Source organism: Perissodus microlepis, chromosome 3, assembly GCF_051167445.1.
Source record: "Perissodus microlepis isolate ML-2025 ecotype Zambia chromosome 3, ASM5116744v1, whole genome shotgun sequence".
NCBI classification, from domain to species: Eukaryota; Metazoa; Chordata; class Actinopteri; order Cichliformes; family Cichlidae; genus Perissodus; species Perissodus microlepis.
In genome coordinates, this window is record NC_140463.1 from 26,335,135 (window position 1) to 26,471,816 (window position 136,682).

The 136,682-nt window shown below is 39.3% G+C and overlaps 3 protein-coding genes and 1 long non-coding RNA gene across 4 annotated transcripts; 3 read left to right on the forward strand and 1 right to left on the reverse strand.

Annotated features, from left to right (window-relative positions):
* Positions 1-13,310: 13,310 nt before the first annotated feature.
* casq1b (calsequestrin 1b) lies at positions 13,311-36,771 on the forward strand. Its single transcript, XM_084923743.1, has 11 exons — positions 13,311-13,678; positions 32,270-32,363; positions 32,700-32,800; positions 33,011-33,122; positions 33,234-33,307; positions 33,511-33,641; positions 34,135-34,180; positions 34,319-34,373; positions 34,699-34,799; positions 34,964-35,038; positions 35,756-36,771. The coding sequence occupies exons 1-11, from the start codon at positions 13,442-13,444 to the stop codon at positions 36,092-36,094; spliced, it is 1,365 nt and encodes a 454-aa protein (XP_084779869.1). The 5' UTR covers positions 13,311-13,441; the 3' UTR covers positions 36,095-36,771.
* Positions 36,772-49,189: 12,418 nt separating this feature from the next.
* On the forward strand, positions 49,190-71,014 carry LOC146390752 (complement C1q-like protein 2). The gene is made up of 5 exons (XM_084922201.1): positions 49,190-49,370; positions 57,004-57,085; positions 57,194-57,237; positions 70,261-70,389; positions 70,653-71,014. The coding sequence occupies exons 1-5, from the start codon at positions 49,190-49,192 to the stop codon at positions 70,931-70,933; spliced, it is 717 nt and encodes a 238-aa protein (XP_084778327.1). The 3' UTR covers positions 70,934-71,014.
* A 33,050-nt stretch (positions 71,015-104,064) lies between these two features.
* LOC146390753 (uncharacterized) lies at positions 104,065-106,052 on the reverse strand. Its single transcript, XR_014799855.1, has 3 exons — positions 105,950-106,052; positions 105,394-105,568; positions 104,065-105,187 (listed from the first exon to the last, which is right to left on the reverse strand). It is a non-coding gene; the product is annotated as an uncharacterized LOC146390753 (long non-coding RNA).
* A 10,676-nt stretch (positions 106,053-116,728) lies between these two features.
* On the forward strand, positions 116,729-134,722 carry LOC146390754 (uncharacterized). The gene is made up of 12 exons (XM_084922214.1): positions 116,729-116,836; positions 121,325-121,345; positions 121,906-122,223; positions 122,344-122,655; positions 122,779-123,090; positions 123,233-123,538; positions 128,290-128,604; positions 128,710-129,021; positions 130,904-131,036; positions 131,769-132,004; positions 132,099-132,253; positions 132,947-134,722. Exons 1-12 carry the CDS (start codon positions 116,779-116,781, stop codon positions 134,720-134,722), a joined length of 4,254 nt encoding a protein of 1,417 aa, XP_084778340.1. The 5' UTR covers positions 116,729-116,778.
* Positions 134,723-136,682: the final 1,960 nt, after the last annotated feature.

Below are 136,682 nucleotides of genomic sequence, written 5' to 3' on the forward strand. Positions count from 1 at the left end.
GAGATTGGTACTTGGATTACAGTTTGTAAAGAAATAAAGACAAGTAGCAAGAAGTGTGCTTCCTCCTCTCGGCTAACAACAACCCAAACCCAGCTATCTCCCACTGAACTTTAGGCACATGTGACAAAAACACAACATCAAATGGATCCTGACGTTCTGTATCGTGTGTGTGGAAATCTTTGTTTTCCTAAATATTCTCTCTATAATTTTCTGACAGCTTATTGATGTATTTAATGCCTTTGAACCATCCAAGCATCATTAATTCAGCTTTAATTGAGGTGCGACAGATAAGCTCTCCAACATTTGTCATCTACCACTAAAGAAAACGACAGAAAAATATAGCAGGCATCAACCCTAAGCAGGAAAGTAGACATTTTACAATGAATTTTTAAAGTTTTAAAATAAGAAAAAGCAAAGTCTTACAATTAATTCCAGCCACTCTTTCCAATTTTAGCTGATGAGTAAATTTCTAGAGTTTCAAACAATGAGTCAAAAACCTGATCTCCTCAGGGTGACTTGAGTCATTCGGGTCTTTGTTTGCCACGCTCCTGAAATACTCCAGTCCCATCTAAATGTGTCCCGATGTTACAGATGGTCGTGACTCCTCGATGCAGTCTGTTAATTACATCTCACATTGACTGGTGCGATGATGAGTAATGACAGAACAAACCAAAGGCTTTTTTATTTTTGTACCATGTCACAAAACGGGCTCTTCACACAGGACATTATACAATTGGAAATGGCACATAATATTAACATAAAAATGAGAAACGCTCTAGGGTTTCTCTTTCAGTACATACAATAGGCAAAAGTAAACTCCTGGGATCTTTTCCTCTTTGTATTTGAGACTTTTAAAAATTTTATCTGTTTAGTTAATGTATCAAATAAGTCCCAAAATATCCATAAAGAGCATTTTAAGACAACAAGGGCACGTAAAAATAGTTTTTCATGTATTTCTTTTTGTGCTTCTGCTTTTTGTAACTCTTCTGCCTCCATGTCTCTTCTCAGGAACATTAGGCTAGGTCTGGCTTAGACAACCATGCACTGAAAACTGGTCTCCATTACCCACCGTTTCTTAATTATACCATCCTCCCAAGGCCCATTAGTTGAGGCAAAATTACAGCCTAAAGGGGTTGTTACATTAGGTGTTGCTCAGAAACCTGCACAGGGATTGATTACAGCTCATTAATCACAACACAAAATGCCTGCTGCACTTTATGGTCTTGTTAGAAAGAGAGGGAGAAATGCTGCAGTGAATGAAATGATGAACATAAACGTATTGTTCATCATGAAATTCGTGACTTTTTGCAGCGCCTTGGGAGATCGACTGTGTGTATCGATATTAACTTTTAAAAATCAAAGCAGAGGCATTCTTTGTTTGTAAAATGGAATAAAAAAAATGATCCCAGACAAGCAAATAAAAGCATCTGTGAAAATAGATTGATTTTTTCAAACATTTTTTCCTACTAAAATAACGTAGCACAAACAACATAAAACCACTACCAGAAGAATAACTGATTGACATGGAACATTATGCTATGTTACTAACCAAACAGTGGAAAACTTATCTGCATTATCTTCTGATAGAAAAAAGAAAATGCTTCTTTTACATACTTGAAATGATCTCAGTCTCTGTCAGCATGCAGGTAACAATTCTTCGTTTACAAATCTACTTTAGTATTATTGTGTGAATTGGTGAGGACCTTTCTGCAATGAGCAAACTGTTCCTAAACCACCCACAACTACCCATTGCTGTGAACAACTGACTTAAAGTGTCTCCAAGCAACTTGGAAAGATACATGCTAACACAAGCTAACAACTGCATAACGTATTTGAAAGATGTGCAAAGTTTTGTTTCCAATAACCAGCAGGTGACGACTCTGTAACAAGTTCAGTTGAACTCAGTAAACACTTGACATGTGAACAAGTCTTTTTGAAAAAAATGTACCTATTTTTTTGTAAATATGAGCCTGACTAGAGTTAAAAAAGCAGAAAGATAAAACAAGACTGATATGTTGCTACTGTACATGCAGCGTTTCTCATTTTCTCAGTCAGATCCAGGCCTGGCTCGTCACATCTGGTTTGGAAACACTAAGAAAGCAACAGTGAAAGTGCTTAATTGGATGCATCCCAAAACAAAAGCCCTCTATTAATCTTCTTTGGTGCTGGTCATTCTTTACAAGCAGTCTACTGGGAACAAGATATCTTCAGACCCAGAGATGCCAAAGCTTCGTACATGCCATTACCAAACATGCAGTCAGACATGGTTTTTCAGCATCTTTTAGGATTACTGCATCATATATGTGCTGAATTCTGTTTCTTTAGTAGCTTAGTTTCTTTACTATCATTGCAATCTAGGAATCTGCTGACAGTTGTGTATTCTTGTGATTATTATTTAGAACTTATTAAGGCTATATGTTGAGGCTAAGTCGTAGATTTCCCACTGCAGCATAACTCGGGCTTTAGAGAGCAGCTGTTTAGTGACTTAGAAACAACAGGAAGTCTAGTTTGAGTAGAAGGGCTGACTGAAAAACAAGACAAAGGAACACTAAGTGCGTGGCTGGTGAACAAAATGGAACATTTCGCTGGATTCAAACATCCCTCTGGAGATGATGTAGGCTAAAAAGATAGCTTGAAGACATTGAATATTGGACTTCATTTTGCCAGGTGGCTGGAGACATGCATGCAAGTGAGTCATGATGTTGTTCCTTGATGTGTAAACAAGAAGCCCTAGACAGTTATTGGATTATTCTTCATACTTTTATATGTGTATTTTTTGTTTTTGTAAAGATACTTGCATCATCTTGTGGGTGCAGTGCACATATTATTTTTATACAGCATCATATTGTGTTTCATATTGTCATGTCTAAAAAGTAGTGGTAGACTTAATATTAAAAAATATTAAGAAAATAACCATCTGCTTCAGTTTGCTTTCACTCTCTAGACAGGATGAACCCAGTGACCCTGCCTCAGACATTTTAATTCTCCCTTGCAGATTTACACACGCACACACACACACACACACACACACACACACACACACACACACACACACACACAGATCACAACATGCACACTTACTACAGCATGTATACCCATCCTACACACTCCAACTGTTCGGTCTGAAGCTTGATCTCTTAGTCTGTCAGGTTTTCGGTTACTTAGCAACACTCATCCTCCAGTCATCAGTCAGCTGTCAAAGAGTCTCTTCATATTGACATTTCTTGACAGAGACTAAATGGTCTCACAGTGCATACACACTGGAGTCAGAAATTAACTTCTGCTCTACTGTCAAATATTCATAAAAATGAGCAGCAGTGGCTCCAAAGCACCTCTAATTAGATCTCTGTGTGCATTCTCTGCATTTGACTATGTCGACATTTTATTCGCTGGCTTAAAAGGATTCATGGTGAATATGAATGCGCTTCATTGTGGTCCAACATGACTGATGCTGAAACTGGAGAATTCTGTCCGTTGCTTTTATGGGTGAGAAAAAAATGAGTAGAAACTAAGAGCTTGAAGGAGCAGGAAATTATGGCAGCACCCTGGCTATATTTCTTACTGCTTGGAGTTTTTAGTGCTGTGCTACAACTACTGTGTCAAAACAACAAAATGGCTGGAGGTCTAGGACCAGTTATGCCAGTTTGCTTTTAAAGTCAAACACAATGCAGGAAAAGATTAAATGGAGCTACCTGCTGTGGTCACCTGTAGTGAATAAGGAGGCAGCTGAAAAAAGCTTCCTTTTCTTCTGTTTTTATAATGAAGGAAACTGAGTGAGCCACAAAAGGTGTTTTGTTTATTTTCTCTGAACAGGAGTGATGAGCCAAGAGCATTGGCTTATTAGCCTGTGTAACAATCTTTACCTACCAATCTACAGCATGTAGTAGAAACTAGAGTAAGCCAGTGGTGTGGACTTTGGTGGATGGTGGAAAGCCATGTGCACAGATGAATTCTGTTAAAAAAGAATCAGGTCGAGATAGTGCCTCAAGTTTTCTTTTCTCACATGTAGCACACTGCAGGAAGTAATCCACTTCAAAGGCGTCACTTTCTGGAAATAATTTAGGTGGTGTAGGCGAGGCCTGACAAAGCATGCCACACAAGACAACCATGCAGGGACTGCACTGAGCTATCTGTGCAGAACTTTCAAAGACAACCTTTACTATTGAACAATGTAATGTTAAACCTTTCCTGAGCAGTTCTTTCCTGTGTGCTTGGACTCAACATCTATTGCCTTTGGGAAGCTCTTTTTCTTCATTGGAATCATGCATTGTGATTTGCTGCACAGTGTTTAGCTGTGTGAAGCTAACAAGTAGTTAAGCAGTCATCTGATTAAAATATGAGCTACACTACCAATCAATTTATTGGCCATTTTTCATAGTTTAAAAAATGCATTTCACTAATAACTGTTGTAAAATGTCTAATTAAAGATGTGTTATTAATAATAATTGTAATAATTCAGGTCATTAAGGTTGTTTTTTTGGCTTTTGTTGATCTATTTATGGAACACGGACACGATAAAACACTGTATTGTTAGTCATATGAATGCATAATGCTCCCTTTGCTCCTTCTCAACCATCTAGAAAAATACACAAGGGTTTTAAACATTTTTTGCTCAAAACAGCCTGTTGTGCATTTTAGTGCACTCTTTTTCTTAAAGCCTTTTGGGAACATAACGACCTGATTATCTTCTGTTTGGCGCATTCTGTTTTGCCTCTCTGAAGGCTTCAAGGACAGCCTGCAGCCTGTTGTCTAACATGGGAGATTGAGAGTGCAGAATTTCATTCTGTCCCCATAACCGGAGGAAAGACTAGATGTAAAAGGGTTTTTAAATAAGAGCGTACTCAAACTAAGCACAGTTGCTTTGTATCGTACCTGAGCATGATTGTCCCTGCTCTCCACTCCACTGCTGGCCTGCACTCACACTGTACTTAATGATCCGGGCCGAGTATGCTTCAGCTTGTCTTAGCATCTCAAATCCTCGCTCCACCTCAGGTTTTCTCTCACTCTTTCATGAAAGGGCACTTTAGAAAACCATTCTTATGGAGAACAAAAAGGATTTGATGCATTTTGTTGTTTAATTAGGGCAGCTTCTGGAAACAGTGTCTTCTGTATGCTCACATAACTTATATTTACTTAACACAATGATTTTCATGGAGGCAGCTGTCATTGGAGGAAGCATTGGAGTTCCCTGGTTAGTGCTCATAATACATGTGCAACATGTCAGAAGAACCTGAAACATGCCTGCGTCCATCATGGTAGGATGCCATCCTCAATAGCACTCGCTGATGACACCAGTCAAATGAGGAGTTTCAGACTTTATTTCTATCTGACCCCCAGTTTCAGACTTGGCTGTAGTTTATTGAGTTGTATCATTTGGCTCCATAGACAGAGGTATCAGGTATCATCTGCATAGCAATGAAAAAATATGCTCTCTTTTGATAATATTGCCCAAGGAAGCAAATAGCAAATAATATAAATAGTACTGGTTCAAGCACAGAATCCCAAAAGGCTCTGTGACTAACATTCATGTGTGAAGAATACTCTGTTTAAATGCACAAATTAAGGTCTAGGTGGTGGATACAATTCAAACCACTGCACCATATTTCCTTTAATAGCAACAGCACATTTTAGTCTCTGTTGAAATGTTACTCAGTATTATCAAGTGTCCCATTATTTTTGGAATTTGAAAATTAAATGTTAATTCCAGTTACTTCTTCCCCTGCAGCATGCCATCACTCTTTCTGTCAGCCTTATTCTGTTTATGAACTACACTTAGCTTTGAATCTAAAGTCAAACCTCACGAGCCTTTCTTTCACAGCTGACTAAGATCCTGGAAGGCAGGTGAAATCTTTCAACCACTCAAAGTGCCTCACCTGAAAGACTGTGATTTCTGAACTGTAACAAAAAAATAAATGTGGCTCATTCAAGGCCATGTGGCAAACACAATTTCCCTTTTCTTCTGGAAATGTCAAGGGCTTAACTTCTAATAATTTAAACTGCACATCGCAGAATCTCTCCTCCTATCAGTCTCTCTCTCCCTCTCTCTCTCTGTGTGTGTGTGTGTGTGTGTGTGTGTGTGTGTGTGTGTTTCTGCCCCCTCTAGTTGCTTGGACACCAGAACACAAAGGCTGGCCAGTGTTTCACGCAGAGAGCCAACCCACTACTTTACCAAAAGAAATGTGTTTGTGTATGTGTGTAATCTCTGGGTGTATAGTTGTTTCATTTTGAGTATTTGTGTTGTACATACATGTCTTGTTAAACTTCTGTTGTTCTGCTTTCATACATCTTGTTGTGTGAATTTCTTAAACTTTGGTCATGTGTGTGTGTCAGAGAAGGAGAGAGCACCAGCTTTGTGAGGAGATGCTTAGCAACATTTAAACCAGCATACGGACCGTGGGTGTGGGACAGAGAGGGAGTGAGTACCAGGGCCAGACTGGTCCTGGTAGGAGGTGTGTGGAGGGTTGCGACTTGGGTCTGATTTGGAACATTATTTCGATCTGATAGCTTATTAGCCAAAACATGTCTCAGGTCGGCTCTGCTGCTGCATGTTGATGTGACTCACAAATGAATAAATATGACCGCAATCATGCAACAGGTGGATGTCGTGAGTTTACGCCCACTTACAATCTCTAAATATCTTCCCCCTGTGGCTGGAAGGCAACACTGAAATACCTTAAAGACGAAATATTTTGTGCTATCTTTTTAAATTTTCTATTATTATAAACCATCTATAACAGAAATAGGGAGGGGGAAAAGCCCCAAAGATATCATTTTCCATTCCTTCTACCATTCCCCAGATTTATGATACCATTAAGAATTTTCAGATATTTCACTACTTTGGGTTTTTTCTCCACTTTGTGTTACTGTCAGACATAAAGGGGAATAAAGATGTCCTCATTTTTCAAAACACTACTCCCTCCTGGTTGTTTGGGAAAATCCCAGCACCTTTGGTGCTAATAACCATACAATATTCAGAGTCACTTAAATCACTTTTCTTCCCCATTCTGGTGCTCAGTTTGAACCATTTCTACATGCCTGATTACACTGAGATGCTACCACATGATTGGCTAATTCAGTATTTTTGTTAATGAGCAGCTGGCCAGGCTTAACTTTTTACTGAGGTGCATCCCAACAGGAACTTATGATGCAGACATAACTTGGGATAATAGATCTTCACAAAACAACTTTCCACTCATCAGTCTCTTGGACAGTGAACCCATTAAATTTTTTTTCACAGACTGTTTTATTGCTTAATTCCTGTTATATTGCCCAATTATCCTATAGCAACATAATCCTCAGACAGCATTAAAGATGTGCACTTGTAGACCTTGATATACAGACATGCAAAGCACTCTTACAGATTTTAATTCATTTCTTGTATTCGTTCCTTATTTGCTTCCAAGATCATTTAAGGTCACCAGACAAGTATATGAACTCACACAGTTTTTATTTTTGGTATTTTCTTTCTGTCTTTGGCTGTAGGCGCAGTCCTACGTGTATAATATTAAATTCCTCATATTAGTATAGGAGTAGAGTTTGCTCTCCTTGTGACTGTAATGTGTAGCTTTAAATGTGTATTTGTGATTTCTCACCTGGTGCCAACGCATTACGTTGTGTGTTTACTATTATAACACGAATTCCTACAATCAAAGTTTGTCAAACCTGACTGTTTTCTAATCATCCTGAGTTTGCAGTAGACTGAGCTTCATTTGGCAGTACCTTGCACTGCTGTTCATTTCCACAGTGTTCATCGTGACATATTTTGACAGAAAAAACATAAAACAAAATCAGCATTTCCCACTCAGAGGTTCTGACATGTGTCGAGTGTGAGGATATGGTATTCTGCACAAAAACATTACCTGCATCTGAAATAACCTGCTGTGGTGGACATGTGGCATCACAATAGTGCATCTGAAATGTGCTTAAGTTGACACACTGTGATACTGCCATACAATAAGAAAAAGCCATCTTTGCTTTATGCTTTATTAAGTTTTCACATTCTGCCTTTATTAAATTTTTGGCTATTTTTCTTTCACCTTCTGCATTTAAAATTCTGACGCAATCATGCATGATTAATAACAGTGCTGTTTCTGCCCTCTTAATTCATCTCTACTTGGCTAATTTTCTTTAAATATCAATTCACACATCATCATTTTCTGACTCTGATCTTCATATAAATCTATGCTTAATGGAGATGTTTTACAAACATAGGGTCTACTGAGTTCGGCTTCCATCATATTCTTTTATTGCATTTCTAATTGAGCCTGCTTTTTGGGCTCCTTCCTATGATTTATGTTACTTGACTGACTGTACACAGCATTACTTTGTCACATTCAAGTGTTGCACTTCTTCTTCTTCTTATAAAGTCCACAGTTTATGTCTTTAAAATTTCCTTTTACAGTCGGGTGACGAGATCACAACAAACTAAATGAAGACCGGATGATGTGTTTCAGGGAGCTGTTACTTATGCCTAAGTGAGGTTTGATTTCCCTGGACAGTGGCTGCCTTTTAAATCACTTTCAGTCCAGCTGTTAAACCTAAAAATTTACAGAGGAATATTTTTTGGTTTGTTAAGCCACTTAACACTGACCTATGAATCATTCAAGCACAAAGAAATGCACATAACACACGCTTCAGACACTTTACTAGCAGCCTGCCGCAAAAACAGATAATTCATTTATTATTTGTAGATTCCTCTGAATATGCAAAAAACGCCAAAGATGAGAATAATGATAAATACTTTTTTTGCACCAACAAGGTGATTCCCAAAGAGCTATTATCTGAAAACTTGGCATATCTCAGCACGCTGTGTAGTATATACTTAAAATATAGTGGAAACTCGATAAGTGGAGGACATAAATAGCATTAGCACACCTAAAAGGCTATTGACAGCAGATGGATAACGTCTGAAAGTCATGTCCAACAAAGACCTGACGCAGGATCACCCCTAACACAGGTGGTTAACTTACAGAAGTGCAGTGTGGCTGCACACTAGGTGGCCCTTAGACAGTGATTTGGGCATCTGACTTGGATGCTGTTATGGATGACTATGCCTCAGAGGAGTTTGTGCATATTTATTCCATTGTGGTAACTCTTTACACACATTAAATTCTCCCCTGTTATTAGTCCCAATAGCTAATTTTCCTGCTTTCTATATGAGTCAGTGTCCTTATTCTCCTCCATGTGTCATTCATTTCCTCCTCTTTTTGTTACTTACCTTTTTTTCCATCCTTCGATCTCTCACCTAAAATTACCCATCACACCTTTGCACCTCCCTTGTTTCTTCAATTTTCTCTCCTTGTGATCAAGCCTTTAGATCTCATTAGCACCCCAACTCGGATGTGTCATACTTTTCACCCTTTGCCACGGTGGAGGAGGTGACGCACAATATGGACTTGAAAGTACAAGTACAGCGAAGTCTGTGCTGAAATGATGAAAGTCTTAAATGGCGACATCGTTACAGCATTTTTTAAATCTGAAAGAGGGAAAATGACTCTTGGTTCTCTGTTTCACAAACAGAGACATATCGGTACAAGAAAATAATTAACTGAAGCTGATGGATTTACTTTAGCTCTGCATGAGCCACATTTGCAGTGATCCTTCTTCATCTCACAAAACAAGCTGTTTGAGTCAGCCTGCCAGTCGCCTTAGCAACAGCACATGCAGAGTTTAATGACCTCGGCACAAACCGTGTGATTGCTTGTTATTACTCGTCCTGTTTGAGACAATCTAAAGAGGGCTGAGAGGGAGAAGATGGACGTAACAAGCCAAAAAAGAGATGAGGGTTATCGGGGCAACCGCCAGAGGAGGGAGCTGTCCTCAGATGTGCAACAGTTAGCAGACACAGTTAGGGCTGAATGAAGGAGGCAGCAGTGGCTAATGGTCTTAGTCACACACCTGTTAATATTTAACAGGAAGCTCTCAGTGACAGCGAGAGTCTCGTTCCTGTTACAGTGCTTGTTCTCCCTGATGATAGATCAGGAAGCCGAGTAGGAAGAGGAGACGCTCACTCTGCTTGTGTCTCTGCGTCTGTCGTCGTCTTCTCAAACGAATCTTTAGGAAATATAAAATCCTGCAGCTATCTTCCATCCTCGCAACTGCGAATGCCTTTCAGGATATTTCATTCACAGTTGATAATGTAACCCAAGCTCATCAGCAGACCTTTATGTGCTTCCTGATGAGCATGAAGAGGAAGAATGCAATGTGGTCTTATTCAACCATCTAAAAAAAGTTTTTTTTTCTTATTTTGCTTTTTTTTAATATTAATTTTAATACTATTAATATTACTATTACTATTAATAGTAATAGTAATAATATAGTATTATATAGGGTATAGTAATAACTCAGCCTTAGACAAAGTATTTAGATGAAGACATCAGGCAACATCTCTAGAAGTTAAGGTTGGGTAATTAATTAAGGTTAATCCTGACATGTTTTTAACCTAACTAGTATTCGATGATCCACTTCAGACTAGGCAGCTGTATTGTTAGGACCTAAAGTAAGTGCAGTGTCACATGTGAAAAGTAGTCTCACATTGAGGGTGTAAGCAATCAACGTGCAGAGCCTGTGACAGTCTGTTGATGGCGTCATCGTTAAATCCTCGCATGCTCTGACATCATCTCTCACCAGTGATCTCACAGAGATGCCAGTGACCAACAGCTGCATACGGCCACACCAGCAGGCGCTGCACTAGTATTACATAACACCTGTTCTAGTTTGTGTGCAGAATATTCCAGTCAGGTGGTATTACTGCGCATTTTACTGATTATTTACTCTGCCGTCGCGCTACAAATTGGACACGTCTCCCTTTAGCTAGAGTCTGGCATTTTACCGTCCTCGTGGGAACGTTAAAGCATTTTTAATGACTGTGTTGCTTTGTTACTGTAGATCTCTTGTAAACAGTAATAGACTGCTCATTATGTATTTGGCAGGCGAGGTACCACAGCCAACGAATTTGAAACTTTGGCTTTTACATTTTTGTTAAATTCAACAAAAACACTGGTTAATTGAAAGCAATACTGAAGAGTAGAAAGTTTTGAGTCACCCCTCGTGTATTTATGTTTTGCTTCCATTGAGCCAAACTTTGAAGGTCTATCAAAGTTATTCTCTGGACTTTGACTGCTTTTTCAATCATTTGCAGTTCTGAACCTGACCTCACCTATCTCAAAGGTGTACCTCAAGGTTGTGTCTAACCAAACCAAACTAAGAGAAAAGGCTGAGTTACGCTAAATGACACAATAACTGGACTGAAAATCAGTGACAACAGGTCAGATGGAGGTTTGATAATGATTTGGGGCTGCATTTCAGCCAGCGGTGCTGGGTCTTGTTAAATTGATGGAATTTTAAATGGAAAAAGTACTGTCAGATTATAATCAACCATGCAATACTTTCTGGAAAGCATCTGAATGGCAACAGCCTTGTTTTTTTTTCAGCATGATAATGATCTCAAACACACTGCCAATGCAGTAAAAGCAGACCTACATAGAAAAAAACACCATCAGTCATGGTTGGCCTCCCCAGAGCCCGGACCTCAACATTACTTAAGGAGTGTGGGATCATTTCAAGGCAGCCGACATCTAAAGAAGAGCTTTGAATGTCCTTGAAGAAGCCTGGAGAACTATTCCTGAAGACTACTTAAAGAAATTAGAATAAGGCTGCCTAAGAGACAGAAGGCTGTGTTGAAAAATAAAGGTGGTCATGCTGAATATTGATTTTCAAGCTCATTCGAACTGTACATGTATTTTGCATGCATACTACTTCTATGTTTGTTCAATGTTTCAATAAATCGCTGCACCTGTTCACATTTTCCTCACAAAATATAAAGAAATGAGGGGTGGATCATGACTTTTTACACAGAAATGTACTTACAGTTAATGTTAATATCTTCTATGTTAATGTTTTAACATCAATACCTAAGTGTAGTCAGCCTTTTAACAACATTTAAAAATGTCTCTACACCACTCCTTACTTTATAAACTGAAAATCGGGTGTTTCACACACCAATAGATATGAAGTCAAATATATTCACATCTGAAAACTCATTGTGATGATGCCCTAGCTGTGCCAGCACCCCTACAGCGGCCCTCACTGGCATCTAAATAGACACATGCTGCCTGACCCACCATGCTGGCAGAATGAGAAGGGTGATCATATTACAAACTGTTATTAATAGCCACCCTCTCCCCTTTCTCATTGTAAACTAATAGCTGACATGCTCTCACACTGTATCTGAGTCTCTCTGTGCCACTCCTCTGTTAAATCTAATTTCTTTGCTCCAATTCAAATATAGCTGACGCACAGGCCAGAGGAGTGTGCACAGAGCACGCTCATGCATCAGCCAGTCACTGTAGATATAATATATCATCTCCGTCTTCAGTCAAACATAAACTGTCATGAATTGTGATGTTTTATTGATGAGAGTTCAGGACTTTTTGCACATGAGCAATCCTGTTATGTCAACACTTCCTACAGAGAATCTCTCATATTTGTTTAAATACTAAGGGGTTTCCTGATGAGTGCTGAAGTAATCTTTGCTGATTTAAAGTCAAAGCAGTCATTTTTAGTAGAGCTAACGTGTACAATTCGTTCATTCTGGTGTTTGAACAATGAGAAAAAGCCAGACTTTCCACCTATTGGGAATGGTTGGAAATGAACCAAATACGTGAACCAAATATAACTGACACCAGTTGTGGAGGGTGGCTAGAAAATTGGAGAACTATTAAAGGTTATTTTTCTGAGAAACAAACAAGTGTCCCCATTTTCTCTGTTTTTCTAAAGACAACTACTCTCTGACCCTCTATGTGGACTCTGTGGACACCATGTTGTTCAGAGTGTTGTCCAATAGAGCTCTTATTTTTAGCAAGAGTGTGTCTCCACTGCAAAACTTAATATGGGAAAGGCATCTTAGAGCTCTCTTTTCTACCCACTCTCATCATACTTCTATCCATACCTTCAGCCCTCAAAGACACTGAGATGGTATCTGCAGCTCTCCAAACAGCCAGCAACACTGTTTTCCCTTTTCATAGCCCTAGCTCCAAACAGGTGGCTCTACAGCCTAAACATGGCTCCTCCTATGTTGCCCCCCATTTGCTATTTTCCTGAGCACTATCCACCCTGACTGACCCCACCACTGTCATTCCTACATTTTAGACAGCCAATGGCTTGCGGATGGGCAGGATCAGTATTGTGCCCCCTTTACTGCCCCAGAAAATGGTACCACCCTCTTTAGCTAGTGACATCAGCAAAACCATGTGCAAATCTGTTTTAAAAGGAGGGTGTTAATGTCAGGCCTGCTCTTCTCTAGCCTGCGGGACAAGAAGAAGACACTAAGTTGTGTTTGGGACAACATTAACTTCTTTAAGAGTATTTTAGTTGCCCTTCTACCCCGCTATCACCGGGCATTGAGAAGAAGAGTTCTTGCAACGAACAGGTGACGATAACCATGAAATGGTGCTGGGTGTTTTTAGGGGTCTTCGTCTCTTTGGGGACCCAGTGCTGGGGAGAGAAGGGCTTGGAGATCCCTGAGTATGATGGCAAAGACCGGGTCCATGAACTCAGTGCCAAGAACTACAAGTCCATCATGAAGAAGTATGACGTAATGGTGCTTTACTACCACAAAAATGTGGATGGGAATCGCAGTGCCATGAAGCAGTTGCAGATAGAGGAGCTTGCCCTGGAGGTGGGTGTCTGCCAAATAATGACACTGAATGAATATGTGGTGCATGGGTGTGAAGGGGCATGGTGGGAGGAGGGGAGTGAGGGAAAGGTTTCAGATGGGCAATTTGGCACCACACTGGGGGTTCCTGGATGCAGTCACAGCTTTCACACTTAGGGTTATTGATGAGTGGTATTACCCATTTGACATTTAAGAAGAAAGGCAAAAAAGAACAGATTATTCAGTGAGGCCAAGTTGAATAATTAATAGATCATTCAATTCTGGCATGTCACGAGTATGGTTGCCCATGGACGAATGCTTCAGAGAGGCAGCCATAATGGAGAATGTGGGGGAAAAGATGCAGGGGAGTACTCATCTTACACAAACTCACAGAAATAACTGAAACTTTGAAGACCTTACAGGATAACCTGTCCATGTGGACACTTATGGCATATTTATATTTTATTGTGTCATGCAGCTTGTTCATTTAATCCAGCTACCTTTAGGTATGGTTGATGCTAATGATTATTTGTTCATTATTTGTTGAACTTGATTAATTGACCCCTGTAGCTGCCTGCTTACATCATTCAGGAGAGAGTTGGATTCTTATTGAAGTTAAACTCAGGTGAAATGATGGTGCAGCCTTCATAAAACTACACCAACCATGCTAACCATTGTAGGAATACGTAAAATATGAGTTTTGCAAAAGTAACGGCAGAACAGTGACAAAAAATCTGGTGAAAAAACAGCGAGATTTACACATTAAAGTCTCATGAATACTGAATAGTCATGACTGCAAAATATATAATTTTTTCATTGTGCCTCATCCTGTTCTGTAGATTTCTTAATTCCCACATGGGAATGAGGCAGGACAGCGGTGTGGTGTTTAGCACCGTCACCCCAGGGCAGAAAGGTCTTGGATTGGAATCCGACCTGGTGGAGTTTGCGTGTTCTCCCTGCATCTGTGAAGGTTGCATTGGGATACTGTGGCTTCCTCCCATAGACATGCTTTGGTTTAGGTTTATTGGTGTGTAGTAGTTTGTCTCTATGTGTTAGCTCTGTGACAGGTTGCAAGCCCACACATGACCATGACGTGGATGGAAATGGGAAAGAAATTAATATTATTCCTTTATTATCATAAAATATTAATCCTTTTGATCTCATAGGGTTTACACAGTGGCCCATAGGGTAGTGGTTAACACATTGATCTAACACATGACCGCTCCCTGGTTTGAGACTTCAAAGAACTTAACATCTTAGCATAATTGTGTAAAATACGTATGTGGATCTACTGCTTTGTTGACCTCTGATTGAATAAGAGGGTAGCTAAAATAAGCCCTTTTTTAGAACAATAACTTTTGTATGAATTTCATACAAGGTCATCCAGGCCTTTGTCTTTAAGACATGCTTGTATAGTTGACTTGTATCATCTGGATTAATGGATAAATAAAGCTCGGTATCATCTACATAACAATGACAATGTATGCAGGGACACATGTTCAATATAAAAAGTATCCGTCCCAGCAGAGCACACTCTGGAACTTTGCAATTTTCATGTCTGAGACTCCCCATTTCCATAAATATGCCATTTCCATACACGCGTTGGAATCAGACAGATACTACTCAAACCTCTGCAGTGCAGTTCCTTTAAAACCAACAGTGTGTTACAATGTCTCTCGTAAAATATTGTGGTTAACCATATTGAATGCTGCACACAGGTTACCTCTAGCTATGTTAAGCCTAAAATGTTGTATGCAGTACAAATATAACCTATTACAAATTGCTTTTAGTCTAACAACATCAATTATGGGATAACATGATGTCATGCTCATTTATCTGCATGGCATATGATGTAACAGCAACAGCAAATGTAGGCAAAGCCAGAATGTTGCGAAAGCAGAAGTAAATGAGCCCTTTCTCCTTTAAGCACCTCTGAGGCAGGCACTTACTGATAGATTATCCAGAGATACTGCTAATCAGCCAAAGGAGGAGGGAGAGTATGTCTGCTCAGAAGACTTTTATTAGGTGAATAAATATGAACAACTCTTTATTAGACAGTCCACAGCTGATGCACCTGGGTCCTGCTGTCAGCCAGTATATTCACCATAGCAGCCTTTTGCTTGTCAGAGCAGAAGTGTCTTCTTACAGAAGCGCAGTGTACCTTACACTAGACTGCATAAGTCACCGCTGGAAATAGACTGGGACAGAGCTGCATGCTTAGCAAGAGGCTAAAGCCCTTGTGGGAGTTTAAGGCCATATTTCACATCAACTACATCTCCCTCATTTACTACATGTCCCCCTGGACACAGGCTGAAGTCTTAACCCTCTCAAGGCAGGCGTTGCCGATTTGCAACAGTTAAAAACTAACAACCTGATTACCCCACATACATATTTTTACACAGTTTGTTTTACTCAGAAGTACCACTGCAGGACTTGGTTGTGCATTAGCAACAAAAAGTTTAATTTGAGCCTGAGAGGGTTAAACCATCATTTACACACCCAAGTCAATGGATCTGATCAATTTCCTATCTGTGGTGCCAAGTGCTGCTTCTTGGCTGGAGAAAGAGATGCTTAGTGGAGCATGTCCCTGCTGGACTGTTACTCTCTTACTGACTTCCCGCCAGTCGTGACCAATCACGAACCATCCCCTTCTGCTCCAAAGGGGATGGTTAAAATAGCTGGTCATTACCACCTATGAATCTGAAAGTGTGAATTATTAAAGTGGAGAGCTCGGGGGCTCAGATCTTTATTAATTTTGTTTAAAAGCGAGGAATGACACGTATGATGGGATGTATTTATTCATCATTTTCTTTCTTTCTTTCTTTCTTTCTTTCTTTCTTTCTTTCTTTCTGCTTTGCAACAAAATAAATATAAATATATTACAACTTTTATTAACATTGACTTGATTATCTTAATTTCAGTAAATGTCAAGCTATAGTTATGTTTAATTTAGGGTTTTCATGCATGACCTTCATTTAAATAGAAATAGAAATGCAGTTATGTCTTGCAGACACAGTTGGTGTGCTAGCAGATTATATCAAAGGAAAAGACCTGCACAATTTTCTATAGATGGTTTTTGCAAATGGTGAAGTATTACATATAACCTGTGCACTCTGGAATGCAAGCAGCAAGTAAAAGTATAACTGAAAATAATCTCAGATAAGACTCAAACTTTGGCTCCTTGATCAAACGGTGTGCATGCTTGTGCGTCTGACCACCTGCCCATCGCTTCACACAGTCTTTGTAAAGTGAAAACAAAAAGTGTTATTTCCAGGAAGCTCAAATAGACTTCATAGATTTCAGACATTAACACCAAATGAGAAGCATGAATTTTCACTTTAAGGACTAGAAGTTGGTATCAATCACACCTTAGCTGGTTTCACAGATTTTTATACTCATGCTAGAATTATCTGAATGTCGTGAATGGCATTTAGCTGCATGTGTTTGTGAAGAAGCTCACTCAATTGTACATATATGTGGGAAATTATATGAAGATCATGCTGGCTCGACACAGACACATACACACACATCACAAATCCAGAGAGCAAGTCAAAAAGATATTCACTCACTGGAAACAAACTCTGGTAAAAAATGACCGCACTGGTGAAATACGTTACCAGCAAAGTCAGCCCTTTCCAGTGTGCTGCAAAGACTTACTCAGTCACTCCATAAACATGCCCAACATGTCACCTTTGACCACAGCTGTAGTCACATTAGTCTGCGAAAAAGAACCGGTGTCATCAAATTACACCCTTTACTTGTAGTAGCTATGGTTTATGAAAACTCAAAAAACTCAAATTACAGTGTTTCAATTAGTAAGTTACACTGGCCAAAAACAGGGAAGGCACTTGGCACAACACTCTGCCAACTCAGCCAAATCAAAACTTTTGCCAACTGTTACTGTTACTATTTTTCTTATTGATTATTGTTGCAGTTCCTAGTTGTACCCACAGGTAAATTTCCTTAACCACTCAGTTATTTTCAAGAAACCATCTCGTATTTTTGCGAGGCATTTTTGGCTTCACCTACCTAAGTCATTTAAATAAATAGTTATACATAACAAATTATATATTACTTATATAAAAAGAACAACGCCCCCCCCCCCCCCCCCCCAACCCCCCCCCCCAAAAAAAATCAACTACACAAAAAAAAACCCACATATAGATGAGTAGCACATGCTGAATTGTCCTTGCTGAATCTACTACTTTACTGCTATAGTTAATTAGCACGTCAGCAGAATCTGGAAGTGCATTTTTTCCTTGTTGATATGTTGATAAAGAGGTGACAGAAGAATAAAAAGTGATAATTTGATAGCTAACCAACAGCTATAAATATATCTCATTATTATGACAGACATTATTATGACAAATATTACAAAGCAGAAGTCATTAGGATATGATTAAAGACTAACGGATGGGAAGCAAAATTAACATCTAAGCACCAAAAGCAGTGATTAAAATGAGTAAGTACTCAATGTTACGCTGGTTAAACACATGAAAATAATTGCACCAGTAATATGAAAACTTTAGATTCATAAGCAATTTTGCAAACATTGATCATAACTTGTTTTTCTGCTTTCTCTCTTCGTCCATCTACAGATCTGAACTCTGATCTTTGGTTGCTATGTACTGTAAATGCTCATACTCACCAGTCTCTCCACTGGGCTCAGATTGTCTTTTTCTTGCCACACTCTTGAGCAACACACCAGCTCTCTGTTTTGCAGACAATGTTGCTATGGTCCCCTTTGTACCATCCAGTAAACTGTAGAAAGTAAACTGTGAAAACAGCAGGAACCACATCAAATTACTCCTTCATTCTTGATTTACTCCACCACAACATCCGAATTTCAGTATGTTCAGAAATCAGTGACATCAATTTATTTATTTTTCTTAAATTGGTATGTTTTTAATCAGTGAGTAACATATTACAAAGAATTTGTCTGGAATAGCTTTAACGCTTTAGAGACTATTTTGCAAAGTTTTGTTTTCATATTCTGTTCTTGTGCTTAAGCCTTTTACGAAGGGATTTGTTCCTGAGCCATCTGGTCTGACTTAATAAGCATTTTCTTTATTAAAAACACGATAAAAAAATATACATGTTGGGTTTAAGTTTTCGTTATCATTCACAAGAACTTTTAATGATGTTGCCTCACTTATGAGTTTCTCTTTTGATCTTTGTGGAGCTGGGACTTTCATTAGTTAAACCTCACTAATACTGGCCTGGACCCACTCGCCTTCAGAATTGTCCTATTCTTCGTGGCATAGATTTAAAAAAGTTCTGGAAACTATACACATAGATTTCAGTTCATAATGACATGATTGCATCATATAATTAATGTAGATTTGTTGTCCCAATATGCTCTCATCCATAATGGGAATATCCAGTTCTCCAAGCTGTTTGACTAGACTGAGATCTGGTGACTGTAGAGGTCATAACAAACTCATTATCATCTTCAACCAGTTTGACATAATTTAAGCTTTGTGACATGGTGCTTTATCCTGCTGTAAGCAGCCATCAGAAGAGAGTACACTGTTGTCTCAAAGGGATGGACATGGTCAGAAATAATACTAAGGTAAACAATGCTCATTTAGTACTAAGAGGTACAAAGTGTGTCAAGGAAGTATCCCACATCCCATTACACTGATGCAAGCAGTCTGGGCCATTGATACAAACCCGGATGGATCCATCCTTCCTGTTTTTTACACCAAATTCTGATCACGCCATGCTAATGTTAAAGCAGAAATCAAAACGGATCAGACCAGGCAATATTTCTAAAGTTTCTTATGTTGTCCAATTTTGGTGAGCTCATGCAAATTGTAGCCTCGGTTTCTTGTTCTTAGCTGACAGGGGTGGCACCAGGTGTGGTCTTCTGCTGCTGCTGCCCATCTGCTTCAGGGTTTAGTAAATGTTTTCTGAGATGATCATTTGCATACTTTGGTTGTTCTCACTTTAAAAAGGGGGGTTTCACTCTTGCCTGAAGTCATCAAATCAGTCCCCAACAAGCTGTGACATGTTTATTTCACATCACCTTTTCCTGTAGTTGAGTTATATTTAAAGTACAACAAAATGAACTGCTAAAATTGTATATATTTTATATTATAATTTAAAATAAATAAATGCATGATTTTTCCAAGGTCATTGAATCATGTCATAAACATCCATCCACATAGTGGGCATGTAATGTTGTATATGGAGCTGTCTATCTCCCAGCCAATTTGATACAACTTCCAGACTGAATTTAAGCAACTGTTACATAGATTTGCCACAAAAATGCAAACAGACAGTCATGATTCAAACAGCATCACACTGTCTGACTTTGGCGATCACCTCAATCTTTATATGTCTTGACAAACACGATGCACTGTCCTCCTGGATTTTACAAATATTCACAACAGCATTAAATAAGACATATAATACCATATTTTATTAACTGAATAATAAAGTGCTGGGCAAGAGTGAATAGACTTACTGTTCATTTCCTTCTATGTTTCTCCAGGGAGAATAGAATTATTAAGTTATAAGTAGTTGTTATATTAATAGCTAAAAAAAAAAAAAGCCACATGGGTGCACACAAGGCACGTTGTCCAATATTGTACAGGAAGTCTCCATCGTTTGAAGGAGGCTTCTGAGTTGTCTTGTCTAATCTTCTTCCATCCTCAGAGAGATCCGGGAAAAGGTCACGCTGTCGCTGTGGTAACTGTTATTCAAAGTGACTGGTGAAGCTTTCCCCCAAATATAAGTCAGGCTTACACTTGAATGGTCTTAGTTGGTTGGGTTAATAGTACACCACTAATGCATCTTAACCTTAGCTACTACTGAGAAATTATAATTGAAGCTGCTGGTCTCTTATTAACTAGAAATCCCATAAATTCTCCTCAAAAAACAGGGTGTAGGATGTCAGCTTTTGAAATGAGTCAGTCAAAAAGACAGTACCTTTATTTCTTGTAATTATAATAATGTGAATTTCTTTGTGTATATAAATAGAAATCCGCAATAAATTTCAACAACAGTGAAACAGAAGTTTGCTTTTGCTGCCCACACTGTTTAAAATTAAGGGCCATGTGTTTAAAAAATACAAATAATCTGAATGGCCAGCCTTAAAAACCAACTGTTGCTGCAGCTGTTGAATAAAAAACAAAATAAGGCGTAACAATTATCAGTAAAAATTCAGTTAAATACACTCCTCTAAATCAGTGACCATATTATTGAACAGTGACCAAACCTTAACCTGATTGAAATGCTGTGGTGGCACTCCTAGAGAGCTCCTCATCAATGAATGGCAACAAACCTCAGTGAACTGAAACAGCATCTCAAAGAAGAGTGGCCAAAAATGCCTCCACAACAGTGGAAGAGACTGACAAAGTCATCCAAAAAATGCTTACGCCAAGTTAATTCTACAAATTACTGAATCATGGGGTGTACTTATAGCCCTTTTAGTACCTTGACTGGAATATAGCTGAAAGGTCTTTTGCATGTGACACAACACAGCAATGGAGGATGTTGAGGTGATTTACCTGCTGCTCGGTCTGTGGCTTTTTGTCAGACTTGAGGACCACAGGGTTTTTGTGCAGCCATTTCCTTCGTTTTCCTTAATTTTCTCAAATGAGTCGCTTTAATGACTCATCATTAACTGGCCAATCAGTGGCAAGCAGTCATTTGATGAGTTGGCGTCACATTTTTGGATTGCCTCAGATTGCTAGGAACTCAAGGCCAATAGGTACTAAAAAAGTACCCGGTACCAAGCCAACCAAGAAGGTACTACTGGAAAAGGGCTATTGTTTTTTCACAGGACTGTTAGTCCCGTGTGTCTGTCCATCATCTTCAATAAATTGCTATGCACACAAGTCTTGAAGATAATCTGACAGCCTCTGAGTCATTCCTCCAAATTCAAGGCTAAATTATAGGGACAAATGAGAGTGACGAGTAACACACCTGTCAAAATGTAACATGGAGTAACACAGCTTTTGAGTTGTGAGAGACCTAATCCTGTCTTATCTTCTTTCCTGGTCTCAAAATTTAAAGTGTGAAAGACATACTAAATTAAGAACTAATTTTTCAGATGTGATATCATTGGATACGACAGGAGTTATGCATACGTGAACTGTCCTTGGTGTTATTCTGCGGCATCATCTCATCTGTGTTGATAGATAAAGATGCTTGTTTGCCAGCGAGACTGGCATTCTGGCTGCTCCAGTTTGTTCCATGTCAAAACCCACCTGTTGTTTATAATAATAGAAGAGTGTACCTCCTTATTTGGTTGGGGTGAAAGAGTTAAAATGATGTTTTTGCAGCCTTGTGTGGTAATATACCATGAAGCTTTTATGCAATGTCTGTTTTTCTATTTTTTTTCTAACTCTTCTCAATAATCCCAGGCGTGACTATGCAGCTCTCTGGTCAGTAATGCATATGGCCCAAGGATCCATGGTACAATATGATACCTGGATAATGTGTTTTTTGTCTATTCATGAAAGGTAAATATGATAAACTACTGGTCTCGGGTTGATCGCACTGAAACTCTACCAGGCATTAAATTATCTGTTCAATCTTTCTGAGGTATAAAAATTCGAGCTAGTTAATGTGATTTCATAAAATATATTCCTGAATATAATCACAGAGACAGCACGCCCTTCTCTGCAGATGAATAGCGTTGAGTATTTTCATAAACAGCCTCCACAGATTACATTTGCACATCTGCAATATTGTTTGGTAAAACCACTTGACAGGTTTATCATCGCTATAGGGCTCCATCAAGCAGCTGTCAGCCACAGTGGGCCTGGATATGAAGTGCAGCTGCAACGGAGAGCAATGTCTCATGCCAACAAACTCAGTTTTCCCAAATGAAACTCTGCTATTATTGACTTTTGTCGTGTGGCAGGGTTTTTGGGTATTTGCTTGTTCTACCAGATAGCTTAAAATTGGCCATAATAAAAGAAAAACAGTATGGGATTGCATTCAGTTTTGAGATAACACAACCAGATGTATTTTTCTATGCTTAATTCTTTATTAACTGCTTCCATCCATCTATCCATCCATGTTACAAAGTGTGATGCTACACAGCTTGCCAGTCGCTGACATGGGCAGTGTTTCATGTATGAGTCGTTTTTTCCATGTGTACAATCATCTATAAATTTCCACGCTATCCTCTCTTTCTCCCTCAACATAACACACACACACACACACACACACACGTACACACACACACACACACACACACACACACACGCACATTTTTGCCTTTTCCATCCTCTAAACATTCTTTAACCCACACCTCTTTTATTTGCATGTGCACCTGCCTTCATATCATTTATTCATTGCAGAAGGATGTTAGGGAAATGGGAGGGATCAAGGTGCACTATGAAAAAATTAAATATGAATTATGTGACCTTGAAACCCCAGCTTACATCTCTATTCCACAACGTGATGGACCTGAAGAAGGACATGACTGAGAGCACAGTGCAGAAGTACATAAGTACATCACACTGTGCGAGTAACTGTAAATTTGCTTTCAGGGAATATATCATTCGTTTTTCACCACTTACCTTATGATTTATAGTAAAGCACATGTATGAAATTGTTTTCTTCCAGTTTATTGCGGAGATACAACCATAAATGTAGCACTGTAGAAATGAAAACATTATTACAGCTAGATATTGATATTTTTCAAGTATAATACAGTGTTTTATTTTTTAGTCTTTGCAGAAATTATGGTAATGTAAAATTTGTCAGGATTCAGTAAGAGAGGCCTGTATGGGAAAAATGTGGATTCCCCTGCTAACTGTGTGAGTGGTTGATGGAGGTTTGTGTAGTCACTAGTGGGAAATGGTTGATGTGGTTGATGGAGGTTTGTGTAGTCACAAAGAGGCACTGAATCTCACTTGCAGTTGCTTTGGTTGCTAAAATTCTGCTGCTCTCACCTGCAGTTTGTATGGAAGACACCAACTTGCCAACACCAAGTGATAGTGAATCAGTGATGAAAACGTGATTTGCACCACATGTTTTCATACAGCCTTTTTAAAATGTCTTGGTTAAGCATCAGGACCATCTTCTGCTATGAAGGACTGAAGGTTTACTTGGTAAGTCACCACCTTCATGCAAACTATGGACCACATAAATCCACCTGGAATCAATCACAAGGAGAGTTTTGAGACAGCTTTTTTGGGGACAGTTTGGGATGTTTGAGTGCTCCAGGAGAGTAGAAAAGTGTTACATAAGAATCAGTGCATTTACCATGTTTGTGACTAATTGCAACCTCCAGCAACTATTTGCTGACCAGTCAGGTTAAGTTGAAATCATCAAATTTGAAGTTTTATGATGATGATTGTAGTTCTTTTTTAAGACCTTAATTGATGTGTGTTGCGGTTTTCAGTGTTTGTGCGTGGTGGAGGACAACCTTATTTAAGGTAGCCTGGGTTAAAATGGCCGCGGTCTTTCTATGCGAACAGCATGTTCTTCCAGTGCCTGCATGGGTTCTCTCCAGGTACTCAGGCTTCCCCCCACAGTCCAAAGACATGCATGGGGTTAGGTTAATAGGAGAGTCTAAAATTGGCCATAGACCAATTTTAAGTGTGAACTGTTGTCCTGTTTACCCTGCGATAGACTGGCGACATGTCCAGATTGTACCCTGGGTAGATGTTTTGGGTAGATGTTGTTTATGGGGGTTGGAACAGAAATACTAAAACAGCATTGTAATGTCAACCAAACAACTGAAAGCACTGTGCTGAGGAGTTCATGATATATAGTAGAGGACATTTTTTTAAAAGTATTAGTGTACAGTCTGCAACAGCTTTTCTGGTATTTTAAAGATGGTGCACTGTAAAAAAAAATGCTGGCAAATCTAACTCCCTGCATACTTTAAGGTAACAGAGCAGTTTGTTGCAGCTATTCCATGGCCCATTTTCACTGCATACATTGTGAGTTGCTGGAAACACACGCGTACCAATAACTTTAACAAAAGCTCTAATTAGGTCTCCAAGCAATATATGACAGTCGAACAGTAAATTAGCATGCTCAGTTAATGCATCAGTTTTTCCTTTCCTGTTTTTTTCTTGTGTAAGAATAAATAAATAAAAATGTATATGCTTGCTAATGGATAGTTTACTGCACCAGTTAAATTGAAAACAGACATCATTTATGCAGATGGTTGCAGGTGTACCATTTTTGCTATAGTTGGTGAAATATATTTTTCAGTAGTACACATCATGGTTCCTAGTATGTGTCTCACTGGAAGGCAATCGTGTGTGCACAGACGCTCTTGGCTGCATTGGCACACCTCTTATCTATTAAATGGCTTTAGTAAAATAACACGTGCAGTTTTTCTCTTTTCTTCTCTAACTCTCCACAGTGGGCCTGACAAATGCAGGAGATTCACAGATGGTCCCAGACATTTCTGTCCTCACAGTGTGCTGTAGGGAATCAGCTTCTGTGCCTCTGAGGTTTCCAAAAGCTTTCCATGCATTTCATCAGCTCTCCTGCACGCTGAGCTGAAGAAAAAATAGAATAAACTTAAAAAAGAAATCTATAAGATTGTTTAAAATTGTATTAATTAAAATTATTCATTTGAAAAGACAGTAGCTTTGAAAGTCTTATCTCTGTGGAAAATCCTAGACTGTCTCCTTGTGAACAGTGCAGTTACGCTCGCTAGTGGGAAGTCAGAGTGGGTTTTCTATGCGCTGTTGTGTCTGAATCTTTCATGACCACCCCGGTGCAGTGTTATGTAACAGTCTAGTGTAGAACGTCCTGATGTGTTACGGCAGCCATTACTAATTTACTGTCTGGCTGAGAGGAGGAAAACCAGCTGAACTTCTAATTTTGCACAGATCTCAAGACACCAGCTTCTACAGGAAAATGGGAAATATTCCTGCTGTGACAAGCTTTTAATGTTTGTTCATTTGAAAGATTAAGCAATTTTAGAATTGCAGACCAGAGCCTGGAGAAAATTAGTTTTCTGCCTTTTTATTGTGCATGTTACAGACCGATTTGCAGTATACTATCCTGTTGATTTTACCATCATTTTCTTATTTTTTTTAAGAATCATGATATTGTTGCATTGTCAGAATTAATGTTATTTATTTTACTTAAACGTCATTATCATACAACAGCATCCGTTATGACAAAGCCAGTATGTATCTTCAGCATATATAACAGAGAGGAAACAAAACCCTGTAACAATGTATTCACTAGAACATCAACCTTAAGGAACAAACATTGATGTTTTTTAAAGGAGTAGTGACAAAGCTAACAGCAAATCTGCTACAGGCTGAGATTGGGTTTGTGTCCCTTAGGTTTTCACTGAGTGACTTACATCATAATGTCACACACACACACACACACACACACACACACACACACACACACACACACACACACACACACACACACATATGATTCATCAAGTGCTCATGTTTTCACTCAACGAATAGACCAGAAATGCACTGGTGCAAAGCAAAAATGTCTCAGTCATAGCTAAACCAACGACAGAGAGGGAAACAGCAACTAGGTCAGCTCTTTTCATGAACTTTCACTGGAGGAGGGAATGACATTTGTGGTTGAGTTATGGCTGAAGAAGAATGCTGGGTATATGATGTCGAATGTGTTACTGATAACATGTCATGGCTGTGTGCAGACAGGCAGGTTGAAGGGCCCAAGTGCAGGACTCAGGGAGGCAAAAGTAAACTTAAAGACTCAAACAACTCAGAACAGACAACTTTAATTGGTGATACTGGAAACTGAACTTGAAACGGAACACACAGGCGAGTTTGAGGTTACAACGCGACGACAAGCAGGAGCAGACGCAGACACTAAATACAGAAGGGGAACAGGGCAAAGAGCAAACACCTGGGAGACACGGCTGACACAACGAAGACGGAGTACACCAAAACAGAACCTGACGCACACAGACTGAAGACTACCAAAGTAAAACAGGAAGTACACTGACTGAACGTACAGACACAGACTCACGAGCCGACACTCTGACATCACAGACATGACAACAGAGGGAACACAGAGTCGTGGGACCAGGGTAGGCACAGAACAGAGGAGGGGCTGAAAACACAAAACAGAAACCAAAACATAGGATAATAATAATCAACACAGCACAATTAAAGAATCAGAACATAACCCATAACACAGAATCACATCAAAACATATGAAGCTCAAAATGCTGTGTCAAAATGACCCAGAACCATGACATAACATATGGTTTACATACCCAGAACAAACCTACAGTACATGCTGGCATTGTTGCACTGAAACTTAAGTTCAAAGCTTTTTTACTGAAGTCAGTCAGTTATGCATGGCGAACTTTCAGCATGACAAACAACACCTTGTTTTTCTCTTGAAATTTAAAGGTGGACATAATAAAAGATCTCAAGAAAGACTCAGTTTTCATATAACATGTCTGACGCTTGCTAAATACTTTGTTTAAACAAGGTGAAAGGATATAGATCTGACACTAAACTGTTTTGCATCCACCTCTCAAAACTATAATAAATCAATTCAACACACTTTTTATTGTAAGTAAAAATCTTACAAGGATCAGATAATAGAGGACATAACTTCACCTAGCTATTAGTAGGTGAAGATGTGTGATTCTGATTTATTGGGTGGCTTACTTTTAATATAATATTACCACTATCATTTTGAAGATCCTACATTGAAACTTATTATAGAGAAACTTAGAAAAATAAGTAAAAATGGAAATAACTGAAAGAATGGATGTCTGTCTCGATAGATGCTGTGCATATAGTGTTGGTGTATTGATGGAAGCATTCATATTAATATAATTATATTCTTCTAATTTGTGTCTTGAATTGTTTTAGCGATATATGTGAAGTGTCTGGAAAGCCCCGTGTTATGAACATAGTCCTGTGTTGGGTAAAATTGGATAAACTTTACACGTTTGTTGGGTAAGACTTTGTAAACTTTTCAGTGTTGTGTCCACTCATTCATCTTTTGCTTATCTGAAGTTGAGTGTGGCAGCAAGCCAAGTAGGGTATATTCTAGATGTGTGGGATTGAAACGATGGGAAGAGGTGTGAGTTTCTCAAAATGGGCTCATTCAGTGCAGCACGGATAAGATCTTGGAAAGGCTGACGGCTGCCGTGAATACTCGAATAAGATCTCTGAGTACAGACTGGATTACATCTCGGAAGGGCTAGCCCGGAATAACATCTCTGAGCGTAAATTGGATGACATCTCGGGGAGGTACACTGTCGTGAGTTCTCAGAATCGGCTCTTTGAGCACAAGAATTACAACATCACAGAACGCAAGTATGGAGAAGCTTGCGGCTCTCCAATGGGAGATTGAGAGACCAGTGTTGGACTGTAGAACTGCTTTGAAATTCATATGAACTGTTCGCACTAAAGTAAAAAGCACCATCACTTCATGCGGATACCCTTTCGGCGCCAGCTGCGGTCGCAAGGCTGGAGCCGAACAAAAATACCCTGATAACGACTGTGTTTAGACTGTTCCTTCCCATTCCATGCAAGGCCACCTGGGTTGGCTGGAAGACTGTTTACTTAGCCTAGCAGGGCGAAGGACACTGTCTCAGCTGAACTCTGGACACGCACACACATACATATACACTGATATGCACACACTCATCCCCCTCCCTTTCCAAACGCCTTCGATGCTTGTTCCCTCCTGGGAACACGGCGGGTCTGAGCCCGCGCTGGAATGGTAGCGCTGGGCAGGATGGCTGCTGTGTTTGCTTCAGATTACTCCTCACCCCCCACCCGACCCTGTAGCTCGTCACGTGTTCCATAATGTTGTGCTGTGGACATTTATGTGCAGAGGAGTTTTTTTGTTTCCTGTTCTCATGCTGTCCTCCCAGGAGCCCAGCATGAGTAGAGGTCTCTTTTTTTCCACTTGTACTTTCCCATTGTAGTGTATATTTCAGTGTTTTGTTTTTTTTCTGTAACGCTACCGATCTCCGACCTGTATCCCTATGTGATGTCTGTGTTGTGTGTGTAAGGTCGGGGGGTCCTATTTCACTGCAGGGCAACCTGCACGTGGCGAATAAAGCCTTGATTGATTGATTGATTGAGATGTCAGCAAAATTTTCCAGTTCCTTCTTGTGGGGGATGCTGAGGTCAGATGAGATATCTATTTCTCCGGCGAGTTCTCCGTCTGCTCCAGGGTCGGCTTCCAACTGGGCATTTCTGGAAACCCTCCAATGGGATCCTAGCCAGATGCCCAAACCACCATTGGCTGCTTTTGACACAAATGACTATTTACAAATTTCTTGTGAAATACGAAATAATTTCATGAATGCATATATAAGCTTTGATGCTAAATTTGTGCAGTTGAGTTTTGCATTATGTACAACTGATGCAATTTTACAAGGGTTTCTCAGTAGTACAAACATCTTCCACTCACACTGATGATGCTAGCAGGCTAACCTGCTAGCATAATCAGAGTAGGCAGGTGGACAGTTGTATATTGGACGAAATGTGATCCTCTACTGCACTGTACAGTCTATGCTCTCAATCATTTCTCAGCATTTGATGCCACAGCCAAGCGCAGCAGGGAGCCAGAGCATGTTTTTGACAACTCACCTTGGTGCTCTTCCTCATTGGGATCACGTGACAAGCCGACTGTGACTGGGCATTAGCAGATGGAGCCAAGTAATTACGCTGCTGACCTCTAACTTGGCTTCGCGCACTCAGATTTCAGCATGGGTTGGATGATAGCAAGGGAACAGATAAGTAGGGGTGAAGTGAGGTGAGATATATAAAAAATACATATATATCTCAAGATGGAAAAGGGGTGATCTTGACACTAGAAAAGAAATGAGACCCTGAAGACAAAGCTGGTCAGCTTGATTGGATTGGATGATTGAAGTAAATCTTTACTTTTTGTGCATCATCCTCTATTCATCAGCTTCTTCGATTTATCATCTCTACCTGCCTTCTCTCCCCACAGCAAGCACCCAGAATATAATCTATTATACTTCAGGGCCTCTTGTGATAAATGACTTCTGATACTGTTGTTTATTAAAGCTACTTTAATTCAGATTGCCTTATAAAACTCTATATTTGAATATAAAAAAGTAAAATGTAATACTGTATTATGCTCAAACAGAAATTTCTCAAATAAAAAAACATCAGATGCCACCACTAATTTGTGACTTACTATTTTCAAGCCACACGTTTGGCATGTTGGCATTTTTGGAACCAGAAGTGATTGACTTTAAATGTAGGATTCACAAAAAATCAGTTCTTAAAATGTCTTTCCTCTTAGATATTCCACAATCAACTGTAAGCTGTTTTATTGAAGAGTGGAAGCTGTAAGGAAGTTACAAAGCAGGGTCACTGAGTGCTGAAGTGCATAGTATCTATATACCAACACTCTGCTGATTCATATAACTGCAGAGTTGCAAACCTCTTCTGGCATTAACATTGTAGCATGCACTGTCATGGCATATATTTCCATGGCTGAGTGTCTCCTGTAGGCGTAATATGTAGGTGGACAAGTACTTTTGTCCATATAGTGTATATCTGGAATGGAAAGTAGAGTGTGTAGTTACCACGAGGAACTAGTTTTGTGCACTTTTGGACTTTTTCATCTCCAGAGGTTGCCACTTGGAATGGAATAAAATAAACCATTCAATAATTGAATGTAGTAGTTCCACTTAGTTATTATTTTTTTTAATTTGCAGGGTCAGTATTTCAGTACTTGGAGTAAATTTGTGCATGAAGTCCTTAGGTCATGATAGTCCTTTGAATAAGCTCAGTGTAAGCCTTCTGTGTGCAGTGAGGGCCTTTCCAATTTGCTGTAAATCAAGACACTGTGCATTCCCCTAAAGCATTACTTCTTCTTGCAGTTGATCACAAGTCAAGCAGCATTTATCTATCAGGTATGTTAAGGTCTGCCTCTTGTGTCAAGTGTTTCAAAGCTGGGCTGTGAAATAAGGATTTCTCTGCTGCTGAAGTATCTGCTGATTGTTCCAATTCTTCTACTCGTTGACTGATCATGTGACGTTACAACATGCACCACAGACCAAAAAAAGTCCAGCAGCAGCAGCAGCAGCTTGGGCTGTGCAAGTTTAACTTCACGTTTCTGAAAAGTAAGTGTATACTCGTTTAAAAGCTTGATCTGTTCATTAAACTCTAACATGTCCATCCATCCTCCTGCCTATTTATCTATACAGCAATGCAACCATCGGCAACAAGGGACTACTTCACCCAAATCATTAAAAAAATAATGTTGTTTAATTTTTCATACAACTCTTTATAGTATTTAGTTTGTGAAGACACATTAAAATTAAAACTAATGAGCTGTACCTCAAAATAGTTAGAAAACAGCATGCAGGTGCAGTGAAGCGTGCAGGTGAGGTTTTATTTAACACAAATTGTTTCAATTGTTCATTGGTGGAGAATAAATCAAATAAATTTATTTCTTAAAGAAAAAAAAGCATTTTGAGATGATAATTACTTTTAAACAGATAAAGGCCAGTACCAATTGTATCATGTTTTGCTAGCAGGTGGCTAGTTTAGCCTAGATTAATGCCTGGCAAACTGCTTAAGCTAATATAGCTAAAGCTAACCATGCTGCTTTTCTTCAATGTTTATAACAATATCCTCTCAGTATAAATTGTGTAAAATAAAGTGGCAAAAACATGATGCAGTGCTATGGAGGTTTTGTTCTGGGATAATCCGACTTGTGGAAGCTACTTTGAAAACTCTTAGCATCCATAGACTAAGAAAGAGTGCATAAGTGTTTTTGTTTTTACTGATTTGGGAGAAATTAGCCTTGAAAAAAAAAAGACAACTCAGACATAAGCTACTCAGTCTGAACTTGGGAAACCAAAAGAATGGATGGCACTAAAGATTGTCTCTAAAGTGAAGCAGGAGATGCTTTCCACAGTTTACGGCTCTTACTGCTGGTGATTTGGAGCATTTTGTCACTTATGAATGCTACCCATTTTGCAATGATGCTTTGCAGGCTGCTGTATTATGCTTTTGACTCACTTCATAGTGCAACCTTATATTTAAATGGTCGATCGTCATGTTATGTATGTAATGTAATGTATGTAATAAAAAAATAAGAAGTGAGTACAAATGGAAAAGTGTATATGTTTGAAATGGTTTCTGAACTTGTGTGAAGAGAAAGAATAAGATGTATGTTTACAGTTTGTTTAAATATGTATGTGCATGTATATGTTCAGTAAATATGAGCTGCTCTTATTTCCATCACACCTGTTGCGACGTCTCTTATCCTTGACGTAGTTGGCTCAAGTTCTGCCCCTCTTGTTCTTCTGGAAAGCTTGCTGTCGTTCCTCTTCTCTTGCCAGCTATGAGGGCTGTCAATTGTTGGCTTTGGTTTCACTGAGATTGAGAAAGTGCAAGGCAGCAATCCAAAGCTTTGGCCTTTAAGCCTTGAAAATGAGATGAAATGCCAAGGGTTTACTTGTGTAAATGAAATCAAAAATCTGTTTTCAATGGTGTTCAGGGATTAAAAAATGCCCACCATTGTCAGAGCAATGAATCACAAATATCAGACTGAGGCATAATCAGCTTAGGTATGGCAGTAGATTCACACAACATTCACTTTATTTGCTTTTTTTTCCATCCACATGCTCAACTCATTTCTTTTTGTCTTTATCCCTTTATATAGCTTGCAGCCCAAGTTCTGGATGATTTTGATGATGAGGACATTGGGTTTGGCTTGGTGGATGAAAAGAAGGATGCCGCTGTTGCTAAAAAGCTTGGTGAGCATGACAGAAACATTGCTGGAAAATTAAGGGTCTTTGGATCAATGCAAATCTATGAAATCCCACTGTTTCCCACTTTTCTCACAGCCTTTCTTTATGCTGTCACTATATGTACAGAAAAAAAAGGCTCTCATCAAATTGATTCAGTTGATTCTTTTTTTTGTTAATGAAATGTTTTAGTTATGTTACAGCACCTAATAATACCTAAAACATGGTACACAGTATTGCACTGTTGAATAACTGACAGTATTGCTACACCAGAGCAAAAATAAATGTGATTTAAAAATCTATGAAATTAAATATTATTATAATGAAACACATATCTTGCACCAGGTCTTGATGAAGTGGAGAGTATCTACATCTTTGCCGATAACGAGATTATTGAGTATGATGGAGAGCTAGCCGCCGACACCCTGGTTGAGTTTCTTTATGATGTAAGCAAATTCTTGTCATTCATTAAGGATGTTTAAATCCAACCGTTGTTAACTTCAGACCTCTTACGATACTTCTGTTGTGCATGCATGTTTCAGTTGTATTATCTTTTAAAAGGATTGCTAAATTAATTTAATTATTAATTTCTATCCAACTTTAAGATGCTAATAAACTGAACTTACAGTTCCATCATTTCATTGTTGTTTTGTCAGGTGATTGAAGACCCCGTGGAGATCATTGGCAACGACCATGAGCTTAAGGGTTTCTACAACATGGATGAGGTCATCAGGCTTGTCGGCTACTTCAAGAGTGAAAGATCTTCTCGTATGTTAAAAATTAAGACTTAAAGGCTGAGTCTCAAAAAGACCCTAAGCAATTAATACTGCTTTTTTTCAATGTGGAAATTTTTTTTTTCCTTTTGTTTTTACCATGCAGATTTCACTGAGTATAAAGATGCTGCTGAGGAGTTCCACCCTTTCGTCAAATTCTATGCCACATTTGACCCCAAGGTTTAAACTGCCTGATTGAGTATTTCTATTATGTTGGGACATTTTAGCAATTTTAATTTCAAATTTTAAGGTTATATAATTGAGCTTGGTACCATATATTTTATAGTATGCATTTACTTTGTATCAAGTGCCTAAAACATTTAAAAATCACTGCTGTGCTACTTTATTTCTACCTTAGTTCATTGGTTTTTCTTTTCTTTCAGATTGCCAAGAAGCTGAAACTGAAGATCAATGAGGTTGATTTCTATGAGCCATTTATGGATGAACCTGTGCCTATTCCAGGAAAGCCCTACATCGAGTCTGAGATTGTTGAATTCATTGAGCAGCATGATAGGTGGGATACTGACATAAAGAGCTTAAGGATATATGTGGCTGTTTGTGTGTTTCCAACATTTTAGATTGGGTTTCTCAGAGATGACCAAGACATATTATTATAGCAGTAAAGTCCATGTGTGTGTGTGTGGTTTTATATGTAGTATAATGTAGTTTTGTCCTCATGCTGAACACTAATCTAGCAGTTCCATCTAGTGGTCGCTCCTATTACTCTCCTGCACTGTACTGTTGTTGCTAGTAACTTTTAAAGCAGTTGTTATGCTAGAATATGCATGATCTTTTGCAAAAGTCCATTGTTAACCATAAACATAAACATTTTAAATGTCAAACAATTAACGTTTTTAACTTAATTACAATAATGGTGGTGGTCATGTTTCAATATAGCATCATCTTATTCATATAAGTGATATATGACAAAATACTCTCGTCATTTTTATGTTATACTAAAAAAACTGTTTTGTGTTTATAAACTTTAAGATTGTTTTATGTTTCAGGCCCACTCTGAGGAAACTTGAGCCTTACAGCATGTATGAGATCTGGGTAAGAGATCCGAGATTGCTTTGTAATAAAAAAAAACCCCTCCAAAACATTCAACTTATCATATTCAGAGTTAATTTTGTTGTTATTGTAGAGCATAAATATTCAAAATGCTTTCATGAACCTCTTTTGCGCTTGCAGGAGGATGATATTGATGGAGAACACATTGTTGCCTTTGCGGAGGAGGATGATCCAGGTGATTTTCTGCCTTAGTGTTAGAACTAAACAGGTGAACTGATGTGGACACACTGAGGCAGAGGCTGTAAAAGAGATGAGCCGGTGATAAGAAAGAAGAGGCTAGGGCTTTGGCTAAGAGCTGGAAACCTGGGATGAGGGCTTGGGTTAGTGGCTGCAGCTGGCAGAGCTCTGGTCAGACACCAGAGCACCTTTTTTCTTATCCAACACACCAGCACAGGGTGGATGGGAGGAAATGGCTCATGAATTAAATCAGTGCGAAGTTCATATATGAACCCCATACTTCAGTATCACTGGTACAATAGCTGACCTTTCTTTATCTCTAGATGGCTTTGAATTCCTGGAGATTCTCAAGGAAGTGGCACGTGATAACACTGATAACCCTAACCTCAGCATCATCTGGATTGATCCTGATAATTTCCCTCTGGTATGAATTTTTCTCAGTTAAAGTGCATATCTACTACATTGGAAATTATTTGTGTTCTTGATGTAGTCTACTTACAGGATAACAATTACCCTAATGATTAAAAAAAAAAAAAAACTCTGTCTAATGCTTTCTTTTCTTTTCCTTTTTTCTGTTTCTCTTTTCAGCTGGTTCCATACTGGGAGAAAACCTTCCGCATTGACCTCTCTTCTCCTCAGATTGGTGTAGTTGATGTTGAGGATGTAAGCAAACTTTCAGCTAACCCATAAAAAACAGGCTATCTGTACAGCATGAGATACTCAAATGGTCATTACCTCATGCTTTGATAATCAAAAGAGGGAAAAACCCTAAAATTCATGTGTAGCTAACCATCCATCAATCCACCCAGGCTCATTTTTAATTGTTTAACAATATTTGCTCGTCACCATGGTCTATTTGTTGGTGCCATTGCCAAACAGTCTCTGAAAGATTAAAGCACTTTGACAGTAACTTTTCTTAAAGTAACTATAATTGTTATTGCCTAACAAAAATGTATCAAATGTGACACATATACAACAGTCCTGCTGAGGCCTTAGCTGAATCAGATTCTTAATGGAGCTTAATAGTAAGCTCTTTGTTTAGTTTCATGGTTTCTAAATTTGCCATTTTGATTCACTTCCTGGCACTCGTTAATGACCAAACAAGGTTGAGGGTAGTAGAGGAGATCAAGTAACAAGTTAAAGGAGAGGGAAACTTGCCCATCCAGCAACTGTTAACAAGTAGTCAAATTAACCCTGAAGGCAATCTATATGAAAGAAAGGGAAGACTTTGTGGGTCCTTTATTGTCTAATGTGTGTGGCGAGCACATGCCATTAACACACAACTGTTATATTGTCCTAAAGGAAATGAGTCGCCATGCAGGGCCCATGTGCATAAATGTGAATTTTTCTTTTAAATGTATAAATGTCTGTCACCGGCAGGCTGACAGCGTTTGGATGGAAATGGATGACGACGAAGACATGCCAACAGCCGATGAGCTCGAAAAGTGGATCGAGGATGTTCTGTCTGGAAAGATTGATCCAGATGACGATGATGAAGATGATGAAGATGATGAAGATGACGAAGATGATGATGATGATGATGATGACGACGATGATGATGACGATGATGACGATGATGACGACGATGACGACGATGACGATGACGACGACGATGATGATGACGACGACGATGATGACGACGATGATGATGATGACGATGACGACGACGATGATGACGACGATGATGATGATGATGACGACGACGATGATGACGAATAAATGTTTTCTACTATGTTTAACTTCACTATGATTAATCCTCTAGTGACAGAACACAAATGTAGTGCCAGTTTTTTCTATCATCATGTGGGGAACACACCCACAGGTTTCCTACTGGGGACAAATGTTATGACCTTACGGGGAACTTTATGATGTCAGTTAGAAAAGGAGATTTTCAGAGATTACTGTCTTTGCTGATGAACAGGTTGCAGATTAAAATGTTACTGTATTTACTGTATGCCCTTTGACTGCATAAAACGGTAATGACTCAAAATGTTCACAGTGAATGTGAGTATAGAGACAACTTAATGTTGTAATGTAATGTAATAGACTGTGGTTCACCCATTTCTCATTTTCTCTAGTATACTGTAAGCCTGTTTCTAATAACATGTTTTCTACTTGAGGACAAGAAACACTTTCTTGTAAAGTTTTTAAAGAAAATAAAGGTAAAGATACTCGACAGTCTTAAGATTGTTGCAGTCTTGTGAAGTTTATGTACACTAAGTTTGAGCAGTTAGAATTAGCAGAAGAATTAGTTTAATCTTTCATATTTAAATGCTTGTTGCAATGCTGAATACAAAACTCCGTGTTTGGTCTGCAAGAAATATAATGGGGTTTGTTTTAGGTTTGCTTGTTAATACTTTAGTTAAATTTATTCAGTTACATCTAAGACAAAATAACAGGACACTCTTTGCTTTAGATTTATAAACAGCATGTATAATGTTTCAAAATAACAAACTAGTGGTAAATAGATATAGAAATCAATAATGGCACTGATAAATGGAAAAAAGAATTGCTTTTATTTAGTGGAATCTGAACATGATGTCATTGTGATGCTTAACAATAAAAAAACCATCTTTCTCTCAGACTAACCAGTATCCTAAATATTCAAGGTATTCCAACCTAAATAGGAATGTTAACACTTTCTCAAAGAAAATCAAATCAGAACAAAAAGAAATAACTTTTTTAATTTACTGACATGGTGAAGAGAGCATTTGTTGAATTACAAGCTGGTGTTAGTAACTGACTCACAACAGGTACAAAGGTCGGTACTGTTTCTAATCACTGGAATTTTGAGCTGCAAGGTACTGGTGCAACAGCTGCTGCCAGACACAAATGCAAAGTGAAATAGCGTGACATAAATTACTAAGGAAAATCAAAAGTGAGAGAAAGCAACTTGTCATAGCCAGAAAAGGATTGACAAGATGTTTTTGGAAGAGACTCAGAAGACGGTGCGGTACAGTAAACACTGTAGGATCCTACTATTTATATTTTATTCCTACACAGTCGGTGTGGAGCACATTCGATTTCATTGTACATGTACAATGACAATAAAGGGCTATTCTATTCCATTCTGTCTTAAAATATAGTTCTGGGTAATTGTAGCTGTGTGTGTTACTGCAGTTGGACAACTTAAGAAATTTCCAGAAACATTGGAAAAAATAAACAATAGGCTTGGGTTTTTTCATTATGTAGGCCTGCTGCAAAAAGCAGAGGTTGCTGAGCAGAGTGTGCTGGTGCACGCCATCCCTGTGTGGTACGCTGGTTGCACAACAGCTGACAAGAAGAGACTACAGAGGGTCATCAGAACTGCAGAGAAGGTGATCGGCTGTCCACTCCCCTCCTTGGACTTAATTGCCAGCTCAAGATGTCTCTCCAGAGCCAGGGCAATTATAAGGGACCACCTCCATCCTAACCACCACCTCTTCAACACCCTGCCCTCTGGAAAAAGGCTCAGATCCATCAGGTGCAAAACCAACAGACTAAAGAACAGCTTCTTCCCGTGGGCTGTCAGAACTCTTAATGCAAACTAAGAGTGTGTAAAGACTTCCCTAACACATCCACCCTGACACTGCTGTTGATCATCTATGTGCAATATCTCAGTCTTTCCATGTTCTGTGCAATATTTTTGGCTCATGTGCAATTATTTTGGTCCCAGTCTGTTTCAATGTTTCCTACACATACACCATGTATATAGTTCCACTCACATATGTATACATATACACTGTTTTTATTTTATTCTATTTATTTAATTATTTATTTATTTTCCGCCTTCGTTGTATATTGGTTTCTCTTCTTCTTACTTTAGCACCTTTGTGGTTCAGCTACCCAATTTCGCTGTGCAAGAAACTGCACAATGACAATAAAAAGCTCTAAGTCTCTCTAAGTCTAAGTCTAAGGTTAAATTAATTCTTCATGTAGCATACAACTACTATATTACTATATAGTAATAATGGAGACAGTAGAAATGCTTTGTAGTAAGTGCACCATATAACTTGTGGAATTCTCTGAAATGGCTCTAATAACTGGAATGTAGATTCCAGGTCTTGCTTATAAAAGGACAAAGGTACCTGGTAGTGCAGATTCTGAGAACTCCTTCAGCTCCTCGTATTGTTGCCAAAACAACAGTTAGGGAATGTCAGGGTACCACAGCCAGTGAAGCTACTAGATGCATTTTGTGGACACAGTTACAGTAAGATCTTAATGTGTGTGTTAAAACTTCACTCTTAGAGAAAAGTCGAATGAGAGGACAGAAGGGCAAGATGAAAGAAGATATTAAGAAGTAAGGGCTGCTGGTAAGTTGTCTTTGATGAACCGGAAATTTAAAGCTGAAATGTTATGTTCTAATTCTTGTTAGATTTTTTTTTTAATCTATACAACAAATGTACATCAAATTAAATTTGTGATATACGGGATATTTTAAATGTTTCAAGTACTGGCTAAAGTAGATTTAGAGTTTACAGCATTTTGATCAAATTCCAAGTAATAGGCTACGATGAATGGTGAATAAATAAATGGTTACTACGAGGTTAAGCAAAGGTTAGCAGTAAGCAATATGAAGTTTATGTATACTGACTTGGCTACAGGGAAGCAGTTATGACAGCTCATGTATTCATACTGAGGTGACCACAGCGGGTAGCTATGCATGTTTGATTTGACAGCTTTTTTACAGCAGCTGATGTTCCTGACACGACCAGGATCAGACCCCAATTTGGTTGATCCACAGTCAAAATCAGAAGGATCAGGCTGATCACAGCCTGTCCAAAAATCTACAGCAGTTCACAATTCAAATTATTACGTTATTTTATTTCTGTACATGTCATATTCCCAACTGCTCCCATTTGACAAATCTCACTCACTCAGTCGTCACTGAATTAACTATTTACTAAACCCGATCTCATAGATGTCAAGGTAATTCGGTGTGGAGCAGACTGACTGGCAAAGTGTTTATATACGGTAAGGCAAAGTAGGGGAAAGGTCTGCAGCAGAGGTCCTGTGCCACTGGATACTCTCCATGAAAGTACTTAAGCTAAAATAATATTTTAACCAAATGTAAAATTTAGATCAGATGTTATTATTTGATCCCTCATAAATAAAGGGATTTGGAACTGAAGAAGCAGCACTATATAAGATTCTTAACTCCTAATAAATTGAGCGGAAGTAAAACACAATGAGAAACTGTGAAGAGAGTGAGAAAAGAGTCAAGAGTTTAATAACCAAAAAACTGAAAGGCTTTTCAGACTGTCCCCAGTTTAAGGTTACCATTGTGCATCTCTCATAGTCTAGCCTAGACCTTCTTTCAGTGTTTGTTCCAAGTCATCGGTGTAGATATGCCAGAAAGGGCCAGTGCTACGAACTGAACTGATTGTAGACACTGCCGTCATTTCTTATCACTGTTATGTGAAATAACATTTTATCTTTTGTTAAAGGGTCCAAGGGCTTACTTATACCACTGGTGCACTAAGATACAGCCTTGGTCTGTTTTTAGATAAAGTCAAAATATTTTAATCATATTATGTTATATACTTCAACACTGCTTTAGTATTATGATTATATTCATTAAAGCTTTTAGTGCAGAGACATTTGTAGTGATTTATTCAAAATTCTGTTTTATTCATGTTTTTTTACTGTCCCTTAGCCTCATACCCCCGGTCACCTCTGTCTCCCATGTCAGAAGAGCATGACTGTATTTCAATAATGACTTCCTCTGTCAGGATTTTCAGATACCTGCACCAAACCTAACAAATAAACATGAAACCAGATTCTTATAGTGTTCAGTTTGTTTAAAGATTGTCTGGTAATTTTTAACATATAAGATCTGGCTTTGATATCCAAGACTTATTTTCCTGATCCTATCCACGCCAGTTCTGCAGATAGATATGGAGGATGGGGAAGTGGAATATGAAAGTTATAACGTTATAAACGCTGTCAGCTCAGAAACTCCTGATATGAGCCACATCAGTTAACTGTACTTACAAAACATACACCAATTAATAATTTGATCTTTTTCGTCCAGATATCGCTTTTTCCAGCTCTATCTATGTCGCGACTGTTCATCTAGTTCATCTAGTTTTCTAGGGCTGTGTCACTAATGAATGAATGAAGGGATCAATGTCTCTGCCTCTGTGTGTCTGTCCTTCACTTTCGAGAACTGTTTATCCGATTCAAATTTGAGGCCATATATTGCAAGTTATCTGAGTACAGTAAGTGTTGTGTCAAGGCTTAAGTTTTTGGGATAAGAAGGGTTTTGTTGCCCTGAGCTGATTGTGCTGCTTGGTTGTCTTGTGTGTCATCTTGTTTCAAGGTAGCTGGTATTTGCCTTTCAGGTTTAGTAGCATTTGAAATGTATCTTATTGCAAATCTCATAAAAAGACACTTTTTAAATCATCTTTATAGGGACATGTACATCTTTAAAGTAAACATTTTTTAAAGTGAAAAGGAGAAAAAAAGTGTTTTTTCTCTGTTGTTTATCCTTTAAATATTTAAATCATGAACACACAGAGGATTATTAGGTACACTTGTTCAGCTGCACATTTAAATGTCTAATCAGCCAATCACATGGCATTAATTCATTACATTTAGGAATGTAGACTGGTCAAGAAGACCAGTTGAAATTGGATGTAAGGATCAGAATGAAACAAAAGCTGAACTCCTCGCAAACTGGTTTCCCACTTTGCCCTTAAGCTTACAGAGTTGCAGTTGTAGATCTCTTTTACTTATTGATTTTTCAGTTTTACTTAATTTTTATTGTTCCTCTCGAGTGAAGTGTAGCAAAATACTTAGTAGCTACTCAGACGTAGATTTTTACTTAACCCTTATATTCTCATAGGGACATTTTTTTACAGTTTTAATATTTGACTGCTTAAAAAAATCATTTTATTAATCATTTTACTTTAAAATGACTTAATTTTCATTCTTTTAACCTGAAATTTGGTCAGTTTTCCTAAAAGGATCTGTAAAAAACAACAACAACAAACAAACAATAGAACCATGTTGAACACTGAGGCTGTCTGGGGTCAAATCTGACTTGACATTTATATTAGATCCACCAAACAGTGATATCAGGGAATCTTGAAACTGTGCATATCATATCTGTGTGTATTTTCTTTGGAACAGTGGTGACAGAGGTCAAAAGGGAAAAAATAGCAAAAAATGACATGGGAGTGATCAAGAGGTCAGAGGTCATAAGATGCCTTGAGAAATGCTGCCCTGACACAAAGGGGAGACATCTTTAATCGAGTGACATGGTGGTGGAGTGGTTTAAATCCTTGCCATTCTCCATAGTCACAGTCCTTCAGGTTCCTCCTATAGTTTAGTTTTAGGAGTGAGTCAAATAAAGTATTGTATGAATGTATAGGTTATGTGAATTGTAGTAAAAGCACTTTCAGTCACCAGGAAAAAAAAAGAAAGGTGCATTACATTTTCACCTACAAGTGTCCTCAGTGTGACAAAATATAAAAAAATAGAATCTGCCAACTGTGGGCAAGCCGATGTTACAGTAACTGAGATTAAAACAGAGATAAAAAGAGGGGATTGTAATACAGTAAAGCCACCAGACTTGCCATTTCTGTGACTGTGGGTAGAAAATATTAAAGTCTCACATGCTAAAGTTATTTGTTATTGCTTCTTTGAATTCAGACTAGTGTGTTCCAAGTGTTAATTAAGATTGAATTAATATTGCAATTATAAATGCTAGTTATAAAGATGTTTTTTGATAGCAGTGAGGACAGCATTTAATATAAATTATTATATATGGCTATAAAAAATCCAAACAATTCCAGGATGTTCTTTCCATTTTCACTTTTAATAAAACATAATTAAACCATCATGACTGTTATATTTCATATCTTTGGTAAGTAAAACAAGGGATATGCTAATCTTTTTTTTTTTACTTACAAGATGCTGAGTGATAACTGATAGAGGTGGGCAGATCCAAATACTGATACTGATTGATATCAAAACTGTTATTGGAATGATACTAGTGTACTTTCTGTTGTAATTTGTTTGTATCCTCTTACTCAAGCTTGTCCTAGTGTTGTGGATCAGTGAGTCAGTGTCTTGCTCACTCGTGGCATACAGCTTGATGTCATCCATGTAGCAGAGGTATAGAGGGTCATACATAGCCTACTTGAGTGAAACTCCAATTTCTGTCCGTGTAAAGAAGTTTAACTACACATATAATCAACAAGATAGCTTCATAAAAGACAAAGAAGAACAGTTTCAACCATATGTCTCAGTTTTTCTTAGTGATAAAGGAATGCTGTTTTAGTAGATGAGAGAAATCTTTCTGCTCTTTGGGTTTACATTGTAGGAGATACATGTGTAAAGTTACTGAATGCTAAAATGTGAATGGTCATGAGGGTGGGGGGTATTCATTAGTAAGATATGCTGTAAAACTTGTATAAATAGAATTAAAAGTCCAAAGTTTATGTTCTCCTAGACATTTTCCAAAGCCATCCTATGGAGCCGGATTGGAGTCAAATTCTGGTCCCCTTATGTTTAAAAGCCCTTCTTTAAGTCCAGTATGTAGCCCACTGAATGGTGCTCAGTATATCTCAAATATGCTCTATGAAAAATACCTGAACCTTTTTGTGTTGTCTTTCAGGTCTGTTCTATTTAATAGCCCAGACCAGCGGTGCCCTACCTTTTTTGTGCCACGGACCAGTATTTCACACCCAAGACTCAACCCTAGCGGCCCGGTACCAAACGACTCATGGACCAGTACCGCTCTGCGGCCCTGTGGCGGTTGGGGACCGCTGGCCTAGAGCACATTTAAAGACCAGAAGTTGACCCAAGGTGCTTTAGAGACAGGCACATTTACTTTCCAGGCCTCTAAAAACACCCAAAATTCGAAATTCATGACAAGCTGAAAGGTGTGTTTTGTTGTATAAGCTAAATGTTATGGAAAGTAAAAGTCAGAGTGACTTAGTGGTCATTAAAATGTATGCACACACTGCTCTCCTCTACATAAGCTGCCTTTGTACTTAACCTATATATATATACCTATATATTATATTTACAAAATATTACCACAGTTTTTGTCTTAGTCGTATGATTTTTTTTTGTTGTTGTACTATCTGCGACAACTTAAAATATTGTCTGACATTAAACCGATCCTTGGCGTAAAAAAGGTTGGGCACCACCGGTCTAAAGTCATAAAATATGAACAGTATGTAAGGGTTAAGGAGTAATTTAGCATGACCGTTATGTGCTCCTTTAAGTAAAATAGAACAAATAATAAAAAATATAAAATAAATGTGACACTAAAAAGGTAAAGCTAATTTAAAGTTAAGTGTATTAGATGGAATCAGCTTCATTTTATATGAGTGTTTTGATTTTTTCTGATTTGATTTAAGTTCACCACTTTGTGTGAAAATCTTTGAAAATCTTATGTGTATCCCACTGTAACTTTACTGTATAAAGAGCTAACACCTCCAAAATTTTTGGAGTAATAGGTCATTATAAGAAGTGTTTGTGAACTAAAAATCAAGAATGTGGGATAGTGTTTGTCTGTGATTTGGACAGCCCAGCGTGTGCTCCTGACACAGGGGAAACAAATTCTGTTGGGGAGACCTACTTGGCACCACCACTGTGCAGATGAAGCGAAAGGCAAGTTGTCATCATATTTTCTAGTCTTTGGCTTGGAAGGAAGTTGGTTTGGAAACATATTTGGCAATGCTTCATCTTCTGCTTTGCGTTTGTGTGGGAGCCCCGTCAAAAACCTGTCCGGGCATGTTTACACACCTTTCCTTGTGTTAGAGCCCTTGTGTTGCTTTGAATAATGGCTACTGCATTATAGGAACAGTAAATTCAGCTCATGGACACCACAACACAAACTTCCAGCTACAACTGATATGTTTTTGATCTGTGAATAAGTGAATAAGTATTAAAAACAGTATAAGTATTAAAGTACAGCTGCTGCCTGAGCTGTACAGTTCAGACAAATCGCTAAAACAATACTGACTGAAAGAGATGCATAAATCACAGTCAATTGTAAGATTTCCAACCAGCATCAAACTTTGTATATTGTCATTGCATAAAAACAACTCACTGGTGATAACATTATACTAATATTTTGAATTATTTCTTTAATGTGCAGCAGCATTCATGGTATAATGAATATTATAAATTGGAATATAATTTTAAAACAGTTTGCTTTTACTCTCATGGTCCCACATCATGCTAAAGTTAAACAACCACAAAAGGGCGAAGTGTTCTTAGCCTCTGAAAATAAAATTGTATAATTTTTAACATGACACTGATGAACCTGCTTTCAGCCACAACTCTTCTAAAAAATGAGTCAATTTCCTCTGAGCTAAAATATACCTCAGTAAGTGACTTAACTTCACACTAATCCTACTTTACTGCCCTTTTGCCCTTGTTGCTTTTGCCGAAACCTAGACCTTCTTTCTGTCCAGCTTGCTTAAACAGATTTAGATCCCCTACAGAATAACTTCCTGGACTATTAGAAATATTATTCTGAAATGAAAAAAATCCTAGCCCAGGTCACTCAGCACAGTCTAGTTCATTCAGCTAGTCCTCTAGCCATCACGAGTCACTTCATTTTTTTGCCTTTTAAGTCAGTAGCACCTTTTGGGTTGCTTAGCATTAATGGGTAAAGGTTCCTAAACCTACAATTTTAAAAAAAGTTACTGGCTGGTCTATGTTATGCCATCTGCTCTTCCTCCAGTAGAGGGAGCCATTCATCCACTAGCAGTTGAAACTCCAGATTTGACTGCTGTACCAAACTGTGACTTGGCTGAGTTATGTAGCACTTTGTCTTCCTCGCCATTAACCATGTGACTGCATTATATATCTGTTACCAGCTGCTTCTCTATCTTTTTTTATCTTTATTATAATTATGTATTTATTTTAATTGAGTTTTCGGTTGTTACAGACGGGACAGACATGACTGGGGGATAGGACAGGGGGAAAGAATGAAAGAAAGTGAGGGGAAGAAAGAAAAATAGAGGGGAGAAGAGACGGCGAGAAATGTGGGAAGAGGGGAACAAAAAAAGAAAAAAAGAAAGAAAAACAAACAAAACACCTGGATCACCTGTATGGCGATAAGAAAAAACAGACAATAAAACAAACAAAAAAGAGCAACATAATAAATACAACACTACTACAATAAACTAGTTAACAGTAGATAACAGTAGATACTAAATATTACATGTTATTGTGCAGCACGCAAGATCGACAGCGCACAATGTGCTTTGAGGTAGCAGCCAAGAAAGGTGTAGCTTGTGTCTGTGAAAACCCGTGTGTACACCTGTGTGGATCGGAATGCTTGTGTTCCAAAGGTTTCTCCATGTAACGATCTGCTAGGGACTGTGGGGAGCCATATCCCCGTCCCCCAGGGCATGAAGCAGGTATGGAGAAGATCCAGGCCCCAGACATCCAGATGACCCAGAATACGAGGACCCAAGGAGGACCACCGGGGGAGGAACCGTGCCACCCTCCTGGGAAGAGCTGAGTAGAGCCCCAAACGAGTGTTCACCCAGCAGGCACGGAGCAGAGGCCAGAGGGGGTTGCAGTGATGTGCCTGCGGGCCCTGCCGGCAGCCAGCTGTGCCAGAGAGGACCGGGCCTCAGGCCCAGAGGCCAGAGGGCACCCCACCCCCGGAAGGGGGCCAGCCGGGCCATAGGCGCCAGGCCCTGCCAATTGGCCACCTGGAGTGAGTCGGTACATAAATGAGCGCCAAGCCCCAGACACCAAGAACCACCAACACACCAACGTCTGAGGGCTATCAGCCACCGGCAGGGAGTGTGGTGAGGGGAGATAGGACTCCATACATACTGACATGTTCCCAGAGAGGTGGAGTCTAAGACCCAAACTGACATATAGACACAGACGTGTATTCCCACCCCCATATACACATAAGCATGCTCTCAATTTTGACAGCCCTATTAAAAATAATATCAGTCTGTACATGCTTCAGATAGCTTTTCTTCAAATTCTTTAATTCTCACTCTCTTTTGCAACTTTGTACTTTTGTGTTACTGAGTGTGGTGAGGGGAGATAAGCCTCCATAACTTGGAGAGCCTGACATGTTCCCAGAGAGGTGAAGTCTAAGACCCAAGCTGACATATAGACACAGACGAACAGGCGCACGGAGACACAAACATGCATTCCCACCCCCATATACACAAAGAAATAGTCGGCACTCACCCGACGTGGAGACAGACACAAATAGACACTGTACAGACATTCACACTCCCCAAACATACTCTATATCCTAGGTCCGGGTACCCCCGCCCCCAGAGGGGCAAACCGTACCCGGACCCAGGAGATGTAACCCTTCTCTCTGGGGTGGAGGATAGCAGACCGCCTCCTTATCTGCAGTAGCAGATAAGGAGACATCCCAGACCCCAGACCCCAATCCGACGGCCAGCACCTCCTCTCAGTCCCCCCGCCCCAACAGTTAACAGAACGGGGGTGAGTGAAGACCCCAGCTGCTTCTCTTTCCACTACCTGCCTGCCTTCTGTATCTCTCTAAATGTCTTTACTGTATGAACTACCAAAGACTTAACATTACTGTGAAGAAAAAGTACCCAGTGCCAAATCTCTGCAACAACTGGTACTAATAAGAAACACATGAGCGAAAGGCAGCCGTCAATACTCACATGATGACATTTAGACTTTTCTTTAACAGTTTGGAGGAACATGGTCAACATGTGAGACAGGTCCTGCAAAGACTTTCAGAATAGCTGAACCACTCACCAGATGCGCATCAATCAATCCACCCTTCATCTGGGATTCTACTGAGCAAGCTTCATTTCTGCCCCCATGTTCAGCTAATCACACCCAACACATCAGTTAACTGTTGAGGTGAATGGTTCTGATTCTAGAGTAGATGTAGTGTTATCACAGCAAATTGATATCAAATTGCAAGCATGACATTTGTTCTCATGATGCCTGATCCCAGATAGCGTAATTATGATGTGGATAACTATGAACTTTTTGGCTATTAATTTGGCTTTTTTGAGTTGAGGCACATTTAATCGGCCAAGCATCTCAACTCCTACTGGGTTCCTTTTTTTCTTTTTTGCTGGCCTGGTGGAAGGAACATCACAATTAATGCATTTCCACACCAGTTCTCCACTACAGAGTTTTTAGAGCAGCACCGTAATAGCAGCATATAAATGTTGTGGGATCCTTCTCTTGGGAGGGTGAGTCAGTGCTGCATGTTCATGTGATGATGTCTACTATAGCAAAAGACATTCTGAACTTAATGGACTTAATGTACATTCTGGACCTAATGATCTTTCAGTGTGTGAACATTTCTAAGGTTGTAGCAACTGATGTCACACTACTCTGCTCATTCATCTTTTCTTTGAAAACCCTATCTATGCACGCTAATGTGTGCAATTTATTTTGTCTCTATCAATCAACTTGTAGATGATTTTCAATTCTAAGATTTTAAATTCTTAAATTACAAAAAATGTCTTTTTGGTGTCCTTACACCCACAAAGGTCAACGAGGTATCTGGCAATAGAGCTCCACTGAGACATACCATGCTGAAACTTTGCTTGCCTGCATGTATAATTATTTATACTACATTTTTTTTGTATATTTTTGACAAACTGATAACAACTCAAGGCCACATTGACTTACTTCAACCATACTTTTAGTGACGGTTTATTTATCTTAGAGTTTGGCACCATGACAGTAAACAATGAAAATAGGATAGAGTAGGATAGAGCCAACTAGCCTCCAAATTTAATTTGTTAGATTGAGGAAAAGTTCATAGTTTAAAATAAGTTAGTTCACAAACACAAATACAAATAGTAAAGGCTATCCAGAACCTCAAAACGTGACAGTCCTGAGTTAATGAGTTTGGAGTGAGGTCAGGCTAAAAGAAGCAAACGTGAAAACAAAATCATAAAATTGCGCAGTGACAGGTTTATGCTTTTTCTGGAAAGAAAACAAGGTAGGATTAGATGGAGGAACTGGTGTAGAACATTGACCTTTGCACAAATACAACAACAAAACAGTGATGATAAATACTCACAATGTTTACAAGCTGTTTATTTGTGAGTTAATTAGTACTGATATTTTCAACACACCTGAAAATATCAGTTTTAATCACTTCATTTAAGTATAACCTCCAAATTGAATTGGTAACACTTAGGTAAAGATCACGGTTTGTGTTTATATACCCCAGCTCCCAAACTTACATGTGCACATTGAGCACTCAAGCCCTTAAAATGTGACATCAAAGAGTCCTGAGGTAATGAGTTGGGAGTGAGGCTAGGCTCAAAACTGCAATAATCTGATAATAAAATAATAAAATGGCACAATAACAGGAAGAAAATAAGGTTGTATTCAATGCAGCAACTGGTGTTGATGGAGAACTTTGACCATTCAGCAGAAATACAACTACACATAAATGGTGGCAATGTTTACACTCTCTCATAGGTATTAAAAAAAATCTGTTTAGACTTTATCTCTTGGAATGATCTCTCGTTTAAAGCAATTAGTTTTTAGCTACACTAAAAGTGTTTTGCCAGTAAGTGTACTAGTTCCTTATTGATCTGGGCTCAACTTGTACAGTTACACAGATACACAAAAGATTTAAAAACAAGTCTATTGATATGTTAATGATTAACAGACTAAACTGCATAAAAGGAGCATCAACCATGTTAATCAGAGGTTTGAAGATTGTGTGATGCTGATTCAGCTTAGACAATGAGCGCTTTATGGTTTATTTTTCTGTTCTGTGGCTTGAGTCTGTCACAGAGTGACAGTGAAAATGCTACTGGAACACAGCTGTGCCATCCTGACATTTATAATTTCCTGAAAGAATTTGGAGTCATGACAGAAAAAGTTAGATCTATGGAAGCCAGACTTAAGGACAGTGAGACCAGGCTTAAGGAAACTACAACCAGGCTGGAGTACAGTGAAACTAGGCTGAAGGAGAGTGAGACCAGGCTGAACGACACTGTAACCAGGCTGAAAGACAGCGAAAAACAGATTTTGATGCTGCAATACAAAGGTAAAATTGTGGACAAATAATCAATTTCAATGAAACATTACTCATCCAAGATAAATGTCAAAAGACAGAATGCTGTCTCTTGTCAAAGAAGTCATAATTATGTCTGCAAGAGATAAAACATATTCTCATATTTTGGTTTGGGGTACTGAAACTAGAGCTAATGATGTTGTTCTTAATTCTCCAGAAAGAACAAAGGTAATATTCAGTGCAGCAGGAGGAAGAGGAGATATATCAATTGGACCCTTCAACACAGAAACTACATTAGCCTTCAAAAGAGTGATTACAAACATTGGAGATGCGTATAATAAATACACAGGTACGACTCGCAATATTGTTTGTGTTAACTAAATAAATTAGAAAAAAATGATAGTATCATTTTACATATACATATACTTTTCAATTTAACTGAAAAGTTAAATGACAAGTACTGTTGTATGCTGATTTAATAAGTTTGATGTGTCACATGGCCCTCTTCCTATTGAAAAAACAAAAGTTGTATCCAAGATGGCCGACTTCTAAATGGCCACCATGGTCACCACCCATCTTGAGGAGTTTGCCCCCTCACATATACTAATGTGCCGCAAACAGGACTTTAATATCACCAACCATTCCCATGTTATTACGGTGTATCCATATAAAAGGCCCACCCTGTAGTATTGAAGTATATTGTTGATTTGCGATGTTGACTTTCTGCTTTTAATTTACAAACTGTGACCAGAATTCTTCTTTTTCCTCAGGAGTCTTTATAGCACCTGTTGCAGGAATTTACTACTTTTCAATTTTTTATCATTCTGGAAGAAACGGAGCACTGAAACTGTACATGAACAATCATTTAATTGCCATGACCCATGATTACCAACCAGAAGAACGTGGATCTAAAAATGGAGGAAATGCAGTATTCCTGCAGATGCAGACAGGAGATCAAGTGTATGTGTGCTTGGGTCCAAACTCACAAGTTTGGGGATCAAACTATCATACGACTTTCAGTGGGTATTTAGTTACTCCAATATGAGAAACTGAATAAAGCTAATTATTACTGGCTCATAAGCTCAGGGAAAGCAAATGGAACCATGCTTCTCTCCCCTTCTTCAGTGAGGAGAGAGCTCATTGTATCTGCCTTTTAGTTTCTTTCTTTTACCTTTAATTTAACTTTTCTTCTGCTTTAGTCTTCTGTCTGTTATTTTATATTTTATAACTAGATAGACAGAAAATAAATAAATAAATAAATAAATATGAGGTTGAGTTAAAGAACAGCAAAAAGTAAGACTGAGACTGTGCAAAGGAGTAGTGTAAATTGCATTAATAAAAACAGTATGCAGACTGTAAATCTACAAAAAGCTGCAAGTAAACAGAAGTATGTGTGTGAAATCTTACGCCTGACCTACATTTTCTTATATTAAATAAAGCACAAGTGTCATACAGGGTAATCATTTTCTAATATCATAGCAGGAGGTGTATTATTTCCTCATTTTTTCATTCATTCCGCAATTTTAGGGAGCAACTTTGAATATATTTGTAAGATGACGATTACAATTTTTTAAAAATTTGATTGAGGATGGTCATAGTGCTACTGAAACACAGTCATGCTTTCCTGATATTACACCATCTGCTTGTTTATACAGGGTTATCAAGCATATAAGGATCGTTCAACACAACTCTGTAATATTAGAGTCAAGATGACAAGTGTCATTTTGTAACAATAGTAACACATTTCTCGCTTGTCTTAATCCTTTTTATCACTTATATAATGCATTTTAAAATGTTCCTTAATGTTAACATAACCCAAATAAACATGTCTAAACTAAATTTATACAAATACATGTGTTATTTCCACACTGTTCTTTCCCTGTAATTACTTACTGTTTATTACGCATACTTTGACACAAACAGATAATAAAGGTTTAAGAAATGCTATTGATTAACAGCTGATTATAAAACAACAAAAGAGAAGCTGAAATATGAATAACTATAAACACATTTCCAGCCAGGAAAGTCAATAAAGAAGCACATGAGGTAATAAACTGAAACCATTTACTGAATGATACTGCTGATAGACTATTTGATGTTTCAGTCATTACTTTCAGTGGCGCTGTCACTTGGTGTTCGCTCGCTCTGCGGTAGAGTATCACTTCCTGTTCCTGCTCAAACACAGTGGTGTTTCTGAGTAGCTTATTTGCTTAGCAATTTAATTAACAACTTTTAAATACATTCTTCTTTCATAGTATAATCTTCACGTGCTTCATCCGAAGCACACTTTCTGTGTACTCACTACCTAATTTATAGCCAAAGTATTCACTCACTGTCTCTGTACTGTTTCGCTAGCTTAGCTTAGCTCGTAGCCGACTCGTTAGCACCATGGCTACTTCACCTGTCCCTCCTGCACTTTCTTGCTCATTGTGTCAGATGTTTAGTTACTCCTCGGCCTCCTTTAGCAGTAATGATATCTGTAACAAATGTAGCATATTTGCAGCTCTGGAGGCCAGGATTACTGAATTGGAGACTCGGCTTCGCACCCTTCATTCACCCGTAGCTAGCCAGGCCCCTGTAGCTGGTGCAGCCGAAGATAGCGTAGGCCCCGCTAGCTGTTCCCCGGCAGACCCCAAGCAGCTGGGGAAAGAGGGCGGCTGGGTCACGGTGAGGAGGAAGCATAGTCCTAAACAGAAGCCCCAGGTACACCACCAACCCGTTCATGTGTCTAACCGTTTTTCCCCACTCGGTGACACACCCGCCGGGGGTCAAACTCTGGTAATTGGTGATTCTGTTCTCAGACATGTGAAGCTAGAGACACCGGCAACCATAGTCAATTGTCTTCCAGGGGCCAGAGCAGGCGACATTGAAGGAAATTTAAAACTGCTGGCTAAGGGTAAACGTAAATTCAGTAAAATCATAATTCACGTCGGCAGTAATGACACCCGGTTACGCCAATCAGAGGTCACTAAAATCAATATTGAATCGATGTGCAACTTTGCTAAAACAATGTCGGACTCTGTAGTTTTCTCTGGTCCCCTCCCCAATCAGACCAGGAGTGACATGTTTAGCCGCATGTTCTCCTTAAATTGCTGGCTGTCTGAGTGGTGTCCCAGAAACGATGTGGGCTTCATAGATAATTGGCAAACCTTCTGGAGGAAACCTGGTCTTGTTAGGAGAGACGGCATCCATCCCACTTTGGATGGAGCAGCTCTCATTTCTAGAAATATGGACAAATTTATTAAACCCCCCAAAATATGACTATCCAGAGTTGGGACCAGGAAGCAGAGTTGCAGTCTTACACGCCTCTCTGCAGCTTCTCTCCTCCTGCTACCCCCCCAAAAACCCATCTCCATAGAGACTGTGTCAGCTTCCAAAAAGACAAAAAACAAACTAAAAACCAGCAACAAACAACTTAAACATAAACAATTACAAAGAAAGAACAGTACAGTATCCAAAGAGCAAACCAAAGAGTAAAACAGTGAAATGTGGATTATTAAATATTAGGTCTCTCTCCTCCAAGTCTCTGTTAGTACATGACTTAATAATTGATCAACAAATTGATTTACTCTGCCTTACAGAAACCTGGTTGCAGCAGGATGATTATGTTAGTTTAAATGAATCAACACCCCCAAGTCATTCTAACTACCAGAAACCTCGAAGCACAGGCCGAGGGGGCGGTGTGGCAGCAATTTTTCACACTAGCCTATTAATTAATGAAAGACCAAGACAGACTTTTAATTCATTTGAAAGCCTGATGCTTAACATTGTCCACCCCAGCTGTGAAACTCAGAAACCAGTCTTACTTGTTATCATCTATCGTCCACCTGGGCCTTACACAGAGTTTCTGTCTGATTTCTCAGACTTTATATCTAATTTAGTTCTGAGCTCAAATAAAATAATTATTGTGGGTGATTTTAACATCCATGTAGATGCTAAAAATGACAGCCTCAACATGGCATTTAGTCTGTTATTAGACTCAATTGGCTTCTCTCAAAATGTAAAAGAACCCACCCACCACTTTAATCACACTCTAGATCTTGTTTTAACATATGGCATAGAAACTGAACATTTAACAGTGTTTCCTGAAAACCCTCTCCTGTCTGATCATTTCCTGATAACATTTACATTTACAATAATTGATTACACAGCGGTGGAGAGTAGATTTTATCAAAGTAGATGTCTTTCTGAAAGCGCTGTAACTAAGTTTAAGAATATAATCCACCCACTGTTATCATCTTCAATGCCCTGTACCAACACAGAGCAGAGCAGCTATCTGAACACTACCCGAAACAGAGGTCGATTATCTTGTTAATAATTTTACCTCCTCACTACGTACGACTCTGGATACTGTAGCTCCAGTGAAAACTAAGGTCTCTAATCAGAAGTACCTGACTCCGTGGTATAATTCTCAAACACGTACCCTAAAGCAGATGACTCGTAATCTGGAGAGGAAATGGCGTGTCACAAATTTAGAGGATCATCATTTAGCCTGGAGAAATAGTTTGCTGCTTTATAAGAAAGCCCTCCGCAAAGCCAGAACATCTTACTATTCATCACTGATTGAAGAAAATAAGAACAACCCCAGGTTTCTCTTCAGCACTGTAGCCAGGCTGACAAACAGTCAGAGCTCTGTTGAGCCAACCATCCCTTTAACGTTAACTAGTAATGACTTCATGAACTTCTTCACAAATAAAATTTTTATCATTAGAGAAAAAATTACCAGTAATCATCCCACAGATGTAATATTATCTACAGCTACTCTTAGTACCATTGATGTTAAGTTAGACTCTTTTTCTCCAATTGATCTTTCTGAGTTAACTTCAATAATTACTTCCTCCAAACCATCAACGTGTCTTTTAGACCCCATTCCTACAAAACTGCTCAAAGAAGTCCTGCCATTAATTAATTCTTCGATCTTAAATATGATCAACCTATCTCTAATAATCGGCTATGTACCACAGGCCTTCAAGCTGGCTGTAGTTAAACCTTTACTCAAAAAGCCATCTCTAGACCCAGCAGTCTTAGCTAATTATAGGCCAATCTCCAACCTTCCTTTCATATCAAAAATCCTTGAAAGAGTAGTTGTCAAACAGCTAACAGATCATCTGCAGAGGAATGGTTTATTTGAAGAGTTTCAGTCAGGTTTCAGAGCTCATCACAGCACAGAAACAGCTTTAGTGAAGGTTACAAATGATCTTCTTATGGCCTCTGACAGTGGACTCATCTCTGTGCTTGTCCTGCTAGACCTCAGTGCAGCGTTCGATACTGTTGACCATAATATCCTATTAGAGCGATTAGAACATGCTGTAGGTATTACAGGTACTGCACTGCAGTGGTTTGTATCATATCTATCTAATAGACTCCAATTTGTGCATGTAAATGGAGAGTCCTCTTCACACACTGAGGTTAATTATGGAGTTCCACAGGGTTCAGTGCTAGGACCAATTCTGTTTACATTATACATGCTTCCCTTAGGCAGCATCATTAGAAGACATAGCATACATTTTCACTGCTATGCAGATGACACCCAGCTCTATCTGTCCATGAAGCCAGATAACACACACCAATTAGTTAAACTGCAGGAATGTCTTAAAGACATAAAGACCTGGATGGCCGCTAACTTTCTGCTTCTTAATTCAGATAAAACTGAGGTTATTGTACTCGGCCCTGAAAATCTTAGAAATATGGTATCTAACCAGATTCATACTCTGGATGGCATTACCTTGGCCTCCAGTAACGCTGTGAGGAACCTTGGAGTCATTTTTGACCAGGACATGTCCTTCAACGCACATATTAAACAAATATGTAAGACTGCTTTCTTCCATTTGCGCAACATCTCTAAAATTAGAAATATCCTGTCTCAGAGTGACGCTGAAAAACTAGTTCATGCATTTATTACTTCCAGGCTGGACTACTGTAATTCATTATTATCAGGATGTCCAAAAAACTCACTGAAAAGCCTTCAGCTAATCCAAAATGCTGCAGCAAGAGTACTGACAGGGACTAGAAGGAGAGAGCATATTTCTCCTGTTTTGGCTTCCCTTCATTGGCTTCCTGTTAAGTCCAGAATTGAATTCAAAATCCTGCTCCTCACATACAAGGTCTTAAATAATCAGGCCCCATCTTATCTTAATGACCTTGTAGTACCATATCACCCTATTAGAGCACTTCGCTCTCGCTCTGCAGGCCTACTTGTTGTTCCTAGAGTATTTAAAAGTAGAATGGGAGGCAGAGCCTTCAGTTTTCAGGCCCCTCTTCTGTGGAACCAGCTTCCAGTTTGGATTCGAGAGACAGAAACTATCTCTACTTTTAAGATTAGGCTTAAAACTTTACTTTTTGCTAAAGCATATAGTTAGGGCTGGACCAGGTGACCCTGAATCCTCCCTTAGTTATGCTGCAATAGACGTAGGCTGCCGGGGGATTCCCAAGATGCATTGAGTTTTTCCTTTCCAGTCACCTTTCTCACTCACTATGTATTAATAGACCTCTCTGCATTGAATCATATCTGTTATTAACCTCTGTCTCTCTTCCACAGCATGTCTTTTATCCTGTCTTCCTTCTCTCACCCCAACCGGTCGCAGCAGATGGCCGCCCCTCCCTGAGCCTGGTTCTGCCGGAGGTTTCTTCCTGTTAAAAGGGAGTTTTTCCTTCCCACTGTTGCCAAAGTGGTTGCTCATAGGGGGTCATATGATTGTTGGGTTTTTCTCTGTATCTATGAAGCGCCTTGAGGCGACTTTTGTTGTGATTTGGCGCTATATAAATAAAATTGAATTGAATTGAATTGAAACATGATGAACAGCGTTTAATTTTCTAAGTGTCTTTACAGCATGTACTAAAATTCTTTATTATTTTATCTTCGTCTGTCATGCTGCCAGTGTTTGCTTACAATACAGTACATTGACAATTAGAAATATTAATACACTGAGTATGAAACAGCATACATGTATGCAAAATATGTGAAACTGAAGCATTTCAGAAATACGATTTTTGTATGTCTCTGAAAAAAACAATAACAATTTATCGGTCAACATTTAATACACCTGATGGACATTTGTTTTGTAATTTTGGCTGAAAATATAACAAAATTAAAATAATATCATCTTCCAGCAACCATTTAAATTTCCCCTCTAATCCAAATGGTTAAGCATTAAGGCAGTGTGAAGAGCACGTGGTAAAATCAGACAGAGCTGGTTGTTTCTGCTCGTCTTCAGACAGGAGTACCGTGTTAGTAGTACTGTGATAACTATATGCATTTATACTTATTTGTACACAAATAATGCCCAAAGAACAACATGTAGTAAAATGCTTGTGTCCAAGCTGCGGACAGGCTGCAGACGTAGCCGTGCCATTTCAGGGGGTCTACCAGGACCCTTACTGGATACTGGGTGGGAATCCAACTTGTGACTCCCACTTTAAAGGTGTGTAGTCTCAGGTTCAAACACATATATAGATATAGATATAGATATAGATGTATTCAATATATACTAGAGTTTGAGCTTAGACAATGGCAACTACACTGAGACTGCTTCCTAGTAAATGTAGTACTATTTCCTCAATACTCTTCTGTTGAGTTTAACTAGTACAGACTGATAACAGCTGGATAAAATATTTTAAAAAAAAGTTTATTAGTCTGTTAATAGTTAACATGTGAATGCTACTGAAACAAAGTCATGCAATCCTGACATGTGCAAATTGCTGGTAGACTTTGGGGCCATAATGGAAAAAGTGAACTTTATGGAAGCTAAGCTGAAGGAAAGTGAAGCCAGGCTGAAGGACACTGAAATGAGCCTAAAGGAGACTGTAACCCAGCTGAAACAAGACAGTGAGACAAAGCTGAACCACACTGCAAACAGACCGAAGGAGAGTGCAAACCAGATTTTGGAACTGCAACACAAAGGTACATCAAGGGCAATTTTATTGATTAATCTAAACACTTTTTTCATAATTGTTTTTGGTTGAATCCTCAGTTTGACTGAACCTTATGTAATCATCAAGGAATAATGTGAAAAGACAGAAGCTGCATGTAAATGTGTTTACTGTCAGAGAGTATAAAGGTACAATTTTGAACTGCATCTCCAGCAGTGGACAGGGGAAAGGACTGGACTGACAATGAATGAAAAAGCAGTCAATGCCCAAAGAAAATCCCTGAAAGATCTTTACAAAACCTGGAAAACTACTGCCCAAGTAATACGATTTGAAAGTCTAGCTCTTTAGAAGTAAAATGCAAAGAAATGAGCTTTGTCTCAAGGCTTTTAGTTTTGTTTATTTACAGCAGTTATTCTGTGTCCCGCTCTACATTTGCATTGCTTTCTCAAAATACTCTCCTGAGGTCCAAAGCTGCAAGTTTAAACCACTTTAAAGAATCTCAAACTTTCTCCAGCACAGTTAAGTTCTGATGATCAGAAAATGATTTTTTTTCTTTGTCTGTTTCAGATTTATCATTGTGCTTACTTACCCAGTACTATACAAAGGTACTTCAAAATGAACCAATGAAATTAAGTTGGATTTTATGCATATACACAGGATGCTGTCTTTGCAGCTGTCAGTACATTTTTTTGTACTTCTACCTTGCCAATAAACAATAAAATTTAAGTTTAAAAATCTGAACTGATTTTTAAGATCAAGTGAAATGAATTTGACTGCTCTGTGTCTTGACCAGTCATGCCTTTCTGATGTGTCACGTCATAAGAGAGCTGGTTGTCATGAGAAACTGAACTGAGCAACTGAATCTTTTCAAATCTTTTGAAAATGGTTTCTTTTTTTGACGAGTCATAATTCACAAAACTGCAGGAGACATAAGACGAAATACATGTGTTTGTGAGGAGACAATCATAGATTTACTTTACACAAATGTATTATATTATTTTTATGATTTGTTTTCCACAGAAGCAACCAAGATAATATTCAGTACAACGTTAAAAGGCAGTAGACATACTGGACCTTTCAACACAGACACAACAGTAGTAATATACCTGTACTTTTTTTGCCCCCCCCCCACCCCCGCGGGCATTTTCCCCCCTCCCCTATCCCCCTCCGCGTCCATGTGCGTGTGCACGTGCGCGAGAACGGACTTTTTGCACGTGCATGTGGGTCCTGGGGTCATATGAGTTTACATGTGTTTAATAGCGTGTTATTTAATGAAACCATTATGTGTTTTAATTAAACTCTTTTTAAAGGATTGTATAGGTCTCAGAGTTCTGTTATTTAGACATAGATGATTTAATTTAACTACTTTAGGGGTATTTTAACTAGTTAGGAGCCTTTTGCCTTTCTTCAGTGCTATTTAGGAGCAAACAGAGGGCCGCGAATAACAGGTATCCCTTTAGAAATAAACTGTGATACTTCTAAAAATCGTGTATTCCCACACAGCATTTAATTTAGCTAGTTTAGGAAGATCAAATAACAGGTATCGCTTTAGAAATAAACTGTGATACTTCTAAAAGCAGTGTATTCCCACACAGCATTTAATTTAGATAGTTTAGGAAGATTTCACTTTTCTAATAGTTTCACAGGCTAATAGTTTTTAAATAGAGCACCACAAACAACATGTATCCCTTTAGAAATAAACTGTGATACTTCTAAAAGTACATATTCACACTAGCGCTGTATCAACCCCAATGTGGCTTTAATGCAACTAGTCTTATAATTATCTACTAGGCTGCAACAGTTAGACTCGATGATTACACATAGATGATTTAACTATTTTAGGGGCATTTCACTTTTCTAATAGTTTCACAGGCCAATAGTTTTAAATAGAGCACCACAAACAACATGTATTCTTTTAGAAATAAACTGTGATACTTCTAAAAAACACATATTCACACATAGTCACACTCTGTAACAGTTAGACAGAGGGGGTGCAGTTAGGCTCCCAACAGTCTGTAAAAAAGGTATGACCCAACAAAGAAGCTCCCTTATCAAGAGCATCCCAGCCCAAAGATGTTTCTTCACAAACAGTTAATTCCCACACTCTGTAACAGTTAGACAGAGGGGGTTGCAGCATTTAATTTAGCTAGTTTAGGAAGATTTCACTTTTCTAATAGTTTCACAGGCTAATAGTTTTTAAATAGAGCACCACAAACAACATGTATCCCTTTAGAAATAAACTGTGATACTTCTAAAAGTACATATTCACACTAGCGCTGTATCAACCCCAATGCGGCTTTAATGCAACTAGTCTTATAATTATCTACTAGTCTGCAACAGTTAGACTCGATGATTACACATATATGATTTAACTACTTTAGGGGCATTTCACTTTTCTAAAAGTTTCACAGGTCAATAGTTTTAAATAGAGCACCACAAACAACATGTATTCTTTTAGAAATAAACTGTGATACTTCTAAAAGTACATATTCACACCTAGTCACACTCTGTAACAGTTAGACAGAGGGGGTTTAGGTGCCCAACAGTCTGTAAAAAAGGTACAAACCAACAAAAGAGGCTCCCTTATCAAGAGTATCCCATCCCAAAGGTGTTTCTTCACAAACAGTTAATTCCCACACTCTGTAACAGTTAGACAGAGGGGGTTGCAGTTAGGCTCCCAACAGTCATGAAGAAAACAAAAGAGGCTCCTTTATCAAGAGTATCCCAGCACCCATCCCAACTGTAGTGCCATACATTCCACATTTTTAATTACAAACAGTTCCATTATCTTATCTTATCATGTCAGAGGTCAACAGAAACCATGTCCAACAGAGTCTCCAAAGGCTTTCCACCTTTCTTCCTTACATCGTGCTCTTTTATCTCTACATCTCAGAAGTCAACTGAAAGTAGCCCCACCTATATAAAAACACCCTAATCAGACACCTTGTATTCTTCCACACTACTTCACAACTGCCGCAAAGTATATTGTTTTAACTTTTTATTTTTTCACCTGAATGTGCGTTGGAGCCGACTTTGCTACCCGCACAGAGCGTTTCTGACAGTCGGGCGCTGCTTATACAATAGAGAAAAGCAACAATACAGAGTGTTTCTCTGCTCCAAGAAATCCGAGGTCCTTTCACAAGGTAAGCACGTCTGTTATACCCAGGGCATAAATGTCTGTATGGCGGTGCTGATTATTCAAACCCTGTTTAAAATGTGACACATATGTTGTCCGAAAACAATTCCTCTAAATTTGCAAAGTTACTGATTTAAAAAATATATATTTTCGAATTTTTAGTTGCATGTCAAACATATGATAGACTCTTGAGCATATTTATATAGCTAAATTCACAATGGTATAACCATGCTAAATAAAAGAGGCCCAAGCACCAATGCACTCTAATGCACTCCGCTAAACCGTATGTTGATAAGTACATGAAGCGTACCTCTACAGCTGAATACAGTTTGTATCCACACTCTGAGGGTCTGCTGAATTGTTTTTAATATGGCACTTTTTGACAAACAGCAGATGATGAAATCCTCTTTATTGTAGAAACTGTCCCTAAGCTATTGTTGCTCATACTTACTGAGGTCCCTAGCTACTTCCTTGCTATGTCAGTAAACTTTTTTGAAAAGGAAGCTGGTGTAGATTTAAAGAAACATCTTAATTGAAGCAAAGGCAAAAAAACTGGAATGAATTTTATGTGACCGTTCATATTAAAGCCAACAACAAGTGAAAATCCAAAAACGGCTCCAATCCTTTGTATTAATGATCTCCCCCCCCCCCCCCCCCTCTCTCTCTCTCTCTCTCTCTCTCTGTGTGTGTGAGTGTGAGTGTGTGTGTGTGTGTGAGTGTGCCCTCACAGAAGGAAGGTCACAGCAGGAGCTTTTCTCAAACGCATTACCAATCAGTTTTTTACAAGAAGTGTAGCTCATACAATGGTATAAATGTATTCTTTGCGATACTTTATAAATATGAAACTAAAGATTTTGAGTTCGTGCACATTGTGAAGCAAGAATCTAAATATTTGTGTCACAATGATTTCTATAAAAGCATGTTGTTTATGGGGATAATGCAACAAATCTTTTGTGCGTCCTATTAATGATCAATGATAATTGAGGAGGAACCCTGGCTCAGGACATTTTCATGACCAGTGACAGCGCAGACAACTACTAATGAGAGAACCTGTTTTATCATCATAAAGACTGTGATATGAAGCATCGTTAAAGTGTCACTTCAGTAATGTTGACTCATGTTTTTAATAACGACTTTAAAACACTAAACTCTAATTTCTGTGGTTATTTTAAGTTTACAGAATATAACATGTGGTAAGACGACGAGTTTTACTTCTCACTGTCCGTGTTATGTGTATCTATTTATCATGTATGCTACTTTGCTCTGTGGACTGTAAAGTGTTTCATTGTGTTCATGAAATAAACCAGACTTTCACTGGCTGCATCTTTTACTGCTTTTCTGCTTTTGTTCACTCCAAGTTTGACAAAACCTACAGATATCCAGAGTTAACTCACTAACAATGTGGAGCAGTCTCAGTGTATTTAGCTGCTTTTTCCCTGAACACAACCAACTGAGAGAAACGCCTGTAGTCCTCACTTTGGTCATTTGAACGCTGAAGGAGATTTGTTCCATAGACACCTTATACTAGTGTTTCCTGCACTACTATGTTCTATTTAAATCCAGATTCCTTTTATAGTTTGCAGTGAAATTTGTTAAACCATTGCTTAATGGGACAGAAGTACAAGTCACTCTTTACTAACACATTTGTAGATGAGTTTATTGCTGAACAACACAGCTAGCAGTCTCACACACTCTTTAGGTTTTCAAGTTATGTGTGTAAGGGTTTAGTCTATCAAACCTTACCCTTTTCTCCCCAGTATCACAAGAGTATGACTCCCAAAGTACGGCTCAGTAAACAACCAACGATTCTAAAGCCAGAACAGAAAGATACAGTTGGAAGATGAATGATTGCGTTTTTATGATGCGTAGTAAAACTACCCCCTCTTCTTCTTCTCTGTGTTGTTGTTGTTGTTGTTCGTGTGTGTGTGTGTGTGTGTGTGTGTGTGTGTGTGTGCCTTAGAAGTCAAATAATACATTAGCCATACTTAAAAAAAAACATCTGAATTTCATTTAGAACTGAGATTCTAAGTTGTAAGCAGAAATCGTATGCACAGCCAGAAACATGTTTCCCCACTTTCACAATGCTGAGGTGTCAAATCCACAACCCCCAACAAATGGTTTGTTACACGCGGGTGTGAAGGGCAAGCTTTACTTACACAGCCTCACACACAGTAGATTTTTAAAGTTTTTGGGTACAGTGGTTTAGCCACAGATGCAACTTCTACTTTTGATAAAGATCACTCCATCTGTTTATTTCTTAAGAAATTAAGCATCTTTATTAAGCTCTTATTTATAAATGTCTACACAATAATAGACAACGTGTGCTCTGTGACATTATAGTCTTCTACTTCTGCTTCCATTGGTTTGCATTTTAAACTCCCAGCCTTTCAGTTTGTTATGAACGACTTATATTTCTAACATTTTGTGATATAAAAGTGAACCATGCGACTTTTTTTTATTTTCTGTTTGATGGAATGACTTAAGACACGAGTTATTTAAACAATTCTAAATGACAGTGTGATGGCCATAGTACTTTATGTGGGCCAAATGTGTTAAGGATAATGTTTATCAATGTAAAATTGCAAAGAACTTGTGGATAGAATATAACATTTTGTAAACGGGTACCTCAGAAGCTGTACTGGCAGATCTATGTATGTAAGGTAAAACTTTCCAAAGTACTTCCACTTAAGTAACTAAACACATAAAGTCACCCTTACCAATAATCCACTGCTCCTTGAAAAAGTAGCACAAACAGACAACTGACTGAGCGATGATAAGTAGAGCTACCCGAGGCCGATACTCAAGCAGAAGAAAATAAAAGTTGTTGTTTTTGTGGCTCGAAAATTAAAGAAAGTATGTTTAATAATTCAACAAGACCCGCACCTTCAACACATGTACATTCAAATTTTGGAACAGGCTCAACATTGCTGTTGTTCAATAGTTTTTACCCGTTCGAAAAAGTCATTTTACGGCTTTAATGTTTCCAGCTGATAAGGAGAACGAGTGCATTTCAAGTGAGCGTCCAAAGGCTTTAAACATCTGCTTTGTCTGTAACGACAGTATCAAACTACAGAGTATTGTTTTTACTAAAATTCAACATTTTCAGATGAAAATTTGGCTGCTTTTTGTTTTTTTCACTGTAACACCCACCTCAATGCCATTTTTAGGATATTCTTGGTGATCCCACCTTTTTCATATTTATGCTTTTGGCACTGAGGGTATCTAATACGCATGTTGTCACTGTGTTTTGTACTACCAGCTGTGAGGGCTCTGCTTTTGCTTTGAGCAGTCTGTTTTTATTTTGTCTCGTGACTGTGTGTTTTTTTTCAAACGAGATCCTCGTCAGTTTGATTTTGTTACCACAAACTTTGTGTGAAGTTCACAACAGAGGTAAAGAGATTTAAACACCCCAGTTTAAGGAGGCAGGCAGGGGTTGGACCACCTGCACAGGACAGGTGAAGCAGAGAGTGTCCGGGGAGATGTGCAACAGAAGCAGAGGGAACATTTTACAAGATGATAAATGGCAGATTTAGGTGATTAAGGATTTGTTGACAAGATTAAAAGACACGTCCGTCAGAGTTCAACAACATTACAGTTTGATTAAATAAAAAGTTTTTAAACTACACAAGGGTCATTTTCTCCTCTGATAGTAAGCATATTAAACATGTCAAGAAAGAAAGAGTATAAAGAAAAATAGTAAATGTGTGTCTAATTAAACTCTTCCTGTGAACCTTATATCATCCTTTAATATGTTTGGTGTTACAAAGTTGAAGAAGCACAGAAAAGATCATCAGACATTAATCTAATCAGTTTTCATTCATTCATATTGAAAAGTTGAAATCTTCCCTGCTAGACCCAAGTGCAGCGTTTAACACCGTTGGCCATAACATTTTATTACAGCTATTATTAAATGGAGAGTCCTCTTCACACACTGAGGTTAATTATGAAGCTCCACAGGCTTCTGTGCAAAGAGCAGTTTTGTTTACATTATACGTGCTTTAGAAGGCATAGCATAGCATACATTTTCACTGCTATGCATATGATACCCACCTTTATTGGTTAAACTGCCGGGATGTCTTAGACACATAATGAGCTTTAATTTTCTGCTTCTAAGTTCAGATAGAACTGAGGTTATTGTAACGGGGCGTAAAAATCTTAGAAACACTGTGGCTAACAAGATCCTTACTCTGGATGGCATCGTCTTGAGCCGCCTGTTGTAGTGATTTGGTACATTATAAGTAAAATTGAAACATACAATCCCATAGCACAACATCAACATTTATTTATATACGAAAATAAAAATGCTTTTTCAGAAAAGAATTGTAACTTCACAATTCATCATCAAATCATATTTATGCAATAAGTGACTTGATTCTTGTCCACAGAAATCCATATGCTTTAATATGATGTAACACTATAGATCAACTTACCTCAGAATATATAAAGCATATAAACAATTACAGCAATATGATGCAACACACACAGCAGTACTACTGATCCAAAATACTCAAAGCTTCATAGAACTGAAACAAACATCTACTTTTAGCTCCATTCTGCTGCTGATACATGCTTTAGGTTTCTGGACATTAAACTTGTTGCTGCCTTTCATAGTGTGTAACTTGAAGGCCCTGAGTACTTTCTCCCACACTGAAAACACTGGAATGAGAACATTATTTTAACATTACCTAATAAGACTGATTCAGGACAGATGATTAGTTATTTTAAACTTTCCTAGCAGTCCTTCACAAACAGGGAACAGTCTGTCTATTCTCTCCATCTGTCAGCTGCTGCTGGCTCTTCCTCCTCCTCTTCCTCACACACTGCTGAGTTTGTCCTGGTGGATCATCAGGGGTGCAAAGCCTCACAGATGATGTGCAGCAGTGGGTCCCTCAGTCTGTCCTCACTCTGGACACTTGCAGTTGTCACACATGGAAATCAAATGTGTGATAAGCTGCAGGATTCAAACACAAGTGTAACTTATAAATACATGTTCATACTTTTATTACACAATCAGAGAGAAAGAAACAGAGAGAGAGTGCAGGACAGACAGGTGACAGTCTCAGGTGTATACACTGCTACAAACAGGAGGATTTAGTGTTTGTGTTATTACGAGTGCTAAACAAGAAGAGTTCCCAGTGGACACATGTGTGACTCCTGTGATTAAAGCATCTTTCTTTCAGCTTAACGAGTGAACCGTCAGCTCGTTCAAACACACGTTAAAGTCCGTTTGGCTCGACACCACCGAACAGAGGCAGCAATATACCCACATAGCAAGCTGGTCTGGCCCGCAAAGAATGACGGCCCTTTGGTGGCCCAGATCAGGTTTGCCAGAGGTACTCCACACATGGGTCAGCACAGGACCACCAGTGTGTCTGCAACTGGCCTTGTGCTGGCCCATGTGTGGGCCACCTGGGAAACCGGATCTGGGCCCCCAAAGGGCCGTCATCCTTTGCGGTATTTGGGCCATGTGTAAGCACATTGTGTGGGCCAGATCCGGGCCATACCAATTTTGCTATGTGGGTAACATAGCTAACATTAACAGTGCAGTGAATCCTGCTTGTAAGATGAATGCCAACTATTGAACGGTGTATATTTCAAAGGCTTTAAAACCAAGTTGAGGCTGAAAGTACAAACATTACTAATGTCACATAATTTTGCCGACATGTGGCCAACAGTAATTTTGTAATATTCTTCGTTATTAAACATTTGCACATAAATAAGTGACATCATATTCAGTACTTACTTTTATAAGTTTACTCTTCGGCCGCCCCGCTTCAGCCACCCACCTTTTTTTCCCGAAAAAAATATCCACACCCACCACCGGGCAAAGAATCTTGGGATAGGTTGGACCACGAAGGCTACACCGGACCGAGCCTTCAAATCTCGGGAAATGAAGGCCGCATTTGGAGGACTCTTCGGTAACTCATTAACGGAGATTTGCCGCGTTAATGCAGTTATGGCGTTAACGTCATTTTAACGAGATTAACGCTGACAGCACTACTTTAGACACTTTTGTATTGGCATCCTGTTTAAAAAATAATAATTTCACTACATTATCAATAGTTAATCTAAAAAAGCACATTATGTTAGGAGCCGGGTTATGGTTGCCTGGTGATTTTGTTTGTGTTTTGTGTCTCCTTTTTTGGCATAGGTAGGTGGGGCAGTTATTCAATGAACCTGGCACACCTGTTACCTGTCAACCTGCTTTCTTCTGAAGCGTTCTTCAGGAGCTGCCTGACAGAGGACTAGTGTCGGAGTATTGACTTTTCTGGAGTGCCTGATAATCTGCCAGCCTGCCTACTGGAGCCTGTGGATTATTTTCACTGGTGACTGTACGGAGTTTTGTTTCCTCCCCAGGATCTCTCGGTTTCTCCAGGTCGCCTCGTTTGGTTTGTTTCACTTACGGAGGTTTTTGGCAAACAGTACCAAGTAAGCTCTCCAACTCTTGGTAAAGTCTCTTTTATGCTTTTCTCGGTTTCGGGTAAGACCCTCCTAATTCTCCTGCTCCTCTTCCCTTAGATCGAGTGCGCTACCAGTGTCTCCTCACCTGCACGTCCCGGCTCCACGTCCCCATTCACATTTTATTGTATATACACTGTCCTTGAAAATTCATCTCCTTCACTGTAAATAAATTGTTTCACCAAAACTCTATGCCTCCGTGAGTTCTGCTCCCTGAGTCCACCGGTATTTTTCATAACACATTATACCAGATGACAAAGGGTATTAAGTAGCTAAAACTGTAAAGAATTACTTGTACTGTATTATAACAACTAAACAACAAACAGAACATTTTTCTCTAAGTAGAAGAAAAATGGTCTCTGTTCAAGCTGTTTCCCCACCAGTATAACCCACTGGAATCATGTCTAGTAGATAGTTTACATTTTAAGTGTTTGTTTTGGCTGCTAAAGTACTGTGCTTGCTTTTTGTTAAGGAAAACAGTTTGTTGATATAACTTAAAGTTCATGGTCACTGATCATGATGAAAGACTGACACAGATAGAAACTGAATTTCTGCAGAAGAGAGATAATTTATATGTCTGTAGGGTGCCAAATTTTACCCAGTTGTTGTAGCACATAATTTAGTTTTGCATAGACATATTATTCACTCTTGACAACATGGCAATCCAAATCATATTTATGCAATAAGTGACTTGATTCTTGTCCACAGAAATCCATATGCTTTCATTTTTTCCTTTTTGTAATTATATGGTGTTATGCTGAAATTGTCCAAAAACCTGCTCTTCTGCACATACTGTAGTTTCATAAAGTGACAGGGATAATAATAATTAACAGTTGATCATGAATAGCATAAATGCAGCCATGTGAATTATTAATAATCAGAGATGAGGGGAGTGAGTAACACAGAATCAAGTTTACAAAGAAGAATTTTGCCCTTTTTTTTCCTCATTTTTGAGACCCGAGTTCATCCTGGAACTTTAAACAAAATGCATCTGAAACACACAGATCAGTAGAAACAGACTGTTGTGTCTCAGCGCAACAATGTTTTAACTATGAACTCAGTGCAAGACAACGTGCACATACACATACACACTACATATGATTTGTCTTCAGTGTTCAGAGTGTCTGATGATTTTTGGCCAATATGGGGAAGAAGGAGGCCAGGCTGTGTGTCATCTGATACAATGTCAAAGACAAAGCATTTTCTAGGACTCTCATTAGAAGCGCTGATTCTGTCGCTCTTCATGAAATCGTCAACCTAGGAGTCCACATAGAGTCTGTGAGTCCCACTACTACATGTTTAATGTCTGTACTTATATTTTCAAAACAGACTTGTAACTTTTGGTTTAACATATTTGAGGGAAGTTATTTCACGTCACATCAAACTGATTTGAGCCAGAACAGTAACACAATCCTATGACGTTGCAGTCCCGGTGCTTTTGCATCTAGCTAGAAATACTGAAGCGGTGTAAGCATAAAGGGAGTAACTTTTTGTTAAGTGGCAGGTAATTTCAAATGCAATGTTTCAAAGAACTCCAAAAACAACAGCAAACACACAAACATTTTGTGTGCAGCCTGTTGCTAGCTAAAGTTTCAGCTGCTTTGCTTCACAGGAAGATTAAAAAAACAGAACTTCACTGAGAGATGGAGAAAGATAAAAAAAGAAGGAATAAAAAAAAAGAATAAAAAAAAGGACAGGAGAGGAAGAAGATGGGTTATATTTAAAAATAAGAACTGCTCAGTGGCATTTGATTAACTTGAAATTTAAAGCTTACAAGTTTTTAAATCAGATACTGGGTCTGTACATGTGACATATTTTTTCATATTATGAAACAAACTAAGGCACGTAACTGTGTCATCTAAAGGTTGCACGAGACTACTGGTGTACTGTGTTGAATTTAAAGTAAAGAACAGTGTAGGTTACAGAGTAGCAGAGATATATTTGAAATTAAGCTGAGGATACATAGAATCATTCACTAAAAGATTGAACTTTGCAAGAACCCCCAAGTCTGATGAAAAACTATATCTAATGCACCATTTATAGTTTTTACATTGTTTATTTTAGCTATAATATTTGGTGTGTTGACACAACATAAAGTTCATTGCCCCATGACACCAATTACACTGTGACAATTTTTTTAACACAAAATTTATTTTTTTCATTTAGTATTGACTCTTGCCAAAGACAGAAAATCTACAATGATGCCATATATTAGTATTAGTGCAAATCCACAGAAATTAATATCAGAGAAAGAAAGCCTATGTATTATAACAGTAACCGTAATGGTCATGCTACATTTATAATAGTTAATGCTGTTATTAGTAAATGTGTTACTCCAGTGGTCCCCAATCCCCGGGCCATGGACCGGTACCGGTCTGTGAGTCATTTGGTACAGGTGTGAAATATATGGTTTTCAGGGTTTTTATTTTTAATTCGGTTTCCCTGGGTCTTTTCCTCTGTGATATCAATAAATGTTCTTTTAGAAAAAATAAATAACTTTACATTATTTCCGTTTTTTTATTATCTGACTCTGAACAGTGTTTCGGGTGTCATTGTCCTTCATTACTCCCAGGTGGGACTGTCTCGTTCCAGAGAAACAAGCACAGGGCTGTCACTGATGTAGCGTCATGGTGAATTTTGCAATTTCATGTACTTTATATTTGTTTTGTAGTTGTGTGTCTTATTTTAAAAGAAATATTTACGCATTACCATAGCAACCAGAGAGCATTAAGGGGCACAGAGGAGGATGTTACTCTCATTGTTGTTGGTGCATTTCAGGAGGACACTGCTAATAAATTTACACAATTACACAGTGAATTCGTTTTTATTAATACCACAGATTTTGTCTTGGTCATATCATTTTATTTCGTTGTACTCTTTATCCCTGAAACCTTAAAGGCCGGTCTGTGAAAATATTGTCTGACATTAAACTGGTCCGTGACACAAAAAAAGGTTGAGGACTGCTGTGTTGCTCTTTCTTTATTGATTTCTTTCATTGATCCTGGTTGACATAGTTAGATAACAAATACATAGAAAATTGTGTAAAAAAAAAAAAAAAGTATACGTGTACATGTTAATAATTAATAGTGGATGAGTAGATGACATAAAAGCAACCAAAGCAGATCATTTGTCAGAAGTCTGTCAAGTGGTGAAATTTTGAAGATGAATCTCAGCAGTTCATTTTTGATTTTGTTGTTTTGTGGCCTGGCTGTGGCCCAGGATACTATTGAAACCAATGCCATGACAGAAAAATTAAATTCTTTGGAAATCAAGATGATGAACATTGAAAGCAGGCTGGAAAACTACGAAAGTCGCATCCTTCAGCTGGAACAAAAAGGTAAAGAATAAAGCTGAAGCAGACATTTTTTTTTTGTGATTTTCAACATCTGGAGAAATAAAATGATGTGAAGAATCATACTTTAACACATATCTGAAATAAAAATGTTTTTTTTTTCTTAGAGAGAAACACGGTCATATTCAGTGTTGGAATTGGAGTGGATTCACCATTTGGGCCCTTTAACACAGACGTAACTATGATCTACGATCACACATTTGTAAATGTTGGAAATGCCTACAGCCCAGTTACAGGTAAGATTCTTCTTCACAGTTTTGTGTTAGTGAAGTAAATAAAGCCAAAAAAATGTGTCATGTGATGATGCATGTTTACATTAAGTAATAACATTTGCAGATTCGTAATACTGAAACTTTTTTGATAATTTTGAAAAAATGAAAGAGATTTAAAGATATTACAAGTGTTCAACTGAGGTGTTTCTTGCATTTATATGTGTAAAACTTGCTTGTTCAGAAAATGACAAAAAATTAAAGGAGTTTACTTTTTTTTTTTTCTCCAGGTGTCTTTACAGCACCTGTTTCAGGTGTGTACTTCTTTACCATTTTCTCTCATTCTGGAGGTGAACATAGCACATGGCTGCATTTATACAAGAACAATGAGGTGATCTTACACATCCATGATCACCAGTCAGCTGACACAGCTGATAATGGAGGAAATGCGGCGTTCCTGCAGCTGCAGCAGGGTGATACAGTGTATGTGCGTTTAAAGGAGGGTACACATGTCTATAAATCCAGAACAGTAACAACTTTCAGTGGATTTTTGGTCAAACAAAACAGTTAAAAAGAGATGTACATTTCTTTGAAATTGTGTTTGGCTGCAGTGGTTCTTGTGTGTGCTCCAATAAAACACATTTAAATCATACCTACAGCTGAACATGGGGTTTACTTCACTTTTGTGTTGTTAAACGATTTAGTGCTTATCAAACTAGTAAAAGACTCTTTAAATGTGGCGTGGAAATGCTAGTAAACTTGTTTTTGATGTATTTGTAACTAGTAGACGAACAATATTATGTTTGGAAACAGTTCACAGGGAATATTCAACATTCAATATTCAGGCCAACTGAGACATTTTTTTCTACCGCTCTTTGAAACCAGGATTGAACTGAAACATTATTTTGTTCATCTCCGTCTCAGAGAAAACCAGCAACAACAACTTTGTACAACTCAAAGTTGAAACTCACACAGAAGCGAGGGAACTTCAGTGCAGTGTTACGTGCAAATTTTAACTTTGTATCTATAACCAGACCTCAACAAAAAAATGTAAATTTGTTTGTATAAATATGTTTTACAAACACAAATCTTTTTTTACAGACACACAAATTCTCATCTTTAGATGCACAAACATAAAATTTTCAAATATTTTGGTTTATAAGGTTGCAAAACAATTCACAACTACACAGTGTGATTTACAAGTACAACATTTTTATGACCACAGTTTGAGACCATACACAATTGACTCTTGTGTTGTGAAATGCATTCTTGGATACCTTGCTGCCCCAAGTCTACACTACCACCAGTTCATAGCAGTCGGTTATCTAGGACCGACCTGTCTTGACTTACTTTGCACAGTAACCAATCAGATGTTAGACAATCTGTAGTGGCAGCGTTAACCCCGCCCTCTGAGTTTGATGGGTGAGGCTGACAGATAAAAGGTATTCATAAAGACAGCCGCAGGGACAAGTTCATTTTATTTAAATCACTGAATGACTGAAATGTGGGAAAAATCCACTACAGACAAGTCAATGCTGACAGGTTTTAATCATCCAGTCAGAAAAGATTAATCTAAAAGTCATCAACTGACTCCAACTGCCCAGATCTGATTTTAAAAAAGTTAGGTCTTTTTTGGTGTTGAGACAAACTTCGGACTGAAAATAAAATGTATTTCTATGGGTCAGTTAGAAGGTACTCCCTCTACTTGGATTCACACGGTTCAAAAAGTTTAGGGTAGCATAATAGTTTGGATCACACACCCCCAACGTTCTGTAATGTTACTGATCAGCTCCACATTTATTGTGTATAGTTTTAGTCGCATGTTTTCAGCAGTAAAGTGTTTACTTAAATTCAGTGCACATATCAAGATGTTGCTGTTTACACCATTCTTTTGGAGCATTTGAGATGTATTTTTTTAGCATTCATTTTAAAACAGGTTTCACAAGAAAGTTGACTATGTCTATGACAGTGGAATATGTTGATTCTCTTTGTCTATCTGATAACGGAACACATATTAAGAATATGTGAGATATGTTTGGAAAAGCTATGTACACAGTTGTAATACTGTAGAGTAACAAAACTCCTAAACACAAATTTAACAATATAGTGTATGCTGTAAAGCACATGTGTCAAACTCAAGGCCCACGGGCCACATCTAGCTCGGCATACATTTATATCCAGCTCGGAGATCATTTTATATAGATGTATTATTATTGTTATGCATGGCCCGGCGATATGAGGCGCTAATAACACACAAACTACAGATCTCATAATGCAGCGCTGCAGCCTCCTTGCCAAACGCTAGGCTGCCTGGGAATATTCCTGCGTCAGTCAAGTCAAACTTCTGTTATTGCAAAACTAGCCCCTCACAATGGCAAAGAGAAAAGTTGAGTCTGAAAACAGAGCCTTTCAGCACCGCTGGGAGACTGAAAATAAGTTTACAGACATTGATGGTAAACCCGTGTGTCTTATTAGTGGAGCTAATGTGGCTGTAATTAAGGAATTTAATTTAAGATGGCACTACGAGACAAAACATCACGATAAGCTGAAAAACCTAAATGCAGAGCAAAAACTACAGAAAGTGGAAGAGCTAAAGAACAATCTAACATTTCAGCAGACGTTTTTCACCAGGGCAAAGTCACAAAGTGAAGCTGTTGTGAAAGCAAGTTTTATTGTAGCAGAGGAGATAGCCAAATCAGCCCCGTACCACTCTGAAGAGCTGCATGATGAAGCTGTGCGACGTCTTGTGTCCAGACCAAACGTGGATTTTGGCAAATGTGAGGCTGAGCAGAAACGTATGTCAAAGTGTAACCGACATGAAACTACTCCCATGGGGCTTAAATTTTGGACTCTCCACCATTTGACCCTAGAACTGAAGAAGCTTCTCCGATGAGAGGTGAAACATCTTCAACGAACTTAAACAAGTCCAGATGCTTTTCTTTCCAAGCTCCATAGACTACGATGACCTGGATGACTGAGAACCTTCATGTTACATTTGTTGCAATTTCTGCTCCCCTCATTGTCAGAGCACTCTTAAAAAACAATGTCAATGAGACTTTTTAATTAGATAAATAAAGGATATATGAAAGTCACTTCATCAAAATACTGATTGAAGCTTCAGCCTTGTGACAGGAAGGTTATTTGTGGCCCAAGAAACAGGTGTGTCAGCTACATCCTTGAGAAAACAACTCTGCCTGGAGGTGGGCCCATGCAGCAGGAACAGCCAGCCCACGACTACACCAGTAGAGAGAAAGCATGAGGCTTAATTTAGATGAGGAGGGGAACTCCCGGAAGTCCTGTGAACTTAAATATTCAGTAACTTTAAAGTTGCCAATGAAACAGAAGCACACCTTATTAATAACAATATAAACCACTACCGTAACCAACAACAACAACAATAGTAATAAAAATCTTAAATCTTATTTTTAAGACTTCATAGCTTAACAGACAACCTTCCAACTGTGTGTCATCTACCTAGACATGTAAATGCATTCCTTCACTGCATTCAGCCAAATTATGAAGTCTGGTTCTTCTAGTTTTTATCTTTTATTCTTTTAAATCACACGTAGGTAAGTAAGTAAGTAAGTAAGTAAAAATTATTTATAAAGCGCTTTTCACAGATAAAAATCTGTGGTAACCAAGGTGTTGGTTACGGTAAAGCATGTGACAATAGAAGCTGAGCATATTCTTTTGGCTTTTAAAGTCTAAGACAATGGGGGCAGAGTTGTAGTTAGCAGTGGCTCTCCTACACCTTGTGTGCTGGTTCAATGTGATGATCATATTCTTTTTCAAAGGTGAGAAACAAAGATTGTTTTTTCTTCAAAATATTTTTTTCTCATTAAATAGTTTGTTTCTGGAGCAGAGGTACAGGAATAATTATAGGGACGAATCTAAACTATATATGTTTTTCAAATACTGTATTTTTATCATAAATATCCAATATTATAATTTTAACAAAACAAATTTGTTAAACTCAACGACTGATTAGAATCTGCAGTATTTCACAAGTCTTCACACCACAAAGAATTCTGTAAATGTCATTGTGTTTGACTCTGGTAAGCCAGTCTTTCTTTCCTTAAAGGGTTTATATACAAGGTATTACAATTTCTGTTTAATATGGATTGTTAGCTGTGTAGGTTATTTTTCATATTAATGAGTGATCACTTTCTGTAATACTTTTTTTTAGTACAATGAAAAAAATAACATGTTGGAATAATATTACAAAAATATGTACATCAGTTGCACGCAATCAACTTATGTTTTGTCAACCATAGTTTTCTATGTTATAACTGCACACAATTTTTTTTGTAACATGAACATGATTTTTTTATGTTGTTGTTCTGCATTTCACGCCTGTCAAATATTTATAGAAACCATTTGTTTATCAGATATTCACTGGTTCACTGGTGTGTGTGTGTGTGTGTGTGTGTGTGTGTGTGTTTGCACAGGTGGTTGAACCTGCTGGCACATTACATAAATGAGTAATTAATTCTGATGGTCATCCATAACACTGAGTGAGTTCATGTTTCAGATGCTGCATGGAGATCTAGTGTTTGACAAGAGGAGCAAACTCAACAAACGTACGGTTACGGTGTAACCTTGGTTCTCTTAGTGAGAGACTATCTCTCCACACCGTTACATATTCCATATGTACGGGGAACGGCCCCTCTTGGTCGTGGCATGTGAATATTTCTTTAAGACACTCTGGCAAGAAAGATAGTCTCTCACTAAGAGAACCAAGGTTACACCATAACCGTACGTTCTCTAGCATATCGAGACTATCTCTCCACACTGTTACATATTCCATATGTACGGGGTAACTCTGTAAGACACCCCGCGAGGGGACTGTGCAACCGAACCGCGGAGAGTGAAGGTGCCGGGAGTCAGTGACAACGCACCAAAAGAGACACCACCCTGGTCAGGGCTTCGCAATGCGAAGGCTGAGCCAGGGGGTGGAGGCAGCAGTCTGCAGACACCAGACTGGCTTAAACCGGTCATGCAGGACGCGGGACTGCAAGTGATTGGCCGCTCAGCCGGGGGGGGGAGCTGGCAGCCTAGCCTGCGTAAGTGGAGGGCTGAGCAAGGCGACGACCCGAAGGTCCACCCCCAGCACCGTCATCATACGCTTGTCCGCAGACATAGGAGCCTCAAGAGTGAACTCGCAACGAGACACTCGAGGTCAGACAAAATCCCAGCTACTGGGCATCCCCGTGCTGGCCGTGTAAGTCCGTGACACACAGGCAAGCACCAACAGGGATCCAACATTGCAGACATCACTCACTGCCTGAAATGTCAGACACAGCGAGGCCTGGCCAACATGTAACGGGTGAACCGCCTGCAGGGAGCCTGGTGCTGCCGGCCGGAGAACATTCACCTGCTGGCTGAGCATCAGACACAGTGAGGTCAAGCTGGCGCAAACCGGCGAAGCGTGGGCAAAATGCCAGGAGAACACAGCCTGAAGCTGCCGCAGTAGCAGTAGCAGCGGCAGTAGCAGCAGCAGCAGCTTAAGCTGCAGTCAGAGCTGAGAAGCCGCCCCACTCGAGAAATGACAGGAGCCCTGCTGGCCGTGTGAACCGTGCACTGTGGGCAAGATGCCAGAAAGAACAGGCTACACTAGGCTGGGGAACACTCACTCGCTGGCTGAGCATCAGACACAGCCAGGTCCAGGTGGCGCGTAAACCGGCAAAGCAGGGGAAACTTGTACGGAACTGTTTTTATCATCTAAAAAACATTTCTAAACTCAGACTACTGGTGTCAAAGGCAGAACTTGAGATGATTATTCATGCTTTTATCTCTTCTCGTTTGGATTATTGTAACGGTCTTTTTACGTGTCTCAACAAATCAGCTCTGGATCGCCTTCAGTCTGTACAGAATGCAGCGGCAAGATTTTTAACTGGTACAAACAAGAGGTCACACATTACTCCAGTTTTGGCTTCTCTTCATTGGTTGCCTGTAAATTTTAAGGTTTCATTTTAAAATTTTAGTTGTAACTTTTAGAGCTCTGCACGGTGAAGCTCCCCAGTATATCTCTGACCTGCTGAAACCTCATGCTTCATCCCGAGCACTTAGGTCTTCAAGTCAGAGGCTACTGGTGGTCCCACGTACTAGGTTTAAAACACGTGGGGATCGGGCTTTTCAGGCACTGGCACCTAGGCTGTGGAACTCTCTGCCGTTGTCTTTACGCTGTCTAGACTCTACTGACTCCTTTAAAAAGCAGCTGAAGACATTTTTATACAAACGGGCTTTTAATTAATTTTAACTTGTATGTCTGATCTTATTGTAAAGCACTTTGTGATTTTTATCTGTGAAATGTGCTATATAAATAAATTTTACTTACTTGCTTACTTACAGCCTGCAGCAGTAGCAGCAGTAGCAGCGGCGTAAGCTGCAGTCAGAGCCGAGAAGCCGCCCCACTCCAGCAACAACAGGAGTCCTGCTGGCCGTGTGAACCGTGCACTGCGGGCAACACGCCAGACAGAACAGGCTACACTAGGCTGGAGAATGCCACTCGCCGCAGCGAGGTGCGACTGACATATAAGCCGGCGAATGCGGGCAAAACGCCAGGGCAACACAGCCTAACAAGCCATTCGAGCACAGCAGCTGGCTGTGATATGCGGATGACACCCCAGAAAAGAAGGTGGAGCCGCCAGCTGGAGAAGTCAAGTCACAGCAGAGCCCTGCCTGGCACTGGGAAGTGACAGTGCCAGGGAGAGAGAGCTTGCTGCAGCAGCTCGGCCACTCAGTGGATGGCCGAGGCCCAAGGCCTGTCCCAGGAGTAGAGCAGCTGACCTGCACCACCCACGACAGGCGAGGTGCTGGTGGCTCAGGCCACTGAGGGGCCAAGTGAGGAGCAACCCAAGGTTCACCACCAGGGCATAGCAGCCACTCTGCGCCGTCCATAGACAGGGGGCCAAGCAAGAGTGGGCCTGATGAGACACTGGACAGTCGGGGAGCTGACGCTTCCCGACTGTCCAGAGAACACTCACTCACCGCAGCGAGGTCCAACTGGCGCATAAGCCGGCAAATGCAGGCAACACACCAGGGGAAGACAGCCCGGTGCTGCAGTGCAGCCAGGGACGTGACTTGCAGGGGGTGTCAGCTCACCTGCACATTTGGGCAATGTGCCAGACAGCGAGCCAGTACCGCAGGCTGGAGAACTGTCAAATGATGGCCGAGCCGTCAGACGTAGCGAGGTCTGACTGGCGTAAGAACCAGCTAGGCGCAGGCAATAGTCCAGGAGACACAGCCTGCAGCATTGCTGGCCACTAGGCCCAACTCAGTCAGGAGGGAGAAGGGCGGCTGGAGGACAGCTGAACCTAGGCTCCGAGTCCTCCCTGCCTCAACTGAACGCCAAGCTTCCTACACATCAACCTCCTGACAATCAAACCTCCACAGGCCCAGGCCTCAAGGAGGTGGGGCTATGGAAGGTAACGTCATGGGAGGGCCCCAGAACCAGGCAACCCAGACATGGGTTCACCTGACTGGACCCTACGCCAGTGGCAGCCAGACGGGATGGAAGCTTCGTCAACATCAACCTCACGATAATCAACCTCACCGGCCCAGGCCTCGCAGAGGCGGGGCCATGGGAGGGAATGCTGCAGCCATCATCCTCATGTAGCCTGAGAGGCACAGGATTGGGGCGGGCTCTCCATGCCCAGCCTGGCTGCAGCTGTCGTTTCAAGCTCCATCCCCTAGAGGGAGCGACAAAATGGCCACCAGCACAGCATAAGTAACCCACACAGCCCTGTAGTTCACGCCGCCCTGCCCAGGGAAGTCCCGAAGGGCTAACGGGGGAGGGGCCAAAGGCAACTACTCCCGCCATGCACGGCAGCATCCAACTGCGGGCAAGGGGTCAAAAATGCCGGGAGGCAGGGCTCATTTACTCACTGCCTGCAACCAGGCCAACCAGGCAGCAGCGGCACCTTAAGTGCTGAGGCTGCATGATAGCAACAACCTTGAGGTCCACTCTACTAGATGGGACCTTAGGAAGGGCTAATTCCCACACCCGGCATGCTCCAAACACCAACAGGTAGCCGGCACTAGACACAACCTGAATTCCCCCTTCACTGTTTCTAAGCTCCTGCGTCACAGTGCTGACAGGTAAAAGAATATGCTTGGAACTCTGACACATCTCCCCAATGTAGCCGAGCTACGAGCCAAGCCCTGCTGGTCACGTTAACCCGCAAGCTGCGGGCGACTCGCCAGACAGGCTAACCGGTTGGATTAACGATAGGCCGGCACAAACCATAGCCTGTCTATTATGTTTATTCCCCACAATGTTAATAAAATACAACAGAAAGCACAAATATTCAGATAGACCATGGATCACTAAGGGTTTACAAAATGCATGTAAAAAGAAAAATACACTCTATAGGGAATTCCTAAAACAAAGAACAAAAGATGCTGAAAATAAATATAAAAAATACAAAAATAAGTTGACCAATATTATACGTGTATGTAGAAAGGAGTACTATAGTAAAACATTGATCAACAATAAACATAATATGAAGGGAATATGGGATGTTTTAAACGGTATCATTAAATATAATTCTGGACAACAAAGCTATCCTCAATACTTTATCGACAATGGCAATATTATGGAAAACACTGCTGATAAGGTCAACAGCTTTAATCATTATTTTGTAAATATTGGACCAAAACTGGCAGAACAAATTCCTGAGTCACTGCCATCAGTAGACTGTAGTGAAAACCTGATTGATAGGAACCCTAACTCAATGTTCCTCACATCAGTGGAGGAAAAAGAAATAATTGACATTGTACACATGTGTAAATATAAAACATCTACTGATTGTAATGATATTGACATGAAAATCGTCAAGAAGGTCATTGAAGGAATTGTAGGACCTCCAACATATATTTGCAACTTATCATTTCAGACAGGAAAAGTGCCAAACAAAATGAAAATAGCTAAAGTTGTGCCGCTGTATAAAACCGGGGATAGACGCCACTTCACAAATTACAGGCCTGTTTCTTTACTACCACAATTCTCCAAAATCCTAGAAAACCTGTTTAATAAACGATTAGACAAATTCTTAGATAAATATAAATTACTCTCTGACAGTCAATATGGATTCAGATCAAAAAGATCAACATCTCTGGCATTAATCGAATCAATTGAGGAGATTACAAATGCTATAGATCAGAAACAGTATGCAGCTGGAGTATTTCTGGATCTCAAGAAAGCATTCGACACAATCAATCATGACATATTAATTAATAAACTGGAACGGTACGGGATCAGGGGGGTTGTACTGCAATGGGTGAAAAATTATTTAAGTGACAGGAAACAATTTGTGAAGCTGGGTGTCCATTCCTCATCATGCTTGGACATTGCTTGTGGTGTTCCACAAGGCTCTGTACTGGGTCCAAAATTATTTATTATTTATATAAATGATATTTGTAAGGCATCTGATATATTAAAATTAGTATTATTTGCAGATGACACAAATATTTTTTGTTCTGGGGGGAATCTAAAGGAGCTGCTGGATACAATTACTTCAGAAATGTGCAAAATTAAAAAATGGTTTAACAGGAACAAACTATCGCTAAATCTAAGTAAAACTAAAATTATCTTATTTGGGAATTCCCTTAGAAATGCACAAGTGCAGATTCATTTAGATGGTGTGGAAATTGAAAGAGTACTTGAACATAAGTTTCTTGGTGTGATTATAGATGATAAATTAAACTGTCTCATATAAATCATATACATAACAAAATTTCAAGAAGTGTCTCAATCTTGAGTAAAGTAAAACACATTCTGGACCACAAATCACTCCACATTCTCTACAGGGAGTGCAGAATTATTAGGCAAATGAGTATTTTGTCCACATCATCCTCTTCATGCATGTTGTCTTACTCCAAGCTGTATAGGCTCGAAAGCCTACTACCAATTAAGCATATTAGGTGATGTGCATCTCTGTAATGAGAAGGGGTGTGGTCTAATGACATCAACACCCTATATCAGGTGTGCATAATTATTAGGCAACTTCCTTTCCTTTGGCAAAATGGGTCAAAAGAAGGACTTGACAGGCTCAGAAAAGTCAAAAATAGTGAGATATCTTGCAGAGGGATGCAGCAATCTCAAAATTGCAAAGCTTCTGAAGCGTGATCATCGAACAATCAAGCGTTTCATTCAAAATAGTCAACAGGGTCGCAAGAAGCGTGTGGAAAAACCAAGGCGCAAAATAACTGCCCATGAACTGAGAAAAGTCAAGCGTGCAGCTGCCAAGATGCCACTTGCCACCAGTTTGGCCATATTTCAGAGCTGCAACATCACTGGAGTGCCCAAAAGCACGAGGTGTGCAATACTCAGAGACATGGCCAAGGTAAGAAAGGCTGAAAGACGACCACCACTGAACAAGACACACAAGCTGAAACGTCAAGACTGGGCCAAGAAATATCTCAAGACTGATTTTTCTAAGGTTTTATGGACTGATGAAATGAAAGTGAGTCTTGATGGGCCAGATGGATGGGCCCGTGGCTGGATTGGTAAAGGGCAGAGAGCTCCAGTCCGACTCAGACGCCAGCAAGGTGGAGGTGGAGTACTGGTTTGGGCTGGTATCATCAAAGATGAGCTTGTGGGGCCTTTTCGGGTTGAGGATGGAGTCAAGCTCAACTCCCAGTCCTACTGCCAGTTTCTGGAAGACACCTTCTTCAAGCAGTGGTACAGGAAGAAGTCTGCATCCTTCAAGAAAAACATGATTTTCATGCAGGACAATGCTCCATCACACGCGTCCAAGTACTCCACAGCGTGGCTGGCAAGAAAGGGTATAAAAGAAGAAAAACTAATGACATGGCCTCCTTGTTCACCTGATCTGAACCCCATTGAGAACCTGTGGTCCATCATCAAATGTGAGATTTACAAGGAGGGAAAACAGTACACCTCTCTGAACAGTGTCTGGGAGGCTGTGGTTGCTGCTGCATGCAATGTTGATGGTGAACAGATCAAAACACTGACAGAATCCATGGATGGCAGGCTTTTGAGTGTCCTTGCAAAGAAAGGTGGCTATATTGGCCGCTGATTTGTTTTTGTTTTGTTTTTGAATGTCAGAAATGTATATTTGTGAATGTGGAGATGTTATATTGGTGCCACTGGTAAAAATAAATAACTGAAATGGGTATATATTTGTTTTTTGTTAAGTTGCCTAATAATTATGCACAGTAATAGTCACCTGCACACACAGATATCCCCCTAAAATAGCTAAAACTAAAAACAAACTAAAAACTACTTCCAAAAACATTCAGCTTTGATATTAATGAGTTTTGTGGGTTCATTGAGAACATGGTTGTTGTTCAATAATAAAATTATTCCTCAAAAATACAACTTGCCTAATAATTCTGCACTCCCTGTATTGTTCCCTGATTGCACCGTATTTGAATTACTGTGCAGAGGTTTGGGGCAATACTTACAAATGTTCGCTATCATCAATCTTTATATTACAAAAAAGGGCCGTAAGGATAATCCATAAAACTGGTTACAGAGATCATACAAATCTACTATTCTTAAAATCAAAAATTCTAAAATTCACAGATCTGGTTCATTTTCTCACAGCACAAATTATATATAAAGCAATAAATAACCTGCTTCCTGACAATATTCTAAAAATGTTTTCTAAAAGGGAACGGGGATACAATTTGAGGGGGGGAATTAAATTTAAAACATCCTCGTATCCGTACAACATTAAAATGTTTTTGCATCTCTGTGTGTGGAGTGAAGCTGTGGAACAGACTAAGTAAAGATATGAAGCAATGTCCAAGCATGGCGCAGTTTAAAAAGCGGTTTAAGGATATGGTTTTTACAGGGTACAGGGAAAAGGTAGAGATTTGATAGGGTGTTCTTGTCTAATATTTTCATGTGTGTGTGGGTGCACGGGTATGTTGGTATGGGTATATATATATATATATATATATATATATATATTTGTAGGTTGTGTATCCTTGAGGTGTTAATGGGGTTATTGAAAATGTGTATATGTGCGTATGTGTATATACGTATGCATGGATAGATAGAAACATATATGTATATATATATAAAAAAATAAAAAATAAAAAATTACACATAACATATAATGTAATTGCAAGGAGGTATTTCTGTAGTCTATTGATACTAGATAGTGGAAAAGGGGTGGGATTAAATAAGCTTATGCTTCTTCCTGCTCCTTTTTGAACATGAACGTTATTTGGAGTTGTGGTTGCTCGTTTTCCTTTTGTTTTGCTTTGTTCATTTGTCTCTTTTAATTCTATTTTGTTGTACTTTTTCAACATGTTCAAAATAAAGATTCAATCAATCAATCAATCAATCAATGTTAAGCAGGCCAACAGCGAACACTTGGAACACTGAAGCCGTATCCCTGGTGTGTGAACACACATAGCAGCCGAGCTGCACACTCACACACACAACACAAGTGGAGATCAAACGATCACCCGTGTCACGTCCGCACAGCTGTTTTATATGTAAGCTGTGGGGTGTAGCCGGGCGTGCCGGAGTGTCTTAAAGAAATATCCACACGCCACGACCAAGAGGGGTCGTTCCCCGTACATATGGAATATGTAACGGTGTGGAGAGATAGTCTCCATATGCTAGAGAAGATCAGCAAACACACAAACTGTGTGTGATACTTTTTTAAAGCAGGAACGTTTTCCAACATATCCAGATATGTAACTTACATCTTTATGATTCATTTTAGAGTTTCTAAAATCAGATCGTGGATCAGTGAGTGTGCTGCTGATAATTCTGTGTTTTCCAACAGTTTCATGAAAGTATCAGATTAGTTGAGGTTAAACTGGTTAGTTTGCAGGGCTGTGGTGAAGGTTACAGAGGTGCTCGGTGCAGAGCGTGGTCAGTGTTAGAGTGCACCAAGGTTAGCAGACGTCAAAGTCAATTTATGCCGATCCTTAAGTTCTCTTTTGAATGCTGGCGTTACAGAGTGCAGGCTTTGGATATCAGCCAAAGAGCTCATGTAACATCTGTTTATATGTTGTTGAACTGAGTGGTGACTGTGACGTGACATCAGCTGATCACACTGCAAAGAAAACTCCCAAAACAAATGACTGTGTGACTGAGTCTTTCCCATCATGTGTTCATTAATGAGCCTTACAGAGGTGCGTAGTTGTATTTATTAGCAGCAGGTTCCCCGTTTAAAGTCTTTATGCTAAGATAACCATCTTCTGACATGAATGGACAGAATAAGGTCAATATTTTCATGTGACAGCACATCTTTGACAAATCAATGCTCCCAAAGAACGATGACTTTATACTCTTGGATGAAATTAAATTACTGTGATATCTGGTTTGATTGTTGTGCAGACAACTCTGTACTTTGCAGTTCAGCAATTTGTGCAACAGCTTGTTGTTTTTAAATGTTAAAATAAGTGAGGAAATATTTAAAAATATCTCTAGTGCACATAAATATTACACTTCACCTTCATCATCATATTACGCCTCAACAAAGTATAAACTTGCAGCAGTGACTCACTCTGATACGGAGGATGCAGCTGTCAGCACCCACTGGTCGGTGATCAGAGACCCTGCAGAAAAAGTGTCTACAGCAGTGAACCAGGGCCAACTTCCTGGTGCAGCGTCACGAACAGCTAAACAGATCAGCCAGCACATTAAAACCACTCAGATAGATAAAACTGATCAACACTCTGCTGGGAGATCCTGAGCACTGACATTCATGTGGATGTTATTTTAACATTAGACTGTGGTTTACATGTGATCCACAGATGTTCCTCCTCTGTCTCAGAAAACTGGACGATTTTACAGAACAAAATCACAGTTTACAGAGAAAACAGAGTCTGAAACAAATGTGGACATCACAGTTTTATATGTGCTCATTACTGTACAGCTGACAGAAAAAAGACAAGGTACAAATGTCTTTGGATGCTTACTGGGCTGCTGTGAGTGACAACCTGAAAATGAAAAAACACAGATAAACCTGTTAAACCTGTGAAAGTAAGCACTGATTGTTTTTTCCAACTTGAAGAACCTATCATGCTAAACACAACACTTTTAAGGGGGAGAGGATTGTAGATCTTTAGGTTTAATTTCTATATTTAAAACAGCTTTTAAGAAAATCTGCATCTTTGCTGAGACAAAATCCAACTCTGTCATTGATGATGTTGATAATTTTGACAGAAAACCTTAAACATTAACCTACAAGTTCATCTTCAAGTGACATGTCTTTGCTTTAAAGAAAGAAAACAACCAATCAAACCATTTTCTCACCTTTGCAGAAGAAAATGATCACCACAGTGAAGCAGCACACAAACTGTTGGAGAGCCATGGTTAACTGCACCTGTTTCAGGTCATCTTAGACTTTAAACATGTCAAATTTATGTCCAGTTCCGCCTGTTCCAGCAGTTATCGGGGCCCCACCAAAGAATCAGGTCAGACTCGTTGGTCTTTGTACTTTTTTTGACTGCAGTTAAGCACGAGGCACTGAAATTTGGTGCAGGTTCATTTTTCAGTTCAGGTGTGTTTATCCAGCCCCAAATCACAACAACAGTCACCTGATGCTGCTTTATACTGTAAGGTAGACCCTAAAGTAGCAGGTGAGAGTCCCCACACAGCAGTGATGTGTGTAATGTCAGAGAGTCAGCACTAAATAGTCATTAGAAGAAAGCACCCACAAACACACATACAAAGTCATGTTTTTATATTTTAGTGCTTTCCCGAGCTACTTCCCTTAACCATAACTATCAAAAATGAATGCCTAACTCTAACCCTGAGCCCAAACCTAACCATAACCTCACCGTAACCCTGACACGAAAACAAAAATGCCTTCAAACTCCATTTTATCCCCATAAGGGCTCTTGTTCCCCACAGAGATATGTAAACATGTACACACACACACACACACACACACACCCCAAGAAGCAGGAGGGGGCAGATGAGTAAGAGAACAGCTGTTACAAAGACAAAAGCTGCAAAGGTGAGAAAAGGAGAGCGAGACAGTAAAATGGTGCTAACAGAGCTTCATTATGTTGTCTGCGCCTTGTAACCTTCCAGTGAGTATCAGGTGTGGGAGTTTAGGCAGCTAATGAGACACACATCACGTGTTAGTGTAGTAAGTGTGTTTTTGTGGTGTGGTTGTGGTGAATGTCTGAGGTCAGTGTGATTGATTTAAACTCAGCATCAGTGAATCTGAACAGTGAAAACAAACTGAGTCAGTAGTTTTAACCTGTCATTAATAAACAGGCTGAATATCCAGTTTGATCTGACTATGAAACATGGTTTGGTGTGTTTACTGATCAGGAATAAAGTGAAAGGATCAGTGTTGTGTTCAGGTAACGTTTGATAAAATCAGACACATTATTATCAGAGACATGACGGCTGCTGCCAGAAGGACTTTAATCAAAGTGACGTCCTCTTTCTGAGTTAAACACAGAGCTGAATGTGTTTGCTTTCACTTCTTTATTCAGTTGTTCAGGTTTGAACGCTCTCAGCAGGTGTTTCTAACACTGACCTGGATTACTGAGAACCTTCACAGACATGTCGACCATAATATCCTATTAGAACCATTAGAGCATGCTGTATGTTACAGGTCCTGCCAACCTCACTCACAACCATTCAGGGTGCTCACCAGCTCCTGTGCTGGCCTCACTGGCTGCCTGTGTCTTTTAGAGTTCATTTTAAATTTCTTATGTTTGTTTTTAAATGCCTTCACAATCTGTGTAAACATTATAAAAATGCATTTTGGGTCCATGTACACATACTAGCCTCCGGGTTCGACAGACACGAGCTGCAAAGAGGCGTGTAGGACTGCAACTCTTCTTCACCGTCACAAATTTGCTTGAAAGCCACAAAGGAGCAACGCTGCTTTCAGTTAATACAGCTACACATCACTTACAACAAACAGATGCTCAGGCAAGAATTTTATTCGTTGATTTGACTTTAAAACAATGAGGACACACATTTTATTGCAGTAATTAATGATTAACTGGATCCGAGACTTTCTTACTGATCATCCACAGAAGTCAGTTTGTATGAATCATGTTTTATCTGACGAAATCCTTGTTAGTACTGCAGCGTGTGTTAAGGGTGTGTCTAATTAACAAGTTGAGCTTTATTAAAACTTGAGGGGAGTAACAAAGATCACAAGAGGAAACAAGAAGTTATCAATAGGTTTTCAATTAAATTTGCTACACAGATCAGCAAAAACACCACTGTGTGTTGGAACAGGAACAGGAAGTGATACTGTACCACAGAGAGAGCCAACACCAAGTGACAGCACCATCCACTTTTTCCATGTGCTCTGGTGAAATACTGACCTAATGAGGTCCCTGCCAGTGCGGTCAGACTGGACTTCCATCCGGCTAATAAAATTGGACCAGTAGTAGGGTGACCATATTTTGTTTTTCAAAAAAGAGGACACTTAGGGGGGTGGGGGGGTAATAAAGATAAAGATAATAATAAAGAACGACTAGACACTGCTAGCATAATTGACAGGTTTTCGACGGGGCTCCCACACAAATGCAAAGCAGAGGATGAAGCATCGCCAAAGACTAGAAAATGTGGTAAAGCATTTCTTCCCTTTAGCTTCAACTGCACAACTGCCAAGGTAGGTCTCTGACAGAATTACTTTCCCCTGCGCCGGGAGCACGCACTGGGATCTCCAAATCACAGACAAACAGTATCCTACATTCTTGACTTTTAGCTCACAAACACTTCTTAGAATGACTAACTACTCCTACTCCATTTTGGAGATGTTAGCTCTTTATTCAGTAAAGTTAAAGTGGGATACAAATAATATCAGGCTGATCTTGCCAAGATTGGTTCCACCTGTCCAAATGATGGACAAACAGTATCCCACAGTTGTTTATGTTTTTAAACCAATTTTGCACAGAGAGGCATTTTTTGAAAAATGTATTGATAGCAATGTTGAATATTATAACACAGGAAAAAAAAAACTACACGTAAAATAATCACACCGTGACGCCTCTGTCTTTCTAAATGGAGGGACAGTAACTGCGTGTGTATATGTAAGCGTGTAAAACCTGAAGATAGTCACATTAACAGTAACAGTATTTTGTCTCTATCCGCGATTGGAGTAAACATGTAAACAGTAACATGGCGCAGATTGTGAAAAAAGGCACCTTTGACGTTGCGTGACAAACTCAGTTTTCCTCGTCCACACATAAAGGCAAAAACTAAGTTTTCGAAAATCTCCAACCTGGCAGGATTTTTAAGAAATCTCCGTTTTAGGTGATTTGAAACGCCGTTTACGTGTGGACGAAAAATGTCATATGGGTTTTTACAAGTCAACGAACGCAATTCCCCCCCCCCCCCAAAGAAAAACAACTTAAAAGCCTCTGGAATAATAATGTTGAAGAAATAATGCCTCATCCTCATCAGCGCTTTGGGATCTTTTAAACATCATTAGGTACGTTGCTGCGCACGGTCTGTCCCGTCTGTGAGCGCAGAACAAGCGCTCACAAAGCAGCAGTTCGGGGATGACACATGGGTCCTCTGTCGGACTATAGGAAAACCAGGACATTTTCATCAATCTCGAAAATCCCCCCGGACGCCCCGGACAGGATGTGAAAAGTGGACATGTCCGGGGAAAAAAAGGACAGTTTGTCACCCTAACCAGTAGTCACCCCAATATGTTATCATATCCCATTCGACCAACCGTGGGTTCGTAAAGAGCCGACTGGAAAATAATTTCTCTGCAGCTTTGGCCCCATCATTGCCTTTTATTGAACAATGCTGCTCCCATCAAGTTCAAAACGAGCTCTCAGTTTAAATATCTGACATATTTTCTGTGTTCTACTGTGAATAAATGTGAATTTATCAGATTTATAAATCATTGTATTCTGTTTGTATTCACGTTTTTACAAGGCAGCCTTTCTGGAGCTGTGCTTGTTTTTCAGTGCTGGCATGAATTCAGAATCTGGGTGTAACAGATCATTGTTTACAATTAGCCCTGTTACAGAAACCAGTTTCTGTCATGGTCCCTGTGTTTTCCCGGCCAGCCCTGCTAGGCTACATGTGTTTTTGTTTTGTTTTCATTTCCCCTCCCTCCTGCTCCTGCAGCACTCGGCCAGGGCGGAGCTCTCTTCGGGCTCCTGCCCTTGGCATGCGCACCTGCCACTAATCAATCACCTGTAGCTTATCACCACTCTGCTGTTTCCTCGCAATCTGGGGAATTGAGCGTGAGTGAGCTGAGAGCAAGAGCAGAGTGTGAGGAGCGGCTGAGACCCCGTGTGTTTGGAGCATCCGTCCCTTTCCTCTTCTACCCGTGGACCTGTGGAAGCCCTTCCCCAATCCCTCACTTTTGTAAATAGCACCTGGTGTTTAATAAAACGAAAAGACTGAACGCAACCCGTTGCCTGCGCTTGAGTCCAACCCGCTAGCCCCGACAGTTTCAGCTTAAACAGTTTTTTCCCTCCCATAAAAAGATCTCAAAACTTTAACCGTTGTAAAAGCTGGTCCTCACCTAGCAGGTTTTCTCTCACTCGAAGCACCAGACTCTTTGTTCCACTGACTGAAGTGTGAAGTCATCCTACAGCCGCTCTTCTCTCACCTGTTGGGACTCGTCCTGAATTATTTTCAGCTCTAAATGAGCAGCTTTTATCCCACTGCACTGCATATCTCACACATACGCGTGAATGTTGTGAACTAGTGATGGCAAATTTGATTCTTTTTACTGAATCGAGTGTTAATGAGTCACTCACCAAAGTGAATCGGGTTTTTTGAATCATTTGATTCACTGAGTCAGTTGACCAGAGAGTGCAAAAATTTTACATTTTCACTCAAACTTAATTTGTTTCCCTTTTCATGTAAATCCCACTGCTAAGATGAATGATTAAAAAAAAACAACAACTATTTTATAGAGAAAAAAGAGCAAAAACATTTCTAAAATTAAGCAATTTCCTATCAAAATTGCTTAATAAACATTTATTTTGTTTATTTGTATTTTATTAGTATTTTCCTTAAGTGTGTCAAATATATATTTTCTCATCTAAATGTCCACTGCGCTGTGAGCCAGGGGGCGGTAATGCGCCTTAACATTGGTTGCCAACCAAGAAGAAGAAGAAGCTGTGAGCCAGGAGGGAGGGGGTGAGTGAGTGATTCGTTGCTCGCTCTATGATTCAGCACAAGAGGGAGGGGGTGAGTCCTGAGTGATTCACTTATGCTTACGATTCAGCACAGGAAACGAGGGGGTGAGTAGCTCAAATGTGTTGTTAGCATGTTAGCAGCGCGATGCTACTCTGAACCGAGGAGCTATTTTCTTGATGTGAGCTTCTACTCAGGGTTTTTTCTTCCAGTTCAGAGCAGAAATGCTTTTGTTACGAAACTGGCTGTTGTTTCCCCCCCCACAATTTTAATTATAAGCTAGATATATTTCTACTAATGGAATTAGTTTGCTAACAGCAACAGGGATGAGTCAGTGAGTCAGTTGGGCTTGTGAATCATGATTCACGAGTCAGTAAAGTGATTCTCGAGTATTGAACGATTCGTTCACGAATCGAACATCACTATTGTGAACAACCTGTTCAGCACTCTGAGAGTCACCTCACACATTTTTAAAACTGCCTTTCCTTCACGTTTCTCTGTTTATGTGTGTTTGTGTGTGTTTTATTTTTACCTTTGTTGCGATCCTACGGACTCTTTCTCAAACCTCCACAACACAGCCGGCCACAGTTTTCCAACCCAATTCTCATGTGTTCTCACATTAACAACAACAGCCTTCATTTTTCCTCCATGCTCTCTTCTCCCCACTACTCACAGCTTCTGTCTCTCTCCTGCGTCTGCAGCAGTTCACAGTTGTGGCATGTCAGAGTCCAGTGGGCCATTCTTCTTCTTCTTTCACTCTTTTCAGTCTCTTCCTTTGCCATTTCAACTCCCAGTATGGCAAATGTGAAACTCACAGTCTTCTCAAGTCCATTCACACACAATGATGTCGCAGGTGAACCTCCCAGCTTGTGATCAGGAGCGCATGCTTCCATGGTATTTATACATGCTGCTGAACCGTTTAGGGTTTAGGGCAGTGTTGCTGTCTGTTCACCTTGTTGACTCTTGAAGTTGACGCTGTTGCTCTCGAACTGCATTTTGTCTTCAGGGAGAGATTGATTGTGCTCGAAGCTTGTTCTTCAGGTTAAGATGTACATGGAGTGAAGCTGTGTAATATTCAGCCAAAACACGGCTGGATGCGGTTCCAATTATGTTAAGCTATCATTTTGCTCCGGCCGCTGTGCTTGTGGAGGACGTTGATCCAGTTCTGTAGCCACCTGTACAAACACACTAAAACATTTATTTAATATTAATTATACACACACCCACGGCATGTCTTAATCACACACACTTCTCTTCACTGCATTCCTCAGTTTCTACACACTTCATTCTGCATGTATTCTTTCCCACATTTCTGAAAGAAAATAAATAAATAAAAAAAAATCATACAATCAAAACCTGGATTTGCCCGGACCACCTGGAGGGAGGCCTCCTACGGCCTCACTGGCTATACTGCTGGGCTCAGCTTTGTGGACAAGCGCGTTCACTGTCCGGCCTTTTCCTTCTGGTGCAAAAGTGTTAAACACCATAAACTAAGGACAGAAATCAGACGTTGTATTCCTGAGATTTCCCTCCCAGTGGCCCATCCAAAACAAAAAACAAAACTAAACAAAACAAAAAAACCACAAACAAAAAGCTCTTATCCCTGTCAACATCTCTTTCTATCACACAACCATCTTCCACACACTTGGAGTTTTCAACCAGACCACGTAGAGGAATGCCTCCCACAGCTCCAGTAGCCGTTTTGCTGAGTTCAGCATCCTTTGTACGAACAAGCGTGTCCGCTGTTCAGCCTTTCTGCCTTTTTTCACTGGTGCAAAAGTGCTAAAATACCATACACTAATTATTGAACTTCTAAGATCCTGCACTTACTACCGCAACAAGGTGCAATTTCTCAGATTAGGATACCCAAATTCGTTGAGTTTCTAGGACCCTGCATCTACTTGTTGCAATAATAAGGAACCGAGGCTTTTCCCGTCAGTCTGGTTAAAAATCCTGCCCAAATCAAAGCAGCTCACCATTGCAAATCCTTTGCAGTCCGTCTCTTGGTTCTCTTAAAAATTCCTGCATGTGTGAGTCGCCGAAGCACACCCCGCAGTTCCCCCTTTTTGAAAACAACGGTGGGACTGAGGCAATTTTACCTCAGGATGGCCAGTCACAGCGTGCCCATGATTCAGCGAAACTCACCGGAGGAACCCTGCTCGACAACGCCAAATTGTTGTGGAAAATTTAACAATAACCTGCAACACAGCCAGTGAGCTTAATTTGAAGTGGGTTTAATAAACTCTGCAATGTGGAGAGAGCATCCCAGTGAAACACCAGGACCATCTCTAAATTGTGGCTACCGCCCTTACATCTTATATACAGGCACACAGACAAAGAACATAGCACAAACTCACATGTTGGCCCCTCTCACACGGGGGCTATACCTTCTCCCTCACAGAGAGAATTATGACCTTGTTTTCTGCTTAGCCGTCACCTAAGGATTTACATCCCTGATAAGCAGAAGGAGTCCCATTATCTGTTTAATGTCTCCCGTTACAATGGCCTCACTGTGTTAACATTCCACATGCATGTAAACTGGTGACAGGAGTGCTCTTACTATGGTAAAGTGAGAAAGTGATATTACTATAACTAATGTGATATGATTAAATATGTGATTAATACATGACAAAAGAAATCTGCCACCACATTCCCTAAATGACAGCCAATCAGAACAGTCCAAGGGAAGGCAGACGTATATAAGACAAAAGACATTAAGACTAGCTTTAAAGGAAATATTTAAAAAATATATATAAATGCTGCTCATCCAAGTTTTAGTTGTGGCAGTGTTTCCCAGATGTTTTTGTTTTGTTTCTTTGTCTTTTGTTTGTTTGTTTGTTTGTTTCTTTGGGGGGCGGGGAGGGGTGTTCGTTTGTTGTTAAATTGGAAGGAATGGTTGTGCTACAGACCATAAGCTGATTATTGATAGATGATGTATCTTCTTTGAAAAAAAAAACAACAGAGCGACGGTAGAGAAATAATAGCTACAGATTATAGATAGAATGATTTCTCATGATCAAACTGACTTTTTCAGTTCCTTAAAAAGTTATTTAAAAAAAAAAAAGTTATATTTTGTCCATTTGCCATTATAGGCATAAAAAAGTACCTAATTCAAAGGATGAATCAGTGTAGTGTCTACACCAGGGGTGGGGAACTCCAGGCCTCATGGGCCGGTGTCCTGCAGGTTTTGGATCTCACCCTGGGTCAGCACACCTGAATCAGACGATTAGTTCATTACCTGGAGAACTTCAAGACATGTTGAGGAGATTATTCAGCCATTCAAAATCAGCTGTGTTGGATCAAAGACGCATCTAAAACCTGGAGGACAGTGACCTTTGAGAACTGGCTTTCCCCCACCCCTGGTGGACACATACCAAAAACAGATGAAATCTTTGGTGCCCGCTTTGTAACTTTCAGTACTATGGAGATCATTTAAAGATTATGGGAGGCTTCATACAATTCACACTAACAGCTAATATTACAACAAAGAACCAATTTAAAATTTTATCTTTAGACACTTCTTTATTGGCATCCTGTTTAAAAAATAATAATGATTACACCACATTATCAATAGTTAATCTAAAAAAGAACATTATACCAGATGACAAATGGTATTAAGTAACGAAAATTGTAAATAACTACTTATAACAACCCTAAACGACAAACAGAACATTTTTCTCTAAGTTGAAAAAAATGGTCTCTGTTTAAGCTGTTTCACCACCAGTATAACCCACTGGAATCGTGTCTAGTAGATGGTTTACATTTCAGCTGTTTGTTTTGGCTGCTAAAATACTGTGCTTGCTCTTTGTTATAGTAAAAGTTTGTTGATATAACTTAAAGTTCATGGTCACTGATCATGATAGAAGACTCTGACACAGAAACTGAATTTCTGCAGAAGGGAGATAGTTTATATGACTGAAGGGTACCAATTATATTTTTAATTATTAAATCTAAAATTTTACTCAGTTGTTGTAAGACATAATTTAGTTAGTTAGTTCACTCTTGACAACATGGCAACCCAAATTACATTTATGCAATAACTGATTTGATTCTTGTCCGCAGAAATCCATATGCTTTTATTTTTTGCTTTGTGTAATTATATGGTGTTATGTTAAAATGGTTCAAAATTCTGCTCTGCTGCACATAATGTAGTTTCATAAGTTGAAAGGGATATTAATAATTAACAGTTGATCATGAATAACATAAATGCAGCCATGTGAATTATTAATAATAACAGATGAGGGCAGTGAGTAACACAAAATCAAGTTTACAAAGTTGAATTTTGCCATTTTATTGTTTATTTCTCATTTCTGTGACCTGAAATACAGAGATCAGAAGAACCAGACTGTTGTGTCTCAGAGATACAATGCTACACACACACACACACACACACACACACACACACACACACACATGTACAGACTACATATGATTTGTCTTCAGTGGTCAGAATGTCTGATGATCTTTGGCCTGTTTGTGGAAGAAGAAGTCCAGGCTGTGTGTCGTCTTACAAGTTTTTAAATCAGACCTTGGGACAGTACATTTCACATGTTTTTTCATATTATGACATGTGCCGCAAAACAAACTAAGGCAAACCAACTGTGTCATGTAAAGGTTGCATGAGAGCACTGCTGTGCTGTGTTGGATTTAAAGTAAAGAACAGTGTAGGTTACAGTGTAGCAGAGGTCACTTTGAAATAAAGCTGATGATACTTAAAAGAAAGTGTATGTATATTTAAAGTAACAGCAATAGTTCATGTTATAATTATAATAGTCCATGCTTTTATTAGTAAACGTGTCACTCTTTCTTCATAGATTTCTTTCATTGATCTTAGTTGACATAGTTAGATAACAAATACTTAGAAAAATGTTTAAAAAAAAAAAGTACACGTGTAGATGTTAATAATTAATAGCTGATCATGAGATGACATATAAGAAACCAATGCAGATCATTCGTCAGAATTGTGTCGAGTGGTGAAATTGGATCATTTGGACGATGAATCTCAGCAGTTTATTGTTGACTTTGTTGTCTGACTTTGGCCCAGGATACTATCAAAACACAATCATGCGTCGACACACGGCCGGGCGACCCAGTTGTCTTCACCCTTCCCAGTGTGGTGGATTTTGTAGCTCTTTTTTTTGTGTGAAATTATTTTTTTAACCAGTTGACTTGAATTTGATTTAAGTAGATGTATATTCTTTGTGATATGAACACATGGGAAACAAATGATAATTTAGCCATTTATTTTTAGCTCAAAATGACAACATTAACACAATAAAAAAGGTCTCTTTCTTAAACAGAAGCCTGTCATGCTTAACTTTTGAGAATATAAGTAAATCTTTCTTTAAAAGAACTCTGTCCTGCTTAACTTAAAATTATATAAATTAATAGAAAACAATAGAACGAAAACATTCTTGTAACAGTGCACATATAGTGCAGTACAATTGGCTTCAGTTGAGGTATTATTTCAGCTTTTCTAATGCTAATCAGCTGCTCCCGTTTGTAAACGTTTGTAATTTCAGTCTGCCTTTAAGCCACGGCATAGCACTGAAACGGCCTTGCTTAGAGTTCTCAATGACCTACTTGTAAGCACTGACTCTGGATGCTCTGTGGTCCTGGTCTTATTGGACCTTTCCTCTGCTTTTGATATGGTCGATCATAACATTCTTCTACTAAGACTTGAGCATACTGTGGGTATAAGAGGCACTGCCCTCAACTGGTTTAAATCTTATCTTGCTGACAGGTTTTTTTCAGTTAATTTGGGCAACTTCTCATCTTCCTCGGTACCTGTACGCTGTGGTGTGCCTCAAGGATCTGTATTAGGCCCTACTCTCTTCTCACTATATCTGCTCCCTCTTGGAGCAATTTTTGAGAAGTATAATATTGCCTTTCATTGCTATGCTGATGATATACAGATTTATTTTGAGATTGCTGACGATCTTGCTATGCCTTTTCACTATTTTCGTGAATGCATGCGTGAGGTTAAAGATTGGTTCAAGAGTAATTCTTTTGTCCTGAACGAAAAGAAAACGGAGATCGTGGTGTTCGATAGTAAAATCCCCCGCGACCAATTGTGTGCTGCTCTGATGCCTTTTGTTAGCTCCCCTTCTGATTATGCCAGTAATTTGGGGATATTACTGGATAGCTCGTTTAAATTTGACAAGCAAGTGTCTGCTGTTGTGAGGTCTAGTTTTAATCAGCTGCGCCTCATTTCTAAGGCTAAGCGCTATATTCCGCACAATGACCTGGAAAAACTTATTCACGCATTCGTGACTTCCAGGTTGGACTACTGCAACTCTCTTTACATAGGTCTTTCCTCCTCCCTTCTCGTTAGATTGCAGACTGTCCAGAATGCGGCGGCACGCCTTTTGACAGGTAGCAGGAAGTTTTCTTCCATCACTCCTGTTCTTGCTGGCTTGCACTGGCTTCCAGTTAAATACTGTATTCAATTTAAAATACTACTTTTCACTTACAAAATTATTAATAATTTGGCGCCGAGCTACCTCAACGAGCTTCTTAGGTTACACACTCCTGTCAGAGCACTTAGATCTGCTGCCCAACTTCTTCTGGGGCAACCTCGTTCTCGGCTGAAATCTCGCGGCGACCGTGCGTTTGCTGTAGCTGCCCCAGTCTTATGGAACAATCTTCCTGTTGCTATCCGGGCGTCTGACTCTATGCCACTGTTTAAATCACGGCTGAAGACTTATTTATTTAATCTTGCTTTTCCACCTAGTTAACATTTGGTGTGCGTTGGTACATTTTTATCCATTATGCTTTTGAACTACTTTTATATATTATGATTGTCAAGGTTTTATAATTGATACGTGCCAGGTCCTTTCTCTTTTCCCTCCCATTTCCTTTTTCCTATTTTATTTTTTGTCAGGCACCTTGGTATACCCTTGGTTTTTTAGTGTGCTTTATAAATAAAATTTATTATTATTATTATTATTATTACACATCATTATTCATCTATGTATTACTTTTATGTATTAGTCATCTATTTGTTGTAATCATCTATCCTTGCAGTTGTTTATTACACAAAATAAATTATATTATCACACTTCTGGCCACATAGCGCTGATATTCACTGCACATGCCCATATTAACCTTAACCAGAGGGTTTTAAAAAAACAAACCAGTGTTTAAGATAAGATAAGATAAGATAAAACTTTATTAATCCCTCGGGTGGGTTCCTCTGGGAAATTCGGTTCCAAATAAGCACAGCACCGACAGAAGTTATAGAGTTACAGAATATTATATATATATATATATATATATATATATATATATATATATATATATATATATATATATATATATACACACACATATATAGATAGAAATATACAAAGGGGATAAATAGGAATAAAATAAAAATAAAAATACAGGTGGATTGCACATTTCAAGTATGGAGTCTATTGCACCGTTGACTATTAACAAAAAGTATTGCACAAAAGGTAATTGCACAGTGAGGTGAAGAGGCACTACAGCTTAGTTGTTCCCCCCTCCTTTATCCTCCTGTTTCCCCTCCCTCTCCCCTCCAGAGAGGAGTTAAACAGTCTGATGGCGTGTGGGACAAAGGAGTTTTTAAGTCTGTTGGTTCTTGTCTTGGGGAGAAGCAACCTGTCACTGAACAGGCTCTTCTGGTTGTTTATGGCCGTGTGCAGAGGATGCCCAGCATTGTCCATAATGTCCAGCAGTTTCTTTAGTGTCCTTTTCTCTGCCACTGTCACCAGAGTGTCCAGCTTCATGCCGACCACAGAGCCAGCCTTCCTGATCAGTTTTTCCAGCCTGGATGAGTCCTTCTTTGCTGTGCTGCTCCCCCAGCACACCACAGCATAGAAAAGTACTCCAGCAACCACCGACTGGTAAAACATCCTCAGGAGCTTCCTGCAGATGTTAAAAGACCTCAGCCTCCTGAGGAAGTACAGTCGGCTTTGGGCTTTTTTATACAGGTGCTCTGTGTTGCATGACCAGTCCAGTTTGTTGTCCACCCACAGCCCGAGGTACTTGTACTTGTTGACCACCTCCACTTCCTCCCCCTCTATCTGAACCGGCAGTGGACCTGCTCTGGACCTCCCAAAGTCCACAACCAGTTCCTTAGTCTTTGAGGTGTTGAGTTGCAGGTGGTTTGTGTGACTCCATGCGACAAAGTTCCTCACCAGACTTCTGTACTCCTCTTCCTGATCATCCCAGATACACCCCATGATGGCTGTGTCGTCTGCAAACTTCTGAATGTGGCATAATTCAGAGTTGTAGCAGAAGTCAGAGGTGTACAGGGTGAAGAGAAGTGGGGACAGCACACTGTTTACATACCATATCTGCTACTGCCGTGGCCTGGTGGACAAAAAATTGGTTAAGGGTTCCCCGAGCTTTCATGCCCCTCATGTTCTTCATGTGCCCACCATTAGAAGCATGCCTATGGAAAAAGTGCGCCGGCACACAGAGCAGTGCGCTTTATAGGTGTTATTGTGCACTTTTCCAGCCAGGTGCTTTCCTTTCCCCATTCCTCCCTGTACTTTTGCAGCCTTTTTTTCTTTCTCTGAGGGGAACAAACATTGCTGGTCTAATGCTGGGCTTACACTTTGCGATTTTTGGCACATTTTGAGCCAATTTTTGAGTCGTGCGACCGATTTGGTGATCGGCCCGATTTTGGCCTTCATCGTGCTTCTTGTAGTATACGTGGGGTAACGAGAAGCGATTAACACCTCACGACCTGCTCCCGATCATCAATCGCTCGTGAGGGTGTCACCACAGCCGCTCACACTGCTCACGCGCAAATACGTAAACGTCGGTGAAAAAGACGGAGCAGCACGGCTGTGCAGCGTGTGATCTGGACACAAGCGATGGAGGCACAACTTGTAGAACTTTGGAAAGCTCATCCGAGCCTTTACGATGTGGCATCACAAAATTATCACGACCACAACAACCGTGAAAATAGTTGGATTTACATTGCTGCTCAATCACAGCTGCCTGATCAGTGTTTTTCATTAGCAATTTAGCAAAGTTGATGGTGGTGGTGTGCGTGTCTGTGTGAATGAAAGACAGAGAGGGAGAGCGAGCGACAGATTTTCTGTTATAACCTTCATTTTTATGGACGCACAGTGTGAGCACTCAGGTCGCATCAGAGCATCTGGCCGTATAGTGTGAGACCCTGCATCGTGACCTACGAACTTCTAACCCCTGCGAGTCAATCGTGCAGTTTGAGCAGGAGCTGAATAACGTGACTGAAAAAATCGCACAGTGTCTGCCCAGCTTTAGGTGTACTGTCGTCCGAGACTTGCACCGCAGTGTCGGCGTTTGTTTCCCTGTTGCCCATGCTTCTTGTTGTGGTCATCTGTTGTCTTCTGGTATTTTCTCCGTAAGCGACCTTTCCTCGACCAATGAGATAAGCGGTAATCTGAATTGTCATACTCGAATTGTCATAAGTGTGCTGTCAGCTCATTGGTCACAAAGCAGGAGAGGGGCTGGGAATTATGTTTTCAAACAAAGCGTTAATTCCATTAAAAGTTATAGACTACTTTTGATTTTCACTGTATTACGGGACAAAGTGCGTCCCTTATTAGCGCAATACAGGACGTGTACTTTTGTTTCTAAATACGGGACGATTCCGTTTTTCAATGAGGATTGTGAGAAGACTCAGTAAGTATGATATTCACTGCCTTGGTCACAGTGTGAGTGAAAAAAGACAGAGCAGCAGCTGTGCTTGATGTTGGTATCAAAGCACGTGTGCTGTGTAAAGATATGAGATGTTATCTTTAGGGAATAAGTCACACTCTCTCTGTGTGTGTTTTGTCTGTTTCTGTGTTTGGTTAGCAGGTCCAAATGTGATACTGACCTCTTCTGGTTGTTTCTGTGTACTGTGTAGAAATGCCACAAGAGTTTTAATAGAGATTGAAAATGTGATGTCATTCAGGGGTAAAACCGCAAAGGATTCTGGGAACTCGTGGCAAGAGGTACTAGCGCACGCAGGCTTTCAATTGAAATTAGTTACACAGCGATAAAACGAAACACAAAAAATGGCAAGAAGCTGTTGTATTATTAACTGCAATAGCCGGTCGCATGACAGCCACGGGAAGCCGACGGGTAAAGAGATCGGTTGTTATCAGATTACGTCGTTGAAGAGAAATTGTTAAAATCATGTTTCCGAAGTAACAAAGAGGCGACGGATGGCCTGGATTGCAGCCATTCAAAGACCAAATATAACGTCCCAGAACACTCCAGCTCACATGTTAGTCTGCTCCAAGCATTCCCACAAAGGTAAGTGTTTTGTAGTAGTTAATACGTCATTTTTCATCACATAATTGGTGATATAGGTTACAAGCAAATCTGGCGCTGAACAGAAATTGTCGTGCTATGCTCCTTTGTTTATTGTGCATAAATACTGAATTGTCCTGACACAATATTGCATTACGCTTCTGTTATTACCATGGTACATTGACAAAAACATATACGTTTATTCACAGAATAAAACTGTAGTTTTGTATCACTAATTGCCCAGTGCGATTACAACATACAATATTATTGTCACTGCTACATTTCTGTAATTCGTACCAGAAATTTTTTCCACTACTAATTAATTACCGTTGAGCTTAAAGGTCCTATTAATAAACGGTTAATGAATGTGTATTTATTAGCGATGTGCGAGACCACTGATTTCCTTTCCAACCGATACCAAGTAATATTCAGGGTGGTATTGACGATACTGATCCGATACCGATACTTTGTACAAAAACGTATTTTATTTATTGTATCTCAAATTATAGCATCATAATGATTACAGGACATCACATTACTTGTTCTTATCACTTAATAATGCAGAGTTCATCATATAGAAATAAAAAAAACTGAAGTTGTGCGCTATTTGAACACCATGCCTGCCTGCAGCACTAAAGGACTCCGTGAGAGACGTCTGTCTCACCCTAGCAGCACCTGTCCCTGTCCTCCTCTTCAGTTCGCCTCAACATATGCTCATCATATTCTGTGATATGATTTACTCTGAGGTGTTTGACAAGGTCAGTGATGTTGCCACAACCATACATGCCAACCCTCCTGATTTTTCCGGGAGAATCCCGAATTTCAGTGCCCCTCCCGAAAATCTCCCAGAGCCACCATTCTCTCGAATTTCTCCCGATTTTCCACCTGGACAACAAAATTGAAAAACCATATCCCAGAATTCAGAGCGCGGCCCAGCCAATTCCAGTTTCCAACAATGACGGCAGCTACTTAGTTTTAATATTACTCTTATTTCTCTTTCTGGGTCGCAAAAAAACTTTTAACATATTTTCAGGTGAGAATGTCGCTGTGTAAACTTCAAATATTTGAGCCGACCGACGCATCGTTTTCAAACCCCCGCGGTCTTTCTCTACTCGGGTTAAACATGTTATATAAGTCACTTTGATAACTTAAAAATGTTATTGTTTGGCTTTTTCAGTGTTTTATTTGTTTGTGAGTAAATCGGTTTGGCTGAGATTAAAGTTATTAGATTAGATTAAATTAAATTTAACTTTATTAATTAAGGGTTCCCCCGGGGTTTTCACACAGCTGAATAAACGTCAAACAGAAAACTAATTAAACAAAGTGTGAGAGTTTACGTCAGCACCCGGTTATATTTTAGATAGCAAGGAGCAGACGACAGAGTTTCACTCCACCGAGGGAGCTCGTGACGTACTACCCGGCTTTCTTTAGACCGCGAAGGCCGGGTCCTCAGGTGGAAGCAGCCTCTGAATTTGAACACCCCCGCTGTATTTTATCCGATAAATCAACACTGTAATTCTGAGGTCTCAAGGTTGGCAAGTATGGCCACAACACCTCACTTTTTTGCCACATGTATCGCAAACCACGTCTCAGCTGTTTGTGGAGATAAAATACGTCCACACAATTACGCTCAGCCATTGTTGTGAGTGCGCACGCCAAGGGGCTGCGACACATTTATACAGCCGTATTTCGCACATGACTATGAAAGGCGGAAGAGGATGTAGTTCCTTTGAATGTAGACAATCCGAATGTTATAGTTTCTTTCCACTGTGTTCCTGTTAATGATAAACTACAAATTTACCCTAAATTACTAAAATATCGATATTTTAATGTGAGAATCGATTCTAGAACATAAATGATTGGTATCGGAGGAATCGATATTTCAGGATCGATCCGCACATCACTAGTATTTATGAAGACGATTTGTGAGGTAAACTTACCTTTGTTCGTACGATGGTCTTTCGTTCTACACGGTGCATTTCAAGGTCCTGGACCCATCCGTCAGTAAACTGTACCTGGGCTTGTTGCAGTGACCTGAAGTTACTAAACTTCATGAGTGTATGCACTCACTCCAAGAACCGTATAATTATAAATATGAGCGTGGTGAAAGTTGGGCAGTGTGCTCGTAAGGGTCTAACCCTTTCACGCCTTTGATTTTTTCCTCGTATCTTTTATTTGACTTTTCATCAAGTCTGTCTTTGTACGGACCGGCATTGTTCTCCTTCGTTTTGTACATAACTTTTTTGGGGGACAAAGAAAAAGCAAGAAGGTATTGGAACCGGAGAATGAACGTTTTGCGGTGCTGCAAATGCTTACGTTTGATGCATTGCTTTGATTATTTTGCCATGAGTACCCGGCATGCAATGCGCGAAAGTCACGTGGTCTGTCAATCTCTATATGATCTAGTGTAGAACTGGATCAGCAGCTCCTGTGGAAGACTGTACTTCCCCAGTTGTCTCAGGGAAGTACTAATCCTAAACAACAAAAACTAAACTAAAGATTATAAAAAAGACTAAAATGTGATATAATGATATAAAGCAAACATACAGTTTTTCATCGTTTCTCACATGTGACTGACCAGCATTTGTAAATTACAGGGTGTGTCCCTGTAATTTACAAAATGCTGTATTCAAATGTGTATTTGACTGTTTTGCTAATGTGACAGTTTAAGACTAATTTGAAATATTTGAAGGCAAACCATGTTTCTTTTTGCTAAAACCTCTTTGGATGTCATTGATTTACATCACATTTCTATAAGTAGGAAAAATAGGAAAAATTCCACCCTCTATGTATAATTGTTCAATATACACAACCAATATAATCCTCTGGATTAGACATATCGCATACACTGTTTACATTTAAGCTGTTTGTGTCGGCTACTAAAATTCTGTGCTTGGTCCCTTCTGCTGATAAACAGTTTGTTAATAGGACCTAAAGTTCAGGTTCACTGAAAATGATAAAAGTTAGACTGACACAGATAGAAACTGAAGAGCTGCAGAAAGAAGATCATCTTTATGTTTTTATGTCAAGTTTGAGGCAATAACAGGCTCCAAATGCAGGACTTCCTGAGAAGCGACGGTGCATTTATTTACAGTGAAAAGGAAAAAATCTTTGATGTGCAAAACAGTTCTAATAAACATGATCTCCTCTGTGATGATTTCCCGACTCCTGTGATGTGATTTCCTCCCTCGATCTGTGGTGCTCAAAACTCCATCAGAATATTTACAAGTGGTGCTCCACACTCTCCCGTTTATCTCCTGGCAAAACAAAACAATAGTTTCCTGCCCTTCTCTCCACAGTGAAGGACAGGAAATCATTCACCTTCATGAGCCAGTGTTTCACTGACAAGGTCATTCAGTGATCCAGCGTGGATTGAAGCTCAGCCACTCAAGCACAACTGCATGGAGAGGGAGAAGAGTGGCATGGAGCGAACAACAGGATCAAAACACAATGGCAGATCGACCAGTGAGGATTGGAGGACCATGACAATTTACGGTTGCAAATATATTTTAAAGTTCTACATTAAATAGCAATATCTTTGTTGTAATACGGAATTGAGATTTACAAAGACATAATATTTACTCCTGCCACCATAATAGCCACCAAATTTCATTTTATTCAGTTATTTAATAATTCAGTGTCAGGATTATTCACATCTATGTTTACATTTCCTGCTTTATGTAATCGTTTATGTTGAAATGGTCTAAAAATCTGCAATTTCGCACAAGCAGTACTTACATAAGGTGCAAGGAGATATTAATAAGAAACAGGCGATCATGAACAACAGAAAAGCAGCTACGGGAAATATTAATAATAAGAAGTGAGGGGAGAGAGTGATACAAAATCAGCTACAAAGATGAATTTAGCCATTTTATGGTTTATTTCTTTTTTTTTGTGGCTTGAGTTGAGTCGGACTGTCTCTCGGTCCATTGGTTTTTGTCAGTCAGAATCTGACAATTTGTGACCAATACATGGAAAAAGCAAGACCAGTCTGTTAGCCATCTGGTATGTTGTCAGAAACAAGACAAGTTTCTCTTAAGAATAGGAGTCTCTTGATTGCATCATTCAACACACTCTGCAGAGTCCGCCAGTCTCACCACTGTATACAAAACAAGTCTTTAAAGCACAGCTAATGCTCATCAAGTATGAGAGGGTACTTTTAACCTTCACTTTTCATAGCCTCTAAATGTAATAATACTGTGAGACAGAGTGCTTCAAGGAGGTCAGGCAGGTCCAAAACTGCTCAAACAACAGGACTAAACTGTTTCAAGTTTTTGGTAGAGATATCTTGATATGAGTAGGTGCCTGGAAGGGCACACATGAATAGTATGAATTGTATTCTGTATTTCTACTTATTCCTTTATTTTCCATTTTTTCCATTTATTTATTTCCATTTATAAAACATGAAGAAATGAAGGTCTGAATGAGACTTTGCACATTCCTGTATAATAAAGACTAACAGGATGTTCATAATTATTAAGTGGTCTGCCATGCTGTCTCAACGTGTGACATGTCCTAAACAAGTTTGGTGCCTCGAAAGTGAAACTGAAAGGTTAAAGAAAGAGAGACAAATAGAAAAGCATCATTTATAATTTACTTAAGCATGTAACACAGCTTATAACAGAGGAAAATGCAGTGTTCCTGCAGCTGCAGCAAGACCAGCAAATTTATGCCGCTGTATGCAAAACTCATAACTCATAGTCACTGGGTCTTAAAGACATGCTGTGCAACACCCCCCCCCCAAATATTTATTGGTATTAACAGCTGAAAGACAAGAAAAGCTGACAACTGTTTTATAATTGTTTTACATGTGCTTAAAAATGGATTCCAGATAGAGGCCAGACTGGCTATAGCACAGCACTTGGAGAACAAGACTGAATCACAGTAATGACGACTTCCCAATTACAACAAAAATGCGTAAGATTCACTCTTTATGTTAATTGTGTTGAAATATTTAACCAAATTGACAAAGAATAAAGCTAACATTCTAAAAATGAAAACAATGACTGACAATAATGACTCTGAACATTTACTCACATTATTTGAACAGGAACTCACCGTTACATTTAATAAACAGGAAGACAGATACTCAGATTTATTTGACTTTTGAGCTTGAGATTATACTTGAAAAGCCCGATTGACTAATTAGTACATCAACTAGTGCAAAACTCTGGCTACATGCAGGGCATATTGCTTGGCATTTGCTGTTGGTATCTCTCAAAATGCACAGGGCGGCAGCGGTTTTCAACATTATTGCAGGCCACAATCACAGGCTTTTGATGTGATATCACATTAAGTTCACAACCATTTAGAAACTGGATGTCATGTACCAGTATGTTTGAACTACTGATACACAAGTTATCTGGGAAGGCATTAATTAGGCGTTGACCATTTCGGCTGCAGATCCTATCGATATTCCCCCGATCTCTGCTCTCGATGAAGGACTGCACTGGAGTTCTGCACCAGAGGCCTTTCTTTTTCAAATATCTGTTAAATCAGTATTCCATTACACAGTAATCAAGATACATTACACATTACTCATTAAACATCTTCACGTGACCTAGTTAAATCGCAAATCAGTTATCCTCTCAAAAATAATAATAATCATCATCATCACGTTATTTTTTTTTAGCTGTCTCCATATTATATTAATTTGCTCCTTACAAGGAGGGAACTATTAATTTTTAACTCACTTCTCCCACTCTTTTGGAAGACGTCAGTTAAATTCATCTTGAAGGATGTGTCTTCTGATAAATTCGTCATATTTACTTCGGGGGCTTGTGCCTTGACAAGGTAAAGAGTTCGTTGTGCCCAGATGGACAAGGGCTACAGTGACCATGGCAGTCAAGACAGCGAAGTTCATTTTGTCTACAGTGAAAGAAAGAAAACAACATTGACCGAGTAATGTGTTTAAAATCAATTTAGCTGGGATGATGAATAGCAGTACTAGTCTGTGTTATTCTGTTACCATAGACATCTGATATTATCATTATTATTTGTACATTGAGACAAACAAGCAGGGCTGATGAAAACTGAACTTTTGTAATAACTGAGTCAGTCATTTTTCCTTTTCCATATTTGCTTTTTATTATTCTTGTAAAGTATGACAGCACTTCCAACTGTTCCTAATGACGACGCACATTTAGAAAATAAAAAAAATTATTTCACACTCACACACACAGACAAGTCATAAACAACATTAAATGAATATGTAGAGCAACAGAATAAGAGACAGAACAGTTGGCTTACCTTTCTTTGATGTGGTGTTGGGGAAATGAAGTGGAGGTGTAGTCTGTTAAAAGTCCATTTCTTTTTTCCTCTTTTATAAGCTCACAACCAAACAGCCTCCCTAAACAACAGCCAATCAGAACAGTCCAAGGGAAGGCAGACGTATATAAGACAAAAGACATTAAGACAAGCTGTAAAGGAAATATAAAAAATATATATATAAATGCTGCGTATCCAAGTTTTAGTTGTGGCGGTGTTTCCCAGATGTGTTTTTGTTTTGTTTGTTTTTCTAATTGGGGGGGGGGGGGGGGGGGGATTTGTTTGTCTTTAAATTGGAAGGAATGTTTGTGCTACAGACCATCAGCTGATTATTGATAGATGACGTATCTTCTTTAAAAAAAAGCAAAAAAAAAAAAGCAGAGCAACGTTAGAGAAATAATAGCTACAAATTATGGAAAGAATGATTTCTCATGATCAAACTGACTTCTTCAGTTCCTTAAAAAGTGTTATATTATATATTATATTATATATTATATATATTATATATATATATTATATTATATAAAGTTATATTTTGTCCATTTGCCATTATAGGCATAAAAAAGTACCTAATTCAAAGGATGAATCAGTGTAGTGTCTACACCAGGGGTGGGGAACTCCAGGCCTCATGGGCCGGTGTCCTGCAGGTTTTGGATCTCACCCTGCGTCAACACACCTGAATCAGATGATTAGTTCATTACCAGGCCTCTGGAGAACTTCAAGACATGTTGAGGAGGTAATTTAGCCATTTGAATCAACTGTGTTGGATCAAAGACGCATCTAAAACCTGGAGGACAGTGACCTTTGAGGACTGGCGTTCCCCCACCCCTGGTGGACACATACCAAAAACAGATGAAATCTTTGGTGCCCGCTTTGTAACTTTCAGTACTATGGAGATCATTTAAAGATTACGGGAGGCTTCATACAATTCACACTAACAGCTAATATTACAACAAAGAACCAATTTAAAATTTTATCTTTAGACACTTCTTTATTGGCATCCTGTTTAAAAAATAATAATGATTACACCACATTATCAATAGTTAATCTAAAAAAGAACATTATACCAGATGACAAATGGTATTAAGTAACGAAAATTGTAAATAACTACTTATAACAACCCTAAACGACAAACAGAACATTTTTCTCTAAGTTGAAAAAAATGGTCTCTGTTTAAGCTGTTTCACCACCAGTATAACCCACTGGAATCGTGTCTAGTAGATGGTTTACATTTCAGCTGTTTGTTTTGGCTGCTAAAATACTGTGCTTGCTCTTTGTTATAGTAAAAGTTTGTTGATATAACTTAAAGTTCATGGTCACTGATCATGATAGAAGACTCTGACACAGAAAGAAACTGAATTTCTGCAGAAGGGAGATAATTTATATGACTGAAGGGTACCAATTATATTTTTAATTATTAAATCTAAAGTTTTACTCAGTTGTTGTAAGACATAATTTAGTTAGTTAGTTCACTCTTGACAACATGGCAATCCAAATTACATTTATGCAATAACTGACTTGATTCTTGTCCGCAGAAATCCATATGCTTTCATTTTTTGCTTTGTGTAAATATATGGTGTTATGTTAAAATGGTTCAAAATTCTGCTCTGCTGCACATAATGTAGTTTCATAAGTTGAAAGGGATATTAATAATTAACAGTTGATCATGAATAACATAAATGCAGCCATGTGAATTATTAATAATAACAGATGAGGGCAGTGAGTAACACAGAATCAAGTTTACAAAGAAGAATTTTGCCATTTTATTGTTTATTTCTCACTTCTGTGACCTGAAACACACAGATCAAAAGAACCAGACTGTTGTGTCTCAGAGCTACGATGTTTTAACTATGAACTCAGTGGTCAAAGGAGCTTGCAAAGAAAAGCGTCTGGACTTCTTTAAGTTTACTTGAAGACGTTTCACCTCTCATCCGAGAAGCTTCTTCAGTTCTAAGGTCAAATGGTGGAGAGTCCCAGATATAAACCTAGTGGGAGTATCCCCCCACAGAGGGACAAAAGGACCCCCTGATGATCTTCTAATCGCCTGAGCCAAGGTGTGAAACTGGGTGTGGGTCCCAATCAGCCAGAGTTTCGGGTGTGTTCATTGTGAAACCTGGCCCCACCTTATCATGCGAATTCCTGAGGTCAGATGGCCCAGGATGTGAGTGGGCGTTAAGGCGTCTGGGAAGGGATCTCAAAACTGGATTATAAATGGCAGAGAGTTGGTGTCGTAAACCCCCGCCTCTGTTCAAAGATGGTCGCTCACAGTGGACATAGATGGCTTCTTTCACTCCTCTTTCAAACCATCTGTCCTCTCTGTCCAAAATGTGAACATTGGCATCCTCGAAAGAGTGTCCTTTATCCTTAAGATGCAGATGGACTGCTGAGTCTTGTCCTGTGGAGGTGGCTCTTCTGTGTTGTGCCATGCGCTTGTGAAGTGGCTGTTTGGTCTCTCCAATGTAGAGGTCTGGGCATTCCTCGCTGCACTGTACAGCATACACCACATTGTTAAGTCTGTGTTTTGGCGTTTTGTCTTTCGGGTGAACCAGTTTTTGTCTGAGCGTGTTGCTGGGTCTGAAATGCACCGGGATGTCATGCTTGGAGAAAACTCTCCTAAGTTTTTCTGATACACCGGCTACATAGGGGATGACAATGTTGTTGCGTCTGTCCTTCTTATCCTCCCTCGTTGGTGTCTGGTCTTCTTTTCTGTGCCTCTTTGCTGACTTTAAGAACGCCCATTTAGGATAGCCGCACGTTTTGAGTGCTTCCTTTACATGTGTGTGTTCCTTCTTTTTTTCCTTCAGGCTTAGAGGGAACATGTTCTGCCCGGTGGTGTAGGGTCCTAATTACTCCAAGTTTGTGTTCCAAAGGGTGATGGGAGTCAAAGAGGAGGTACTGGTCCGTGTGTGTGGGCTTCCGGTAAACTTCGATGTTGAGTTTGCCGTTCTCTTCAATGTGCACAGCGCAGTCCAGGAAAGGCAAACAGTTGTCCTTTGTGTCTTCCCTGGTGAACTTGATGTTTTTATCCACAGCGTTAATGTGCGCAGTGAAGGATTCCACTTCTTGTGTCTTGATTTTGACCCAGGTGTCGTCCACATATCTGTACCAGTGGCTGGGTACTCTTCCTTTGAAAGAGCCAAGAGCCTTCCTTTCCACTTCCTCCATGTAAAGGTTGGCTACAATAGGTGACACGGGGGAGCCCATGGCACAGCCATGTTTTTGTCTGTAAAAGCCTTCGTTGTATTTGAAATATGTAGTGGTGAGGCAGAGGTCTAACAGTGTGCAAATCTGATCGGGTTGGATGGAGGGACTTTGGCACTGGAGAGCGTGGCTGAGACTTTCATCCTGATTTGCTCTGCTTCTGTCTGTGATAATTTATTAATCCGTATGGCAGATTCTGTGGCTGTGATGAGGTCCACTATGGGCAACTGTTGTGGAGAAATGGCAAAATTGAGTCCTTTGGCTAATACTCTCTTTTCAGGTTCAGTGAGAATCCTGTCTGAAAAGTTCTTAACCCATTTCTCCTGACTGACTTCAGGTGTGTTTTCTTCTCTGGGTTGTGTAGGTTCAGGATGAGGAGTGTGTGTTTTTGAAAGCAAGGTGTGAAATTTCCTGCGTTGTCTTTCTTTTCCTTTAGAGTGTTGGGCCCGCTGAGCCTTGTCCACAAACTTGTAAACCTCTTCTAAGATTGGAGAGGGTAGAAGGATTTCCAGTTCCAGATCATCAGGGGGTCCTTTTGTCCCTCTGTGGGGGGATACTCCCACTAGGTTTATATCTGGGACTCTCCACCATTTGACCTTAGAACTGAAGAAGCTTCTCGGATGAGAGGTGAAACGTCTTCAAGTAAACTTAAAGAAGTCCAGACGCTTTTCTTTGCAAGCTCCTTTGACTACGATGACCTGGATGACTGAGAACCTTCACAGACATATGAACTCAGTGCAAGACAATATGTACACACACACACACACACACATATGTACAGACTACATATGATTTGTCTTCAGTGGTCAGAATGTCTGATGATCTTTGGCCTATTTGTGGAAGAAGAAGTCCAGGCTGTGTGTCGTCTTACAAGTTTTTAAATCAGACCTTGGGTGTGTACATTTCACATGTTTTTTCATATTATGAAATGTGCTGCAAAACAAACTAAGGCAAACCAGCTGTGTCATGTAAAGGTTGAATGAGAGCACTGCTGTGCTGTGTTGGATTTAAAGTAAAGAACAGTGTAGGTTACAGTGTAGCAGAGGTCAATTTGAAATAAAGCCGATGATACTTAAAAGAAAGTGTATGTATATTTAAAGTAACAGCAATGGTTCATGTTATAATTATAATAGTCCATGCTGTTATTAGTAAACATGTCACTCTTTCTTCATTGATTTCTTTCAATGATCTTAGTTGACATAGTTAGATAACAAATACTTAGAAAAATGTTTTTTAAAAAAGTACACGTCTAGATGTTAATAATTAATAGCTGATCATGAGATGACATATAAGAAACCAATGCAGATCATTCGTCAGAATTGTGTTGAGTGGTGAAATTGGATCATTTGGACGATGAATCTCAGCAGTTTATTGATGATTTTGTTGTTTTGTGGTCTGACTTTGGCCCAGGATACTATCGAAACACAATCACATTCATGCGTTCACACATGTAATAACGCCAAAGAGTTTGGTGCAATGAGAGAAAAAATACATTCTTTGGAAATCAAGATGATGAACATTGAAAACAGGCTGACAGGCTACGGAAGTCTCATTCTGCAGCTGGAACAACAGGGTAAAGAACAAAACTCAAGCAGAAGTGTATTTTTGTGATGTTACACTTTTTTTTTTAGAAAAATAATGGTGTGAAGAGTCATACTTTAACATTTTTACACTTTTAGTCTGAAATAAGCTTTTCTTTTTTCCTTAGAGAGAAACATGGTCATATTAACCCTTTAAAACCAGTCAGAGCGGGCATGCTCCGTTTTGCGCAATTACTTTTAAATCCCGGTACCACTGCAACCACGTAAGCTAGCGCAATAATTTTTTTTGCATATGAAACCGGAGGAGTTGTACTTACATCTTATGCCATCAGCTTGTCCTAGGTCACGGTTTCCTTCCACATATAGCTTTGCAAAAACTGCATAAAAAGCACTTGCAGCAACAAAAACATAATATTCCAGAAACACGCTTTGCCGATCCGATCAGCTGTTCATAACACTTCCTACTTTGGAATAGACGTCAGCGCGAACTATCGCATGTCCGCCATGACCTGCCCGAAACCGGAAGTGACGTAATTTTCGTGGAAATGTAGTTTTTTACCATCAGGGCCTTATGAGCCTATACTGGTGTTTTTAAAAGGTATGTTTGACTTTATGAGTTTCTGTGTCGTTTCTGGGATGCGTAGAACTCATATTGTTCTGCTGGAAATTGTTTATTTTGATGCATATGCTGCTTTTTTGCAAATTTGCATTATTATATTTATTTTTGTTTTTCCTGCAGTATATAAAAATTGGTGTATTTCAAAAATAAAACTATGAAGACACTCAAAATAAATTTCCTGTGGTGGGAAACTATTTTGTGCAACTTTTTTGTATTTACAGTTTTGAGGGATAAGCCTCTTAAATTTCTCTAACTAGAAATATATGTTAAAAAAACAAAAACGATTTTAAATTTTTTTGTAGTTTATTGCACTTTTTTGCAATTTATGTAATTACTATGCACTTAATGCATACATATCATTAAAATATGGGCTATATAAGTTGTATTGATGTATAGCAACTTGAAATGCTCCCAAAAATGGCACTACAACATGTAGAAATATAATATAAGCTCTGGCGGACTTGGTTCTATGGTAGGTCTTAAAGGGTTAAGTGCTGGAAATGGGGGAGGTTCACCATTGGGTCCCTTTAACACAGACCAAACTATAATCTACGATAGAGTGTTTGTAAACACTGGAAATGCCTACAACAAACTCACAGGTAAGATTCTTCTTGATGTTTGTGTAAGTGAAGTAAATAAAGCCAAAAAAGAAAAATGCATTGTGTGGTTTTGCATGTTTGTGGTCAGTAATAAGAAATTTAGTTTCACATTTGCAGATTCTGAAAAATAAAACAGATTTAAAGATATTATAAATGTTTAACTGAGGTGTTTCCTGAATCTGCACGTGTAAAACCTGCTTCTTCAGAAAATGACAAAAAATTAAAGGAGTTTACTCATTTCTTTTTCACCAGGTATCTTGACAGCACTTGTTTCTGGTGTGTACTTTTTTACCTATTTCTGTCATTCTGGAGGTGTCCGTAAAACATCGCTGCATTTGTACAAGAATAATGAGGTGATACTGCACATCCATGATCACCAGTCAGCTGACACGGCTGATAATGGAGGAAATGCCGTGTTCCTGCAGCTGCAGCAGGGTGATACAGTCTATGTGCGCTTAAAGGCAAATACACATGTCTATAGATCCAGCACAGTAACAAATTTCAGTGAATTTTTGGTCAAAAAAAACAATTAAAAATAGATGTACATGACTTTGAAATTGTATTTAGCTGCAGTGTTTCTTGTGTGTGCTCCAATAAAACACATTTAAATCATACCTACGGTGGTGTTAACTTCACTTTTGTGTTGGTAAATGATTTAATGCTGGTCAAAATATTAAAAGACTGTTTAAATGTGTAAAAGTACAAACTTACTCTCTAATTTATTTGTAGTTAGTGGAAGAACAGCATTATGTCTGGAAACAGTTCACGGGAAAGATTCATAAATTCATTTTTCCTATCTCTGAAACCAGGATAAAACTGAAACATGATTTGGTGTGTCTCTGTCTCAGAGGAAAACCAGTAATAACTCAAAGTAACGAGATGCAATCATGCTTGGATTACACCTACAAAAGTGGCTGTTGACCTATTAGAGTTGCCAGAAAATGGTAACTCCAAGATTATTGTAAAAAAAGAGGAGTAATAAATAGAGATGGACCGATCCGATATGATACTGATGTAAATTACTGGATCGGATGTCGGAGAGAAATAAAAAATGTAATCCGATCCATTAAATATATATCGGATTCATATCGGTATCGGCCGATATCCAAATTTATGATATCGATATCGGACATAAAAAAGTGGTATCGTGCCATCTTTAGTAATAAAGATGGTTGACAGACTGGTTCAGTATACCTGCTGCTGCTTGTAGTGCATCTTTCAGCAATATGGAGAGCATTACATTAACGCCAGTAGCATGATTTATGCTGCTCTACAATGAAACGCTTCAATGTGGAGGCAGGATGGTGTGTTTTGTGTCCATTTTGACTAGGAGCAAAAATAAAATTTAAACAGCTCAATTAAGAATAATAGTCTATCTGACATTAATAAATATGTGATTAATTCTTAATTGTTTCAGATCACAAAGGGTTTAAAAAAAAAACAAAAAAAACCTTAGTTTCACAGAAAAACATCTGTTATCACATAGTCATTTACCTAAGAAATCAAAACATAAGAGCCATCATGATTCTAATTTATTTTGTATTCTAAGTCGGTGGGACCTGTTGGGTTCTTGGGCATTCAAGCGCAGAGGTTCCTAAAACAACAACGGACTGATCTCAAGAAAAGATTAATGGTTCATGTATGTCATGCAATGTGCCCTTCTTCCAGTAGAGGGAACGATTCATCCACTAGTATTTAAAGCTCCAACCACTGAGATTTCCACTCAGAAACAACATGCTATAAAATCTACAAACGTGACTAATATATTACACAGCCACAAAGCAGTATCTTTGAAGGTGCTTGTTGTGTATCAAAGGAGAAACCCAGCCACCCTCTGGCCACAAGCGATTGCACTACTAATTAGGCTAATAGGCTGGAATGATTTGAGTTATTAGAATAGCCTGATTATAAAAAAAACCCCTTTGTTTCAATACTTTGTTTAAGTCACTGCTCTATACCTCACCATGTCATGTTGTAAATGTGAGCATTTCACCCACAGCTACAATTAAAGACAGACCTGCAATAGACGTGTTATCTTGTAGCGTGCCCGTGAATAGATAGTAGATGTCTTAATAGACATTATCTCCATGCAGCCTCCAAATGAACTGATAACACAACAGCAATGGTGAAAATTATGCTTTCATAGTTTCATGTGAATCCAGTGAGGCAGAGCTGTCACAAAGACAGTGAGCTCAGGTGAAGTGTATATATATATATATATATATATATATATATATATATAAATAAAATAAATAGCTTTTTTGCTTGTTTGTTTGACTTTTACACTGAGCCAGAAAAGGCTGCTGGAGTATTGTAGGCAACCCGTTGGGTGTGTGGACACACAAGTTTGTAAATGCAATAACTTTAGAATGACACAACATAGGATTTTGAAATTCATACCACAGGTGCATCTACTACGAGGCTGAGAGGTACCACTTTACTGGAAGCAGTAGATCAGGGTCCTTCATGAAACCACCTGTTTAATCAAATACTAAATAGGTCATGAAGGGTTAGCAACTCACATCCACACTGATGTTATTAAAGTAATGGTTAACTTATCTTAGAGTTTTGCTTCATGATAGAGAAGTCAAAGGAAACCACAGAACTATGAATTATTGGTTCTCACTGATGTAAGAGAAACAATTAATAGATTTAACATGACAATGGCAGAGTGAAGCTGTTTGTTTCCCATATATGTAGTTATACTTATTTGCACACAAATAATTCATAGTTCACCAGTTCATACCAATCAATTATCTAGGATTGACCTGTCTTGACTTACTTTGCACAGTAATGAATCAGATGTTAGTCAAGCTGGAGTGGCAGAGCTAACCCCGCCCCCTAGTTGGATGGATGAGACTGTCATGATCCTCAGTCGCTGACCCAGCGTTTCTGAGTTTATTGTCATGATTTTCTAGTTTCTTCTGATTTGTATTAGTTCTAAGGGTTTGGTTCTTGTGTTTAGTGTTTTATTATTCCTACCTGTGTTCTCCTGTGCTCTGTCCGTGTCTCTGAGTTTGTGTTTCTAAAACAGTTTGTGAGCTTCCTGTTTTACTTTGAAGTTCTGTGTCTCGTCGTGTCTAATTAGGTCCAGCTGTGTTCCCCTCTAGTGTGTCATTCCCTCGTTACCTTGTTTGTATTTATAGTGTGTGCCTGCCTGTGTTCCTTGTCAGTTCGTCTGTGTTATTTTGTGTTTCTACGTAGTTTCAGTCGCGTGATTTTAGCCAAAAAGTGTTTACTTAAATTTAGTGCACATATCAGTTTGGTGCTGATTACACCATTCTTTTGGGACATTTGAGATTTATGCTTTTAGAATTCATTTTGAAGCAAGTTTCACAAGAAAATTGGCTATTAGACAAGGCTATTGTCTATGAGAGTGGAATGTGTTAATTCTCTTTTTCTATCTGATAACAGAACACATATTAAGAATATGTGAGATATGTTTGGAAAAAGTATGTACACAGTATTAATACTGTAAAGTAACAAAGGAGTGCATACGTGTAAATTGCAATAAAAAATGGAAGGACATACGTTGTCGTTAAATTTGTTTAGGAGTGTTTAGTTCAGTCACAGAACTCCTAAACACAAACTTAACAATGCTGTACAGTGTAGCGAGGAATGCTAAGTCCTCTATAATGGAAAGATCAAACAGCCACTTCATAAACGCATGGCACAACATAGAAGGGCCACCTCCATGAGACAAGACTCAGCTGTCCATCTGCAAGGACAAAGGTCACTCTTTTGAGGATTAAAATATTCACATTTTAGACAGAGAAGACAGATGGTTTGAAAGAGGAGTAAAAGAAGCCATTTAACACCCACTCGCTTCCTGGGCAATTTGACCTCTGGAAATTACATGACAGGAATTACATCACTATGAGTTCAACCAAAAATTTGACTGATTGTGACCTACAGCTGTTTTCACACCTTGGCTCATGTGATTAAGCAGAGGATCATTAGGGGGCCCATGTCCCTCTTGGGGGACACTCCCATAGGGCTTAAATCTGGGACTCTCCACCATTTGACCTTAGAACTGAAGAAGCTTCTCAGATGAGAGGTGAAACGTCTTCAAGCAACTTAAAGAAATCCAGATGCTTTTCTTTCCGATCTCCTTAGATTACAATGACTTGGATGACTGAGAACCTTCACAGATAATTTAAATTTGTTGCAATTTCTGCTCCCCTCATTGTCAGAGCTCTCTTAAAAAAATAATGTCAATGATGCTTTTTATAAAAGATTAATAAAGGATATATAATAAAAGTCACTTTGCCAAAAAACTGATTGAATCTTCAACCTGAAGGTTGTTTGTAGCTCAGGAAAGAAGTGTGACAGCTACAGCCTTAAGAAAACAGAAGCTCTGCCTGGAGGCGGGCCCATGCAGCGGGAACAGCCAGCCCACAAATACACCAGTAGATCGGAAGCAAGAGGCTAAATTTAGATGTAGGGGGAAACTCACGGAAGTCCTGGAAACTTAACTATTCATTGACTTTAAAGTTACCAATGAATAAGAAGCAGACCTGAATGATAACAACAAAAACCACTACCATAGCCAACCAGAACAAAGATAGTAATAAAAAGTTAATTAAATCTTATTCTTAAGACTTCTTAATCTCAATCATAGCTTACCAGGTTACCTTCCAACTGTGTCTCAGTTGTCTAGACATGTAAATGCATTCCTTCACTGCATTCAGACAAAGTATGACGTCTGGTTCTTCTGGTTTTATCTTTTATTAAATACCTCATCAACTACACGAAGGGTAGGCGTTGATTACGGTAAAACGTGATCACAGAAGCTGAGCATATTCTTTTGTCTTTTAAAGTCTAAGACAATGATTGTAGTTGTTGTTAGCAATGGCGCTCCAACAGCTTGTGTGCTGGTTCAGTGTGATGATCGTACTCTTTTTCAAAGGTGAGAAAAAAAGATTGGTTTTTCTCATTACATAGTTTGTTTCTGGAGCAGATGTAAAAGAATAATTATAGGCACAAATGTAAACTACACTGTATAGTAAACTATATTATATAGTATAATATTTATTCCGATACTGTATTATTGTCATAAATATCCAATGTTATAATATTAACAAACCAAATTAATTAAACTCAATCACTGATTAAAATCTGCGTTTCACAAGCCTGAAGACTTTGGTAAATATCATTGTGTTTGACTCTGTTCAGCCAGTCTTTCTTTCCTTAAAAGTTTTATATACAAGGTTAAAATTTCAGTTTAAAACAGACTAGCTGTGTAGATTATTTTTTTTGCAGTGTTCATGTTGACAATGATCACTTTCAGTAATACTTGAGCAAATACACTGAAAAAAAAAAAAACCTGCTAGATGAACATTGCAAAAATATGTATATCAGTTACATGCAATTAATTTGTATATCGTCAACCTTAGTGTTTTATGTTATTACTGCTCACAATTTTTTCGTAACATGAACATGAACATGATTTTTTATGTTGTTCTTATGCCTTTTACTCCTGTCAAATATTTATAGAAACCATCTGTTTATTGGAAATTAAATGGTTATGTAAAATGTAAAGTTTTTTATAATGCTAATTGTATTTGACTACCATTTGTTAGATTGACAAGATTATTTTATGCTAAGTATATTTTAATTTCTAACTAATTACTGTATATACATATATAAACACATACACACAAACAATTTAGTGTTCAATAAATAAAACTAAGTTAAGATTGATCTCACTGTATGTACTATACATTTTCTTTTCAATCAGAGCAATAAGCTAAAATAATAGCTTTATTCAAAAATAACAATGAACAATGAACTGTATTTTTAAAATTACTATTGTAGTTTATGAGTCATCTGTTTAAAGTGCGTCTCTTGAAAAACATTCCATAACATTCCTCAGAAAGAATCTTACGACATCACAGCTATGTAAAAAACAAATATGTTTTTAAATGTAAGAGTCATAAGGAACTATAATAACAGGAACATATTTATTTAAATGTAACAAAGAAGAGCCTTAAAATAACATTTTAAACCACAAGCTCAAAACCAAGTGACCTAAACTGGTTAGTATTGGCTTGCATCTATCGCTAAAACATCACAATAACTCATACTAGACTATGCAATCTGTTTGTAGAAGTGCACCCTGCAATTGAAAATGGCCTCTTGGTAACCTGACCAGAAAAAAACCCAAACTATGTGTCACCAAGAAAAATAAACTGATGCTCTTTATGTAGTGTATTAGGGCTGTCAGCGTTATTAATCAGCATTAATGCTGCCCTAATACACTGCAATAACTTGTGCTAGGGAAAACATCACAAAACAACCAAAATTACCATGACCATGTCCAATGAGCTTGCAAATTGTCTGCCATCTATATATCTGTTTCAATGACTGAGACCAAGCTTGTGACCACCTGAGATCAGTTGACACCTTCAAAATTACTGTGGTGAATCAAGATGTCAAATAATGCAGTGATCATTTTGCAATTGCCCCAAAGTAGAGGGTGTGGTACACTCAGCCTCAAGCTGATGAGAAAAAAAAAGTGAGAATGGACTCAATGTTCAGCACCTCCATTGTCGAAGTCGCAGCACTGAGCTGCAACCACAAGGTGGTTGGTGCCTGTTGTGGTGGTTATACCCGAACCAAATGGTGGACACCAGAGGTGAAGGGAGTCACTGGACTGAAGAAGGAGTCCTATGGGGCTTGATTAGCTTGTGGGACTACAGAAGCAATTGATAGGTACCGACAGGCCATGCAGAACACAACTGGGGCAGTGGCTGAAGCGAAAACAAGGATGTGATAGTTGTGGCATATGTGTTAGAACAGTGAACCTGGAGGTGGTGATACAAGTTCTTTTGAAATTACCTTTTTAAAATAAAGAGAGCTTTTTCTCTTTATAAATACTGCTTTGTAACATCAAAAGTTATTACAGTGGCTTGCAAAAGTATTCGCCCCCCTTGAACTTTTCCACATTTTGTCACAATACTAGAGATGGCACGATACCACTTTTTTATGTCCGATACCGATATCATAAATTTGGATATCTGCCGATACCGATATGAATCCGATATAGTGTGTTTTTTAATCAATAAAACGTTTTTTTAATATCTTGCTGCATTTTGTATAAGTTCATACTCAAGTTTAAATAAACAACACTAAAGCTATTCTGTTATACCTGTATGTAAAAAATACACTGCGCCCAAAATATTTCATAGTTCAGCAACACTGATCAATCTAATAAACTTAAACCTACTCCATCCGAATAGAAGGTTTCCTCTGGGAAACAGAATTTCCCAGAGGAACCCACCCGAGGGATTAATAAAGTTTTATCTTATCTTATCTTATCCTCCCTATTCTGGTATTTTAAAGAGTACTTAGCAGAAATATTAAGCAACCTAACTAATAGGGTTGCAAACTCCCAGCAAAAAAAAATAGGGAACCACCCTCCACCTCATGATGCTTAATCAATGTAATCAAATTTAATTTGATGCAGGGGGGAAAATGCACAGAAATAAATTATTTTTCAAGAATAATTAAATAGATTCAACATCTTTCTTCAACAGAATTGCAGAATTCACAGATGGTACTTTCCCAAAGGAAAAAGTACTATAGCTTACTAGGGTATATTAGACTTAACAGTTACTACAGTAATGGACTTCTATATATTTTACATCAGATTAAAACTTTGGGTGTAAGAGTCAGATAATTATTTATTAAAAGCTAGACATTTTAAATGAGAATAAGAAAGAAAAGTATGTCTTTGTGCCCCCTTTTCCCTGTTAATGCCCTATCGGCCCCCCTGGCTAAACTTTGCTAGATCCGCCCCTGCACAGTTACCAGCCGTCAGCTACGTAGAAAAGGATCCTGGTGTAGAAAGTAATATTAAATAAATTCTAACAGCAGCTTATCAAGCTTAAACGTTCTGCTGTTGTTCAGCCGCTGGTTTCCTCTTTCTGGTGCAAAGTGGGCCAAAAACAAACAAGAGAGACGGACTCGCGACAGAAAAGCCGATCAGCTGATCATTAAGCAGTTTCACGATTGAAGTAGCAGCCGGAGAGAGAGAGAGAGAGAGAGAAGCAGTCGCTCCATATATCTGTTGTTAAGCTTAATGTGGGAATGCTTTACAAACATTCAGAGATGAACTTACACACTTGCTTTACTTCTCTCTGGGATAACTTCCTCGGAGATGAAATGCTGGTCTGCTCTATCACGTGATGCATACTGCTGCGACGTGCTACGGTTATGAGCCGAGTTACGCCGTGTAGCAAGTTTTGTGAGGTGCTTTTTTGATATTTAATGGATCGGATTACATTTTTTATTTCTCACCGATATCCGATCCAGTAATTTGGGTCAGTATCGGACCGATACCGATACGTAATATCGGATCGGTCCATCTCTACACAATACAGCCACAAACATGAATCAATTTTATTGGAATTCCAAGTGAAAGATCAATACAAAGTGGTGTACACGTGAGAAGTGGAACGAAAATCATACATGATTCGAAACATTTTTTACTCTTCTGCCCTCAGCTGAATGTCTCTATCCAGCTTATACAGAGAGCTAAACATTAAATGGCTTCAGTAAACACTCAGGAGACCGCGTGGCATTCTTCAGAGCTTTACTGATCCTTATTTTTCTTTTTGTAAAACTGTAATAACAGAAACAGAATACAGTGTATTCACTCTCCATACAAATACACAAAGATTACATTAAATATTGTTGACTTATGTAAACAGTCACTACACAATCTCAGTATAAACACTACACCCGTGTAGCATTTCAAGAGATACAGCTAACACAACATGCTGGTATGTTTCTTGCTAGCAGGTTAAAGAAAGGGCTAACAGCTAGCTTGTGCTAGTAACGTAACAAACTCGCTAAACACACAAGAAACTCATTACTTTGCTGAACAAGGTACTAATAAGTGGGAACAATAAACCGTTTTGCCACACTTACAGATTATGCCTTTTCAAGGGCGTCAGATGCAGGAAATTACAGAGACACAGAGAAATGGACCTTCCCTGTCGAGCGCTGGGAGAAAACCACTGCTTGAGCTCTTACATGGCGCTACCCTGTCAACCCACTAGATGGCAGGCTTTGTCCAGACAAGATCAGGAATAAACATATTTTCTGACATGTTGCAACAGTTAATTACAGAACGAATCATTATGACCCGCCATATAACGAACTTATAAAAAACATACCTTAGAAATAACAGGAGGGACAGAATATTTACAAATAAATAACTGAAAAGTGGGGTTTGTATGTTAATGTATTAACCCCTTTTAAATAAATGCTTGGGGTACACAATGCATAACAATACAACTTTAAGAGGTCCTGCCCAAATAACCATGTGTGATATGAAGATATGTCTTTATCTGAACTAAACTTTTTTTTGTCTTTCATTTCTGCTTTTCAGGTTGTGCTTCAAAGCTGCCCGGTGAGCAAACAAAAGCTCTATCTTTGTTAACTTTCATGTTTTTTTGGAACACGTTTCCGGATGTCAGCTCTACAGCAACAAGAGAAAAATACTAAATACCATAATGGTTGCATTCTATAATAGAGCCAGTGACTTAGTATGCAATAACTCCTAAATTTACAATGCATGTGTTATGTAATTTTCCTGAGATTAGCGTGCAATTTTAACACTAAGCACTAAGATGCAATGAGTTTTAACAAAAAAAAAGTATAAGTTTTTGAGCAGAAATTTTTTGTAGTGTTATAGCCTGAGTAATTTTCAAGCATTATTTTTTACTTTTTTTTCTTCTCTAACCCAGCTCTCCCATCAGCAGTACAATATTTTTCATAAAAATAATGCAACGATGTATACGCTTATCAATAATGTGTAATAACATTTCTTTGAGAAAGCTTTCTTCGTTCTTTTTATGTTTTGTGTCTTATGGTTCTTACTTCTGTGTGGGCAACTATGCTTCAGTATGAAAAGCATGGTATGTTGTATCCACCACATTTCTTTTATGTTCTTTGTTCTTGTTTTTTTAGATGGAGCCAAAATCATTTTAACTGGATCTGGATCGACTCGATGCTCTGGAAGAGTAGAAATTTATCACAATAATAACTGGGTGTCAGTTTCTGATTATAACTGGGACTTAAATGATGCAGAGGTGGTTTGCAGACAATTAAACTGTGGGACGGCACTAGAAGCTCTTCGATCAGCTCACTTTCGTGCAGAAACTGAACAGATTTGGCTTGATAATGTCAACTGTTCAGGAAACGAAAGTTCTCTAAATGAGTGTCAACACAGTGAATTTGGAAGACACAAATGTGGATATGATCGGAATGCTGGTGTGATCTGTTCAGGTGAGAAAACATTTAGATAATGAAGACATAAGTCATTCTGTTCTTGTGTGCCACAAATGAAATCTCTCCTATAAAATGTAATGAACATATAAAATAATGGTTATGCCCTTTGTCTGATAGATCTTATCAGGTTAGCTGGGTCTGGATCGACTCGATGCTCTGGCAGAGTAGAAATTTATCACAATAACATCTGGGGAAGAGTCTCTGATGGTGGCTGGGACTTAAATGATGCAGAGGTGGTTTGCAGACAATTAAACTGTGGGACGGCACTGGAAGTTCCTCATTCAGCTCACTTTGGTGCAGGAACTGGACAGATTTGGCTTGATAATGTGGCCTGTTCAGGTACTGAAAGTTCTCTAACTGAATGTAAACACAGTGGATTTGGATCACATAGCTGTGGACAAGGTCAGGATGCTGGTGTCATCTGTTCAGGTAATAAAACTGTTACATATTGACAACATCATAAGTCATTCTGTTCTTGTGTGTCATATATAAAATCATTCCTATATAATGTAAAGAACATATCAAAATATTTTTATGCCCTGTGTTTAATAGATCTGATCAGATTGGCTGGCTCTGGATCGACTCGATGCTCTGGCAGAGTAGAAATTTATCATAAAAATATCTGGGGAACAGTCTCTGATTATAACTGGGACCTAAATGATGCTGATGTGGTTTGCAGACAGATAAACTGTGGATCGGCAGTAGATGCTCTTCAACTTGCTTACTTTGGTGAAGGAACTGGACAGATTTGGCTCAGTGATGTGACCTGTTCGGGAAATGAAAGTTCTTTAACTGAATGTGAACACTCTGGATGGGGAAACTACTACTCTGGACATTACTACGATGTTGGTGTAATCTGTTCAGGTGACAAAATGAGAACACTTTCAGATATGTAACAATTTGCTTCATAGTCTGTTCAGTGTCATACATTTTTTTAAAAAAAACAAGGCACGTGTAAGGCACATATATCAAAATGATGGTTTCTTTTGTGACTTATGCTCAAAAGGTCCAATCAGATTAGCTGGATCAACTCAATGCTCTGGCAGAGTAGAAATTTTTCACAATAAAATCTGGGGAACAGTCTGTGATAATGGCTGGGACTTAAATGATGCTGAAGTTGTCTGCAGAGAGTTAAACTGTGGGACGGCACTAGAGGCTCCTCGATCAGCTCACTTTGGTGCAGGAACTGGACAGATTTGGCTTGATAATGTGGGCTGTTCAGGAAAAGAAGGTTCTCTAACTGAGTGTCAACACAGTGGATTTGGAGCAAATACCTGTAAACACGGTCAGGATGCTGGTGTGATCTGTTCAGGTGAGATACATTTGGATCTACTCAATGTCAAGTAATGCCATGTAAATGTAACTTTTCTGTTTTAGAGCTTTTTCATCCATTCATTGGTGTGTTTTAGATTACATTCATTGTGAGGAGTCAAATTAAGCTGTACAGTAACCATACTCTGTAGGATTTCGGTAATGAAGTGTTCCATCATTCTCTGTAAATGCAGTTGCGATTCAGAGAGACATAGATTAATTTAGGGGCTTAAAAAATTAAAGAAACAATTTTAAACATTTTTTTTAAATTTTCAAATGCACATTGGAGAGAGAGAGACAATGCAGTTCTCTATCACATTTCAAATCCCTCCACTACATTATATATTCCATATGTACAGGGAATGTGTTGTGTACTTTGTGTGGTACCGTGTGGTGACAGTGTGTACCTGTTTATTATTGTGGTGGGGAGCACCCTCCCAGAATTTCTGTTACCCCTGATAAAAATGTTTTGTTTTTTTTTAAACAGAAAAACTGCAGTGAGTTTAATGCTGGCTGCAGTCTTGTGGGTTTATGCTGCCAGTGGTTCCTTGCTGTGGCTCCCTGCTCAGTTTCTGCTAACCCTTGCGTTGCCATTTTCACTCATTGGCTTCCCAGTTGTACACAATTGTTCAAACAATTCCAGGAGCTCACTATTGCAAACTGTGATCCCTCTGGCGTATTGTCCACTAGTTGCAGGTTTATGCGCTCAGTTGGACCTCGCTGTGATCTGACACTAACAGGCCAGCGAGCAAGAGTTCTCCAGCTGCTATGGCTGTCTGGTCTGTTCTCGTGGTTGCGAGTTCACACTCAGCTCCTTCTCTGAGCTTGCTCACCTCAAAGCTGGAGAGATAGTCTCTCACTCAGAGAACCAAGGTTACAAAGTAACCATACATTTGCTTTCACATCGAGGCTCTCTCTTCATTCAGTTATGTACAGTATAACACTTTTAGACACCCCTAGAGTCGATGGCACGATACCCTAGGCAACAGATCAGGGTTCTGCCCAATGTGAAGGCCAAGCCTGAGAAGGAGATGGAAAAGATAGATAAGAGATACAGTTTTATTAGTCCCACACATGGGAAATTTGTTGTGTTACACCAGAAAATGGACAGTGCAAAGTTGCAGCAGTAAAAATGAGGAAAAACCATAAACTATAATAAGATAAAAAGAATAACTTACTATATAAATCTCATGGTCCTAGGTTGGTGACCCAGTTTTTGAGTATTGTACTTTTATTTCCTCGTGTTTTGACTAAAAGTGTTTTGCTTTCTGTTTTGTATTTCTAGCTCTAGTCCTTTGTTCTTTGTTCCCAGGTTTTGTTTCCGTGTTCCCTTTGCTCAGTGTCAAGTCCATGCCTCTGTGCCTGTTGTGTGTTTCCTGTTTTACTTTGGAAGTCTGTGTCTTATGTCAGTGTTTCTGGTTTTACTTCCCTTGTCTCATTAAGTCTGATTTCTCCCAGCTGTGTTTCCCTCCTGTCTCCCATTCCCTGATTACTATAGTGTTTATTTAAGCCCTGTGTTTTCCTTGCACTGTGTCATGTCATTCCCTCCCCGTGCTGTGTTTTGCCTCCATGTTTCTAGTAATATTCTAGCTTGCTGTTTCTTGGTTTGTTTTCTAGTTTCTCAGTTTTTTAGTTGGATATTCATGTTTTTAGTTTGGTTCCCTGGTATTTCATGTTTGTATGTTCTCCAGCAATAAAGCTGCCTCCTTTAGTTAATCACTCAATTTCTGAGTCCTACATTTGGGCCCTACCTCCTGCCTGTTACACAGCACTCACCATGACAATACAATAGAATAAAATACTATATACAGCAGAATACTATGTTGTCAGAAAAATTACACTCAGTGGTATTGCACGTGTGTGTGTATGTCTGTCTGTGCATATGTGGTAATCTGTAAAGTCTCTTGTTGTGGAGTCTGACAGCAGTAGGAAGGAAAGACCTGCAGAGTCTCTCTGTCCCACACCGTGGGTGCAGCAGCCTGACCCTGAAGGAGCTACTCAGTGCTGTCAAAGTCTCCTGCATGGGGTGGGAGATGTTATCCAACAGGGATGACAACTTAGCCACCATTCTCCTCTCACTCACCACCTCCACTCGGTCCAGAGGGCATCCTAGAACAGAGCTGGCCCTCCGGATCAGCCTGTTCAGTCTCTTTCTGTCTCCAGCTGAGATGCTGCCGCCCCAGCAGACCACACGTTAAAACATGGCCAAGGCCAACACAGAGTCATAGAAGGTCTTCAGCAGTGGGTCCTTCACTCCAAAAGACCTTAGTCTCTGCAGCAGGTACAGCCTGCTCTGCCCTTTCCTGTAGAGAGCATCTGAATCATGAGTCCAGTCCAGTTTATTGTTCAGATGAACCCAAGGTACCTGTAGCTGACCACAGCCTCAATGTCCATACCTTTTGTGTTTAGTATAGTGGAGGATGTTTGTGCCTGCAGAAGTCTACCACCAGCTCCTTGGTTTTTTTCAGTGTTGATCGGGAGGTTGTTCTGCTGGCACCAGTCCACAAAGCCTTGGGTCAGTTCTCTGTAATCCTTGTCTTGCCCATCAGTGATGAGGCTGACTATTGCAAAGTCATCAGAGAACTTCTGCAGGAAGCACTGGGTGAAGTTGTGAGAGAAGTCTACAGTGTAGATGGTAAAGAGGAATAGAGCCAGAACCGTTTCCAGTGGGGCCCCAGTACTGCTGATGACCCAGTCCTGAGTTCTCACATACTGTGGTTGGTCGGTGAGGTAGTCTAGTATGCAACGTGATGGTCTGCTCCTGTGTTCTCCAGATTCTCCTTCATGACTGTGGGAAGAATGGTGTTGAAGGCACTGGAGAAATCGGAGAACAGGACTTTCACAGTGCTCCCAGCGGTCTCCAGGTGAGAAAGGGAATGATGTAGGAGGTGAATGATGGCATCATCTACTCCAATTCCAGGCTGATAGGCAAACTGAAGTGGGTCCAGTGATGAGCTCATTAGGGTATTGGCTTTAATCCTGCTCAGTACTCGTAACCTGGATAGTTGAGAGAGACAAACTGGAGCCATGTGCTAGCTCTCTCTATTCCTTTTTCCGTTGCTCCTTGTCTTCAGATGTGAAGGCCCTCCTCTTCTGCTTGAGAACAGCTTTTATTTCTTGGGTGATCCAAGGTTTGTTGTTGGAAAAGCACTGCACGGTGGGTACGGTGTTATCCATGCATAAGTTAATGTAATCCATAATGCAGGTCACAAGGCTGTCAATGTCCTCCCAGTGGTCGTCACAGAGCATCTCCCAAACAGTGGACTCAAAACAGTTCTTAACCCTCTGAGGTCGAGGGACGCATCACATGACCAATTTCAGACAACACAGCTACAAGATGTAGCGACTCTGAGTCTCCATTTCAACTTGGGTCGAAAGTGCGGACTTCAAACTATATACCAGTTTTTGAATTGTGTCGATGGGCCACATAAAACCAGAGTTATGATAAAAAATACACGCAATGTTTTTTTCTGAACAAAACCACGGTGTTTACAGCGGGAAGAACGGTAAAAACTGCGTTTTCTACGGACAGCGCTAGCAAACACTCTCCGCTTGCGATTGAAAAAAGAAAAAGAAAAAACTCCCCTTTCCTATTGGTGTTAAAGTTTACCATGTCAGCCAATCCAAAAAATGATATAGTAACATGTGGCACTTGGTTGTTTAGGGAGAAGGGGAAGTTTTAGGAAGGACACAGAAATGAATAGAGCTTCTGTAACAGGCTGCCACACAAGAGGTGCGCCGGAGTTTAAACACAAACAAACAAACAAACAAGAAAATTCAGACAAATCGGAGTAAAGTGACATGGAAGAAATGGGATGATACTAGAGACAAGGATCTGCCCAACACCTCAGGGAAGTAGACACCAGCTGGTCTGTCTTCCTAATGGTCTGAAGTGCCCAATATACCCTGAAGATCCGGAACAGAGCAGAGAGCAGCCTGGCAGAGAGCTAACATGTGGTCTAACCCAGAGGAAAGACACTGAGCCCAGCAAATACATGGAGCTCGTTAATCCACCTGTTTTAACCGTCAGTGTTATCTCATTCGAAATAATATTGTAAACTGGGGTAACTGTGTGTTGGGTCTGTGTTTCCACAAGCCCCACTAGTCTAGAGACTTATTCTCGTTAACGACAAAAACAAGATGAACATCTTTTACTTGCTAGCAAGGGAGGCCCCAGCCGGTGTCTGAGAAAGCACTCTGAATCCTACCGCAAAATGACCCCAACGACGGCCTCCGCTTGCTGCCTTTTGTTGGGAAAACAGTTCACACAATACACATCACAGCAAAGCACCTCCCACATGGTTCTAAGACAAGGCACTATGTGTGTGTATGTCTAAAAACATCTGTATGCATGTGAGAATGTGTGTGTGTGTGTGTGTGTGTGTGTGTGTGTGTGTGTGTGTGTGTGTGTGTGTGTGTGTGTGCGTGTGTGTTTGAGTGAGTGTGTGAGAATGTGTGTCTCTCTGTGTGCATGTGTCTCTGTATGCATGACTTCCTGCTCACCAAAAGAATCATAAAAGCAGGAAGCAACATCACAAGAAACAGATCTTCCAGATAGAACGTATCTGCAATAAAAGCCTCTCCAGCCAGTGGTCCGAGACAAAGGAATGTCTTGATCCTATAGATTGAACTCAGACCTTACAAATTTAAGAAGTACAATGACAACATTCAACAATTAGACTTTACACTGTGCTTGGACATTAAAAGTATTGTATGAACTATCCCAACCTTATCTTTGTGTTTTGTTTTCAGCTGTGCCAATGATCTTAACTGGATCTGGATCGAGTCGATGCTCTGGGAGAGTAGAAATTTATCACAATAAAATACGGGGAACGGTTTGTGATCATGGCTGGGACTTAAATGATGCAGAGGTGGTTTGCAGACAGTTAAACTGTGGGACAGCACTGGAAGCTCCTCATTCAGCTCACTTTGGTGCAGGAACTGGACAGATTTGGCTTGATAATGTGGGCTGTTCAGGTACTGAAACTTCTCTCACTAAGTGTCAACACAGTGGATTTGGATCACACAGATGTGGACATGGTCAGGATGCTGGTGTGATCTGTTCAGGTGAGAAAACTGTTAAATATTCAAGACATTATAGATCAGCCTATTCTTGTGTGTCAAATGAGAAATTTAACATATCAAAATTTTGTTATGTCCTTTGCCTGATAGATCTGATCAGATTAACTGGCTTTGGATCGACTCGATGCTCTGGCAGAGTAGAAGTTTATCACAATAACATCTGGGGAACAGTCTCTGATTTTAACTGGGACCTAAACGATGCTGATGTGGTTTGCAGACAGATAAACTGTGGGTCGGCACTAGAGGCTCCACGACTTCCTTACTTTGGTGAAGGAACTGGACAGATTTGGCTTGGTGATGTGACCTGTTCAGGAAATGAAAGTTCTCTAACTGAATGTCAACACTCTGGATGGGGAAACTACTACAGTGAACATCACTACGACATTAGTGTCATTTGTTCAGGTGAGACAACTTTTAGATAGAGAACAATTTCCTCATGGTGTCTTTAGTGTCATACATATATGTGGAAGGTCTATCCTTCACATAGAGCCACATAGATCTCCGATGTTGTTTCTGGGATCAGCTGGAGCCACTTGCAAAGCTTGAGAGTCACTGCACCAAGTGCTTGAAGTTATATGTATATGTATATTTAATGTAAGTTACATATATTAACCCTCTGGGGTCCAGGGTATAATTGGCCGTTTTTGACTACTTTTGATTTTACCTCTATATTTCTCCTTTAAAATATGTTTTTCTTGCCTTGTTTGGTATCATTATTTTCAGCATAACCTCAAATATCTGAAATTTGAGTTGTTTTTTCATTTTGGTATACTATATTAGCACAGTTGATCTAAAATCAGACAAAAAATTCAAAATCCGAGTAGAAAAAAGTTATATTTTTTACTGTAAAACCCACAAACATGTTCAATGAATCATTTTCATAACTTGAAATGCAAATAGAAATTGTACATTTCTAAAAAATTATGCACAAGTTTTGCAAACAACAAAGTTATATGGTACTATTTACCTAAAAATGCAGCCAAGGCCTCAGGCGTTTTTTATATAACCATTTAAATCTATTTACAGAACAATCAGGTGTGCTGCATCAAATAAGAAGGCACACAAATTATTTGTGCCAGTCCAAAAAATGTAGTTTGTGTTCAGTATAAGACAGAGGAGAACACCACAGGCCTAAACCCTGCAGGTCTGACAGCAGGAGGTGCATCAGTCCAGTTTTCCATGTGGGAACAGCGTTTACACTGGAATCTGCCTTTGACGGCTTTTTTTTTAGAGCAAATATGAAATTCAGCAGTATAACTGACACACAATACAAGACAATAACTACACAACAAACTAACTACAGCCTCCAAACACGCTAAACGTCACTAATGTCTCACATATGAAAACTCGCTCTCTCTCTTTCTTTCGCTCACCCGCTTTCCATCGCGGGTGTCACTCCTAAAAACTTAGTCTTCTCCCTAAACAACCAAATGTCACATGTTGCCTTATCCTTTTTTTCGATTGGCTGACATGGTAAACTCTAACACCAATAGGGAAGGGGTGTTTTTTCTTTTTTCACTCGCAAGCGGAGAGTGTTTGCTAGCGCTGTCTGTAGAAAACGCCATTTTTACCGTTCTTCCCACAATTCAAAAACTGGTATATAGTTTTAAGTCCGCACTTTCGACCCAAGTTGAAATGGAGACTCTGACGTGCTGCACCTTGTAGCTGTGTCGTCTTAACCCTGGAGAACCCATGGGGTCAAATTTGACCCCATGGGTTCCCTAGTAAACTAGTGGGGTCGGATCTGACCCCATGGGTTCTCCAGGGTTAAATTGGTCATGTGATGTTGACGCGCCGGCGCGTCCAGCGACCCCAGAGGGTTAAAAAAGTAGTTTGTCTTGTGACTTATGCTTAAAAGGTCCAATCAGATTAGCTGGATCGACTTGATGCAGAGTAGAAATTTATCACAATAACATCTGGGGAACAGTCTTTGATGACAGCTGGAAATTAAATGATGCTGATCTGGTTTGCAGATATTTAAACTGTGGGACAGCGCTAGAGGCTCCTCATTCAGCCCACGTTGCTGCAGGAACACACCCTCATTGCTTCTATCATTAGAAGGGAGCTGTGGTGATGTCAGTGTTTGTGTACAACATGACCAATGACTAGAGTGAAATGGGCCTATTACAGTTATCTGTGATTTATCCCCTTTGGGTTTTTCATCAGGAGGGACATTCAGCATAAAACTCAGCTAAACAAAACATGACGAGCTACCCACTGTGGCGACCCCTTGTGACATGGAAAAGTAGTTTTTACAGTTAGTTGTGATCTTTTGTTTTGCCAGCATGCGGCAGGGCTGTGGAAAGCACAGAAAGTTGGCCCTGGCAGGTCACTATAAGCCACAACGGAGAGTTTCGGTGTGGGGGGTCCTTAATCACCAACCAGTGGGTGCTGACAGCTGCTTCCTGCATATCACAGTAAGTCACTGTTGCCATTTTAAATTTCTGTGTGATGATGTTGCAAATGACCATTACTCCTCGGTTTACATCTAACTTAACCTCTTAAGCTCCAACGCCCCCTGATACTGGGGCAAAAGGCAGGAGATCAGGTAGGTTTGGGGCTTAAGAGGTTAAGATTTACAGGTTATCATTCTACTTATTTTCTGAAGGTCAGGAGTTTTTAATATCTTAAAAATTCACTCTACAGAAATAGATTTCCAGAAACAATTTTTTAGGGCAACAAGAATCGTTGGACCCTCAGTGTGACGTGGCAGACCACGTGAGTTCACTATTGTGATGGGATCAAGCAGATCACTTCTGGAGGTTGTCCAAATCTGAGATGTAACTGCTGTCCAAAATGTTTAGCATAAAGACATACAATGGGGAAAGGCTAGCCTAGCTGTTTGTTAATAATAATAATAATAATAATAATAATAATAATAATAATAATAATAATAATACTAATAAATATCACAGATATCTTTAAATCATTATCCCTGCCAATAATTAACCCCAAACACAGAAACACACACACAAAGAGAAAAAAGAGCTTTGAAAGTAATGATTCCATTTTCGCAAAATAAATCACTGATGTGTCCATTTTCAAGATCACATGAACAGTACCTGGTTTGAAATGTGATCTTGACCAAATCAAGCTAATAGAAAAGAAAAAAACAACAAACCATTCTTTTTCACAATTTTTAAATTTAGTAACCTGACAGAGGTCCATCTCGGCTGCCACAACCAGTCAGATTTAAGCTCCAGCAAAATGTCTCGAACATTGGAAGACATCATCTGCCATCCTGAATTCAACAACAACACACATGAGAACGACATTTGTCTTCTGAAGCTGTCAGTTCCTGTGACTTTCACAGACTACATTCAGCCAGTCTGCTTAGCCTCATCAAAAAGCACTTTCCACAGTGGGACAAGCAGCTGGATTACTGATTTATGTGAAAATGGTAAGTATATAAAATATTCTTTAATTTTCTAGGAATGTACAGGGTTTTTTTTTTTTAAAGTTCTTCTATTTCTTTTTACAATTTGGTAACGATTCCTTCCTGAACATCCTGCGTGAAGTAAATGTACCAGTAGTGGGAAACAATGAGTGTCAGTGCTACTATGAAGGTGACAAAGTGATCATGGAGAATATGATCTGTGCTGGGCTCAGCGCTGGAGAGAAGGATTCATGTCAGGTGATCCCGAAGATTCATGTATAATGTCACTCCTTGATTAGTGCTGGGAGAATTATGTGTTACTTTCATATTGGATTATTGTTTTTTTCTGTTATTGTATCAACCTTACTGATATTATAGACTGTTAGCTTTCACGACTCAACCAAGATGATTTATTACTCAATCGAGTTTCAGCACAGTTGGATACACAAAAAATATCTTATCGAAACTTCTGGGGAAATTTTTATCAGCGACATCATAGTCGTAAATGTACTTGAGTGCCTTAGTGCAACAGGTTAACCACAAAAACAAGCTTTAAAATTAATTCTCAATGGGGACTAGTAAGGCGCTTCAGTGTCTGTTTAGCTTTTTCTGTCCTTGAAGAAGCATCCTCTTAACATATAAGCGAATCAAAAATATATTTGTGATTGGTTTGATAGCTATCCAGTTGCAGGTTGTAGAAATCGTTCACACTTACTTAGGGACTCTCCTTTCATTTTGATGTGGGCTGACTGTTTCATTTTGTTACTGTCTTTGTGACTATTAAAGTTAATTACAGACTCATAAATAAAATAATAGCTTAGAGTGAGGTAAGCAAACTGCATTTTAGGTTAGTGTTCATAATATTCATGCTTTAGCAGGATCAACACAGAAACAGGTGTAACTAAAAGGTGTTTCTCTGCCTTCAGAACTTTGATCTTTCTTTTCTCACAGGGTAACTTAGGGGGACAACTAATGACAAAGAGAGGATTTGAATGGCTCCAGAGTGGAGTTGTGACTTTTAATGATGACTGTGCAAGACCTGCAGTCTTCACTCGTGTGTCAGAGTACCAAAATTGGATCAAGGACACCGTCACTGGCACTCAACCAAACTTTGTTACCTTCACCTCGTTGGGCCCTGACAGTGACTTTTATTTCACCTGTCCAACATCATCAACTCTTCCTGTCCCCACAGCTGTCACTACTGCTGTCCCCACCGCTGTCTCTACTGCTGTCACCACCACTGTCCCTACTGCTGTTTCCTCCATTTTCCTTTCCACTGTTTCCACCACTGCTCCCACGATAGTCCCTACTCCTGTCCCCACCACTGTCCCAACTACTGCCCACACTACTGTCCATTCTAGTATCCCCACAACTGACCCTACTGCTGCTTATTCTACTGCTGTCCCCAACACTGTCCCTTCTACCTTCCCCACCACTATCCCTACTCCTGCCCCCAGCACTGTCCCCAGCACTGTCCCTACTGCCGTTTCCCCCAGTGTCCCTTCCACTGTCTCCACCACAATTCCCACAATTGTCCCTACAGCTGTCCTTTCAACTGCACCTTGTACTGTCCCCACCGCTGTCCCTTCTAGTAACCCCACCACTGCTTTCCCTACTGTCCCCACTGCTGACCCCACCACTGTCTCTACTCCTAGCCCCACCATCTCCCCTACTCCTTTCGCAACTAGCCCCACCATCTCCACTACTCCTATCCCAACCACTGTCCCCACCACTGTCCCTCCTGCTGTCCCTTCTACTGTCCCTTCTACTATCCCCACTGCTTCTTCTACTTCTGTCCCCATGACCGACCCTACTGCTGTTTCCCCTATTGTCTCCTCCACTGACCCCACCACTGTTCTCACCATTCTCCCTACTGCTTTCCCCGCCACTGTCCATCTGACTGTGTCCACCACTGTCCCCACCACTGCCCTTCCTACTATTCCGACCATTCTCTCTACTGCTTTCCCCACCACTGTCCCTTCTACTGTCCCCACCACTGTCACTACTCCTGCCCTCAGCACTGTCCCCATCACTGTCCCTTCTACTGGACCCACCACTGTCACTATTCCTAGCCCAACCAACTCCCCTACTCCCACTGTCCCCACCAATGTCCCTCCTGCTGTCCCTTCTACTATCCCCAGTGCTTCTTCTACTTCTGTCCCCACAACCGACCCTACTGCTGTTTCCCCTATTGTCTCCTCAACTGTCCCCACCACTGTTCCCACCATTCTCCCTACTGCTTTTCCCACCACTGTCCCCACCACTGTCCCTTCTACTGTCCCCACCACTGTCCCTACTCCAGCCCCCAGCACAGTCCCTTCTACGGGCCCCACGACATTCCCTACTGCTGTTTCCACAATTGTCCTTTCCACTGTCTCCACCACAGTTCCCACAATTGTTCCTACTGCTGTCCTTACAACTTCCCCTTCTACTGTCCCCACCACTGTCCCAACTACTGCACCCACTGCTGTCCACACTGCTGTGCCCACCACTGTCCCTACTGCTTTCCCCCCCATTCTCTCCTCCACTTTCCCCACTACTGTTCCCACCATTCTCCCTACAGCTGTCCCCACCACTTTCCCCACTGCTGTCCCCACCACTACCTCCACCACAGGTAACAGTAAAATTGATAGTGGTGAAAACCTGGTCCACTTCACTCACTTCACCTCTCTCTGTATTCTTCTTGTGTTGCTCCATGTATTCGTTGGACTGGTTGAATATAACTAAACACATTTACTTAAGTCTTGTACCTGAATACACACTTTAAATACTTTTACTTCAATAGTAATTTAGTACTTTCCTTTTACGTCATTTTTTATATTTGAGGGGAATTGCATCTTTCTCTCCAATATATTCATGAGACAATGATTCAACATTTTGAAACTAAATGATCTAAATTTGAAAATGGAAAATATTTTGCCGTTTCGAGTTTCTCAAATTACAGTGATGGGTAAATGGGTTTGTTTTTATATGGCACTTTTCTCCTCATAGCACTCAAAGCAACTTGCCACTATGCCATAGTTACCATACCAGCATGCTATACATTTTCTATGTAACTGCTTCCATCACATGCTCTTTCTCAAGGATATTTGGCATGCAAATTTGATCAGTGTAAGGTTTTAATTACACTGATTAATCTTTTAAGCTCTTAATTTAATAAATTAAAAATATATTATTTATTAGATCAAGTATTTCTTTCTTTTTGTTTAGTTTAGTTTTTCTTTTGTTGTTGTCTTGCAGCAGAAATTTTCATCTACATCCACTCAAAGTCTCAGAACTTTAACAAAGTGTTTTTCTTTTCCTGTGAACTGAATGAGGATGTTTTAAGAATTATAATGCCTAAGTTTATGCTGTACACAAGGTTTCTGGAAATACTCCTATAAAAATAAACCCACACATTGTTTCGATTACTAGAAATGACTTACATAGAGGCTTGTTCAACCTGTGACGCTGCTCATAAGGCAGGAAGAAAAAAGTCTGTCGCGTTATGAATGATCATTTCCTCATTATTAAAGATGACATGACATGACTCATTTTTTCTTGACATTTCCTTCACAATGAACATAGAAACAAAACAAAACAAACAGCAACTGAAAGCCATTGCTGTAAAGACGTGGCAGAGTATTTCATTTTAATAGATACAGAAAAAAAAAAGACTCATTATGCAAAAGTTACAAATCAGTTTGCATTTAATTGAGTAAAATAAGTATTTGATCCTCTGCAACCCAGCCAGAATCAATCAATTAAAACACACATGTTTGGGCACCTTTCTCACAGAGAGAGGGAGAGTTGAGTTATGAAACAACAAATCTTTGTATGAGAAAACAGTCTAAATTCTGATCTAATCTAACAAAGGGGTTCTAACAGCAGTTTTCCATTTTGGATCTGTCCAAAAACAATTACCAGAAGTCCCGTCGCTCCACAATAGTCAACTTAGGCAGGTTTTACTTTTGATTCAATTAAATAATTAAAAAATAATGACACCAAAATTAAAATTAAATGGATGATTTTTAGAGCTGTTTTCATCACTTCAATATAGTCTATAGTCTCCTGGATGTATAAATTGTATTTTACAAAATATTTCTCCTGTGTCAGTGTTTGAAATTTGTTATGATGTCTGAAATGCTGTTTCATGCATAAAAAAGAACAATGTTTAAATACAAATAAATATAGTCAACTACAAAGATCTGCGTGTGTGTGTGTGTGCTATTTTTGTCAGCACTTACATTACTCAATTTCCAAAAACACACGGTAAAATGAGTGAAATTTTCACCTCTGCAGGTGATGTTTGAATCGCTGTCAGTGCCCGGTGAAGTGAAGGTCACAAAGCCTGGTAGTTTCCCAATGAAAATGTCACTGATCCATTTCTAGTACAGAAATCAATCTGGACACATGAGCGTGGATTTGAATCAATGGTACGTGTGAGTACAAGAAAACAATGATTGGAATACAATGTGCTTAAGTTTGCTCAGATGATAGGGTCCAGCTGAAGATCAGAGGAATAGGAAAGGATTTTTCAATGTGTGTGTTTTAAATAAATTCTTCCAGTATCCATTGCAGGTGACCATTTTAAGATAAAGTATTTACAAATCAATATTGTCTGTATGGACAGCATTTTTTAAAGTAAACATGTACAGCTGCGGTGTTAAGCGATGGGGTTGAAAAATTTGGGTGCAGGTAACTTTTG

Coding starts and splice junctions, on each gene's coding strand:
- casq1b (XM_084923743.1), top strand. CDS start 13,442: ATGAAATGGTGCTGGGTGTTTTTAGGGGTCTTCGTCTCTTTGGGGACC. Junction 33,642..34,134: donor TTCATTGAGCAGCATGATAG/GTGGGATACTGA, acceptor TTTATGTTTCAG/GCCCACTCTGAGGAAACTTG. Junction 34,800..34,963: donor ATCCTGATAATTTCCCTCTG/GTATGAATTTTT, acceptor TTCTCTTTTCAG/CTGGTTCCATACTGGGAGAA.
- LOC146390752 (XM_084922201.1), top strand. CDS start 49,190: ATGACAGAAAAAGTTAGATCTATGGAAGCCAGACTTAAGGACAGTGAG. Junction 57,086..57,193: donor GTGAACTTTATGGAAGCTAA/GCTGAAGGAAAG, acceptor CACTGCAAACAG/ACCGAAGGAGAGTGCAAACC. Junction 70,390..70,652: donor TGCCTACAGCCCAGTTACAG/GTAAGATTCTTC, acceptor TTTTTTCTCCAG/GTGTCTTTACAGCACCTGTT.
- LOC146390754 (XM_084922214.1), top strand. CDS start 116,779: ATGGCGCTCCAACAGCTTGTGTGCTGGTTCAGTGTGATGATCGTACTC. Junction 129,022..130,903: donor CATTAGTGTCATTTGTTCAG/GTGAGACAACTT, acceptor TTGTTTTGCCAG/CATGCGGCAGGGCTGTGGAA. Junction 132,005..132,098: donor GACAAGCAGCTGGATTACTG/ATTTATGTGAAA, acceptor ATTTCTTTTTAC/AATTTGGTAACGATTCCTTC.